Source organism: Molothrus aeneus, chromosome 6 (assembly GCF_037042795.1).
Source record: "Molothrus aeneus isolate 106 chromosome 6, BPBGC_Maene_1.0, whole genome shotgun sequence".
NCBI classification, from domain to species: domain Eukaryota; kingdom Metazoa; phylum Chordata; class Aves; order Passeriformes; family Icteridae; genus Molothrus; species Molothrus aeneus.
Window position 1 is genome coordinate 30,682,071 of NC_089651.1, and position 144,179 is coordinate 30,826,249.

Genomic DNA, 144,179 nt, shown 5'->3' on the forward strand with positions numbered 1-144,179 from the left:
CATCTCTGTTTTTACAGTGCTAATGACAGACTTGTGAAGGGGGGGAGGCTGTTACTGGGCTCTTGCTCTAACACTGACTCTTTTTCCTGTACATAGCTATACTTTGACATGGTATTCTTGAACTTACAGATCAAAGAGAATTACCAGAATGATCCACTTGTGAATTGTGGGCCATTATCTGTTATTAACTCATCTTGAGCACTGTGGTGAGCAAACTGTAATTTACAGTATGTTATTACATTTCTGCTCACTGTGGTGTGCAGCAGCTGAATATGTGTGTGTGCTAGTCCATAACAATGGCTAATTCAAACAGATCTTTGCCAACCTCTACTAAGGTTGATCAAGAATTTAATTTACTTCTAATAGTTTTGTTTTTCTGCTTCCTGCCCCTCCCACCACATTTAGGAGAGATTTCACCTTCTCCTTTTCTCTTCAGTACATGCTTGCTTCCAGGAAAACTTGGAAGTGCAGCAACAACCTCCTCCAGTTCTCTGCCAGATTTCCTTCAGGATTTAATGATTCAGGTGGCTTCATTTGCTAAATTTTTGCCAAAAAAAAAAAAAAGTAAAAAAAAAAAAAGTAGTTCTCCACTGACACCATATAATAAAGTTGAGCAAACAGGAGGGCTGGTAGGAGACTTATTTTTATTGCCTGGCCCTGGTCACATGACAGATCAGGTTACAAAATACTAATACCCCTGCCAACTCTCAGGATCCACCAATTCCTCTTGCTACTGTTTTAATCCAACCTGCCTTTTCTTATTTTTTCTTTCCTTTTTTTTTTTTATGGTTTTTTTTTCTATTTTTCCTTTTTTTTTTTTTTTTTTTTTGTGAGGGCATGGGGTGAGGGGAAAGACATCAGACTGGGGCAGGAGATAGAGTGAAAAGCGAGTATATCATGATTGGGAGTATCCCTTTAGCTCCTTCAGTGTTTGTTCAGCACTTTTTCGCCAGCTGAATAGCTTATTCCCTCAGAGTGTTGGCAGCCTTTGGCAAAAGTAAAGCAATGTCAGCATTCCCCTGTTCCATCTATTTTTTGGAAAGCAATCGTTAAAAATGTTCCATTTTCACCTTGTTTGCAAGTTGTGATTAAGGCTTCTCCCCCAATTAAATTGTGACATTCTGGCATGAAAAACAGCTTCAAGATCGGGAAGATAAGCTAGCACACATGCACACATGCAAAAAAAAAAAAAAAAGTCCTCCTTCTTTCTTGTGGAAAGAAATTCAGCAGTTCAGTGGAGCCACTTCTTTTATTAGCAGTGAGACAAATATATTTTCCAAAAAATTGCTGATAAAACAACAGATTTGGAAAACATAAACTTCATGCAACTCTCCGGAGGTCTTCACAGCAGTTTCCTCTTTGTCCCTTCTTCCAGCACACAGCAGAACCAGAGCTTTAGTGTCGGACTCCTGCAAGGAATCTGCCTGGAGAGGTGGATGCCCTGTACCTCTGCACAGTCTCTGATGGGGCAGCTTCACCGCTGCTGACACCTCAGCTACACCAAGATGGGCACCACTATGGCCGCAATGTCCCGAGGGTGGAGGTACACCTCAGCAACAGAGGCAGTGCCTCACAGAGTGGGGGGATTCAGGGAAAAAAACCTCTGTGCTGTCCTTCCCACAGACACTGATGGTTTTGGTTGTGTCAAAGGTTTAAGACAATAACTACACATAATGTTTCTCCACCTTTATAATGAAGAGCTGTGGCACAGAGCAGTTAGGAGAGCAGTTCATGGCAACACAAGACTTCTCTAGTGAAGTCAACAGTCAGAATTCAGGTGACAGTGGTAGTCCCTGTGTTTCAGCTACGAGACCACCCATCTTCTCTTCTGGCAAGCATTAGTGGAAATGTACTTCTGCCTTCCAGTGCCTGTGACCATGGTAGTTTCCAAGGGGGAGTGTGTTGCAATTGTTCTAGTTTTTCCATTTCTGCTCTTCTTTCACAAGTTGCCTATAAAAACCTGCAACACTTTTACATTGACCATGTTCTGGACTCTCTTGAAAACACAACCCTGCTCTGATTTCTGACAAAACAACCTCTCGTAGTCAGGAGTGTGTTATGACTTCTCCAGTGAGCAGGCAGGGTTGGGGGAAGTACGTGTCAGCAGTGACTCCATGCATCCACCCATCTTCGCTTGGTGCGCCCACTGATCGCAAGCTGGTAGGGGCGGGGATCATCACTTATTACACTTCTACAGGGCTTTGGCCTTCAGTACTTCCAACCACAGCACTGATGGGGTCCCCTTAGAATGCTTGTTTTCAGGAGGCTTCAATAACACATATTCCTCCTTTTTCATGTGATTTTTTAATGCCATGAGAAACAATGGAATTTATTTTACTGAAGTCTTTCCTCCTTAACTGCAAATAATACAAATGCAAAAGCATCAGGAGGATGATACCATCCACGATGTGGGGAAAGTAGTGCTGGATCTCTACACTTCCCTTGACTCTGACATAGTGGAGTTACCCTAATAACCTGGTAGATTTTCAGAAACCATGGCCATGTTGCAATTACCTGCTTGTTGGGCATTTGTTTCCTTGTTCTTTAGGCAGCTCCATTTCTGTGTGTGCAATCACAGCACCCTCTACTGCCTCCCGCTGAACCTGCAAAGGACCGCGAGTAGTGGACTCTAAAAAGGACTTTTGGAGTGACTAGGCTTTCTCATTATCACGTGTGGTTCAAATTACGAAACAACACCCCCAGCATGAGAATAATAATCCAACTAGGTTCTGTCTAGAACGCAGACCAGAGCCCATATATGAACAGTATGAATTCCCCCAGGGATTCAAGCACCTATCAGCCTGAAAGCAGTTTTTTCTTTTAATCTGTAAGGCATTATCTTCCACTTTTGTTAGGTCCATGAAGGAAAAATAGATCTATTTTCCTAGTGATAAACACGAAAAGACGCTAGATCACGTGCTACTCCTGTGTGCTCCTGCACCGACTGCCACGGGCCTGACAGAAAACTCCCATTACAGAATCCAGCCCTCAGGAGCCTCAGGTGTCAGGGGTGTGAAGTGCTCTCTCGGCCCTGCTAGCCGCAGGTTTCCCCTCTGCTGTTTTAGCACAAACCCAGGGGTCTGGTTCGTTTAGTCTCAAATCCCGCCCTTCACCGCCAGCCGCGCTCAGCGGGGCCCTTTGCACCAGTCTCGCCTCACGGGGGGCGACGGGCCAGTCCCAGGTGAAGCGTGCGAGCGCCTCGCGGGACCCGGGCACGGACACCGTGGCACGTCGGCTCCGCAACGCGGTCTCCGGGCCCCGGCAGCGGGCGGAGGAACCGCGCCGGACCCAGCAGTGCAAGGGGCGGGGCCGCAGGAATAGCAATGGGCCCGGCCGGGACGTGCAGGGGGCGGGGCCGTCCCGGTCCCGCCCATCCCGCGCCGCTGACGTGGCGCTGCCCCGCGGCGCGCGTGCGCAGGCGGCCCTTCCGGAGCGGAGCAGGATGGTGCTGCTGGAGAGCGAGCAGGTGCGGGGCCGCGGCCCGCCGGCAGTGGGGGCGAGCCCGTGTGCCGCCGCGGAGCGAGCGAGGGAGGGAGGGAGAGAGGGAGAGAGGGGGGCCCGCGAAGCCGCGCGGAGATGCCGGGCCCGCACCGGTCCCGGCGGCGTGGGAGCCGCTGCGGGGGAGGGGAGCGGAGAGGAGCAGAGCGGAGCGGGCGTCACGGTTCCCGGGGACTGTCTCCCGGGGCAGAAGCGCCGGGGCCGCGGGAGGTCCGAGGGCTCAGAGCTCGTGTTCGGAGTCAGAACCGCGGGCCTGGCCGTCCCCGGCTGGGACTTCGTGTCCTGCAGCTTCAGCGCGGGGAAAGCCGGGAGTTCGCCTTGGTGCTGCCTCCCGCGGGTGGGAGAGAGCCCGGGCCCGGCCGTGGACAAGAGCTCGGAGCTCGTGTGGGGGCTCCCAGCCACGGGCACGTCTCTTTCTCTTGCAGTTCCTGACGGAGCTTACCAGGCTCTTCCAAAAGTGCAGGACTTCCGGGAGCGTTTTCATAACGCTGAAGAAATGTAAGTGTTGAGTCTGTTACTGGGTTAAAGAGGTGTTAATATGAATCTGACTGTTGTCACCAGGTATTTTAAGCGATAGGAGCTGTAATCCAGGGTATCTGAAGACAAGAGCAGTCATGGGAACAAACCCGTCAGCAGGAGCACTGATTAGTGCTATTACTATTAGTCCTACAATTGTTAGCTGTAGGACTAATAGTACTAGTAGCATCAGTACTAATAACCTTTGAGTGAGACTGTATTTCAAACTGCAGGACATTCAAACTAGGATTTTCTGATTGTTAAGCAGTAAGTTAAAATCGTTTGTTTTCTGTAGAAGGAGAATTCTGATGTGGTTTTTGTGTGTTCGTGTTCCGCTGGTTCCTGTTAGCTGGCACTACTGGAGAGGCTGAGGCAGGAGGCAGCAGGGTGACACGCGTTTAAAGCATGCTGCTGCTCGAGCAGACAGGGCATATAGCACGTTGAGGGGAGGATTTACTTCATTTTTTCTGGTAGATGTAATTTACAGAACAGATCTTTCTGGGGTTCTAGAGTAAGAGCAATTTGGCAACAGTATTAGTTCAGTTGGCCTGAAATTCCAAGGTGTTTTACAGATCTGCTCATGAGCAGTTTTTAACACCTCATATCAGAAGGCATCTGTTGATTTTAATGAAATAAGAATAAAAATTCTTTTTCAATGCAGATGATGGTCGAACAAAACCAGTTCCACGCAAAGGCCATGTAGAAAGTTTTGAACCAGCAGACAATAAATGTCTCCTGAGAGCAACTGATGGAAAGAAGAAAATCAGCACAGTGGTAAGTGATAACTTTTAAGTTAGAAAAACTAGTGGCTCTGTGTGTTTTTGATTTAATGCTCCATATTTTAAGTGAAACTTGAGAAAATGTTAACTGATAGTTGAAAACCTGATGTGTGTTTACTTTGAATGGGGGATTGGGAAAGGCTTTAGCTGACTTTAGGTCTGTTCTGTGATATGACACAAAGAAAAACGTTACTTAAGAGAAATAGCTGAGAACGTGAGCTGCAGCATTTTATGGTCCCACAAGTGAATCAAACCTTTCTTTGAATGCTTTCACATTTTTCCCATGTGAAAACATGTGACTTAGGGATGAATGGCGTATAGAGGGTTTTATTAATCAAGGAGTGTTTTCAGTTTTCTAAATCAGTGGAGTCCTATGACATACCAGTACAGCACATTGACCACTGAATGTTGATCCAACTGCTGCTAAAAAGACCAGATGGTAACTGGTGGGTAAACATGTACTGATACTTGGCCTGTAATAGCAGACAGAGTTTTCATGGTTAACCTCCAGTATTACTTTTGTAGGTGAGCTCAAAGGAAGTAAATAAATTCCAGATGGTAAGTTTTTTATGCCTTCATCTTCCTTTTCTGTAGGTAGTAAAGTGGTCTGTTGGAAGCAGTGGGCAGCTGTGAACAGGTTGATTTCTTGCTGAACTGCCACAAAAACTAACTGAGACTACCCATTTATCTTAATCTGTTTTTAAAATATCCTGTTTTATTTTATCTAACATTGTATATTGGTTTAAACAACAGTATTTTCCTAGTGCAGGGTGTTAAGAGCATGATTCTCTGGGAAAAGACAGATAATTGGCCATTTGTAATACATAAAATGTTATCTTGCATATTGTCATTCAAGTATTTGGGGTTCTTTTAAATGGTTCTCATTGTTTTTTCAGGCATATTCAAATTTGCTAAGAGCTAACATGGATGGCTTGAAGAAGAAAGACAAGAAAAGCAAGGCCAAGAAGAGCAAAGCAACACAGTGATGGGACAGTGTGCTACCATCGCTGTTATAGACTTGACCCTTGCTCAAAGCAAAGTCCATTTCTTTTTGAGTTACCACTTGTCTTTGGCTTTCCTTCCAGCAGGAAACTGGGATATGATCAGTACTTTTGTTTAACCTGAGAGCAGAGGTGCTTTTTTTTGGTTGTTGTATGGCAGGAGGATGTACAGCATTCTACTGGAATAACTTTACACTCAGCTGGTTTGTACTTACACTGCTGCTGTGTTCTCTGCAGTGTAAAACCTGTCTGGGGGGGGTAGCACAGGGTGAAGAGAAATGCACCCTTTCAGAAGCAAAACAAGACTGCTGGAGCAGGAGCCTCAGTGACAGATGCCCGGTTTTATAGATGAGCCTCAGTAATTCTAGGGAAAGCAGGTGCCAACATATTATCAGAACAGCTGCTTTCCTGTTTCTGTCTTAATCTGAGGGCCGTGTCTACATGATGCAGTGCAGATATCCCCAAGGCAGCCAGCACAGTGCTCGAGTTCTTGCAGAGCTTTCACTCCATGGTGATGCAGCTGTTCTGACCTGGGCTCGGGGTGGCGGGAGGGTAGGACTCTGCATCATGCTCCCTTCAGACATAGCTTAAAAATGGTCCTCACCTAAACTTTTTTTTTAAAAACATCGTCCTTCAGTATATTCAGGGATCTGAATTTTCCTTCCTTCATATGAACAGATGTAAAAAGTAAAGATGTAATTGCTCCTATTAAAGATAATGAGAAATGGACTGTGTGTAATGGCTGATGTGACTTGTCATGGTGAATTGCTAGGAATGGCACAGTTATCTGTGTCTTTAGGATTGTATGCTGCTTTGGACATTGCTGTTAGAACCTTCACAGTTCCCAGTTTTGTGGTTTGTCTTGCAAGTTGCCCCAATGCATTTTAACTTCGTCACCTTTGCTACAAGAAAGGGTAGAAAAAGTAGGTAGGTATTTATTAATGTAATGAGTCTGCAAATGGCAATCATTTGTTTTAGAGAAAGAGGTGTAAGTTTAAACAAAAGGTACCAAGTGGGGAGGGAAGGAAAACATCAGTGTACTTCCAGAACTCCTTAATATTTCTGTACTTTCCTCCAGTGTTTGGTGTGAAATACAGTACATCGTTAACTATGACTCCTGTAAATCATAGTTTCTCAGCTTCATTCTTCCTGATGGCTTGTGCTACAGTTTAGCTTCAAGAAGATAATTATAATACTTCCATCATTACTATAACTTCAAACTTAATCTGACAACTCAGGTAAAGAAAGTTAGTTCAAAACTGGTTGTGCCTCAAGCACATGCAGGTTACTTTTTATCTTTAAAGTCTTTGGTTTAGGTTCTGCAGGTCTAGAACAAGTGTTCTGTTTTAATCAGGTCTTCATATTGCAGAAGCTGCTTCTTGATTTAGATGCAGAAGTACAGACAGGACAAGCAAAGACAGCCAGGCTTGTAACAACTCAGTCTGAAATTTACCATATTTTATACATAAATTGAAATAGTAGGTTAAAAAATACAACTAAAATCAACACACAAAAGGCTTGTAATGAGTATTTCAATACGGCTCAGCAGTTTTTATTACATAAAAATTCCTCAAAAGTGTTTAAAACAATTTTAATTTATAATTCTAGAACTGATGTTTCTTGTTGCAGTACTATTGTTGCATAAAAGGCATTCTGAAACAATTTTTTACAAAAAGTAGTTTTACATCTGTACAGCTGCTTTGTGTAGCATAAGAGGCGAGAACTACATGGCAATACCTGTCTGTGGCTCTAGTCAAGACTTGCTCCTTAATTGCCTATAAAACAACTAATTCCACATTTTGAAAGCATTTAGTTTTGTATTTGTTGTGGTTTAGGAATGTCATTCTCTAGTTTGGTGCTCCAGTTGAATGAATGCATGTGCCACCCACTAGCTCCTCCCCCTGCTGGTGGCCGGAGAGGAGAATTGGGAAGCACAGAAGGTAAAGAGCACAGGCTGAGGTAAGAATATACTGGAAACAGCAATGAGATAAGAAAACAGTAACAGCAACAATACCAGTGGCACAGAGTACAGGAAGGGTGAGCGAGTCCATAGAAACAACTGGACCCAAGTGCTCCCTCTGCCACGCTGTGCCCACCTGGAATGGTGTGAGGTGGTACAGATCAACCTCTGGGTTCTGGCCATGCCTCCTAGCTACAGCAAATATTAACCTTGTCCTGGCTAGACCCAGGCCAATATTGTACATGAAATGCAATCTGGACACAGAAAAAGGCCCTAGTTGCCTGTCTTGCATTATTGCAGCTTTTTGAAATTCCTTTGACAAAACGCTGTTGTCCATTTGTAGGAGCATCCCATAAATGATGCTTTAAGTACTAAAACAAAACCTTGTATTCATCTCGATAACTGTACAGGATAAGTGCAGAAATCCTGCAGGGGGAAGGAAAAAAGAATTTTAGTATTTTGAAACTGCAGATTTGAATGCTGCAATTCCTATGACAAATCCTCAGAATAAGACAGCAGCAAAGATTTAGCAGAAAATCAGTAAGTTTTAGTTTGTTTGGCTGTGACTGCAATTTTCCCCTCATCTTCTTTCCACTGATCTTGCCTGTTCAGTTTTCACTCCAGTGATCTGAAGGCTTAGGGCTAAGTAGTGCTCAGGCCCCAGATGGGATAGGAAGATAGTGAGGGTCTGTATTACATTCATACCCAGCATTGCATGGAGTATTATTTGGGAGTAGTATTCTGTTGCTCACAGCCTTGGAAGTCCCATGAAGAAAAATGCTTCACTTGATAATGTAGCTTAGTAAACAGCAAACCTGGAGCAATTTTGGTGCATTTGAGAAAAGGGAACCAGCTTTAGTCTTATTGAAAGGTTAAATAGTACTTTCAAGTGGAACAAAGGCGTAAGTACCGAGGTCTCAAGTAGACCAGTACATGCAGCATTTAACAATTTGAGATTTAAAACTGGACATGGTGGATGTGTCCAGACTATCTGTATCAGCCTTGCCAGAATCCAACAGGCAGACTATGAGGTGAACATAAACGTTTTTATGCTTACAAAACAGAAATGGGCTTTACTGGACATGTTGGGAGAGCATACTTTATGTTTGCATGAAACTGGGCACTCTCCCACCTGTACCTGACTGCCATGGTATTATTTCAAAGCAGGAGGAGTTAAATGTATTCATGAGTTTTAGAGGACAAGCTGAGTCTCTCTCATCAGAAAAGAGTGCTTTTATGTAGCAGTATAGATGTATATATTATACATAATGCATCTATATTTACATATATAGAAGTATATGTACTATATATAGCAGGATACCTGACTGTGCATAATTGTCTGCTATTCATTTCTATTAACAAAGCAAGTGAGATAAAAGTGGCAATATATCCTAGAGCTTATTGAAAAGACTTAGAAAAATGAAGAATTTATATTTTATCTGTAACTGAGGGTTAGTGACCAGTCCTATACTTTTGAAGGAACTATACACATTTCCTGAGTATTTCTTTTTGCCTCAGAGAGAGGGGAAAGTGAAAGACAAGTTAGGAGCAGCTTATCTTCTAGTTTGAATATAAAAAAAAAAAATGGAAAAAATCTAGTTTATGTACCCATAAGAGTTTTAACAAATTTACCTCTTTTCCATTTTGAGACTGTAAATTTCATCACAAATTGCTTGTAAATATGAAGATCTCTGCTTGGGCCATCGTGACATCAGTTGTCTCACAGTAGCATCAAAGGCTTGTCTATCTCCATCAAGCTAAGGAAAAAAATTGACAGGGAACTATGCTACTCTCCTACTTTTGTGAAGGAAATACTTCTCCCAGTAGGATGCAGCCTTCTGAATACTGTGTAATGTCAATGCTCTAATTAAACAGCTTTCAAACATGATAAATGTCAACAACATGTGCAACTTAATTCCTAAAAAAATTAATTTAGTGATCAGTTTCTTAACACATTTCAGCACAAGCAATGAAAAGGGCTGTGTCAGCTTGGCAGTGCTGGAGAGAATACAGTAACTGTGATGTAATGGTGATTGAAAGGGAATGATGTAAGCTGATCATGTGCATATGTATTTAACATTTTTTTATGTAAAAGGTGATAAACTACCTCCATGATTCATACAGACTGAATGAACAAAGTATTTTGAAAATGTTTTGAAATGTTTCACTGGGTTTTGGTTACCAGACCAGCACTGCTTCAGAGAAGCAGATAAAAGGTATGAAAGTAATAAATGCACTTCCAGTAGGATGCCATTCTTGAGTTTGGGTTTTTAGAGGGTGGAGAGGCATCCATCTCTCTCAAGCTAGTGTTGTCATTGGAGAAAAGAAGAAAGCTTTGTCTTTGGTGTTGTCATCTTTCATGCACCAATGACCAGCTCCTGAGTTGCTAAAGGTGTCAATATAATAAACAACCCTTTTATATCTTGGCTTCACTAAGGGATGTTTCAGCTACTGTACATGAAACAATTGCCTCTGTATTTTGGGTTCTCCTTCTTTCAGGGCTTCAAGGAACACCTTTGTTGAAACTGCTATTAATGCTTATTGGTTTCTGAAAAAGAGCAGTTAAGATTTAATTTTAGATAACTATTCTTGGGGGAAAAAACCTCAGAGCTTTGGATTAGGACTTTCTAATGTTGTCTTGTGTAACTTGGACATTTCACAAAAAGTTTTTCTTAGTCAAGCTTCCTGGGTAAAAAAAATCTTTTTTAAACCTAATTCAAACTTGAAAGAAAAATCTAGAATGGGTGAATTTTACAATTCACTTCACTGGGAACAGAATTTATCATCTATTGTGTTCAGTTAGAGTTCTAACAACATTACTTAATTGCTTACCTCTAATGATAAGAAGTGTATCACAGTTGCTTTTGGAAGATCAACCTGTAAAAATATCAAGAAATCAATACTTAACCATTCTCTCTTATCAGTTTGCCAACTAGAGATGAGCTATACTGAAGGGAGCCAGATCTTTTGATTTCCAGAGAAGCATTCATGCTGCTAAAATGGGAAACTTAGTTTAAAATGATTAAAACATTTTTAACCATTCTTGACAGATTCCATTATGGAAAGTTGCACATAGGTGCAGGCCAACAGGCAGTTATGTTTCCTGAAAAGCATACACCATTTCAAAGTCCTTTGTGACATGGTCAGTGAAGTCTAAAAGCCATATACAAACAAGAGCTATGTTTGCTTAAATGGAAGTGCAAATCTAGCAGGAACAAGTTATTACATCTACCACAATAGTTGGTGTATTACAGCTTAAGAGCTTACATGCTTAAATGCTTGTTATATTTTATTCCATGCAGCTGTCCCATACACACAATTTGAGACACTTTTCAAGTATCAGAGAAACAGACCAGGGGTCTTACTTAACCTGAAGTTTGACTCATTTGGTTATCACTAAAGTGAGGCAATTAGCAGTGGTTTGTTCCAGATAGGAACGGCACCATCCACTGCAATTAAGGATTCAGAATTAGTTCAGGCTTCTGCCAAATACTTACTGCTAAAATCTCAATCTCACTTGTTTTTTGTTGCAGGCTAGAAATGAATGTCTGAAGTCTTGTTTGTACCTGGGAACAAAAGATGGGCAAAAGTAAAATATACAGCTTGTGAGACACAGGTTGGGAACACTGATTTCATACTGCATAGGTGAGAACAAAATAGGCTGCTTCTAACAAGATGTAGAACTACATCATATTGAAACAAATATTTAATATGATTTTCAGTAAAAATTTCACAATAATCCTTGATGAGCAGAGAGGAAGGAGACTGGAGCTGAGACACTCTTGACTCAGTGGTACACACTTGAAAATACTGGTTCTAAAGCAGACAGAACAACATGGATGCTTGCATAACTAGTGAAAACTGCCCTCTGTTTCTGGGTGTTAGATAACTTTCAAAGGAACGTGAGAACCTGTGACTGGATGCAGTGAATCACCTCCATTAAAGAAGGAGGATGGCTTTTGAAAGCCAAACCAAAATAAGGGTCATGCCTTGTAACACCTTTTATCAGAGCAAGCTAGGGGTCCTGCAAAGGTAGCACTTTAAAAACGTAGTTGCAGGCTTGCATTATGTTGTCTTTTCTACCTTGGAAAAGTTGCTTTTACATATTCAAAACCTGAAAACAATAAGTCTGTTTAGCTCAGAGAGTAACATCCATTTCTTTATTTGGGTTCTGAGAACTATTAACTGGGGAGATTTTTTTTGTTGCACATCCAAGTTTGGACTGAAAAGGGGATAAAATGACAGTTCTGCTTTACCATGTACTCTAAATATCTTGAGGGTAATAATGTTAAACAAGAAAATTCTGACATTTGTTTCTAGCATCACTGAATGTTTTCTACACTACTATAGTATCAAGTTTTAGGCAGGTTGTAGGGTTTTTTGTTATTGTTTTGGTTTGGTTTTTTTTTGTGTTTTTTTTTAAATCCACAATTTTCTTAGGCCTTTAGTTTGAGACAACTTAATGAAATAAAATGCATGAAGTACCTTTTACAAACATACTACAAATTAAAAGTATGATGACCTTGCACCTTTGTGCTGGTTTTGTCTGGGGCAGAGTTAGCTTTTTTCACAGTGGCAGTTATGGGGCTATCTTTTGGATTTTTGCTGAACACGGGATTGATAACAGATGGTTTTGTTATAGCTGAGCAGTTAATCACTGATAAAGATAAGTAAGGAAGCAATAGATGGCAAGACTATCAGCCACAGATGTAGGGATCAAACACTATTGTACTAAAGTTACAGGAATTTTCCAACATCTTCCCCCACAGCTGCACAGACTACTTCTTTTAAAACAATATGACTTGTTTGATAACAGAGCCAAGGCCTCTTTCTCCTTTTCGTACAGCCATGCTGGTGGGGAAGCTGGGGGTGCATGGGAGGCTTGGAGGTGACACAGCCAGGGGAGGTGACCCCAGCTGACCAAAGGGACACTCCAAACCATGTCACATCATGCTCAGTGTATAAAGTTGGGGAAAGAAGAAAGAAGGGGGGACATTTGGAGCGATGGTGTTTGTCTTCCCATTCACCATTCCAGGTGATGGGACCCTGCTCTTCTGGGGATGGCTGAACACCTGCTGGCCCGTGGGAAGCACTGAATTCATTCCTTGTTTTGCTTTGCTGGTGTGCACAGCTTTTGCTTTCCCTTATTAAACTCTCTTTGTCTCAACCCAGGAGTTTTCTGGCTTTTATCCTTCTGATTCTCTCCCTGATCCCACTGGTGTGGGAGTGAGCCAAGGCTGCTTGGGCCTTGGCTGCTGGCTGGGGTTAAACCATGACAACCTTTAACACACTTCAGCATTTAGGGAGGAAGAAAAACAAAAGGGAAGTTCCAGAACCAACAGCTCCTAGAAAAGTATTTTAGTATGCACGCACAATGATAGCTGATGTCACAGATAATCCCTAAAATCCAAATTGTTAGAAAGAGTGGTATTTGCCTTCAACCACCTGTGTTGTTCCTAGTCTAATTTATGAATAAAGAACAAACAGGATGAATTTGTTTAAGTTAGGTGATAATGAAGTATGAATTCTACCATTCCTTAACTTCTAAGGATCACTTCTGAATACTTATTTGATGTGTGTGTACCTGAATTTCTTGACGCCGCCTGGCACTGGCAGACAATTTTTCAGGGGCTATAACACTAACGTTAGGCACTGTTCCGTGTGATTCAAACACACCTGAAATGCAAACACATCATTTTAGTTCATAGTATTTCTTTATACAACAAGTATCAAGAAACAGAAAATACACAAATACTACAAATACTATGCTAAAATCATTGTAGTACAGGGATTAAAAAACTGCTGAAAACCTCCAAAATCTGACAGGATAATGAGATGTGCACATAAATTCTCAAACACTCACAACTTTGATGGACTGGTTGTTAAGACTAAGAAATTTGGTATTTTACGTCACTGTTCCCTGAAACTAAGAAAAGGTTCCAAATGACTTTCGTAATTTCACAAAGGAATGCAGAGCACCTAATATCAAAAAAAGCCATTACAAGAATGAGGTGACTGCTTAATGCTCAGTCCTGTAACAGAATCACTGACAAAATGAACAATAAACACCAGCTTCTCCAAATAACAAAAATTACCATTTGAAATGGCTTATTTTGAAATCCAAATTTCCACTTCTGGTAGTCACACGCACACACAACCAACCTTCTTTCCCTCCCTATTATGCCAAAGTGTGTCTGTGTGAAGTGTTTCTTGAAGAATCACCACCTTCACACACTGTATCAGTGCTCAATAAAACAAGATGCAAAAATGCCAAACTTTAGCCACAAAGTAAGCACTTTAATATTATTCTTTAGGTACAAACTTATCAGAATAAGGAATGCATATCCACAGCTAGAAAGGGAAAAGCATTTTCATTTGGTCTCAATATTTTAACAATCACAGATCAAGTTATTTTTCATCAAGATGACACTCAAATTTCTCCTCAGCTAGGAAATTTGGCGAATTTTGGCTTTCCCAGCTTCTTCGATTACTGTATCAATGAATGCTTGTATGGAGAATATTCTGCCCATTGGTCTGAGCACTTAGTTTGGAGAAAAAGTCTGTTTAAAATCAGTTGGAACAATATCTGAGATTAGGAGGCAGTGCCTCTAATCAGAGCTCTGCTATAAAACATTTTCTTATTTTGCCTTTGGTACTATTCTCCTAAAAACCAGTTTTTGAGCAGAAAGAGGAACAATTAGTTTGTATGTTCTGTAACTAGATATTAAATACCTGAAATATTAGTAAATGATCCTTTTTGATTTGGTATTGAAAGATTATCTGCGGTTTCTCTAAAAATAAACAAAGACAGTTAAGGAAGATACAATTATAAAGAAATACTGTAATAAGACAGTAGTTTCAGATTATCATAGATAGTTAAACTTAATTCCAACAGATAAAGAAGTCTGCAGATAGTCCCCAGCACACATTTATTATTCATGAATCAATTTATTCAGGAACTGTCAAGAAACCATACAAAATTACATTTAAAATCAGGTCTAGAAGCAATGCTCCCTATGGATACAAAAAACATCCTCCCTATCATACAAGAGTGATTTATAGCCTAACACAAAACATATTCTTAGAGTATTCTCTCTGAGTTATTAATTTAATCTGCTTCTCACAGGTTTCTGTGACATAATACTAAAGTATAAAAGTCGCATTTATACTTAAGAGCACACATATTCAAAGGAGTCTTCAATAGTTAGTTTGGATACCTTTACTTTCCACATTCAGAAATTCATTAAAAGAGAAATTTCCTAGGGCTATTACAATCAGCTATTGCATTTCTCTGTTTAGTGATACCATGCAAGGGTTTTTCTATTCTGCTTTCAAGATTAGAAATAAGGTAACTTTTTGAAAGAATGATTTTCTTTTACAGCTTCTAGTAGATCTGTCACAAAGCACCTGAGGATCAGGTTAGTTGCAAAATAAAATACTAAGAATGGCTGAGGCCAGAAAAAGGAGAATGAGAGGTGAATAGCAGGAAACAACAACTGCTTGTATAAACTATGCTTGATTTCAGTATTTCCAAGCTTAATGATTTCCTTTATTGTTAAGCCTAGTCAGAAAAACTGGATGGCAAATCTGTTAAGATTCTGAATTCTACTTTGTGTGACTAATGCATGTCTATTCCTGCTGTCAGTGCATACATACAAATATATCTGGATGCATGTATAATTACAGACTTACAGGGGGCTATGTGTAAGTGACAGCTGCGCTGCTTGAGCAGTACATTTCTCTACTAACTAGTCCTGTCATTTCTGTACTAACTTCCACTGGTGACTGTAAATAGTAATTTCAATGAAGCCAGGATGAAGGGGTTTTCCTGTGTACCTCAAGTCTTTGTCAGGTGTTACTTTCACTTGTGCCATCAGAGCATACAGAAGTGCAAGAGTTACACCTTCATTTCATCATACCAATACTGTTTCAGAATGAAAGGGATTTGCTGCTTTAATTCTTTGATTACACAGTACACAAAAGCAATGGACTTCTGCTCAGTAACAGGAACTTGCAGACAGCCAGACAAAAAGTACTGCTGTTCTAGCAGCTTTGGGGTAACTGTGTGACCTTTTAATTTATGAAGCACTATGGATGTGTGAATGTAGCAGCAGCTAGGGAAATCAGTTTCTTTCTTAATCTCAATACAATTCTGTAACAAAACCTTTTGCTTTCTTTTCCCCTCAAAAGAAATTCAGCAATTTCTTTACCAAGTAAAATTAAAGTTTAACTCAGCATATACAAACATATATTCACTTCTGATTTAGACTATCCACATTATTGACACATTATACTGCTTACCTACTGCATCTTTCGTCACCGATTTTCAATTTCAGTTTCTGGATCAGGTGATCTACTAAGTCAGACTCCAAAATCCTTTTCTCTGTCTGCCTGTCTTTCTCAAAGGATTTCACCTATGATGTAGTTCAATGGGTCTTAAGATTGTTGATTCTTAAAATGGCATACAAATAAACTTATCCAACTTAATCAAAACCAAACTATTTCACCCATTAAAGGTGAAAGAGTCAGGTAGGAAGCTATTATCATTACCAGTCAATCACTGCCAATTAAATCTTTGATCAGATTTTTTTCTGCCAACTACTGATTTATTCTGCATTCCCAAAGCAAGGTTGGCTCCCTGCATCTAATGTGATAATTAAGTTCTAAACAATGGTTTATAATTAAGTATCATATTATTAATATTTTTATTCAAATAATTGTATTAGAATAAAGCTTGCCTTTCAATTTGCAAGAGTTAACTCAAACATTCAAAACTTAGGAATCTGCACCTTCTTTATTGGCAAGAGGTTAATCAGCAACAACACCATTCACCTCATTAACATCTCCTTTATTGGTTTTGCTTCAATAAAGCCATATTTAAAAGAACACTCTACAATAGGCTTGTAGAGGACTTTGAAATATCACTGTGTCATCACCAAGGTTTACTTATTCTTGCAATTATTGCTGTTACAGTAACAGAGTGAATAAGAAAAATGTTTTAGAAAGGCACATTGGCTGTTTGTGCCATATGCTGTCAAATGATTAGTATTTTTTTCAGTCAAAAAATGAATCTTTGTTCAAAAAATAATGATCTTTTCTCTAATGATCCAGAACATTTTAAAACTTTCAACTTCAAAAAACCAAAGATACCAAAACCACAGGGTGCAAGAATACAGAAGAAGAACAGAGTACATTCATATTGTGATGAAGTCCAGTCTTTGCATCCTAATCTGAGTTTATAGAGGTGAAGAGTGTGGTTCTGACTGACTGTTGGAACTACACTGATTTTTATAGATTTACATTTGAGTTGTATTTATTTTGTAACATGAAAAGAAACCAACTGCAAAGATTGTTAAGTCAACAAATTCATTTTGTAGATTTAAGGAAGTCAGAGACAAGAGAAACCTTTTTCCATGCTAAACCATCGATGGCACTGTCAAGCAATGTTTGCAATAGTTTTTGGACTTTCCTAGAGGGAAGGAGGTCTGTGAATAACAGTGTTATACAGGGATAAAAAACGTTTAAAATGTTGAAATTGTTCAGATGTTCTATGACTTAACAACCAAAACTGTATTTACCTCAACTCCACTTATTTAAGTATAATTTACATTGTATTAATAATGACCTCAAAAAAAAAGTAGGACAGAGTATAAATCTGAAACACTATAAAGCATCCCCTGGTCCCATGCTTACCTTCACATGACTTCCTTCTTTCTCTGACACCAGAGCCACATATGTAATCCCAGAGCACCTGCAGTATTCCTGCAGTTCTTCCTGGGACTAAAGTGAGAACAAAAGAAGGGGAATGGGACATTATTTGACATCTTATAAAATGACCAATTAAGTAATCAATCAGTCTCCTGTCTTTAATAAAGTAACTTGATATACAACAGTCACACAACTTCAGAGAGAGAAAAGCTTTATTAACAACTTGAGCAGATGAAACTTCATTATGCATGTATTTATCCACCCAAGGCTTGCTAAAATTGAAATCAAAGTCTATGCTTGGATAGAGAGAATGCCTAGGTCCTGCAGCCCAGGTTCCCACACAGAAGGGCTACCTAGACGTAGAAGTGCAGAGTTCAAGTAACTGTAAAAATGTGCAGTGTAGCATCAGGCAGACAGACACCACCCTGCTGCCTGCAGCTTTCAGTCCTGCATGGCTGGAGGTCTGCCACTAAAGCTGACTCCAGCTGGCTTCCTGTAAAACCAAGGCTATGCTGACTCAGCACTGCTTGCAGGACAGCATTAGACAGAGGCAAGAACCGATCAAGCAGTCATTCCTTATGGATCAAACAAACAAACAAAACAAACAACCCCAAACCAAGAAACTCCAGCCTACGTGATCACAGGAAAAGTATATAATCTAGAATTTTTAGTCCCAAGGGACTGAAATGATTGGAAATTTTATGGCAAAATAATTACAAAAAAGTCAGGCAAACTGAATGAGCTCAAAGCTTCCTGCCCTGCAGCACATGATGTGCAATGGGCAACTGCAGTCTCTCTCTTGTTAGTCACAAACTGGGACACTTGAAGGTGAAGCAGACTCATAATCCTTAAGTAAGTGCCACCACCTCTAAAAGGGACTTCAGTGTTTCCATGTAGCTCACTACATTCCAGTGAAGCAGTGCTGGCTACAGCTCTGTTTGCTTTCAGCTGGACATAAATGGGCCCAGTTCAGCTTGCCACTCTCTCTTCCCCTCCTACTACACATCTCTTCAAGGACTACATGGGGACCCATCTAGTAGCTCAGTTTGCTAAACTGTATTTCTAACAGTAAAATAATGTCAATATTCCCTCTGTACCTGAGTGTCTTTGGCCATCTGGCTATTTAAAAGTTGATGCTACTGTTCTGTTCTTGATGTACCCCCTATTAAGTATTAAATTTATTAATAGGAGGGATCCTTCTTCACACTTTTAAATACTCTGGAGGAATGCTGCAAAGCATTGAGACTTTCTTGACATTACTGTATCTGAATAGCACCCTACATGCTCAGTATTATGAGCCTCCACCTCAATAAAAACAGAAAAATACCCCAAAATGTATGGTTTCAGTCTGCACTAAATTGGAGAACAATAATACAGTTAACACATGGAGATAAAAAATTCTACCTGGGACCAGTCATACATTATTTCAGCTGGAATTCCTGCAGTCCAGAATTTCTGAACAATGTTGATAGCTCTACCCATTGACATCTGACCAACACTTACAACCAGCAGGTCACACGAGCTGACAGAAACCTGAAGGGAAAGTAAAATCAAGGAGACAATATTAGTCACAAGACCACCTTCCACCTAAGGTTACAAAGATGGACAAATATTCCAACATTTGCCAAAATGCATCACCCTAAAAAGCAAAAAAGGGATTAGATCCACCTGTTTTGAGAGCTACAAGCCACCTAAGTCTGTCTGAAAGTCCCTGAAGCTCAATCTTCGATGCAAAGCACCTCCACAGACTAACCTGCCAAGTATCCCTGCCTACTCTGTTCCTTCCTTCCCACTATCCTTGCCAAGGTTAATTTATTCTTATAGAGAAAAGAGAATAATACACATTTCACAACCAAGTGATGATATGTGACACTGTACAAAGTAGTCAATATTCTTAAAGTTTCTTTCCATCTCTAACTTCTATACTTCGATAAAGGGAGAAGTAGTAGGGGAAAAATAACACTAAATATCTACAGTTGTAGTCTTCCATCTGAAAGAATACACAGTCTGAGAAAAACATCCCATTAAATTAAAAATAAAATGGTGTAAGCCTGAAGATCCTGTCTTCCCTTAATTCTCATTTAATAAATAGTTCTATGTAGAGAAACACAAAAGAACACAGGTCATCTTGGTGTCTGCCTTCTATTTCAGTACAGTATTATTTTGGAACATATCTGAACATCTTATTTTTTGTCCATCTCTAGCTACAATTAGGTTATTGAACTGTCGGAAGTAAACAAATTCCCCACTTCCCAAAAAAGACTTACAGAATCCTCCACACTGGAAACAGCAGCAGTTATTTTATCTATAGCTATGCTGACTCCAACAGCTGAAGGAACTGGTCCTACTGTCTGTGGCCCTCTAAACTGTGGAATCTCAAGACAAGAAAAAAACAGAATGGAAGACCAGTTAGTTATCTTGGCAAAATGGGTTAAAAAAAATCAAAATATACTAGAAGAGATAAGCACATACCAGATGATCATATCTGCCTCCTGCAGCAAGAATTTCAGGCACAGTTCTTTGTCTTCTTTTGATGTATGCTATAAACTGAAAGATAATACCATTGTGCTGCTGTATTTTGTAAACTAGTCCCAGATTTATAGAGATCTGTAAAATAAAAACAAATATGTGCACATATATATTTAATTTCCTGTTAGCAGCATGGATTTAAAACATTGCTTTCACATAAGGAAGATCTATGGAAACATTCCTTATCTCCAAAAATTTAAAATACAGTGAAAAATAAGGAAATTAAAGGTGCTTTATTCTTACAGCATCTCAAGAAACCTGTAGCACAAAACCCAAACAGCAAGCTTCAAGGAAGGTGGAGGTCTTTAGTAGTCATTAGATTTCTGTCTTTTTAAAATATTTACAGTTTGTTTCAAAATTTATTAAATCCCCTCTTTTATGCTCTAAGTAATGCCTTCAGTCTTGGGTGGAGAAAGGAAAAAAGTTTGAGTGTCATTAGATAAGTTAAGCCAGAGCCTTCTGACTAGAAGAGGTCTTATTTTTAAAATGCATCTTTAATAAAGAAAAAAAAAAGGGGGAAAAAAAAGGAAGAAGTATCAATTCAGTATTATTTGCCATCAAGACACTTGCACGTGCTTTTTCTGTTCTAAAATATCTTTATTTCTTGGCATATTACAATGCACAGCAGCCCTGTAAATCCATTAATTTATTAGCAGAGCATTTTACAAACCTGAAGTTTTATTCCCAGTTGCTTTAACAGACCAATGATTTCCTCTAAATCCTTCATGCCATGCTTCAACAGCTGAGTGACACTTGGCTTTTGTTTTATCATTGTGTTTAGAAAGGGAAATACATTACTTGCTTCTCCCTTCTGCTCAATGAACTTATAGAGTCGAGAAAGCTAAAAACAAAAAAATAAAATTATAAGCATACATAGCAACACATACAACATTCATAATAGGTCCCATCTGAAAACAAGAAAAATATCTGACTTTCTAATTGTGGGAGTAAGACATGTGCCTTTTTTGTTTGTTTTGGCTAGCAGGCTGTTTTTACATAGTGGAGTTGAGGAAAGCAATAGGAAGACACAAGTCTCCGACTACCCAGAAGTTACCTTCAACTCTACGCACATTCAATGTTTGCAGAGAAGTTTTTTTAAAAGTTCCTCTCAGTTTTCTTTATTAAATACTTCTCTGTAGTATTCCATTTACCCTTTACTAGTTTCCACATGTTTAGAGAACAAGCTGCAATACTGACTTTCAGAGAGAACAGAGAACAAAGTCAGACCACTTGCAAAGGGATTGACCTGAACAGCACATGTAACAGGTTATTTTTCTTCCTCTGGTTGATTAAATTACAAAGAAAATAAAATATTACTGACTTATGGCAAATTACAGGGAAATTAGCACTGAATTAAGATCACTTACACTAGATGATGTGAGAGAAAGATTACAGAACTTGGCTTCTACTTCTCTTTTAGTCAGCTTTTCAGTCTACAAGAAAAACAGATTAAATCAACATTTGATTGTGTTTAATGCATTATTGTAATTATTCAAATTAATTTCACTTATATTCTGTGCTTATAAAAGACCTATTAAAATACATTTTAAATTTAATTTTTAAATGTTTTTATTGACTAGCCTGTCAGTTCTTGATTAGACAGGTGAATAATTCTCTCATTAATACACAGTCAAGAATCATCTTAAACCATCCCAATCCAGAAGTAACAAGAAAGTAATTAATCAACATTTACAGCCCAAAGCCAACCTTTTTATGTATCTAGAGTATACTCCTGGTTAGGCTGGCAATGGGCTGTTATTCATTTTTAGTGATAGCCCCACAAAACAGAATATTCTACAGAGATGATTACAGAGGATAGGTTAATAACTAATGCCTTACCACAGCATCATAGAGAATGATGTAGACTTGATTGAGTTTGTCCTCTGGTATCCCACAGTGCAAAAGTATAGCTTTCAGTAAGGCAGTGTGGTTCAGATAAATACTGTAATTTCTTTCCTAGCAAAGCATAAATAAAGAAAAGGAGAAAGAATGAAAAAGCCAAGTTTTACCTGCATTCTGTTTTCTTAAAAAAAACCCAACCCCCACAAAACAAAGAGGCTTTCCTATACATTTAATAATAATAATTAACTTCAAACCATTTCTTTCACTACCTTACCTTTCATCTTTAACTAAAGAATGGCAAGTCTTGTCCCATTCTACAGTAATCACTTGTCTGACAGAAGAAAGACATTATTTCAATGGTACCATAAATGATTCAGTTCTTTCCTTTGCACATAAACCTATGCTTCATTTTAAGTTTACCTAGGAAACACATCTTTTATGACAGTGTTCTATAAGTGACTATAGATTAAATGTGAAAATAGTTCTGTACAGCTTAAGGGAAGTATCCTTTTACAACACATCAAACTTATTATTGAGTTAAATTAAAATTTTGGGTGGAAAAGAGAGGAAAGGGGCTGATTATAGAGAATCTACCTGTAGCACTGAAAATTCTTGAATGATTTCTGAAATTGCATAAATTGTTTCTGCTATAGGCAAAAAGCTATTTCCAGTAGATGTAATGATGTCAAATGCACATTCTAGGAGTTCTTTGGGATGACAGCGGTCTAACTTCCGAGGTCTGAAAACTCGCTCTATACAGTATCTAAAGGAAACATTGAACAATGAATCAGCCTCTTCAGAAGTCACTGTCAAAGTCAGTGCAAAGTGTCACCCCTACATCTCTTACCTTTTCAAGTTTGATATGTTATTTCTAGCTACAAATCTTGCAAAAGGAATCTGAAAAACAAAATACACGAAAACTGTTGAAACCAAACAGTTGGTTTGACTGAGCTCTGCAACTAGAGATGAATTATACTGTGTAGTTAGTTACACTTGTACTCTCCCAAGTGTAATATAATGCCTAAAACACCTGACATAGCCAAGTAGTATTAATCTAACCATTCTGCTGCAAGTTTTAAATGAAAACATTATTTTCACCTATGTTAAAAAAACAAACAAACACTATTTCTTCAAAATGTGGTCAGGGCTCCAGCTGTCAAGAGGAGGAGTACAGAACCCAGGAGAACAAGAACAGACATTGAAAGATACACTACTTCAGCAGCCAAAAGAAATGTAAGCTTAAACCAAATTCTACCACAGCACCCTCCAAACCCTCTGAAGCTTTGCCTGCAGAGATGATGCTACTTACTCTGAGGTCATAAGGAAGCATTACCAGCATCCCACTGTGATCCATGAAATATGAAGCTTCATTATGTTCATATAGTTTCTTATTCCTGGGCATCAGCAGTGGAGTATGCAGCTTGATGGCTCCTGCACAAAACCAGAAAACACTATTATCTCTCATTTCAGAAGAACACCTGCTTTTTACAAGTTCATGAACACCCTTGCAGGGCATAATTATGTCAATCCATAAGTGAAAAAATTACATTAAATGTCCTTAATGGACTTTCCTCTTCCATATTTAAAGAAAGAATGTAAAATTTTGTTTCATGCCTATGCTGCATGCTTCTTGGGCTCAGCAGAGAGGCCACAGAAGAGAGAACTGCCAATTCCACAGCCCAGCAGAATCTTTACCTTGCCCTCCCTCTTTAAACACCACCTTTCACAAAAGCAGGCAAATGAAACAGATGAGAAACTCTGCAGTTACCAGTAACAAGTACTGCTTTGGTCTAGAGACATTTCCATATAGAACAAATTTTGTTCAGACATGTTGCATCCTCTGTCTCAAAAACATACTAGAAGTGTTTGTGTTTCATTTTTAAAACTTCATGAATACCTTTCTTTTCCTGGCTACATTTTGCAACCATCTATCTGCATGAATCCAATCTTCACTGAAACCTAAATATTAATAATACCACTTATTACTGAAAAATTGTTTTCTGTTTTAATATTTGATTGAGAATCACTAGAAAATTTATTTAAGATTAACTCAATTAGATTTTAACTCAACATTAACTTTTAAACGAAAAAAGAAGTGCCCCAGATAGAAAGAATTTCTTCTAGCCATTACAGATGTCAGACACAATCTAATGGAAAGAAATAAATATCCAATCCCCATTTTTTTCCAAAAGCATGAAAACATTTCAGTCCTTAAAATTTCCCAAATCTGTCAAGCTTTAAGGAGCAATGGGAGAGGTAAACCCATCCTTGACTTTGTATTTCGCAGCTTCTCACTCTTTTGTATTGCCAAATTTTGATCATGCTTAATCAGATTATGATTTACTTGGAAAATGCAAAGTTTCCATTTCAAAATTCAGTATTTTTATATAAAATAGTATCATGAACACCTGTAAGACAACACAATTTATAACATTCCAAGTGAGACAGTGGCTGTATAAATTTCCTTCTCAAAAAATAATTTTAAGCGAATGCTATTATTAATGACTGGATAGATTCCTGGAAAGGAAAATGAGAGACTATTAAATATCATGGCATCAGCTTCGGCTCAGGAAGTTCCTGAACAGCAAAGCATTTCCAAGAATACATCACTGGAAGTACCCCTACATGCTTGCTTTGTTTCCATACTCTCCCTTATGCTCTTCCCATTCTGGCTGCTCAAAAGAGGTTACTGTGCTCCATGGATGCCTGATCTCCCACTACAGAGCTAGCCTTTGCATTCAGATCCAAATTTTGTGTAACAGGCTGTGCCTCTAAAACTTCATACAGATTTATCAGAACAACCATGTACATTCAAAAATATAATTAAGACTTTCACTCTTCTTTCTGTAGGAAATGTAAATAATTCAGATTTTATATTAGTAGCTATTACTGGAATGACAAAATAACAGAAGAAAACATAGAAACGTCAAATGATCAACTACTGAACATGTTTTCTGATTTCTCTTACAGAAGTAAATCCATTCCATTCTTTTAAATCCATTCCATTCTTTTAAATCCATTCAATCACAAGAAAGGAAATGAATGACTTTTGTAAACACACCCACCGTGTCTTTTAAATATCCGGCTGACAATGTCACATACATGCTGCTGTATCTTGGCTGCCCAAATAGAAAAACTACCCTGAAACCATCACAAATAAAAAGTACATATATAATTCACACGTGATGAACATTCCATGTAGGCAATCATTCCATGTAATACAGGCAATAAACATTCTGCTATCTCATCCCACTACAAAAAACTGCAATGCTTACAGAATAAAAAATAACTAAAGCTATATGTAGCATAATTGTACTGTGTTACCTTTAATTTCTTTAGATTTAGAAAGATTCAAGAGCTGATAAACTAAGAAAAATCAAATCAATTAGAAAGCATCCAGGGTCAACACTTTCTGCTGACAACCAGTCAACCATTAATTTGACAGGAATTCAGAGTAAAGAAAGTAATCATCTGGACATAAGCTTAAAGCTCTAGCTGCTACAAACAAACACTGCTGGTTTCTTCACTGAAGAATGAATGTAAGGCTCAAATGGGAAGCAGCTATTGTAACCCACACAGCAAAGACTGTAGTTTTAAGAGGGAACCAAAGTAAAGGTGAATCTTGAGATAATGCAATTCACTCAGAAATGCACAGTGAATTGCATTGAGATAATGCAATGCACTCAGAAATGCTACAGAAATGCTTATCCATATAAGCATATTTTAAAAAAATTCAACACAGGGAAAAGCCAAACCCACACCTCCCCTGAACACCTACAAACCTTCAGCATATCACTGTCATAAGTATAGTCTATTGCTGGAGATATTCTCTGTGCAAATATCTGACTCATCATGGTCCGGTAGGCCTTGCCATCCACGTTTGCTAAGGTGTGGTGGAGGACTTCATGGAGTTCAGACTCTTCCATTTGGGGTGGTGGAAGATGTTCACTTTTTAACAGCTCCACAGCAGTTGGTCGTGCTGCAGGATCATGGTTCAGGAGCCACGTAATAACCAATCTCTACAAATTAAATCAAAATTTTACAGATTAGAAACATTTTGCAAGGTAACAGTATTTGCAACAAACTTGGTAGTTATATCAATTTGGTAACAAACTGTAGGACTCTACAGGGGAAAAGCCAGCAGAATCTGAATCTTTGGCATGGACATTATTTGCTTACTAAATTATTAATATCTTTTATTATCATCTGAAAAAATTTACTAAACCACAGAACATATTAGAAATGTGTCTCCTGGGATGACAAAATATGCAGTATCCTTTTCCTTTGATGTTCCATGGTATGCTAACTCTCATCTCTTTATCAACAAAATTAAGAGAAAGTTAAGAGGAAAAGCAGAATTGCATGCATGAAATCAAAGATTTGAAAGGCACAAGTGTCAGAGTAGGAGGAATCTCCCTGGCATATTCCAGCAAAATGTACAAAATGGATATGTTTTATGGTACTAGTAACATGCAGATTGTGTTTTAAAAGCATAACACACTAAGTTAATACTAATGGTCAACAAAAGAGTTGATTAGCACAAGGATAAAGCCACCTAGATGGTCCAGAAAAGATTACACTGCTCCTTATCACTTCATTACTCTGCCATGGAGGCCTCCAGAACAGCTCTTGGCAGCTCTGTCAAGCTTGGAGCAGCCAATTGAGCTTTTGCACATCTCCTTCTGTTGTGTGACACATTTCTTTCAAAAAGTTTAAATAAAAAGTTAAACAATTGAGCTGCCATTTCTCTGAGCATAAAAAGTTAAAATTGTCTCCCAGAGCTTTAAGATGTGCCAGTGAACTCTAAATTTGTTCATGACTGTGCTCAGAGAATTCTGTAGGTAAATATATTTCTATGTCAACAATTCTTTTGAGGTTTAATTTCCTTACTTTGTTCTAATATCATGTAATAAGAACTTGGCAGAGAATACTAGGTGGGGAATTAAGCGGGAAATTAAGGGGCAAAAATTATAACCAATGTTTTCTGAGAAGGAATACCTAATAGTTAAAATATATTCAAAATTACCTGCTTTGCATGCTTGACTTCATCAAAGTCCTTAGGAAATACAATCGCAGGCTAACAAAACAGAAACCAAAATCCACATTTGAATTTTAACAAGCAGTCCAGATTGCTCAGATTAGTCTTACTTTTAAGTTCTACATATTAAACAGATAAATAAAGCATTTCCATTGCCCGTGAAAAAAAAAAAAACCCAATCAAACAAACAAACCAATCCCCACATGGCAAATTAAATTTATTTGAGGAGCTAAAAGGAGGATGAAAGCTCTGATGTTTTGTACAATGAAAGTACAACCCATAACCACAAGCATTTACCAACTACAAATAGCAACTTATTCCTGAGAAAGGCTCACCAGGCCTAAACCTAAGTATACTGAAGAGATGATTCCTTTATCTGACAAGTAATAATTAATTTCACAGACAGAACACAGACTGATGGCATTACCATTAGAATCCACAGTGCATTATAGGAATGTCAGTGCACCAGCTCCAATTGTATTCTTCACTTTTCATTATATGTTTTACAAACCTTGTTTTTGAGCACTCCCTGTGGCAACATTTTTTTGCTATATTTTGCATCTTTTTGCTTCTCTTAACAAATTATTTGATGCATAGAATTAACGTATTTCATAGCTGTGTACTTACCAGCCTTAGCTGACTAAGAACAAAGATCCTTTCTGATGCAGTATTCATAGGATGATAACACATTTCAAAGAAAATTATACCTAGGCTGAACAAGTCCACTTTCTAAAGAAGAAAAAAATGAAAACTTGTATGTAGTACCTATCAATTCTCTGAAGACAAAAATAGCAGAGCAAAAAAATCCCAACAAACGTTTAGGTTAAATTGAAAGCTGGAGAGAAGGCTGGGGTTTTTCTGTGTTTTTGTGTGTTTTTATTATTATCCATTTTTAAAGCTTTTTTGTTAGAAGACACAATCCATTAAGATTTGGTAGACTTTAAAGCCTTCTATCATCACAGCACTGCTATGAATAAATGATGGTTGCACTCGAGTTGTGGTCAGCAGCTTAACAGCAAAGTGAGGAGCAGATGTTCCTCAGGGTTAGGCAGTGGGACTGGCATTGTTTAGCATCTTTGTTGGTGACATGGACAGTGGGACTGAGAGCAGCCTCAGCAAGTTTGCTGGTGACACTGAGCTGTGTGGTGCAGGTGACACGCTGGAGGGAAGGGATGCCATCAAAAGGGATCTTGACAGGCTGGAGAGGTGGGTCTGGGTGAACCTCATGAAGATCAACAAGGCCAACTGCAAGGTCCTGCACATGGGTTGGGGTAATCCCAAGCACAAATACAGGCTGGGCAGAGAATGGATTGAGAGGAGGAGCCATGAGAAGAACATGAGGATGTTGGCTGACAGGACTCTCAACATGATCTGTCAGTACACTCACAGCCCAAAAAGCAAAAACATCCTGTGCTGCATCAAAAGCAGTGTGATCAACAAGCTTAAGGAGGTGATTCTCTCAATCTACTCCACTCTCATGCTATCCCACCTGGAGTGCTGCATCCAGCTCTGGGCCCCCAACATAAGGAGAACATAGATCTGGTAGAGCAAGTACATGGAACAAGTCCAGAGAGGGCCACAAAGATGATTAAAGGAACAGAGCACCACTCTCATGAGGAAAGGCTGAGAGAATTGGAATTGCTTAGCCTGGAGAGAAGGCTCCATGGACACCTTAGATCAGCCTTTCAGTACCTCAAGGGAACTACAAGAATGCCAGAGAGGGACTTTTTACAAGTCCCTCTCACTGAGTGACAGGCCAAGGGATAATGGCTTTAAAATGAAAGAGGATAGGTTTAGACTGAATATTAGGAAAAAAATCTTTACTGTGAGGGTGGAACAGGTTGCTCAGAGAAGTTGTGGATGCCCCATTTCTGGAAGTGGTCAAGGCCAGGTTGGATGGGGCTTGAAGCAACCTGGTCTAGAGGAAGGTGTCCCTGCCCATGGCAGGGTGTTGGAACTGGATAAGCTTTGGGGTCCCTTTCAACCTAAACCATTCTATAATTCTATGACTCCCACTTTGAAAACATTTCCTTGCTTTGTCTCTGCATATAAACAGGATTCTCTTTGATGGAAAAAATACACCCTCACCTCCCACAATCACAGTCTAGAAATCCAGAACAGCAGTTTACACTATATTACCTTAACTAAAAGTAATATAATGTATACTATATAAAAGGTAAGATTTCTATCCTATTCAGTTACAGAGGTCCTCTATCATTACATGCTTTCAACTTGAAGTTGCTTGCATCTTGTCATAATCAAGCACAGGCAGAACAATTGACTTGCCCACATCGTTCTATCCTTGATTTCCTCTTGAAGGAATGTTTAATTCCCCTGATTAGCACAGGAGTCAATGACATGCTGTTCCACACTGAATTCATCTTGTCAAGGAGGAATGACCCAAATCATACCTGCTACATCTTAGATTCCTTGCTACCTTTTCATTAAGTCTACTCCAATCATACCTGATTGTATGTAGATTTAGTGCTTCCTTGGACCTCTGGGCTGACATACAGCGCGGTGCCAACCATCCCTGTCAAGTTACCTAGGTGGCAAAAGATGAGAGCACCAGTTTCAAGAAAGTCAGAAAGAAATGCAGCATCCATATCAAGAAAAAGCTCGTTCATGTTCTCTAGGTGGGAGTGCAGTCCTTACTGAGAGAGACCAAGCTGAGAATACCTTGACAAACAGACAGTTCTTACCCTCACAGGTCAAGTACCCGTGTCTATCTGTAGTAACTAAACCTATCTATTGCTTTACAGACTTGTAGTAGGTCAGTACACAAATGTTACAACTAAATTTCACCGCCATTACATTTGTCTTTAAACATACCATGTACTAAAGTTCCCTCAAAATACCATATTCAGACTCTAGCTAAAATCAAACCAATCAACCAAGGACACTGAAGTCTTGAAATTTTCCTATACAGGCAAGAGAACACAAGTGCAGATGGAACAGATATACAGGCTCTCTCTATAGCTCACCATGAGGAAAGCAATGATCTAAGGCAGAAGGCTAGCAGAGGAAGCTAATTGATTCTTAGATAAGAGGCAAAACTGCCAGATTACAATATAGCTACCCAACTTGGGTTATATCTCTTAATAAAGAGAAATTCTATTTTCAAAGAACAAATGGAAATTTTAACAGCCTATACAAGACCACAGAATATAAATGCTTGCTTAAAATAATTTATAACAAGTTGCAGTGTAAACTAACCTGATGGGTCAGACACAGCAGAACCATCCGAGAGATTTTCCTCTTGTTTAGAGACCACCTGAAACCAGCAAAACAGTCATATTGTAAATGACACGTGAAATACTTCTGTTGGCTGCTCCTGTCATTTGGGTTGGCAGTGCATGGTTTAATTCTAGAACCGTAGAAATTTAAAAGAAATTTATAGCATTCTCAATATATAAACATTGTGGTCATTTAACTTATGTTTTTTTGTTTTTTTTTTTCAAATTCAAAAACCAAATTCAAGAGTTTTTTCATTCACTTTAAGCTATACTTACTGCATTTGCTGGATAATCTGTAGCTAAACCAAAATCACCAATTTTCACATGATCATCTGAATCTAAAAAAATGTTCACAGGTTTCAAGTCTCTGTGGATCATTCCCTGTTACAGGAAGAGAATAAAAAAAGACCCACAGAATGTTAAAGAATAAACATTATTCAAAATAGAAGTCCTTATAATGGACTAGAAAACCATATTACATACTTTTAATACAGTGGTAGACCTACTGCATGAAGTCACTAAAGATCAGTCTTGAAGACAGACTATCATTTGTAGCCCAGAAGCCAGAAACAATTTTAAGTGCTACCAGCTATCTAACAGAATGTTTTTAAATGATGGTCAGATTTTTATGACTAATGGGTAAAATCTGAAGTGGTTTATTATAAAATTCATGTTCATTATAAAATATAATAAAACCCAAGAACCAACTAATAGTGGAAAGGGCAAAGAGAGGAAACTTGCTAATGCATGCCCCAAGATGAAGAACCCAGAGAGAAAGAGGCATAACACAGATATCATGTACAGGCCATGACTATCCTGTTTACAGACCTTCTCATGGATATAAGCTAACCCATCCAAAATTTCTCGGAAAAGCCTCCAAAGCCGACTGGTGTCTTCATATAACCCTTGGTCAATAGTGTCCCTCAATGTGCTCTTTTCACAATATTCCATCTTCAGTTGTGCATTCACAGGGGACAAAGGGAAGAAAGAACAGTTTTGTTAAGACAAGACACTATCAGAAACTTGTACCTGTACACATATTACTGCCTGGGCTCAGGAGCAAATAGTATCACCAAAAAAATCAGCTATTTGGAATTCTCCTGAGAGCTGTCTTTTAGCTACAAACATGCATTCACTTCTGGGTCCTACCTCATTTTCTGGGACAATGGTATGAGCCTGCAGAGTAGCATATTCTCTAACATAAACATTAACAACAAAGTGAAACCAGCCAAGCCATAGTATGTGATAAAGCCAAACCACAAAGAATGTCTGGCTTTATTGCACTTGGTGTCTTAACTGCTTTTATTATGAATATACACAACGCATACAAACAAGCTTATTAAAAACTAATTCCATCTACTTGTAACTTCCTTCCAGACAAGTTCTAGCATTAAGTGCATTATAAAAAATTGCACATCACCACAGAATAGTTAGCTATGATATATAGCTATAAATAGTTTCTGGGAGAAGTTGACTAACTCCTAACACAAAGGAGGTGTCAGTAGAATAGCCTGAAGCTGCAACTCTGCAGGAGTTTAATTGTGTGCCTACTGTTAGAGCCATACAACGGGCTTTACAGATTACTGATTTCTATTAAAATAAAGTGCATACACAATACTGTGCTTTTGAAGAGAATGAGGAAGTTTTCACATCTGTGAAAGACAACTTTCCCTCAGGAATTTAGCATGGTAGACTTCAACTCCACATTGGGAATTAACACCAATTAACAACCAAACCGAGGAACAGCTAGAGTGTTGGGTATTGAGATGGATATTCTCAACAAATAAGCACAAGGCAAAAGAATGCTTTGAAAGCCACAGACTCAAAGGTTGGCTGCTTGGGTTGTTCTATGGTTAGATCAGGAATTGCCAACTTTTAGTTGTACATGAGCAACACCAGTTATCCCATTACACACTATGGCACTCCCAAACTTTGTTCTCTCCAGGCACAAATATAGAGCCTTGGAAATCACAACAAACCACGTGCATTGCACAGTGCCTTCCACCAGCTAAGCCTTCAGAAAACCAGTCTAATGCAAAAACAGCACTGAAATTACTTGTTTGCATTTTTTAAGGTCATTACTTCTCATGAAAATCAGCAACTAGTATCTGCAGGTTGAAATAAACTGTATCCTTTCATGTGAACACATTTGTACCTGAATGTACAGATAATGCACTGTCTGAATGACTGGTGTCCTGTCCTCTCCTCCATGGCTGTTCTTTTCATTGCCCTCTTCATTCTTTATCACAACGAAAATAACGGAACAATTAGCTACAGGAAGATGTGCAGACTTTTTTATTACATACTACTGTTTTTTAATGGCTGGAATACATTGATGAGAACTCAGCTTCTATAGATAGTTTGAAAAAGAGCAAAATAATAGAGTGAAATTTTGTAATACCATTGCATCTAAATAAACTAGAAAAACAGGTGTGGCCAATTCTCAAAGTGAAAATTAATAGCATTTTGCCATTATTAGATACTGAAGGAAAAGAATTCTGGAATAACTAGATGAATCCTAAATCTCAAGCTGTATCATATTAAAAAAAAGAGAAAGATAAGATTTGAAACTAGTAGATAGAAAGCTTGCTTGACAAACAATGCAACCCCCACCTTCAACCAACAATTTTGGTATGGTGTGTATACATATACATATATATTGAAAAAAGAATGCACTGCCATATTATTAAATGATATACTGAAAACCTTTTCTTGCCAATGTACATTATAACAGAAAGAGGAAGGAGATGCAGCTTTAAATAAAAGCATGTTACAGATCACCAGGGTTGGCAGTGACATACTGTAAATGCTGTAGAAGAGTGTGAATTAGCTTTCTAGTGATACAGTGCACTGACTGTCCACAGCAAGTGCTGTGACACCATCTTAAAATCAACTAAAACCTTAGTCATTATACTGACTTCCCCTCTCTTTCAGACTGTTAGCAGTATGCATTTTGTCTGCTCTAAAAAGTTGCATATGAACACATATATTGGTTAAAATCATAAAGGCAGAACAGAATTTCAACTTTGAGAGGTGTAAGACCATGTAATCCATAACTGTTAAATCATAAACACACTGAAGTGTTAAATTTGCAATAACCTGGGTCATGACTAAAAAAAACCCCATATTTAGTTCAATAAACACTTCAGGAAACAGAATCCAGATTAGCTGCATCAGACTGATTTCTATGGGATGCAGCTCACAATGGCACATCACTTACTCTAACAGACAGGTAAGGTTATGTTTCTGTAATTACAGCAGAAGTGAAATAACTGACCTATTTACTTGTCAAGGACTATTTTATTATATTTTAATTTTCACTAATTTTATCTTTACACTTACTGGAGAATGACCTTTACTATTTTCATCTTCATTTTCAAAAATTATTTCGCTTTCAGAATCTGTGGTTGGCCTGTTTAAAAACACAGAAAGAAAAAAAATCTCAAAAGTCCTGCATACCAAGTAATATTTACTAAAGAATTTGGAAATAATTTTGGGGGGGGAAAAAAAATCTAAGCTTCTGCTGAAGACTTTCTATAGACTTTGAAAAAAAAGCAAAACAAAACAATACCCAGAAAACCATCCTGCTTGCAAAGAAACGCTTCCTTTGACAGTCCAGTTCTAAAATGGAAGGTATATATTTGCCATCAATAAAATTTAATTGCTATTTCCAGTAAGCAGAACTGAGATAAATTTATTTAATTGCTTATACAAAAAAATCACTGAGTGAGACAACTGAGCCATACACAGAAGAAGGTATGGAATACACTAATAAAAACCAAAACAAAAAAGGTCAAATTTGATATTTTTCAAGATTTGTAATATTTTTCTGTTATTCTTTATTAAAAAATTTTATTCTCAAGGCTGGAAAGGACAGTCAAACATAAGGTAAGCAGTCATGCATTCTGGCACAAATATGCAGCTTCAAGAAGCATACATCAAATAAATTTCCACATTGATTGACAATCCTTAGCTAGAAAATTTCCTCTTCCTGGCTATGTGACTGCTGGCACATACACTGGTTTTGAACAAGGGGACAGAATAAAAATGCAGTGAACTACTTCTGACAAAAGAAACGAGAATGGTAAGACACAAACTTGGAAAAACTAACTCTGCTCACGCTCCCTACAGCGCCAGTACTGAAGCCTACTTACAAAATTGAATGGGAGAACACGCCATCACCATCATCGTCGTCATCGCTGGACTCCTGATCAGCTCCACTGAATTTGTTGCTGGAGGATCTTTCACATGAAGTGCTCCACTCAACTGAACTTGTCAAACACGGAGGGGGAGCATTAGTTTCCACATCATTTGTCTCCTCAGTGGAAAGGATGAAGAGACCAGCTTTGGGGGGCACTCTCCTTTCGTCAGTCGTTCCAGATGTTGACACAGTGGGAACAGGACTTTCATGTTTTTCTATCCAAGCATTGTAATACCTCACAATATTCTCATGGTTCAAGCGGGAAAGCAACGTCACTTCCCCCTTAATCCTCCTGAACTGCTTGCTGGTGGGGTTTATGCGAATACGTTTCACAGCATAATAGCAACCATCAAGCTTATTTCTCACCTGAAAAATTCAAATTTATCTAAAGTCAAATGCTTACAAATGCCTTACCAAGCAGAGCCAGAAGGATATTTTTTTTCACAAAACAGGAAGTCTTCCTTTCACCTGGAAAATGACTACAATTCAAATGCAAGGTTCCTGATACTGACAGGCTTCTCCCCAATCTCCCAGCAACCTCTCACAACTTTTCATACTATTCAATTCCAGATAAAAACCTCAACACAGGCACAGCACCAGCAGACAGTAAATAAAACCATGCAAACATTGAATATATTTTTCTGCTTCAGAGAAAACAAACATATCCTTAAAAAGGTTTCCACAGAGGAAACCATTTTTATACCATACCTTGATGACTGCTCCAAAAGCCCCTTTACCAAGTAATTTTAGCTCTTCAAACTCATTGTAGTATCGTGAAAATTGTCTCTGTGTTTCTGTGGAGAATGAAGCACTGGATATCTGACTGCTGGGTACAACTGTCTCCATGCAATCTATCCCTGCTGAATCTGCAATGAAGACAAAGTTACCATCACTGGCAATATGGGGGTGAGGCACGAGGGACTGTCAAATAAGGAGCAAGGAGGAGGCTAAACGTAAATAATTTCAAGTGTAACTAAACCCTAAAATACAGAAGTGCTCTGCTGTGTAAAGCTCTAGTGCAAGTGTTAGTCTTAATACTGTTTTTAAGTACTAACATGAATTATGCTGCACAAAGGAATGATTTTAACAAGAACTTAAGAAGGAAAAGTCTCATAGGAACACCACCTTACAAGGACAAAATTAAATCTGTATTTACACCATGCAGGAGGTGGATGACTTTACAGGTTTCTTTAAAGCATAAGCTGCTTCTACAGAAGAAAAAACAGTAGTCAGTCCACCCCAGCCAGTCTTGCACAGAGAAGTTGAAGATCACACTACCTTTTAAGTTAGTTCACGTAACACACTTGCACAGTCTTGTGAAGCTGTAGCACAGGTCAATTTTTCTTACTGCAGGCATGCAGTTCACTTACTTAGCAGAACACAGGAAGTACCAAGTTCCTTACCATCTAGATTTTCTTCAGCTACAGGTATTTTTGTTCGTGGAATGTTTATAAAACTATGTTGTAGCAGCTGCTGAGGAGTCCATCTTTCTTTATCTTCCAAGCAAACACACCTGTTAGCAAACCACAGAGAGAACTATTTCATGTCTGACATAAATGTTAGAAGAGTTCTTATTATATCTAAGAAATTATTACCTCCATCATTTAGGTGAGAATCAGAAGCAAGTAGACAGACTAACTGGCTTATCACAGTGATATACAGTTGGTGGCAGAGCAGAGAAAAAGAGGACCAAACCTGCTCTCCCAAATCCCAGATTAGCAGCCTGAGCCATGAGATCAACCTCTTCTATAAAAACTACAACTAGAAACACAGGAAGACATATCTATTCTTTAAAAAAAACTGTTAAAATCTTAAAAAAAAAAAAAAACTAAACAAAAACCAAAAACAAACAAACAAACAAAAAAAAAAAAACAAACCCAAAAACCAAAGACAAAAAGATACAGGAATGTGACAAACATACTTTTCTAGAAAGTCTTGAAAGTCAGCAGGTAAATTGGTAGGCACAGCAACTGGGAATTCCTTGGTTGCTTGGCCCTGGCTGAGCGAGAGCAGAAGCAAGCCCAGACGCCACACATCTCCTTTTTTTCCAGGTTTGTAGGGAAGACCATCCTCACTAAATCGAACCTTGGTTTGCTCAAAAACATCAGCTTTGCAGATGTCAGCTAAGCGCTTGGAAATGCTGTAGTCTGTGACCTTGATGTTTCCTTCAGCATCTACCAGGACACTGGAAGCACAAAGGACCTTGTGCACTACTGAATTATTGTGCAAGTAGTCGAGAGCTGACAAGATCTGGATCACATAATGGCGCAACTGCTCAACTGGAACTGGAGTCTCTTTGTCCAAGTACGTAGAAAGGCTACAACCACTTATGTGCTCCACTAAAATATCCACCACAATTGAGTTGTCCCGTTCTTGGAGGTTCATACATTTGTAATGTACTATGTTTGGGTGACTTAGCTTTGCCAGTGAGTTGAACTCTGTTTCTGCTCCCTGAAGCTGGTAGAGAAACACAACATAACATGGATTTTATCATATCTTGGGACACATTACTAATAAAATATGGAACACAAACAAAATACTTATTAAAATATATGACATCCTCATACTTCTCTGAGAAGGAAGTATTGTGCACTGGAGAAAGTACAGCTTTGATTTTAACAGGTAAGCTTGATTTGTTATTTCTTCAGAATTTCAGTATTTTGTTTATGCATACTTGCAAACATGCTTTTTATTGTAAAGGAACTCCTGAATACCTCAACACATTAATTTTCTTTCATGCTTAGATACTAGCATTTTCAAGTTCATTACTCCCCTCTTAAGCTTAATATAAACTAGCAGCCTAAAGAAAAGCACTGAACCTCACCTAATCTTTATTAAGCCAAATGCAAAATATAGGTATTACCTGTTTCTTAGACTTCTCAATCTTTTCTATTTCATGAGTTGTAAGAAACTTTCCCATCTTTTTTTGCCAGTGCAGAACCCACTCATATATTAGAACAAAGTCTCCACTGTGAATTTCCAAGGCATTGTAGACAGATTTACCAAGCTGTTCATCTCTGCCTATACACAAAGGGAGAGAAGAGGAACATGGCTTCTTTTGTTTCTAAGGATTTGACAAAAGCTCCTGCAAATGCTAAATAAATACCAGTAAGTCTGTTTTCTAAAGTCAGAAACATAAACCTACTTACAACTAGACAAGACATGTATCTATCTAGTAAGTATGGAATATATCAAGCTTGATGAGACTGAATGCTAGGTAACAGCACTCAAATGAAAGCAATCACATGACAAAAAACTGCTGCACATTTTCAAGAATTTCAAGTTTTAATAAATTAACAACTTTCCTGCTTAGCAAATGCCAAGTTCTACACATAGTAACGCAATTGTTCATCCTCAAACTGCAAAATAATAAAATTTTCCATTCTCAAGAGACTTTCAGGCTGTTCATCCATTCACCGAGGAAGTGCTAAGTTGAAAACAAACAATGAAAACATCTGATGGTCTGTCCGTGTGGGCACTCCATGGAGGTCTTTCTTCCAACTCAGTCTTCTGTCATGTCCTGTATTAATGTTTTTGCTAAACCTGCTGGTTTTATGCCATTGCTATCAGCAGCAATGGAAGGAAAGTATCCATTTCCAGGCCTGTGCTTATCAGTGGTTTCACGTGTTACTGAAAGCATACCAAATCCCAGCATTTCAAGTTGCAATTGTAATTTGCTTACCCAGACATTTTCCTTTATGGACAGTAAGCTGTCCAGCACCACTTGTGCTGAAGTTCAGAACTTCATGATTTCCAGGGGACTCTTCATTATTACTAAAAGAAAGCTGGCGTTCTCGTCTGCAATGTGAAGAGAACATTTTTCTCCAACTCAGAAAGATAGTATATTTAAAGTCAGGAGTTGAATAAAAACATTAAAACTTGGAAATGTACCAAGTTATCCACAGCACATAGCTTACTTAAACTATGACAAATGAAGGTGGGGGGGGAAGGTGGCAGGGAAGAGACCAAAATTAACAGGTCAACATCATGGCACATTATTGCCTTCAAATTTCACTTTGTAATCTAATCTTTGCAACAAAAAAATCAAACCCAAAAACCAACAAATAAGTAAATAAATCTAAAAAATCCACATGCAAACTGACATACTTGGAACGTCCAGCTGAATTTGGTCGGTGTTTATTATTCACCCCATGTTCCAAACAGCTCCCATTTAAACGTGAAGCAGCTCTAGGTCCTGCAGTATCTCTCCTGTGAGAATCTTCTTGATTTGTCAGAGCAGCTATTTCCAAACGTTCCTATAAATCAGGAAAAAGACCAAATAAGTGCAGGAGCCACTCCTATCATCAAAATATACAAGTACTTAGTTATTACTCTATAAAGTCATGCAGATCACAGAAGAAATATGTTTTCATAATAAATGTACAAATGAAGCCAAAGAAAAAGTGCTGAGATTTCAGAAAGGACATTTCAGCACTGTCCATGGCAAAAATGCAAAGAAACTGGAAACATTAAATACCAGCTTTTTTCTGTCTGTTTGAAAACACCCACCCTTGGTACACTCAAGATGCTAGTATATTCCAGAAATAAAACCCAGAAATAATCAAGAACCTATTTTAATTTAGATCTACTAGAAGCCCTGAATAAGCAAAGATGTCCAAGTACTTTTTATAAGTACTGTTACAGTACTGGGAAGAACTTACTGCAATGTTTGTTTGCACATCTGCTTACAAAGAATACCTGTTTGGCAATCTCTTTCTTTTTTCTTTCTTCCCTTTTCTCTTCCTCCCTTCTCTGAATCTCATTAAGGATTTCACGTTGCTGAAATAAAATTTCAGTTGTTAGAAATGCAACAGTACATGCAATGCAACTGCTAAAATCTTACCCTGATTTAAAAGTAAAAAAGTTACAAATGCTGATTTTTTGGAAGTGTTGAAAGACGACTTAGAAGATGTCACAAGAATAAAAAAATAGAAGTCAAATTAGCTCTCTTGAGAAAGTTAATAGTATCAATTGTATGATACAGGAGAATGGAACTGTAAATTACTTCTACTGCCAGACCCAACAATAAAGTTTCACGCACACAAAAAAAAGACAGGGAGATAAATCCAAGTGATCTTTTAAAATCTGGAGCTATTCTATCCATATTTCCCACAGAGTGGAGACTTCACACTACTAGCCCCTGTGAGACTTGGATGAATCCCCTCATTTCTACTGAAAGATATTGGTGGTCTGACATCTCTTTAGGGTGAATTTGTTGCTCTCTAGAGATGCCTGTCACAGTGAATGTTCCAGTCACCCTAGGAGTGAAAGAAGGTATGAATACCTGTCTGCCTGGCTAACACTTCCTAGTTTACAATGGAATGCACTTAATATGTACCTTTGCTTAAGCTTTTGTATAAGGTCCTCTTGATAAGGGATTTTTATCAACATTTACAATCAACATTTAGGTTTGTTTCAGGCACAAATATTTCCCTGGGTTAAAACCACATCATTAAAATATTACAATTACAGCAGCAGATAGTTCATATAATACACATTGATCAACTCATACTAGCAGGTCTGACAAGTTAATAATTCACTAAAACTCACCATTGTGCAGAGTGATTTTAAAATCACGATTATGTTATTTTAAGAATATATGGTTATTCATACATTGATTTCTCTTACCTCCTGCTCCTCTCTTCTCTTAACTTCTTGTGCCTTACGCAATTCCTCCTGAGCCAATCTTTCCTGTTCTTTCTGATGATTTTTTAGCATTTCTTCATGAAAAGACTTGGAAGGTGGTTTATTATACTCACTGAGAAATGACTGTACATGGTCAGCAAGTTCAAATATCATCACCTGAAAGAAAAAAGGTACAAATGAAATGCAGAGTCAAATGATAGCCAAATGCTACCCACCCAGCAACACAGCAGAAGCATGACTGTCAATTTTGTTATTTATCAGGGAGAATTTATCATACTTAAGTATTTTTTTGTCAGAACTATTTATTAATAAATTGTAACAGGAAAAATCCCTGACCACAGTAGCAAAGATGGCAAAAAATACTGAAAAACAGACAACCTAAGCCATCTTATTTTTCTAACAGAAAAGTGAAATTTAAAAATAATTTTCTCATCTTCTTCTAGGCATAATCTTTCTACTCCCACAGATATGGGTTTATGACACATGAGCTACAACAGAACAAATCCTTTGCACTTATCTGTTACTGTACCTACTGCTATGAAATAGTTATTATTTCACTGCTAACCACAAATCCAGCCCTTCCTCTGCAAAGCAGTCTCCCCTTTAGAACTGTAAAATCACATAAAGTGCTCCATATTCATGTAGCTACAACCACTAAAATAAGAACTGCACTGAAAACTCTGCTACATGGCTTGCCAGGTTGGAATCAATTTTCAGTCACTGTTTACTTGAACTACTGATGATCTGTTGACCTGTCAGGGCTTAAGCTTTCAGCAGTCTAGTAGCATCCCCTTATTAGTTCAAGCACTCCACAGTGCTAAGAGACCACTTTAGCTCTAAAATTAAAAAACAGTACAGGACAAAGGTGCAGTCAGCAGCACCACGGAGCAGGATTTACATGTACAGGTGGGAGATAAGCCAAATTAAATTGTACTATCCGCCCATAACAGGGTGACATTTAGAAGATTCTCAAACACTGAATCCCCTGCTTGAAAGGAAGAATGAAGCCAGGAGGCAATTCAAAATAGAAAGAACAGCACAATATGCATAAATCTGACACGTGCAACTAGATTATCTTTCCCAAGTTACTATTCAGAAGGGAAGGCAATCATTGCATGCACATATGTATTAAAAAACCCATCAAAAACAAGAGAAAATTCAATAATTAAAAAAAAAAACCACTGACAGTTTGCTCTTCAGTTTCAATAGGAGGTTGAAGTATTGTCAAACTTTCTGTATCAGAATACAATTTAATGAGGAGTACCTGTCAAGGTATAGAGAAAAGTTATCTTCCTTTTTTCTGCAGATAAAGTAATTCAGGATAGCACTGCATATGCCATTCATACAAAATATGTACCATACATGTAATTCACAACCACATCTACACTTTGCTGGAGCAAGCATGACTCTTTTTTGGAAAATCAACATTAGGAAAATGTATGACATATTTAGATCCTTTCAATAAGATCAGAAATCAAACTGGGACTTGGAAGCCCTACAGGCTAATAATTCTTGTGGTCACTTGTGAGCAGACCCAGTATATATTGATTGGTTTTGTGGTTACTTAGAGATTTAACCCTTGTACCTTCTATGAATTGTCCATAGACTGTCATTAGGAAAAAACAAACAGCAAATAACAAACCCCAACTCTAAATTCCAGAATACTTTATTAAACTGCTAATTTCCAAAGATACTGAAAAATCTGAGGAAATTCTTGGTTACTGAACAGAAGGTATCTAGCTAAAACAGTTATTGTGACAGTATCTGCAGAAACATTGGCAATCAAAATACAAGTATGGTATTCAAATGGAAAAAAAGGCTTGATATGGCAGGAGTGAATGACAGATAGCTCCTGCTAAACCTGTAAAGTTGACAGGCTTGGGAAACTGAAAGCAAAATATTACCCCACTTCAGCCTATTATAATGTCCACAGCTGTGTAATACTCACTTTTAAAAAGACAAACGGAGCTATTGAAATGTGTTCACCTGCAACATTTCCAAATAGCGATAAGAAACATACCCAACCCCCTGCTTTTACCAAGAATTCTTTGTTTGCTTGTAATTCTTTGAATCATTTCAGCCCTCAACAACAGAAAGGTATTGCTAATACTAAACATACCCAAGAATGTATAACATCACTTAAAACAGATAAAAGGTCTAAGCTTCCCATGTTTCTCCATCTTTCTTTTTTTACTTTTTTACCCAGTTCCAGGGAAACTCAAGTATCAATACTCCTAAACACAGAAAAAAAAGGGACAGTGGCATGAAGTGACTGTACTAAAAACTGTTGAGCTGGTATTGGAACGAAGGCCTCTTGCCCTCCAGTTCAGCATTAGGTGAACAAGATCAGATGGAAAAACTCCCCAGGTAACCACTGTTTGCTTAAACAGATAGGGCCTCTTATGATATTCAAATCAATCTGAAAAGTGCAGAAAGCTCTTTTCAGTCAATATTGCTCTTCATATTGCCAAATAACTCAGAACCTTTAAACCTAGTAACATGAACCTTTAAACCAGGATTAAAGCTTGCAGTATTTATACATGGATTTTGAGAGCATCCATAGTCTGAACTTTCATTAATTAGGAACATTCCTAAGAAAGACGGTCCCTCCTTCCTTAAAAGCAATGCAACTTACACTTCCAATGTGGATGTATTCCACAATATTATACCATACCATTTAGAACTATTTAGGTTCAGAGTATATTTCTCAAGGAAGTGAAAAGCTCTTACCTCTCCACAGCGCTGTTTTGCTAATTCAGCTAGTCTGGATTTTAGTTCATTTATTTTCTCATTTGACAAGCCTTTTGAATTTTTTAGCTGTATTTCAGGAACTCTGTGGGACAGCAACAAAACATAAAAAAGTCCTCATTAGAAAAATTGAGTGTAAAAAGCAACAGATTGTTGATAAAAACTGTGTGAGGGAAAAGGAATGGAGTCCATAGTCACTTGGCAATTATAGTCAATGCTCAAATAAGTGGAATATAAATATTACATATACAAGATAAAGTCAGAAATACTGTATTATATTCCCTATCATCAAATTTTCCGGTTGCAGATTACCTCTTGGTAACACTTAACAGCAGAACTACCAAAGAAACCCTGCACATGCTAGTAATTCAGTTCTTAACCACTAACTTTCTGAACAAGCCATTTAAAACATTACTAACATAACGTTTAGATGTTTAAAATTTATTTATCACCACTATACAGGTAACACAAACCCTAAGAAACAAATGCAATAGATAAATATCAGCTATATTTAAAAGATATTTTAAATAAAGTAAACAAGCAAAATGTCTGTAGATGTGTTATTTCAAACTAAAACAAAATAATGAGAGCAGCTGTTAGATCCTTGTTACAGGGTATAACTGAGCTATCACTTAGTAAGGAAGAGCATTTCCCTTCTACAGCACTCATGCCACAGCACAAAGGGATGGACTGAAGGGAGTTATGTTTTGGACTATCAGTGGTATAAGCACTGAACAAAATAGGGCACAGAGCAACACTTAGCCCAGGAATCACTTGCCTACACAAAATGGTAGGGCAGGCTCGTCACCTGCAACTCCTTCTACACTTTCTCTAGAGAATTCTTCCAAAAGCTAATCCAACAGAAAACAGAAGGCTTTAAATAGAAAGGAAATTCAGTCTGTCTCAGATGAAAGAGTCAGGAGTTCAAGAAGTTTAACAAGGGCACTAAGACAGTGGCAGGTACTCCTGTGGTTATGTATCTCCAGTGCAGTTCTGCACTGACAAACTCATCCCTATTATTCTCCATTGCACAAAATACTAAGTCCAATTCAGGTGCCAAAGTTCAGAGTTGCATATTATAAAATACTCCAGGCTTAATAAATACTGACATGTAGAAAGCATGACTAAGTTTTATTCCCATAAAACTACACGTCTTTTCAACTTACACTTTACTACAGAAAGCAGAGACAAAAGGTTATAATTTAATGTTCACTTACGTATCAGGGTAAGTATGTGGACACTTGACCCACAGGTCAACTTTGGCATACACTTCATTAGCACCAGTCAATCCCTGAGGACGCAGAACTAAATTAATTTCAGGAGGTTGTCTTACCTAAAACACAAACCAAAACTTCTGATTGAAAAGGTTTACTTGGTTTTGCTTTAATGAAAACACTCAACTCTCAACCTATATTACAGTAGAACACAGCTTAAACCATCCAAACCATGAAAAAAATACATTAATGTGTTGACATTGCTCAGTAGGAGTGAACGGGTCCACTGACTATCATGGTTTACCCAGTATATTTTTACAATTTCTTCAGAGATTCAGACTGAGCAAAAATGAGGTTCTATAATAAAACTTTCATTCTGCTTACTGTAATACAGCAGTAGAAAAAAAAATAAACTTAACACAGGTTATTTATATCACAAATTAAAGCATTCATTGTAAGGACAGCATTTTTCTTTAGTGTTTAGATTACTAACCCAGGCATTATTTTCTTTTCCAACATGGCAACAGACCATAATGTCACACTGATATACACCTTACATGGCCAAACCAATGGACAGTATTTTTTTTCCTGTAGTTGTTTTTAGTGTTTTGCCATAAATAAGAATTTTAACAAGCATTGCCTTCCCCATCCCTACCCTGTTCAAATCACCTACTCAAAATCAGAATAAAGTAAAATATGCCTATATAAGTATTCCCAACTTTTTCTTTTCTTTTCAATTAGGTTTAAAAACAAACAACAACAACAAAAAAACCCAACAAAACAACCTAGCCTTTAGTAACATGAAAAAGAGGGAGGGAAGTAAGACCATATGGAATAACAAATACAGAAATAGATGGTAACTATCCCCTTTGCTTTTCTAGCAAGGAGAAGAACATCTCACAGGAAGAGGATATCAGGTATGACCTTCAATACAGAGTGAACAGATCTGGAAACCCAACAAATTACTGAGAGTGTTTTCATCAAACTTCATAAGAAGAAAAGTCACAAGTTGCTGCAAAAAATTTAAGTTCAAGTCTCCGGCACAAAAGAAAGCAGAGGATATACAGTAGACATTCAAGACAAAAGAATGCAAAAAGAAACAACAGTAAAAGTGAACCTGTGGAACACAACAGTGACCATTAGCTCCAGATACAGGAAAAGAGTATAACGGACACAGCTGGAAAGGAAATATCAATTTGATGGGGACACGAAAGATAAATGGAACAGAGTCGTGAGTACCAGGCCTGAACATTATCTAGCTGTTAATTAAAAAAACCCCACACCTATAAAAATGAAAGCAAAACTATTATCATGGAAATAGGTGCACTGTGACAAAACCACAGCATATAATAACTATGTAAATATTGTCAGGTATACCAACGAGATGAATTAGTTGAGCAAGTATGTAATTAGTAGGTTGAGGAATGAATTAAGAGGCATTTTTTAAAAAGCCTTTAGACAATTATTTAGAAAGCAATTTATGGGTACAGCACTGATTACAGAGCGAGCGCTTTTATCTCGAGAATCAATCGCAAAGGTGGCCGGTTGCAAGACTGAAGGAAGGACCACGGACGGGCAGGACCACGGACGGGCAGCGAGAGCCGGGACACGTCAGGCAAGGAAGACGCGGAGCGGCCCCAGCGAGGCAGCGCCGGCCGCGCCCCCGCAGCCGTCCGGCCCCGCTCCGCACCGAACCCGCACCGGCCCAGCCCGGCCCGGCCCGCTGCGCCTCCGCCCCGCGCCCGGCGCGCTGTGCGCGGACCCCGCTCGCTACCTTCCAGGCCTGGCTCTGCCGCAGGTCCTGGAAGTCCTGCCCGTAAATGGACTCCAGCACCTGGAGCTCGTTCTCCTGCCGCAGCTGGTAACTCTCCGGCGGCTCCGCAGCGAGCTCCGCCGGCAGCTGCCGCCCGCCGCTGGCCCGGGCCATGTCAGCGCTGCCGGCGGGGGCGCGCAGCGGCCATGGCGGGCCCCGCGCTGCCGCCCTGGGACCGGAGCCGGAGCGCGGCCCGGCACCGCCTCCGCCGCGGCGGCAGGAGGAGGAGGAGCCGGGGACAGGGGCCCGGTGCTTCGTCTGCAGGAACGTGTCGAGGTGGAACGGAACCCTAAGGATCGCCGAGTGAAACGCCCTGCTCCTCACGGGACTCCCTAAACGAAACAGTGTGACTAAGAGCACTGTCCAAACTCTGGGAGACTCGGTGCCACTGCCACTTCCCTGGGAACCTGTTCCGCTGACCAACCACCCTCTGGGTGAAGAACCTCTTCTAATGTCCGGTCTGAGCTCCCACAGGATATGCCTCCAGATATATCTGCATTACAGAGATACACAGCTAAGACAGTTGGATACTCTGTAGATTTTTTTGAACTGACCTTGAGAAAGAGTCACAAAAGGGAAAAAATAACCACGAATTTCGGTATAGATTTCATGTAGAGCAGGGGCAGGATACAAGTTCCCGTGAAAACTGTAGAAAGGCTTCCAATGACAGCTGCAGTAGGGAGTAATAGCAGGTGGAGGGCGAATGGTTGAACTGCGAACAAAACAGGGAGGCGGGTGTCCTTGGTGGGACCTGCTAGAGAGAGGCAGCTGGGGGCTGTCAGGGGAGCAGTGACAACCAGAGAAGAAAATGTGCTTTCCTTCGGTCACTTCACACAGTAACTACTGAAAAGGCCTGCCAAGAGAGGGAGCCTTTAAAGTTTTGGGATCTTCATAAAGAAACCCCAAGTAAATTCATACAAGCTTATCTATTAGTGAGTAATCCCCAGCCAAAAAAAAAAAAAAAAAAAAAAAGTTACAGTAGTCTGCAGGTTGCTACCACGCACCCAGATATAGGAATGTAGTTTTGGTGACTTTGACTTTACTCCCTGACCTTTGGGTACAGACTTTCTGTTATAAAGAAACCACTCATTTACACTAATGATTGGTTTCTATAGCCCTCAATTTGTACTTCTGAAATTGAAAGCTTGTTCCACGCAAACTTTATCTTTCAGTTGCACTTAAAGAGTGTCGTTAGTATCAAATGAAAACCAAGTGTTAAATTGTATCACTGTTGTGATGCTGGTCTTTGTTCCTCACCATTCCTGGAATGTGTCTTTAGTGGCAGGGTCCTTCTATCTCGTCTGCTTTTTGGTGGGAAGTGGTCTGGAAACAGACCAAAGCTCTTTAGTGTTTATCTAGCAACAACAGAGACATCCCTTTGCTCAGTCATGTGTGACCTGGGGCACTGTAACTGATCACTGGAGTTTCCTCTGGTACAATTGGGTATGCTCATTATCAATTTGTATATAATAAATAAAAAGTTTCCCTGCGTTAAAGACTGGAAATAAAAAAGTCCAGGCCAGAGATTCATCTTCTCTCCCACACAAATACACAGCAAGAATGCCTCGGTGATGCAGTAAGTAATTAAGAAATGTCAGCAAAATTTCCTTTAACAGCAATTATGGGTTTATACTTCCCAAGCATGTGGTGTGGGGCACACAGCTCACCACATGGGAAAATCTCCCCTGTTACACTGCATAGCAGTGGGTGGGCCAGATAACAGTATGCCTTTTAAAGCTGCCTGACTTTCCCCTACTTTGTGACTTGGCAAAATTTTAACCAGTTAAGATGAAGTGCTCCAGACCAGATGTCTACCTCAAACTATTTTTTCCCCTTAATTACTTCTATAATGATTCATTGTTTCTAAGAAGAAAGCCAGAGTAAAATAACATAATTTTAAAAACATTTTAAGAATTTGTTTTTAAAAGTCTTGTACTCCAGCAGGAGTGTGAAAATTTGATGAGGAAGAGACAACCTTTTTTCAGTGCTGTGGCTTTGCTAGCTAACCTTCTGGAAACCTGCATGAACTGAACCAAATTACATTACTGCAGGGAGTCTTCACATGCTCAGCACAGATTTACTGGAATACGATGAACATCCACCGGCCTCAAACATGTGCCAGACTGCATCTGGATAGAAGCTTCCCTTCCAAGATTTAAGGCAAAATTTAAAACTCTCTCCCACAACATTAAAATTTAATTCTAGGAAATAAAATTTAAATGGTTTGTGAGAATGTGCTTTCACTTCCCCATGTGCATGGTGAGGGGAAGTCAGTCTTCCTATGAAGTGCAGGAGGAAGGAAAAAGGTTCTGAGTGTTAAGAGTAAGAAATTTGGCAGAAAATAAAACCTCTTGCATTCCAGCCAGTCTTCAGAGATCAGAGGGGCTGCATGCAGCTGGGCTTATTCCGATTATAACCAAATTAGCATGACATGGTCATGTTCAATGGGAACTTCCATGAGCAGATTCACAAATAATGTGATTTATTGAAGCAACAGAAATAGTCTGAATAAATGCACAAACTATGATAGAGCTCTAATGATAACATTGTGTCAACTTGGGTAATAATAATAATAATAATAGCAGGTACATGCTTACCAAGACAGCATCTCCACTTGGATGGAGGGAGAGGAGAGTGGCCTGAGAACTGTCTCTGAGGTCTTTAAGGGTGTTTCTCCTAACAGATCTGCCCTCCTTACATACAGTGCAATCTGATCCCCCTATTTCTGAGTTACCTATAGCATGGTCTAAGCAGAGCGTTGAATAATGCAGTCATTTATGTGGTAGCATGTACTTCATTAAGCTTATTAGCATATGCAGACATGAGCATTTTAATATTTAAATGACTTTTAATCAGACAAAGATTTCTTTTTTGGCCATGGTGTCCTTCAAAGTTCCAGCTGTGCAATTTACTTCTGTTCTGTTCCTTTCCTAATTCAAACCCAAACCATCCTATGCCCACAGGACCTCTTCCTTTTGCCAGCTCAATCTTTCTTGGCTATGTAGATCTGTGCAAAGACAATGCAGAGGGTACACAGTGTAGGCTGTAGATAGTAAACATCAACTCTTGCCTGGCTCCTTGGTCATCATTCCATACCAATGGAGGAACTGAAGAAAGGGACAGCTGTGTGAGGAAAAGCACCTTGCAGGTGACTGGGAGGTGAAGGGACTGAGGTCAGACTCTGGTTACAGACACTGGCCACAAGAATGCTGGAGGCCAAAAGGAGGAAAAAACCTGTTTGGGAAAGGAAAGATGAGGGGAAAGCATGGTGAAAGCTGCTGATTATTGCCTAGAAAGTGGGGGGAAATGGGATCGGGTGGACAAAGTGAATGAGTTATGTGTGAGAGGAAAAGGTAGGAGGGTGAGTGAGTCTGAGGCCACAATCAGAGTGAGTCAGAGATGTGAATTACGAGACAAGTGGCTGGAGCAATGAACTCCTAGAGGAATGAGAGGAGGCTGCAAATGGCTGGGCCCAAACACATGGAGGTACAAGCAGAGGCTTGGCCAACAGCCTCCAGGATCTGTGGTGGGATGGGGTAATGGCAGTCCCCTATCCCTGTGGTCAGCAAGTGTCTTCGAACCCATGGCACAGCACCTAGCTCTGTCCTGGATCACTGAAGTTCACATCACAGGAGACCGGGCGAATGTTACTGGAACACGTCTCATGGGCCTGGGGTGCCTGAGGAAGCCTTGCTCTGCCGAGGCTGAGCACATGGATAGCTCCTCTTCCCGGGGCACTTCCAGGCTGGCAGCTAGTGGCTGAAAAAACCTTTTTGGCTTAATTTTTAACTAGCACTAGTCTCCAAATTAAAGGCAAACGTGAATCCACTATATGGAGGCACATCATCTGTAGAATCAATGCCCTTATTACGACCACTTAAGAGCTTTTCTGGAAAATTATACATTTAGAAAAAAAATCTATTTTAACAAGTAACATGCGTATCTAGAACGCAGCATCGTCTTTTGACAGTCTGTCATCAGCATTAGGGACCTGTTTCAAAACACCGGTTTAAAAGGCGCCCGCCCGCTCCCAGAGCCCCCGAGCGAAATGGCGGCCGCGTTACGTGATGGCGGCGCGCCCGCCCTGAGGAGCGCGGCGCGCCGGCGGCTCCCGCTTCCCCCGGCTCGGGATGGCCGCAGGGTTTGGCTGTGCGGGGCCGCAGGGGCTCGGCGCCCGCGCCGGGATGTGGGAGCACGACGGAGCAGGGCTGCCGCTGCCAGCCGCGCTCAGCGCGGGGCGCGCCAGGATCGTGCGGATCGCTCGAGCGCCCCCCGCCTTCCGATCCAAACCCCAACTCATTTTCCCCGAGGAACAGCGGGAGCGCAGGGGCAGCCCCTGAGCAGTCACTGGCCTCTCTGGACGCTGTGCGAGGGTCTCCGCGGCGTCCGGCGCCGCGCAGAGCAAGCAGAGAGACGGGAGGGAGCCGTGTCTCGCCACGGGCGGAGCGGGCAGGAGCAGAGGAGAGAGCGGGAGCAGGTGTGCCACGGGGAAAGCCGTGCTCTTCCTCTCTCAGGGCTGTGAGCAAAGCCAGAGCCAACGCTGAGAGTGCAGTGGGGGGACAGAGTTGGTGTCTCCCCAGTTTTGCAGGCCGGTTTTGCTGTGCAGTGAGCCCGTGGCCGTGCGAGCGTGTGCGCGGCGGCCGCGCCGCGACCCTCGGCAGCGGAGGGAGGATGAGCCGCGGTGCGGAGTGTGATTCTGGGGACCACGATTCCTTCTCTCTCGCATATTGCGGTAAAACATGCTGAGGAGACCTGTGGCGGGGTGAAGCAAAAACTATGGCACATCTGATCGGAAGGAGAAGCCTGGTTTGTTTTCTGTTTTTGTTTACTGGCTGTCATGACTTACTAGGTGACAACGCGAACAGCCAGCCCTGCTTCTCGGGACACAGGAATGTGGTGAAGATGCCTCCGAGAGGCAGAGACCGGGCTTTATCCTCAGAAGCGTCTGATTGCCTGTGGGCTCCATTCATTCACTAAAGACAAGGGCTGGACAACCGGTGTTATTAGGGGGCAGCAAGGAAGGCGGAACCTCGCCATGGGGTACGACAGAAGCTGGGTGCTGGTGAATGAAAGCGACCATGCCCCGTCCCAGGCTGTCACCGGAGCTCTGGAGACGGGCAACGCCTCGGCCGGGCAGATGGTGTGGCAGGGCGGGAATGTCAGCGAGGCGGGCGCCGTGAAGAGCGAGGAGCACGGCGAGGAGCAGAGCTACCGGCACTTCACCACCACCGTGCAGGTTGTCATCTTTGTGGGCTCTTTGCTGGGTGAGTGAGAGTTGCTGGAGTTCCTGGTTGATTTTATTTAATTTTTGGTTTCAATCCTTGCGGTCAGGGACTGCAGACCAAAAGGTACCTGGCATCACTGGTTGCCTTCGTGACTCTTCTTGCTGCATTTCTGGTCCTCAGGTGTATGATTTAAAGTTCCTTGTAGGTTTTGATGTGTAAAAGCTGTTGCCGTAAAATGTATTCGTCATGGATACATTACATTGTACATTAGACGTATGTATTACTTAGTAACCTTCTCTACTAGAATTTAAACGGGCAAAATTTAGATGGGTTCATGACATGTTTATTTTCAGCTGCAATGGGATCTGTTCTCTTTAACATAAACAAGGGTGTGGAGTGTTTTAAAACAAGTTTTGCTGAATTTCTGTTTCACTCTGCAGTAATTTGGCATTTGTGTCCCCCAGATTTTAAATAAATCCTTTAGAAGTACTTTATACTGTAAATATGTATAACCACGTGCAATCTTGCTTTACAGTAGGAATCATGTGTTGTCATATGAATCATATGTGGTTGTAAGGTATTGCTATATAATTTTACAAATGTGTGTACATTTGCTTTCTTGATGCTTACACCAAATTTTGTTAGGAATATGTGCGCATTTCTTAGCAAAAAAAAAAAAAAAGAAAAAAAATTCCAAAACAAAACTCTAAGGCAAAATAAGCCTTATAGTGAGTCAAGTTAGCACTGTTTGGGAGATAAGTAAGCTGGATTTCAGTAAAATGTTACTACTACCTCAATCATTCAAGGCTTTACACACAGGGCTTGAGTGAGAAAGCACCCAGCTTTTCTTAAGGGAGTTAATCAGGAATTTGCTGATGGTCATTGGCTCATTTTATCAAGGATTTGTTTTGGATTTTTTGGATTTTCCTGATCCTGAGTAATGCTAAAGTCCATTTTTGTGGTCATGGTAATAAATTCTAATATCTATATCCTTTTGGTAACATTCCTTAATAAGTAATATTCCTTAAATAAGTTTTAAGAAGTTGATAAGCATAGCCATGTCCCAGTCAACAATGCACTTACTGGCTCTTACTGTAAATCACTGAGTTTTTTGGCATCAACTATTCCTCTGTGCAGTGGAGATAATCCTCACGGTTCTTGCTTTTGTTTCTTCTTAGCATATAGTGTGGGGAAAGGATACTTTTAATATCATAGGTACTCTGTGGCTTTTCCTATGTTGGGTAGTACCTGGCATAAAACAATAGCCAGCAAACAGTGTCCTAAAATAACAAGACTAGATGAGGAAAACTAGAATTTTAATTCTTTCTTTTTTTGGGTTTTGAACCTTACAGAGAATAAATTTGAGTCATATGTCCAGATCCTGTTTCATGAGCATGGATCCTCCAAAATTATTTGAAGAAGAAAACAGACATTATCATGTAGTCATTCCTTCAGCAGCTAGGAGTTCTAAAAAACCAACCAACCAACCAAAAAATACCATTGGTACAAATTTTGCAAGATTAATGTAAGTTATGGTTTGGCCTCCTGTAATTTGTTTTCAAGACATGGAGGAAACATTTCAAAATGTCACAAGGGGTTTATTTGCTGATTGGACGGCTGGGAGGCTGATGAAATTTCCAGATCAATAACTTTTCCAGGCCTGTCAAAGAGCTAAACAGGGAAGGAAATAATATACTTTTTTAATTATGAAAGTGCACTAGTCCAATGACAAATGTTAGCAGTGGGCCTCATGCATTTACAGTGATGGAAACCAATCTAAACTATTTTTTTGAAACTAGTAGCCTTTGCTACTAGTCTCCCTGTGTCCCTGAAGTGCTAATTTAAAACATTGATGATACACAGTATCATAACAGCTGAGAACTTTGGAGTCTTTAAAAATGTCTTCCCATATCAACCCAATGAATGTACTACTATTTCTTTTTTACTGAATGGAAAGAAAGCCACATCTCTCATATGTTGCCAAGAGTTTTGGATGTACAGTATCTCTGCGTCAGCAAAGGATAACAAGTGGTTATTTGCCTCACACTTAATGCTTCCAGAAACGCTGTTAATTGTCATTTATCCTCTGCCATGGTCCTTGGAGCGCGAGTGGCGTCCAGCTCTTTTCTCCATCATGTGAGCCCCCCTACTAAGCTGCAGAACAGCAGTTCTTTGCCCTAGTGAGTCCCAGGTTCCTCTTTGCAGAGGGGCAGCCCTTCAGTAGGTGGATGAGACAGACCTTCTCCCTAAAGCCTGAGATAGGGTCACACCCCTCAGGGGTAGGATGGGCGGGTTTGAATCCTTTCTGGTTTGGGTGGATGTGCAGCTTGTGCATTTCACATCATCAGTGCTTGCCCAAGCACTTTGCTATTGATAAAATAGCATTAATTACCCTTTTAAAGGAAAAAAAAAATTCAGCTTGAAATGGAAGAAACCTGTATGACTCACCCAGTCTTGATAATGATTGCAGGGGTCTGACATTAGCAGGAGTGTGCAGCATGGAGAGGTCCAGGTCCTGCAAGAGGGAAGAATCGCAGTTGGTGTTGTGAATTTAATTTAGGTCCCTGCTGCGCACAAGAATGTTTTCAGCTGTGAGAGAGATGCCTGTTATGGTTTTCTTTTCTCCCATTTAAGACCTCTATTTGAGTCCTGTGGAAAGACTTGGGACACTAGGATAAATTCTTGTGTTAGTTCTCACTGTGATATGACAGAACAGTGCTGTTTTGAGTGTTTCATTATATCTGCTGAAGGCAAGGAAGAGTCAAATTTTTTTTTCTTTTTCTTTATTTTAAGCTTGGAATGACATAGGGCTCCCTTTCCAAGTGACTAAAGTTTTAATAGCTTTCTTTTTATCAAAGAAGATTCCTGAGATCAGTTTTGCGGTGAATATAGGAGTACAGCAATACTGATCTGCGAGGTGTATTTTTCTCTTGCTGTTAGAAGGAATCAGTATGCATAGACTAATTATTACTTCAGCTTTGAAAGAAGAAGGAGAGTGTATCACTTCTGAGTTTTGGTGGGGAGAGGTCACTAGAGGTGGCTGCAGCCTCTTTCAGTTGAGTGCGAGCAGTAGGGTGAGATCTTGGAAATGAAGAGGGTCTCCAGAGAGCTCTTGGAACCAGTGTGCACAGTGACCTTAGTTGGAAAGGGAGATAAAAATGATGGGTGAAATGCAGTGGACAATAGCACCTTCTCAGGAAAAGGGAAAGGAAGACCAGAAATAAGAGTTTTGAGGCAGATGAGGATGTGGGCTCTCTCTCTGAACATGGACTTCCCACGGTTTACTCACTTGCATATAAAGTTGCAGCAGATAAGTAGAGGAGCTTATGAGTTGTGTTTTTACTGACAGGTGTAACTGAATGCTCATGTCATGTCAGGTTTAGGTGAGATTATATCCCATTGTAGAATTATAATGCAAAAGTGTTTGGGTTGGAAAAGACCTTAAAGGTCATCTCATTCTAGCACCCCTGCCATGGGCAGGGACACCCTTAGTTAGAGCAGGCTGCTTAATGCTCCATCCAACCTAGCCCTGAACACTTCCAGGAGCAGGGCATCCACAACTTCCCTGGACAATCTATTCCAGTGTCTGACCACCCTCACAGTTTATTCTTCCATATATCTAACTGAAATTTCCCCTTTACTGGGTTGGAGTTTCTGTTCTTTTCATATTTCCAAGGTATGAGAATCAACATTTGTTCCCGAGGCTGAGTATGTTCACAATTTTCATATTATATAAAACTGAATTTCTTCTTTAAAAAATAATTATTGTCAGTTGTTTAGGAAAAAAATCCACACGCACAAAATTGATGCAATTTACAACGAGAAAGGAAATGTCTTTAGTGCTGATGTCTACTCCCCAGAATGAATATGCATCTTACTTTCTATGCATTTTTTACTAGCTGTATCCCACATAATCCCAAATCCAGGAAGCTTTCCCAGACATTTTAGATCAATCAGTGCCTTATTTGAGGTTTGGGGAATTAGGCTCTATGTTACTTACTCTGTCAGCTTCCTAAATCTGTCCTGTACAGAAGGAAATTTAACTGGAAAGGCTGAGGATGCTCTGCTAAAGTTCCAACTCTATTTCAGTGGTTATAGTGCATTTTGGAAAGCCATGGGTTAGATTGGTTACCTCCTGGTTTCCAGCCATGTTTTGAAGGAAAATTATGTGCTTTGAAAGAGGTGTGCAGAGTGAACCTCTGCTGCCTTCCCATTGTCCTGTAGGACAGGCTTGCTCCTTTTCATGAGGATTTCCCAGTCTCCCTCTGCCCCTGAAACTGATCTTCTCCTTGTCTTGGTATCTGTGCAGAGAGATGTAAAACAGTATTGCAGCAACTAATTTTTAAAGGGATAGGTCCCTTATGGGGTACAAACCTGAAGTAAGACAGCCTAGGTAACAAACATTTACCTAATGTTTACAAACATTTGCCTAATGTTCGTAAAGGCAAATGTATGTTAGCACAAGGAATAGAATATCTATTTTTTAATAGCTACCAGTAAAGCTTGCCATAGGCATCTTCTGTAAAGAATGGAGCAGGGAATCTTGAAGTAAAAAATACTGCAGATATATGACTCAAGGCTAGACTGAGAGAATTTTTAAAGAATGAGGATCATGTCTGCAAGAGCTCCAGCCAAAATTTATAGCTATGCCCACAAAAAAGGGTAGAGTTACCTGATGGTAAGAAACAAAAAGGTTTGGGGATGGGAATTACGATGTTTTGTTTCACTGGTATCACACTTATAAGAAGTGCCCTAGACGAAATCTTCTAAAACATCGAGTTTGCATAGATTAATTTAGTTGCTGATTAGCTGAAATAGAGTTTGGCAAAGCAAAAAGTGACTGAAAATCAAGTCTAAAAGGAAGCATCAGGCAAATGATGCTATGAGCGGTGGTTGCATGTACTACTAACTGCATAGTATTACCATCTTGCAGTACCATAACATTGTAGTAATAATTTTCCCCTGCAGTTTTGTATGGGTGGTTCTGAGCCTCAGGAGTCATGGACTGTGCAGCAGTTAAGTCCAGTCCAGGATGCACCTTGGTAAAGTCAACCTGGAAGAGATGTTATGCTTTTGTTTTTTATGTGTGTTCAGTTGAACTGCTAAGCAATTCTCTTTGGAAGAAAAATTGAGTTTGAGGAAAGGATGAAGAAGAGGGGCTGTGAGAGTGCTGAGGCTCCTGTTGCCATGGAGACCTCTCTTCTCCCCGAGCTTCTGCAGAGGCGCCTTGTCTGGCTTTGGCTGAGGGGCCCTTCAGGTAGCACTGCTGCTGCCTTTTAAAAGAGAGGCTTTGGGAGAACAGCCCTTTACCTAGCCTGGAAGTATGAGATGCAATGATTTATACCTGAAATGCATATTCCTGATACTGTGGGGATACTGTGTGATGAAGAGTTCCTCAGACATGTATTGGGGGGGTTAACCAATGTCTCTAAAGATCATGTGTGTCAAGGATGTTAAACTGGTGCCTTGTAGACAGCCATTGATCCCATTTATCCTAGAATCACAGAATATCCTGAGTTGGAAGGGACCCACAAGGATCATCGAGTCTGACTCCTGGTCCTACACATGACAGCCCCAAGAATTACACCATGTGCCTGAGAGTATTTTCCAAATGCTTCTTGAGCTCTGCTGCTGTGTCCACTTCCCTGGGGAGTCTGTTCCAGTATCCAACCACCCACTGGATGAAGAACCTTTTCCTGATATCCAACCTGCACCTTCTCTGACAGCTTCAGGCCATTCTCTCAGATCCTGTCACTGGTGGTCACAGAGAAGAGATCAGTGCCTGCCCCTCTGCCTCCCCTCATGAGGAAGTTGCAGACTGCTGCTGTTTAGGGAGAAACTGATTCATACCAGTCATTTTACTGTCTGTACTCCCCTGTGAACACTTTAATGAGAGCTATGAACCACAGCTCTTTAACTAAGTGACTGGATGTCATGATTTGCTTTTTATTGTGAGTTACAGTTGCTGAAACACCTGCTGGTGTGTATCACTCGATTGTTTTGAACTTCAGTGAAAATCTACATCTGAGATTTTGTATTGATATCATGGGCAGTAAGTTAGTGTTTCAGGCATGAATGAACCCATGCACTTAGCAAGAATTTTAAATAGTGTTAGTTCTGTTACAGATTTCATTTAGTGGCTTGCTATTAGGAAGGTGTCATGAGCTCTTAAATGAGGGGTTTTTCTCTATTCTGTTCATCTTTAATTTCTTTTTTCTGTGATGTTGGAAAAAGTACGTTTGCCACTGAGGAACATTTTTCAAGATCTAGGAAATTGTATACATCTCCACAAAAGGTGCTGGCTGTGCTGCAGAATCCTGTAGGCCAGTAGAGGTGTTCCTGCTGCAGCTCCATGTCCTCAGAATGAGCAATAGCAAGGCTGAGCACACATTCCTAAGAGGCTCACATGCAAACAGTACATCTATACCTATTACCCATAAGCAGCCACACAGACTGACACAGCAAGAAAATGCAGCATTCAGGCAGACACAAGGTGTATCAATGGCCTCATCCTCTTCCCCTCTCTGGGGAAGGATGAAAGCCCATTAGTATAAAATATATAAGTATATGGATATATAAGCCAATATGGATCACTCTGTAGCAGCTGGTCCTAGACTCCCAGTCTGCCCAGTAGCTGGCCTGGGATCCTCTTGTCTCCCGGTTGCCTCACACACAGATTAGATGGCTTTTTCCAGGAGCTGGTTTGGAGCTCCTGGTCCTCTCAGAGCCCTTTTGTGCCCCCTGGTTACCTGGATCACACCTATGGCCACACCAGCATTGGCTTCCTAAGCATCTCCTTCTTGCTGGCTGGTCTGGCTTGGTGTTCAGTCATGATCACACACTGAACACGCTCACACAAATGCTCACTCTCTGTCTCTCCAGGCACTGCCATCTTGATGCATCAGCCCTGATGTCCCATGGTCTTTCCCCAGTTACTGCACTTGGATTTCTGTTTGCTCACAGCTCCATGGAGGAGAGAGCTCCTCACCCATGAGAAGAGTTGGCAATGGAGTTTAATGACAAGGTGGGACAGACTGTGCTGATCAGGTGCAGGGTGTGGCCAGACCAGTGTATGAACTAAATGCCAATTTATAGATGCCTTTTATCTCATTTTCCCTCTGATCTCATGCACTTTTTCCTATCCAAACCACCATGGCTGGATACCTGGAGCTTGGACTGTAAGATGAGTCACCACAGTGGGAACTTGAGATAAGATAAAGGGGATACTATTGTCCAGGTGTTATCTCAGACCTAGGGACATGATAGAAAAGCTTGGGGAGAAGAATCTATCACTGGTAATGGGCACAAATAATGCTGGATTTAGAAGCCTCAAGGACAGCCAACTCAGCAACTGTGCTGAAATCAGCTCAGATTCCCTAAAAGGTAATTCTGGCAGGGGCAGATTGCAACCACCAACTCACAGCCCACCAGCTCAAAAGAAGAGAAAGAATAAGCACGTGCACTTATTAGCCTTAGAGGTGAGAAAATAATATAGCCAACAGAATAAGAGAACTGTGTAGTCAATGAGCATTAATTCCTTTGTTTGCTAGGATGTATAAATAGCAAAATGTTTTGAATGACCTTGAGACCCCCACCACTGAGAAGCCCAGGGTGAAGAAGGACCAACAGAATATCACTGGATCCACAGGTGGTGACTATTTTCTACTTGATTTCTCCACTGCTCCCTCTCTCTGTTCTATTTCTTTCTACCTCACCTACATTGTTAAATAAAATCCGTGTTACTGGCTTTGGCATGTAGTCTGGTTTTATGGGGAGTGTTTGGGACGGGAGCTCCTTTCTCTGAGTAGGATTTTGAGGTTCCCACACTTGCTGTCTCCCTGCTCCTTCATGGAGGTGAATATTTCCTAATATAGGCTACAAGACACTTTGATATTTGGTTAAGATGAGACTCTGAGATCATATAGGAGATGCACACTAGTGGGAATATCAATGTGAAGTGCTTTGCAGAAAAAAAAAAAGGATTTTATATACATCCTGTATATATTTAAGGAAAATTTTCCATATTACCAAAGTAATGTTTTGTTTTTCTGTTGTACTTGTTTTTGATCCCATCACAGAATTTGTAAATGACTCTAAATAGTCTTGGGTGTCCAGTATGGGAGGTCACTGGGGCAATAGCTAAATTGGATGCCCAAAGACTTGGGATTTCTCCATGTTATGTTTCCTATACTTGCTGTCTCAATATCCAACGAGGAACAAGTTCTCAAAATGTTTTGATAGTGGGGTAGGTACTGCTAGAAAGTTTGCAAATGGCAGAAATACTAGTGAAACAATTATTGTATTGTACCTTTGTTCATCTCACTGCTGATTAAATGCTCTCCCTGCAGGAAATACAGCTTCTTGTTTTCTGAACAGTACTCTTACATGTAAGCCTTTTTTATTTTTAGCATCTTTAAATTAGATTTAGCTGCTGGAAGCAGGGAGAAGAACTGGTGCCTTGTAGTCAGCCAGCTTCCACAGAAACATTGCAATAAGGAAAATATCCTGGACTGAAAGTCTGGCTGAATAAGAAATTGTGTAACCTCTCATGGTAAGGCATGAGTTTAGCCAGACAATGCAAATGGCATTATGGTGGTAACAAAAGCAGCAGTGAAGCTGGAATGGTGATGGCAGGGAGAGCTCTGATTGTCTTATTCTCAGCTCATGGTCTTGCTGTCATTGGCAATTGCTGGGAAATCGCTGTGGACTGCTGCCTTTTAAAATGGCTTATTAGTTATGATATTCTATGCTGTAATTGACATTCCTTTCCATTACAAATAATCTGGATCCTAGGAAATACAGTCCTTCCTTCTGTTCTGCCAGTTCTCTTGGGATGGGGGAAAAAAGCCTCTAGTTGTTTGGGAAACAGAGACTATTTTTATCTGCTTTTTTCTACCACCTTTGACTTATTTTCTTGTCTGTCAAAGCAATTCCATACAAAGACTCATGAATTTCTTCCAGAAGACTGATAAAATACAAAGTAATCTTGCTTCTTGTGTAACCTCTTCTATCTTTGTCCACAAACCTTGTGTCACTTGGCATGTTTCCAGATCCCACCACACCTTACTTTTGTTGTACCTATATTTTGTGTGGCACAACTAGATAATTTCTTTGATACCATAGAACAAACAAAAAAGTCAGTCATAAAAGGGGCTAAAATACATTTTCTTCTGCTATTGCCTGAATTAATTGGAACAAGTAGAAACCACTGAGATAAGGTGGGGTTTTTTCACTTTAATAGCTGTAATGTTTTAGGAGTATCTAGAAGAAAAAGAGTTGTCTGATTTGCCTTTTCCATTTGTGGTATTAGGCTGTTTATTTCCCATTTCTTTTTCAGAGGAGCATTAGCTACAACCCCTTTGGATTGTATCAGTCTGAATTAGGGACTTCTCTGCCCCTGAGCAGGTAATCACATATATTGTGCTCTGGCCAATAACATTGTTTCTTTTTGGAATTTGGCTGGCACATTGAGCTTAACATGTTAGTTTTTAAAGGTTTTATTAATTTAGCTTGTCTTTTTGCTTCAGTGACTAAGATTGCTGTCCCCCTGTTGTACTGTAGGGTGGTGGCTGTGTATGGTGCTTAGCAGTAAATTAAGATGTAGTTGCTTGGCAAATGCTCGGAGTAGCCTCACCAAACTCCCACTTACCCAGAGCACATAGCTACCAAAGGAAGCAGGCTAGGGCTGAACTCACCTGTCTTGCTTGGCCTTCCCCCTGTTCCTCTCTTTCCTGGGCAAATCAGCTGTGCCACCTGCCCTGTGTGATTGCCCTTTGTTTGTTACATGTTCTCCCAGCACAGAGAGATAAGCATTCATCCTATTTTGTTTGGCATGCACAGATAGCCTGTGATGCCTGGACACAGTATCCATCCTTTTTTTTTATTGACATGTTGTGTCTCCATCTTGCCTAAGTTAGTCTGGGAGAGGACCTGTATGTGTACAGTAACACTGTGTATATGACAGCTAGTCATCAGGGAATTACAGGGGGATGTTGCCACATACAACATACTGTTCTCTGACATGTCCGTGGCTTTTTTTGAGCCCATATTTTAAAAGATAGAGGCTTATTTTGCCCAGTCCACACAAACATTGATGCATTAATAGAAAATGAGGACATTGAAAGGAACATCATGTACAGGTCAGCAGAATTATTATTATACTTACAGAAAAAGCTGCAGAACTCAATAGTCTATTACAGAATGTTCTTTTACTCCACTTATAAAAATTGTTATCTGTTATCCTTATTTTCATCCACTGCAGTTCTCTAGTGTTCATGTAAGATTTGGTTAAGTATTCTATTAAGTATTCAGTATTCTATGTCTGCACTTTAATTTGAAAAAAAGAATAAATTGCCACCACACTAGAATTTCTCTGACTGTAACAAGCCTTTGTAATAGGACAGCAAAGACATCCTTTTTTTTTAAATTTGTTTTTTAAAACACAGTCAGTAGAAGAAAAGAGATAGTAAAGTCCAGAGAGCAAATGAAAGAGTAAAAGAAGCCAGAGTATGTGAAGATAGCAGAAGGAGCAATGGTTGTGATGTGCATAGAGATTCATACAGCTGAAATTGTTCAAAATGATGAGTGGGTTTTGGCTGTCTGTCCTGAGAAGCCATACAGATGGATGGTCACCATCTGCTGAGTATCGGGCTTGGGATACCCACCCAAAGAATCCTCCTCTGCTTTTGCAAAATTGGGCCATAAGTGACTTCCAAAGGTAACATGGCTTCTTAGGGAATACTGTGATCTTATCTCAATACTCCTCCTATTTGTGGTCTCTCATTGTAGACAATAGCCAGGTTCTACCTTTGGAAGCTCTAGAAAGAAAATATTCATATACTTCTGATTTTAGAAACCCCGCCCTCCCCACACCCACATCCCCCCTCTCCCTCCTACACACTTCTATCGTGTTTCAGTCAACTTATTTTATAATAAATTTTTATTTGAAAAATGATTCACTACACTGGAAGAGTCTTAATTAGAAAATCCCTGCTGGTTGTTGAGTGCTTTTAGTTATTCTGATTAATGAGACACTGCCACTATGTGGAATAATTCTGCCATGATATGGAAAGTCTTTTAAACAATTTGCTGCTGCTTAGGGGTTCCCTAAGATTGATTATAAACTGAGATCATCACAGGAGCATGCAATAAAAAAAAATTCTGTGCTTTTTTAAACTCTGTTGCAAAGCCTGTAAAGAACTGGAATAAAGACTGAAATCTGACTGTAGATATGAAGTTGAGTTGCACAAATTTACCTTGGTCTATGGAAAAGAAGCAGACAAACCAAAGAGTTTTTTTACATCTCCTTTTTCCTGTAGCCTTTTTACTGTTTTGGTGCTAAACCGACTGAGTGCAGTCCGAGATTTTTTTTTTTTTAGATTTGTTGTTTTTGGCATGGTAACTGCTGTGACAGCAGCATGAAATAGGAGTCTCAGACTAGTAGTATGTTAGCTAGTTCTTAGGGAGTATGCTTTGGTTTTCCTTGCACAAAGGAAAGTAGGTGCCAGGAAGCTCAGTGCCATGTCTGGAGCAGTGACTGCTCCAGAACTGCTCTGTCCCATCTGTGTAGACTAGAGGTAGAGTGGAAATATGCTCAAGTGCTTTAAAGCATTTAAAAGAAAGTGGATTTAGAGAAAAAAAATTACCCACTTATATCTTTGGTAGCCAACAAATACAGCATGAAAATAGTCTTTGAGAATCTTCATGGTTTTAAATGTCATAAAGAATGCTTAGAAATAAAAAAATATTACCCTAAAATTACCCTAAATGTGTGGACAAAGAGGCAGAGCTGCACATTTCTTTTTCAACAATTGTCCTGTTTCTCAGTAATGTAGAATTGGTAAAAAAATCCGTTAACATAAGTTAGAATAGAGGAGGGAAATAATTTCAGTGCCAGTTGCATTGGATGACAGTTTTTATATTTTTTCAGAGCAGTGGAAATTTGGTAATTGTACTATCAATGTACATCATTCATCTAAATGTGATATTTGAAAGAAATGTAATTTAACCAGACAACGCCTTCTGATTCCTCTGGTAGGCTGTGGAGAGGAACACTGGGGTCTGCCAGTGCTGATCACACTGGGGGCGCGACAGGTGATGTAAGGAGTGAGTTGGTGACACAAGAAGCATCTGCTGGCAGCTTGGCTTAGGTCCTTTGTTGCAGAGAGAATTAAAAATGGTGATCAGAATAATACAGAGCAGTTTCTGACTTTGTGTCTCTGGGAGGCTGACACTCTCTTAATATTCCCAGCAGAGCTTGGACTTGCCATGTGTGAGATGCATACAGGAGGGAAGTCTCTTCCTCTCTCCCTTTCCCCCCACTTTTGTATTCCAAAGAAAAACACCTGCCTCCTTCTTTTATGGGTTGCATTACTTTGATTTATTAACCTGATGGAAGAGTAGAGGAAAACTGCCCGTCTTCTCTTCATTCTGTTGTCCATAGCAGGGAGAGTCAGAGATGACCTGCAAGTCCTGCTTTCCTCTCAGGACTTGTCACAGACTTAGCATGTTTGAGGGGGCAGTAAGGTGTAGCTTTATGATCATGTTCCTCTAAATAAGTATTGGGACAGCCAAATTCATTGGCAGTGCTTGCTTCAAGGATCAAAAGTGGCTTCAGGTCTCAGTTTTGCATTTTGTTATGGTTTTATCTTTTCTAAGATAAACATAAATTTATAATGTAAATCTTCTGGTATTTCCTACAGATAAACTATCATCTCAGCAAAGGGAAGCTAGTTATGAAATATTTCACTACTACTTCATAAATCAGGCAGCCTGGGATCAGTGGGATGGCAAAAACGGAATGTATAAAAATGCTTCCCAATTAAATCTCCTCATTTCCAATAAATGAAAATAGTCCATTGGTTCATTCCCCAATTCTCTTCGTGTGCGGCAATATAAAATTTACTTTTAATTTCCATTTTCTTTTCAGAATATCATTTTCAAGTCACATTAGCCTTGAGAGAGTAATGGCTTGTACTGATGCCTATAAGGGAGCTTTCTGTACCCAGGCAGGTACATCTATGGTCTGTGTGTTTCAAAACATTGCAAAAAATAAAGCTAAATGACTGCCATCATATTGTAATGCCCCCTGTAGTAGAAATCACTAGCCATGTGTTTCATCTGGAAGAGCTACTTTTCTTAAAACAAACCAAAACAAACAAAAAACCAAACCAAACCCACAAAAAAAATATCTAAGCCCTCAGACATGTTGTGAATTAAATGTGAAATAATGGATGCATTGTTTAGTCTAACCACTCTGTACTGTCAGATTAAGACTATTATAAATAGGCTATGAATCAGGAATTTAAAGCCAGTAATGTATATACAACTCAAACATTAATAGTTCAATACTTTTTTTTGATTGATGCATACAATAGATGCTTTCTGAAAAATTTATATAGCCATTGTAGTTGTCAGTTCCATCCCTATTAGCATATTTTTCCAATAAAGCTTGAAGCAGTAAATTAACTTTTCTGTCCTTAAAATACCAGTAGTTTTTGATTGATTGCTGTTGGAACAGTGAGGCGTGAACAAAGAAATTAATAATCTCCACTAGAAACAATTTTGCAGGCATCAGGGAAGTCATGTAAATCCTGCTGGGGATGCAGGCTGGGATGCCTTGCTCTCCTCAGGGTGCAGGTTCCACTGTGCTCTCTCGAGCAGCTCAGAGGAGCCATGGTTGAACGAGTCAGGGTTTAACAATGCCTTTGAGTTCTGATGCAGTGATTTTTTTGACAGCATTACAGTGCTAATTTCTGCAGTTAATTTTTAATTGAGTAGGCTCCAGAGGCAACTGTAGCCTCTCACTAGAACGCCATGGGCCCTTTGTTTTTTCTTTCTCTGCTTTCAGTCTAGATCACATACTGTTTAAATTTCAAGTTTGTTACTTGACTGCTGAAGGCTTTCTTTACTGTGCTCTTAGAAAAGAGGTTGCTTCTGAATGCACTTCTCATAAATTAAAGCTTTTAAAGCAGCATTACAGTTTGTGTTACTCTTACAGTATTAGCACAGAGATCCAAGTGGATCATGGATATGGAGCATTCACAGGTTTCTGTGTACAGACGAGTGGGTTGTCAGGGCAGGGCAAAGGGTTGTCACATGGTTTCCTGTGCAGAATATTTTTCTAGGAAAGCACTGGAGTGTTTCAATCTGATGGTAATAAATACCTTAAAAAAAAAAAAGGGGATAATTTCAACAGAATCTGAAAGAAATCCATATGCTAGTTTGCTAAAATGAAAGCATCTTATAAGATATTATTATTATCTTATTATATAGAAGCAGCTATTTTTCCTCCTGTATTTATATAATTTTCAAAATATGAGAGATTATTACAATTATGCAATCTTGAATTATTATTACTACAGTGTAGCCTTCTGTTTGCTTGTATTAAACTTACCCTTGAAGTTTACACAGTGATTCTCATGTGGTGTTCCCCAGTACACATCTAGAAGCAAATTGTTTTGAACAGTTACTGACAATGGGTTGTCTCCCACTGGAAAATCAGAAAAAGTCGAGGTAACCTCTGACAGTGGATTGTGCTGCTGTTTGAGTGTCTCCTCATTAAGCATTACTGATGCTTGTATTGGCACTTCAATAACTGAATGGTTTCTTACAATGTCTCTTAGGTAAAGAGAATTTCTGGAATGCCTTTTTCTTGATAAGTTTTTTGAATAAAATGTCCTAGATTGAATTAACATGAGAAAAACAAGTCATATTCATTTTGTTGTATTTAAGATTGATTTATAGTATTTTCTTAGTGTAAGCATGATGATGGTTTGATTTTGGAACTTCAGTGATAACAAGCCTGAGAGTTTTTAGTTATATAAAAAACCTGAGAGTAATTTAGTTATATGACATTGTTCACCAAATGCACTACTGTTAGTTGGGTTTTTTTAAACTATTCCATTTTTTATATTTCAATCCATTTATCATATGTTTTTGATGTGATTTGCATATTTCCAGTGCTAGTTTTATGCCTAATAACTTATTCTAATAAAACAACCCAAACACATTCCAAATCCAAATACTACAACTGTGCTGTTTTATTATGAAGTGATTTTACATTTGTATTTGTGAATGTATTATTAAGTTGTTTTTGTGGGCATTGTTGATACAAATGAGTATAATGGTGAAATAAAAGTGATCTAAAGATTCAAGTAACCTTCATCACAAATGAATCAAGAGGGTATGTTTTGAAAATATGTTTTATCAATGCATATAAATATCTTAAGGGCAAATGTCAAGAGGATGGGGCCAGACGCTTTTTAGTGGTGCCCAGTGACAGGAGAAGGGGCACAACTTGAAACACAGGAAATTCCATCTGAATATGTGGCAAAACTCCTTTACTTCGAGGATGACAGAACACTGGACCAATCTGCCATGAGAGAGTGTGGAGTCTCCTTCCCTGGAGATGTTCAAAACCTGTCTGGATGTGATCCTCTGCAACCTGCTCTGGGTGAACCTGCCTTACCAGGGGGTTGGACTGGATGATCTCCAGAGGTCTCTTCCAACTCCAACCATTCTGTGAAACAACTGAAATGTTGTCCATATCAAAAATAATGTGTGGTTAAGAAAAACTAAATCTTTGATCGCTTCTGAAAGGCTTCATCTGAAAATTATCAAAACCACTTTGATAAGGAAGAATTTAGTCTTTCATGCGCAACAGCTTAAATTGACCAAGACCAAGAAAAAATGCAGAACTGGTTTGTACTGCCTCTATCAGACGTAATATTGTTACTGTGGTCTAAGAGTTGCTGTCAGAGGTGTCTTTGTTTTATCCATACATGACATTCTTTTAACATTCTTTTAATAAAGCATTCTGGCTTTGCTGCTTCTGCTGATGCTTTCACACTTATTTGTTCTGTTTGCATTTCATTCAGACTGATCTTGGTATTTCTGTTGCAGGTCTCCACAGACAAATCCCTAAATGGCTCAGGAAAGGATCCACTACTCTTTCTTGTATTAAGGTCACAAGTTGAAGTATGCCAAAACCCCTGTAGTTAAATAAACAAGAGCTTTTTCTTTGTCTCTGCTATCTTGGAAGATCTTTTGGATTTGTCATAGTGATTTTTGAGGGACTATTGAAATATGGGATCCTTATCTTGCTCTTCATATTCCATACCCTGAAGGTACAAAGTATGTCCATGTTTGCTTTTAAGGTAACAAGACTAATTATATAGTTATTACTGAAATATTGCATCCAGGCAATGGCAGTACAACTTGAAGGCTTTTTGTGTGTTAAGGACATATTTTAGTCCCTTAATGGAAAAGCTGAAATTACTATAGATATTTGGAATATGGTTTTGTTGCTACTTTGTCAACTGAAGTCAAGAAAAATTGCTGAATTGTTTTTACTTTTGCTTGTTTCCATGTGGCATAGAGAGATACTAAACATTTTCACCTGCTGACAGTGGGTGACTCAGTACAAGAGAGGAGCAATTACATAAATATGTCATCCAAACATTCCCAACCAGTGTGACATGGTGGTTTTTGTAGGAAAGCAAAAGGGAAAAAGTATGTGAGAAGTGTAAAAATACAAAATATGAAATATAAGTAATACATGCCTTGATTTGTAGCAGTAAATGGGTTGAATGTTTAATGAGCAGAGGTCAATCATACAGCAACTAATATCTTGGTTATTTGTGGATTTACTGCCTGTGTCACAACAAGAAATGTTGTTTTTGAGATGGCTGTTGTTTTTGAGAGAACAGATGCAAGAACCATGGAAAGCTTTGCTAATGAGCATGTATTTGTATGTGTGTGTTGGAAAACACAGCAAGCTGTAAGTGGTTTGATGCACCCACTTGCTGATTTGCCCCATTCAAGTCACTGCCTGTGTGCTGTGTATCCTCTTTGGTGAAGAGGTAGGACAAGCACATATGGAGCCTCCTTCTCGTTTCTGCTGTAGACTGCTGTCCTTTACAGGGTTAGCTGTATGCTGCATGTGTCTTAGGTTCATTTAATTTTTACATGCATATGGCTAATTAATACATGATTCACCTTATCAGGTTATACCTGCATACATATACATATATATATATATACATATATATATATATACATATATATATATATATATATGAAGACAATGAAATATTTTTTTAGTTTCAGAAAATAAAGCTAGAAACTAAATTTATGTTATATTGTTCCAGCTTTTTATAATTTTTTCATATTGAAATCAGTTTGATTTTAATATGCTAAGAGGCCCAAAAATTCCATTTGCCAGCAAAGAGATTCTGTTCAGCTGCATCTATCAGCAAAACACAAGTTTAAAATTATATTCTGCATGCAGATGATTGGTGAGGGAGTTTGTGTTATCAGTACATGATAAGTCATGCACTGCTGCACTAGTGCAATGTAATATACAGCAAAGTACTGGCAATGTTCTGGTAGGTTTCAGGGTACATTATCTTCTGCTGTGTCCAGCAATTTATGAAGTTCAAATATGGATGTCTACTTGTATTTCTAACACTAGGGAAGAAAAGCAGATTTAAAACATAAAATGACCATGTTCTCTTCCTTTGCCAGTATTGCAGTCATCTGGATTATTGGAAGGTTAAAGAAAAGTTAAAAACTCTTTCATCATCAAATACATCAGGGGTGTATTTGGGGTGACTGTTAGGCAGTTTTACAGCTTATCTTACTATCAGAACTATTTCGCTGCTACACAGTGTCCAGACCTAGAATTTGAAAAAAAATCATAGTCTTAAGGTAAAGAAAAATTTCAATGTTTCTCCAGTTTTTGTATCTTAATCTGGCTCCATTTACTACAGTCAATCCTGGGCACTTGCATGTTGGTCTGGATTCTAAGTCATCAGTCCTAAGGAGCTGTATTCCTGTCTTTTTTTAATTGAATGGAAGTGTTAAGTACTAATACTATTTTTTTCAGTGTTTCCTGTGAAGACATTTGAAGATTGAAAAGTTGAGGTCCATTTCACTAAGCCCAGTGTTATTCTGGGTTTAGCAGTGCTGTCTTACACAGAATGGACCTGTGAACTGTCTCTTGCTGGGAGGATTTTGAGCTAAGAAAAGGGAACTCAGTTATAAAAAGTAAAAGAAAGCAGATTAGGAGGGGACAATACAGAAGTCCAATAGTTGAGTTCTGTGGGAGACTGTAAAAAAGTAAGGGAGAAGAAATCTGGGGAGAGTGTCAACAACTGATTCTGTAAGTGAAATGCTTGATCAAAAACATATAAAATTATACTTCAGGCCTCTATATATTTTAAGAAAACACCAAACCAAATCAAACCAAACCCCACTTGCATTCTGTCAGGCCAGAAATGCCACCATCATCTTAGCAGTGAAGCACCTTGCCTGCCCAGAGTTATTCCATGGGAGCACTTCTCTTTGATAGATGGGATAAATCTGATTTGGTTCCATAAATTCATATTTCTTCAGAGAAATGCCACACTTTGATAACTAAACAGAATATTTTTCCATGTGATTTTTAATAATATATTGATATAGGATCATAGTGATTTTTTTAAGAACTCCTGGTTTCTCAGATGTGTGTCAGAGTCCCCAGATCTACTTTCTTATTCTGAGTATTACTTCAGTACATTTACAGGGCTGGGAGGAGTGGAGAGAACCATTCATTACAGTCAGCTGGCAGGGAGGGAAAAAAGCTTGTTTCTAAATATAATGTAAATTAATCCCACTGCACAGGATGTATTAGGCATATGTAATTCCTGTCTGAAGACATCTGTGTTTGAAAAATGAAGAGCAAATATGCCCAGCTGGTGACCTGGTGAATGGTTGCATGGCAAAACTATATAAAAAATAAAATTTTGTTTCTATTAAACTGGCACTTGGAGAAAGGGAAGCACTAGCAATCTAATGCAGGAATGATGTCAGCTCTTTCTTGGTTGTATAGAGCAAAAAAAGTCACAGGACTGTGGGGTGGGTCCAGAAATAATTTCTGCTCTATAAAATAGCTGTTGGTGTGATATCATTCAGCTACAAACTCCTTAATTTCAGCTGTAATGGGGGATGAAAATTGGTGCTAATGTAACACTCTTTTAATCAAGAGTGCAAGATAGCCTCAATTTTCTAAAAAAAAAAAGGATAAAGTCTGTCTTCCAGCTACTAGTAATTACTACAGGCTTTTAAAATTTTGCTCTCTGTTAAGTGGCATTCATTTAAAAATTCATATATATCTCATTTTTTCCTCAATAAGCAAGCCAGAGAAAAACAGCTACCCAGTAATTTAGTAAAATTAAAATTGTCCAGTTGGTTGTATAGGCTGCATAGATCTCACATATCCACTATACTGCAATATAGCACAGCTACTAATTTCTTTCATAAGTTTTGTCTGGAAATCTTAAGTGAACAAATAGAAAAGGACTGGATGCAGAAGAAATAATTTTGCATAAGCATGATACCGTTGGACTGTATTGGCATTGCATTCTGGTCTGGCAGCATTTTGTGTAAGGGTGGATATGAGGGTGAAGGCAGGAGAGAATAAGGTTCTGAACAGCACAGGAGGTCATCAGGTTGAGTGTGGAAGGTGGGAAGTTGCTCCTGTCAGCTGTTGATGGTGGAGCAGCTTACAGCCCAGGCCAAATGCTGGAGTTGCTCTAAACCACAATTTTATTCCCAGCCTCCCAAGTGCAAAGCTGTCAGGCTCCTCCTGGACCTGCCCTTGGCATGTCACACAGAAATGCCAGGGGTCCCGCAGGTTCTTCCTAAAAGAACCTTGTTAGGGACTAGGGCTGGCTTTCTAATGAAGCATCTGTGATGTGAGAAGTCACAGCTTTGTGACTTTACATCCTTAATGGCACCAACATACCTGCCTGTGAATTGCAGGTGCTTGTGGGAAGCCAGACAAAAAGGTGCATTTGAAGAGCCATGTCTGCACTTACATAAGGGGGTAACCAACAAAAGTGACCGCAGGCTCTCTGCAAACAAAGGTACAAAGAAGCAGTTAAGAGTTATTCAAAAACAAATCCTAAAACTTGCTTGTTTCCTGTGTTAAGGCTGCTATTTCCAGGTAGATTCAGTGGTCAGGGTTGCTCAAGTAAATCACTCTGCTGCTTGACACAGTCCTCTCATGACTATACAGGTTCAAACCAGCCCTTTTTTGATTGCTTTATAGAACAAAGGGACAATGGCTATTCCTCTTGTGCCAAGGATGCTGAAGAACAGACAGCTTGTCCATTCAGGAAGATTACTGGCTTCACCTGCATTCCAAGCCTTGTGGTGTTTCACTGGCAATATCAGATTGGCTCTCGGAGGCATGAAGCCTTGTGTAAACTGGCCAGGGGTTTCACTAGATATGATCTTTTGTTGGCAAAGGAGATTCAGGATCCCAGACTTCTGCTAATGATTTCACATATGATTGATGATGTGGGCATCCAATATTTTTATCTCTTCTATATCTGTTCCTTGTACTTCCTTTCTCTGTACAATTGGTCAAAAAATTGCTCCCTACGTCATGGGGAAATCTTGTGGAGATCATGTAAAATCCTTGGTTTAAAAAATTTGGTTACATTTTTGTACTAAGGCTGGTCCCTTAGGCACTGTAAGTTAAAAAGTTGCTAACTTTGAAAAGACTTTATATTCCTGTTATTGTTAGGACAGTACATCTTGACACTCTTTTTCAGTTTTTCAATTTCCTCGTTTAGGTTTGCAAGCTACACTTTGTTGCCATATTTTCCTGACATGGGAACAATCCATGGTTCTGAAGTTGCAGATGCAATATTCTCTAATTTTTTTTTTCCAAGGTCTTGAAGAGTTTCAGATTATTTGAGGAGATTGGTTTTAAAATAGAGGCCAGGAATTCAGGCAAGTCAAATGTACTTAAGCAAAATAAGTAGTTTTGGAGGTTTGGTTGTTTTCTTGATGGGCTGAAATGGTCTTGACGGCTGTTGAAGGACCATAGTTTATCAAAAGGGAGAAAATGATTGTTCCTGTCTAGAAATTCTTTCCATTTAGTGGGATAGCAAATACAAAAGGTGAGGTAGGAAAAAGTGGCAGGGGCTATGAAGAACTGGAAGATTACCAGTGCAATGCTTTTTTACCTTCTTTCAAATAAGCATATCTGAAAGAAATACAAGTGGGAATACAAGACCATTAGCAGGATGCAGTTACTTTAGAATCTCCCTACAGACAATAAACATATCAAATACTAAGGACAACAGTAAGAAAAAAGTCACAATGGAAATACATTAGTGGTAAATTTACAAGTTATTTGACATTAAAAACCATATCATATAAGTTATGTTTGCTGTAAGTATAATTTAAAATTTCCTCATATATGTTTTCTACTTTTGCTCTACCTTCAGAGAAAGTCAGAATAGCAGCTGCCCATGGATTATGTAGGCAGGTTGTGGCCCTGGAGAATTCTAAGTGGTGCTGCAACAAAAACCAGTAACATACCTGTTCCTGCAAGGAAATCTTTGTTCACTTTCTGAGACTAAGCTGCTATGAACTAGCTCCTTCCATAAAACCTGGTAACTATACATTGCTGGGAACAGAAACCACATGGACAAGTATCAGACTTTAAATGAAAGGGCTTTCAATATATATTAAATCAATGCTGAAACACTCTGCAGGGAACTACCCCATGCTGGGCAAATTCCTGCTTTGTGTAGTTCATTGGACTTGATAAGTCTCTTACATAATTATACTTCTGAATCAATAGTTAGGATGAAAGTAGGTATGTGTGAATGAGAATTCTAAGAATAGGAGTGAGAAACATCTTAAAATTAGGGAGTTCATCTGTTTTATGAAGAGAAAAGAAGGTTTGGCATCCAGCAAACCTTGTTCCAAGGTAGTTCATTTGCAGCAGACACTTCATTTTGGATATAAAACATTTGGTTGCACATATGCACAAACTGAAATTGAAAGAAATATACTAAAATGACAAACTAAATACTTTCCCACTATTTTCAACTGGACTGCAATTGTTATTTTAACACCAAATTTTGAAGTTTGTAGCAAAAATGTTAGAAAAGCTTGGATTTGGTTTCAGAAGGTTTACTTTTTGTTTTAGTTTTATGGTCTTCTTTAATCTATAAAAGTTATTCCATCAGTCTCATGGCTACACTTCTTCAAACTAATATAAAAAGACTTATAAAGACTTATAAAGAATTGCAAGAATTTATCCATGCTTGAGCAGGGTTTGGCCAACATGATCTTCAGAGGTCCCTTCCAGCCTCAACCATTCTGTAATTCTGTGATAAATTTACACATTTCTTCAAGCTGTGTAAGCCAAAATGTATCCTGATAGACCCATATACTTTCTGGAAATGAATAGGTAAGTATACATATTAATAAGAAGAGTGTTTGATAGCTACCTATCACGAATGCCAAAAATGTTTCCAATTAACCACTTTTTTGGAGTGTGGTTTGTCAGAGAAAGGTCTGTGAAAAACAAAATACTCAAAATACTTTGAAAAACTCAAAATACTCAAAATACTTCCTCAAAATACTTTGAAAAACAATAATAAATAGTATTGGAGAGTTGGGAATTTAGTCACTCTGGTGTTTCAACACCAGAATTTTTCCCATTCATCATGTTCACAGAAACTGTGACTTTTTCAGTTAGTTTTTAATGAATGATTTTAATGGCTAAAGCCTTGTTGCTAACCTTTTTTGTGGCTTCCTGATTTGTTTTTCATAAAGAAGGCTGCCAGCTCCTTCCCTGTGACAATGCAGGGAGCGTGGGTGGGGTACACAGAGGCTCTCTTCTAGGAAGGATGGCTGGATTCCTGGAACCCTGCTCTGGAGGGAAGTGAGCAAGCAGAGGATGTCAGGTTGTGAGGAGGAGGTTTATGCTGGAGAGTGGACTATGTTTTGATTCAGTTGTGTGCTGATTAAAGTTAACAAAAATGTAAGATGGATGTCATACCCAGCTAATGGATTGAGTTCCATGAATTAGTCGACAAAGAGTAGTATTCATTTATTTATTTTTTTAGACTGTATGGCAAATGCATTTCTTCAAATAACTGCCTCTGGTTTCTATGGTGATCTTACTTCTGCTTGTTAAAGGTATTTTTATGACTCTTTCACATTATTTGAAGTAATGCTAAAAGCTAGTACTTCAGGACTATCTCAGCTGTTGATGCCTGCATCTGGCAGTGAAATTCAAGGAGTACAAATTGGAAGAGGAGCAAAAGTAATTTTTGCTGCTCTGAATCAGACTAATGTACTCTGATAAAATTTCATGGTCAGAAAATGTTACTGTTTGTAGATTCAGTGAACTTGAACCACAATAAAGGCTAGAAGGACTTTGGGGCGGCATGCTGTGGTGAACCACCCTATTTACTTTCTCAGTGTACTTCTGTGCAATTTAATGTACAATGTAGGTGCTTATCTGTGATGTTTCTCAATTAAAAAAAGAAGTAGGGAATGACTGGAAACCATCATCTTTTCAATCTCATACAGTAGAGTTAGTATGTAGTACATGGAGATTTATTGAATGTTGATAGTTGTCATAACTAATAACAGGATAAAATTAACTCTGACTTGGAAGGCTTTAAACATGTTTCTAATGTGAAAAGAGCTGCTTCTCATGCAGTGATTACCTTTAATATTTCACATTTCTTTTTTACTTGGACAATTGGTCAAAGGCACAGATGAGCTACTTACAGGGAGCAGCTGAGGACACTTGGTGAGCTTGGAGGAGAGAAGGCAGAGGGGTGACCCCATTTCAGCCTGCACCTTCCTCAAGGGGGGCAGCAGAATGGGAGGTGGTGATATCCTTTCTCTGGTGACCAGAAATGGGACGTGAGGAAATGGAATCAAGCTGGAATCAATCAGGGGAAGCTCAGATGAGGCATTAGGAAGAGGTTCTTCACTGAGAGAGGGTGATTGGTCACTGGAACAGGCTCCCCAGAGAAGTGGTCACAGCACCAACCCTGTTCAGCGAGTCTCTGCGTGATGCTCTTAGTCAGAGGGTTTAGTTGTAGGTAGTCTTGAGGCAGTCAGTGAACCTCACTGGGCCCCTCCCAGCTATTCTATTCTAAGCTTGATTCTTCTGTCCTGCTCAGTCAGTCTGTGTACTGAGGAGGTTGTCAAATAATGTCAGGTGTCATAAGGGTTTTTTGTAGACATGGCTCTCTCTCTGAGAAGACCAAATATATGCTTTTCCTTTTTAAACTAAAACCACTTCATCTTTCTGCATTAGTGGTGGAACCTGGCAATATGGGATATGCTTTGTGACATGTGATTGTTTATCTCATGTTCCTGACAATATTGACTTATAGAAAATTGCAAGATGCTGCATTTTCCAGCTGTTTGTTCACTCCCATTTTTCTTGGATGCTTCTCAGCTAACCAGTGAAAACCCCATGGGAAGTTTGGATCCAAGATTATGTTGCTCTAGATCAGTTATCCAGCAGAAACCCTTCAAAAACTAACCTGTGGTAGAAAATGACAGCTTTGCCCACTCTGAGGATGTGCAATACTCCAGTACACTCGTAACTTAAAGAGAATAAATTTTTCCCAGGTCCATCAGTGAATGACTAATACATGGAAAGTGGAAAAGAGCCTCTAGACATTGTGGAGAGATTCAGAGCACAATTGGTATTCAGAGCACAATTGTTTATTGAATTGCCTTGTTGCCTGGAGCAATGTTATCCTCTTCCATGGAAAGAAGTTGCTGGGGAAAACTGAGGAACAATGAAATGGGAAATGTTTGTAGTTTTGTTCCAAACTTCTTATATTTCATGCCACGCAAAGTTTCTGGTGTAATTCTTCCTCTGCTTTGGGATGTATGAAGGGAAATACTTGATTTGAGGGCATCAGCACAAAGATCTACCAGTCTACACTAAGGCTGATCTGTTCATTGCAGCAGGTTATTAATAGATAAATCATAGTTGCAAATGAAAAAATGTTTCCCTGAGGGATATTCCCTGACTAATTTTCCAGTGTCCCAAGTGGACACTTCTGTCTGCTTATCCTTTTTTGCCTTTCAGGCTCTGATTTTATTTTATCTGCTTAAAGAGTTCCTCCTCGTCTTTGAACCAATACATTTTTACACTTCATTTTCCCCATTTAGGATCAGTCAGAACAGAGCTAATTTCATTTCCTTGTGACTCTCTGATGTATAAATGACAATTTGGCATAATTTGCAGAAGTAATTCAACAGCTCATAATACGGAGTCTTACATGAAGCTCCTCTGCAGGACCCTGAAGAGAAGCTTAGTAGTTCTCTTGAGGCTTCTGAAGTATTAATGAAAACATTTCTGAATTCTTTTAGTTTTCCATTCTTCATTTATATTAATTCCAACGAAGGTGAAACTTGCTTGGGAATTAATGTTATAAAATCTATGCAATTGAAACTAGATGAAAGATCTAAATTCATTTTAAACAAACAAGCAAAAACACACAAAAAGCCTGTTTTCTCCCCTCTCCAGGGCATTGTAAAAATATATTATTACTGTTAGAAGTACTTTCTAATAGCTGGAGAGTTGGAGATATTTTTGAAAGCAAGTGGTTTGATTGACTGAGTATCTCCTAGCAACTTAGATACCTTTAAATACAACTGATTGAATACTGTCTGAGGAATACATTGTTGAGCCCAAAGCACCTGCCAAAACCAGGTGATGATTTCTTTCTTCAAAATACATCAGGTAGTAGAGATGTAACTCAATATTTTGTCAGTATCAAAAGGAATTTGGATAAGACACATGACACAATATATAGAAAATTGAATCCCAAATGATATTCAGGTACTGCAGACTGAAATAGGAGGTGTGTGAGGTAGATTTTAAAGTTCATATTGCATGCTTCAGTTGAAACAGTGCTATTTTATCAAGAAGCAGAAGTAGACTTTTTGCTAGTTCTTGGAACTTGCCACTTGGTGTACACGTTGGCCATGTGAACAAGAATATGGTCTTGCTGGTATTTTACATGGACAGCCATTGGAATACTCTACTTGCCACATAAAAGCTTGGGGGTTTTTATTGATTGGAGGAGAAATCAAGACAAAGAATGGTAAGGTCAACAGAGAGAAGTTTTGGGGGACTGCAGCTGCTTTTTCATATCTCAATCAGCAGCTTAAGATGCTGTTTTCTCTCATTATGTCTATTTGTAGGTAACCTACAAAAACGCTAACAAATCTGCCACATAAATCAATTACACTTCAACTCAAAAGAACTGGTAAGTGTCAACAATACAGAGTATCCACAATGTGGCTGTTGATATGGTCTGCAGTAAGAACAGTTTAACTTGGAGGTGGGAAGCTAAACTCTGCACGCTGTCCAGCTGCAGAGAATAAATGGAGTTGTCTTGTCGAGCAGTATTTGTATGCTGGTAGCTATGCTTTGATCTAGTGGTACTGCACAGTACAGCTTTGGGAGAAACAAAATAAAGGAGAAAGAGAATGTCTGTGAAGTCAGGGCTGGAAAGCTGGGACCAGGTTACATGATGATGTTACATGAGTGTGCCCCACTCACTCAGCTGTGCTAGCAGAGATCCTTGCCTCCATAGAGCAGAGGGCTGAAGCACTTGATCTAGGCAGGCTGAAGTAGTTGGGTTGTTAAGCCTGGAGAAGAAAAGGCTCCAGGGAGACCTCACTGCAGCCTTCCAGTACTTCAAGGGGGCTACAAGAGAGCTGTCTGGAAAGGGATTTTTTACAAGGGCACGTAGTGATAGGACATGGGGAAATGACTTTAAGCTGAAAGAGGGCAGGTTTAGATTAGATATTAGCAAGAAATTCTTTACTGTGAGGGTGGTAAGGTACTGGAACAGGTTCCCCACAGACATTGTGGAGGTCCCATCCCTGGACAAGGCCAGGTTAAATAGGACTTTGAGCAACCTGGTCTAGTGGAAGTTGTCCCTGCCCATGGCAGGGGGATTGGAAAAAGACGAACTTTCAGGTCCCTTCCAACCCAAACTATTCTATGATCTTTCTAAAGACAGATTTTTAAAGGAGAGAGAAAATCCTTTGAGTTTTATGGTATCTGATATGCATTAGAAGGGGCCCATGCTGTAAGAACAGATCACTTAATTTACTTTTGTGCTGTTGCTGTGTAAGATAGAATCAGGGAAATTTGTGGAGAACCTCTGATATTTCTTTCTGAGATTTGGATGGAAGGCATTGATAAGGGAAAAATACTGTCATGGCTAATCCTGCTTTTTTTTCCCTGAACTTCTGCTTCACTGCTGTCCACCCACCCTATTTGAAACAAATGTGTAGAGCTTGAATATCTGAATCAGCAGGTTGTATTCTGTCTGTACTTCTGTGAAGTTATGTGCAGCAAGTCGTTTTTTTTTTCTGTTCTGCTTGTCCTATTTGTTTTGTTGTTATGTACATAGAGAATGTCTTGGGGGAGTGGGGGGAAGGTAGATTTCTTCTGGATGTGGCTTTACACAGGCCTGTCTGTGCCATTGAAGTGGTCAATGAAAAGAAAAGCAAGCTGTTGTAATCTACTTACAAACAGATTAAAGATACATACTTATATTTATATTTTAATTGTATCTGTATTTACTTAGTGTAAATTTGTAATATGTAAATTTTTAATAGTGTAAATTTTTATATTTAAAAAAGAATTCTGTACTATTTATTAAAATATGAACACTTTAGCCAGTTTCTGTATTTGAATACTCAGGAATATAGGAATCAACCTAAGTATCTAAAAATATGGTTTAGATAGTTTTCTTAGGCATTTGCCTCTGAAATGCCCTAATCCATTCATTACCAGAAGCTGGGAGGGGATAGCTGGGGTGTAATATGTTTTCAGCCTTCTGATTCATGAAGCCACTAGCCCTTACAGACTTTCTAATTTGAGCAGCATCATGATCCAAATCAGTGATACCTGCAAACTCCAAACAATGATTTCCATTTGAAGTACTAGGTGAAATTCAAAACTGTTGAGATTATTATTACTGGGGCCTGGAGTTGGTTGTTTGTTTGTCTGTTTTCCTTTTTTTATGCCTCCTGTCTCTACTCACAGGTAACATCATGGTGCTGTGGTCCACGTGCAGAACATCGCTGCTGAAATCGGTAACAAACCGCTTCATTAAGAATTTGGCCTGCTCGGGGATCTGTGCCAGCCTAGTCTGTGTGCCTTTTGACATTGCCCTTAGTGCCAGTCCACACTGCTGCTGGTGGATCTATACGATGCTCTTCTGCAGGATTGCCAAGTTTCTGCACAAAGTCTTCTGCTCGGTGACCATCCTTAGTTTTCCAGCCATTGCTCTTGACAGGTAATGGGGAAAATTTGCCATGATCCTGGATTTTTCTTTCTTCTTTCTCCCTTTGTCTTGGTAAATGTAATTTACTGTATGTAATGCACACCAATGTTGCAACTGCAACAGCATATCAGTTGAAAACTTGTGAGCTGCCTCACAAAAAGCACAAACTCCTACTGCTTATATTGATAAGTGTGAAAAGTTAGGTCTGTCATGAAAACTCTGTGAGCTTAAAAGTCCACAGCAGTACTCCAGTAGTAAGCAAACAATCAATGTCTGAAATTTGAAGTGCATGTCAGAGATGCACTTTTTTTTTTAAAATGCACACAGAATGTTCAGTGTTCAGCAATGCTTTTGCTCAGGGCTTGCCAACCACAGCTTGTGCAAATGAAAACGTCATTGTACTTCCAATAGATGTAATGTAATTGCATGTAATTTGATAACATGTACACAAATTACATGTTAATACATGTAATGTAATAACACATAATTTGTGACCAACAGCTTTTTCCAAATATTCAGAAAAAATATGTTATAAAGCAACTTCTAAAACTATGAGTCTGGCCTTTGAATGTGACACATGCCTCCATAATGTCTTTTGAAATTTTGAGGGTGTGCAACGTACTGTCTAGTTTATAAGTGAGTTAATGCTGAAATTTTCAAAATAATATTCATATGCATTAGCCAAAGTGATGTATTGAAAGAAATTTTCACCACCAAAAATGTGATCTTGACATTTAAACAGTCATAGTCAGTTTTTTTTTCTACAGACAGACCTGTAAAGGCAGACCTTTGGGGGTTTTTCTTGGTGGGTGGTTTTGTTGTTTTTTTTTTTTTTTCCTTTTCCCTTTCATAAACAGGTAGTCAGTTGGCAACCCAGTTAGGAATTTGGACCACCATTATGCTCAGGTGGCAGAGAGGTTTCTCATAAGCAGTATGGCCATGAAAATAATTATGATTTTTTTTTGTTTGTTTGACAGATACTACTCTGTTTTATATCCTCTGGAAAGAAAAATATCTGATGCAAAATCCCGAGACCTGGTTATCTATATCTGGGCCCATGCAATAGTGGCCAGCATTCCAGTATTTGCTGTGACCAATGTGTCTGATATTTATGCCATGTCCACTTGCTCTGAATCTTGGAACTACTCCCTTGGCCACCTGATATATGTCATCATCTATAATATCACCACTGTGATTGTGCCAGTGGCTGTGGTATTTCTCTTTATGATTCTCATTCGCAGAGCGTTGAGTGCCAGCCAGAAGAAAAAAGTCATCATAGCTGCATTAAGGACCCCTCAGAATACAGTTTCTATCCCATATGCCTCCCAGCGAGAAGCTGAGCTCCACCTCATGCTGCTTTCTATGGTTATGATATTTATCCTCTGCAGTGTCCCCTACGTGACTCTGGTGATTTACCGCACCATACTCAATATTTCAGATATTTCAGTCTTCTTGCTCCTCACTGCTATTTGGTTGCCCAAGGTCTCTTTGCTGGCCAACCCTTTGTTATTTTTAACTGTTAACAGATCGGTACGGAAGTGCTTAGTGGGGACAATAGTGCAGCTGCACCGAAGGTTCAGCAGGAGAAACATTGTCAGCTCGGGTGGTATTGCAGATGATAATCTGGAGCCCAGTGTCCATTCAGGAAGCCAGCTTCTGGAGATGTTTCATATTGGGCAACAACAAATCTTCAAGCCAATGGAAGATGAGGAGAATGAGACCAAATCCATTGGCTCTGGTGACTTTCAAAGGAAAGAAATTCCTAGCACCAGTTTGGAGCTCAGACAGACTTTGGTTCACAGGTTTGTACCACAGATGATTTCAGACTCTGAAGCTCAGGTGGCCCCAGCTGTGCCCACAGAAGCTGATGCAGTAAATGACAAGTATTCCATGCAGTTTGGTTTTGGACCCTTTGAGCTGCCTCCACAGTGGCTCTCAGAAAACCGGAACAATAAGAAGCGACTCCTGCCTCCTTTGGGGAATACCCCTGAAGAGCTAATCCAGACAAAACAGCCTAAGTGTAAAGCAGAAAGAAAAGTCAGCAGAAACAATAAAGTCAGTATTTTTCCCAAAGTGGATTCTTAGTAAGAGCAGGAGCTTTAAGTGACAGAGGAATGTCAATTTCTATTACATTTTGATCCCATGGATCTTTATTATGTTGAAATTTATTACAGCCTGATTTTTTTTTGCCAAATATAAGTTAAATGAACAAACAAAAGAAAAACATATATATACAAGTGTTCCTTATTAATATGAAATACTTAATGAAAATAATATATCAAATATATATGGAAATTTGTAGTTTGATCTCTGAAATCCCTACAATGATACCTTGTTATTAACTTTCAAAAGTACATATGAATTTGGGAACTATTTTAATGGCTGAATTATGGAAATGCAGCAGTTGGTTTTCTGGGAAATGTTATGTTGTATTAAAATGGACTGGGCATCAAAGTAACTTTACAGAAAATGCTGTAGAGAGTAGAAGACATGCAGCATGGTAAGTCCTACTCTTCCACAAATAGACACAGCAAGATTCTGCACATTTCATGAATGAAGTAGGATGGACTATTAAGGGCATTTGTTTTCTGTTACGCACATTTATTTGATCAGTGTTAAAACTTGATGGATTTTTTTGCACAAATTAGTTACCAAGCATCTGCTGTACATCTAAAATATTTTAAAACCTAACCACTGGTTTTTGGCTTAAAACATCCACAAAGCCAAGAATACCCAAATCATCATGCATGTTAAACCTGAGAAAGACCTCTTTATAAAAAAGATCCCACATATATTCTTGTAGATTTAAGTAAAAACTGGATTGGAGACCATGCAGGACAAATTCTGACTCCAGTAAACAAATATGTATGTGCTAAGAATCCTGTGATAAAGGGCATATACAAATGTCCTGAAAGTGTAATGTGTGTATCAAGTAACTAAGGGATAAGCCTTGAAATAAACTTAGCTGATGGTGCACTCTGCTGTTTTCTTATGGGAAAGCAAGCAAATGAAAGAAATGGGTGTGAAATACTAGTGGCCTTTCTCTGAGTGTGACATCTCAGTTTCTGAATCTGTCTCACTGTCACACAGAGAGAGAGACTCACCGAGAGGGATTCTGAGTGTTTCAGTGACAGTGGAACTGTTGGGTGAAGAAGCTGGCGACAGACCTAAAAAGGCAAAGGTTTATTAATGCTGTTGCTCAATATTGCCAGAAGTAGAGAAGTTTTCCTTCTATCTGCACAGATTCAGATACCAACCCTCCTGCTCCACTCATCTTGCAGAGCAGACCATACAGTGTATGAACACAAGACTTTCAAATCTGGTGCCCAGTTCCTGAGTGAGTGAGTCATGCCAGTCCTGGGATCAGCTCGGCAGCCTTTCTGTGAGAGTTCAGGCATTGTGCTGCAGCTTGCCTGTCTGCATATTGTCTCATTTATACTAAACGTGAACTTTAAACTCTATCTGTCTGTTAGGTGACCTAAAACTATTGCAACCCTGACATTTTAGTTCTTGTTTCAAGCAGTCTTTCATTTGCACTCACTGTTGTCTCTGTGGGTAGTTTCTGAAAAGCACAATCTCGTAACACCTGTTTGCTCCTTGTGGTTTTCCTGTACTTCAGCCCTTTGCTGCATGCTGAACCTTTATCTGTGATTACTGTCTGTTTGTGAAAGTAGTTTTCTTTAAAGCATACTTTAAAAGGACAAGGTGAAGATTCTTGACAAGTTCAAAGAAACTTACTAAATCCAACCAGTTAATCTTAAAAGTAAGAAGAAATTCTGCTAAAGCAGAATGTACCTTTTCTTCCTTCAACGTGATTGAAGGAAGTCACCAGCTTCTGATGGCTCCAAGGTTGTGGATTTCTACAAGTCATTAAAAGCAAATGTTTTAATAAAAATGTATTTAAAGTGTATAAATTGCTGTGTAAAATATGTTTTTCTCCATTTCCTCTTTGGTTTCAGTGCATTTCATTTCTTGCTAATTCAAGAGCTTATCAGTTTGGGAGAGAGGAACAGTCTTCAGGGGGTCCAAATGGGTGCCTTTCTTAAATACAGAGATGAAAAGACAGACATAGCTTGCCTGAAATCAGACAGATGAAAGATTCCAGAAAAAAACTGGTCCTTTTGTGGCAGAGGTGGAGAATTACTACAGCATGCATTTTTTAAAGTGCCAATAAAAAGTAATTTGATGGAGTGTGTTTTTCTAAAATTAGTGAAAGAACAGATGCCATAGAGAAAATCTTGAAAACCTAAACGTCAAAGTAGGAGTTGTAGTTTCCTTGCGAATTTTGGCTAAGTTTAACATTCATGTCTCGCTTACATATAGGTACTGCTCAAAATCTCTGTGATTTCTGAATGTGGATAAATGTTTACTCAGATCTGAACTCCTTTGAAGAAAGCAAACTTATTTTTGTCCTTTTCAACTCTCCTGTTGAATGAAGCACCAATGATAAAATTAAAGAGTTAAATTGTATATAATTTCATTTTATATCTGGAAAGGAAAGGGTTTATGATGGGTTTTTACTGTTGAGACAAAAATATTTCTTTCTTTCAAAAAGAATACCTGTAAAAACTTGATTGTACTTTTTTTAGCAGATTATATCCAAAGACACTGAAATCCTTCCCCAATAAATTATCTACAGTGGTTTTTCATACCTCAAGAATTACCTGAGAATGTTCTTAGTTCATCTTTTAGCAATTCATCCATGTGGAAAATATCCACAAAAGCACATATTTCTATAGAAAAAACCCCAACCTGTGTAAAAACCAACCTGTTTAATCTCTGTAAAATTCACAGACCAGCCTCTATGTAGAATTGCCATCAGAAAATTCAGAAAATTCTTTATGCACGATGGAATATTTGACTTGTTTCATTTTAAACTCCTTTTAAGACAGTAGTAGCTTTGAGTCATTACTGCTTGGATTGTTGTTTAAATTATTCACCTGGTCAAAATATTTTCCACTGTCCAATTTGAAAAAAAAATCAAGTCTTGTTATAACATCACATTAAAGTTACACAGAAGTGAGTTAAGGGGATTTTTTGGGTCTTTTTTACATAATCACTTTTTCCTTTGCAAGACTGGAGTCTGATTATTGCCCTAACCTTTAGAGGAATTAACACAGTGAATATTAGCTGTGGTTGTCCTAACCTGAGTACTGGAACTGTTACAGTCTGCCTTAGAAATATTGCTTATGGTAAATAAAAGATACTTCAGGTGAGTACAGAGAAAGATATAAAAAATAATCAAATGTAAATAACTAATGACTATTAAAAAATCTTGATTTTTTTTTCTCCAACATCTTTGAGACAATGAAATTAAAGTGTTTTGGCTACCTATTTGTTTATTAAAAGGTCTTTCAGAATAGGAGTATGAAGGTAAGCAATAGTAATTGGGAACAAGTTCCCTGTATGTCCTCTGTTGTTTGTATCTCTTTTTGATTGGATCAGGAAGAAAAGGATAAATAAATTCTGTTACTATGACAACTGTGTTCTGAGTATCAAGACAGCTTGTCTAAGTGTGATTTCATCATGTTATAACCTATTTTTTAGGATGAAAAGCACATCTTGGAGTGTTTTTCCTCCTGTCCACTTTCTAGACAAAAAGAGTATTTTCCATTCCAACTTAAAAAAAAAAATAAAATTGTTGTACTTCAAGGAACTATGTAGTTTATCTTGGAACAAAATTGACCTGTTCCTGGAAAAGCGAAAAAAGAAAGTTGATCCTTGATTCTGCTTTTCTAGTTCAAGCTTCAGCACATCTGACACCTATAAGAATATTTGAGATGATGTAATATTTAATGTTATTAATAAAGTTCAGTCCATATTGGAGAGGAAGACTCTTATGACCTGATTTACAGGATTTGAGATGAGCTCTATGAACATCTTCATCTCTGGGTCTCCCAGGATACATAGCAGATGATAAGATCAACTGTGGTTTGAGATATCCCTCCTCAGCCATTATTACCCAGTCTCAGGTATGACAGCCTCATTGGAAACCTTCCCTGGTTCTACAAACAGCAGCAAGAAGCCCATTCCTGCACCAATTTCAAAGGAGTTTTATGTCCATTTGTAAGCAGATCCAGAGCCAGATGGTCTCCTCTCAAAGGCTCTTGTGAGGTTGTAGTCAGTCTGTAATAGGAAAGTTGATAACAAGACAAACTCTGCCAGCTGTTCAGCACATGCATTATACTGTAGGAAAACAATAAATATTGGGGCAGTTACCCTAGCTGCTAGCCATACCTCATTATGCATAGTGAATGTAATTCCTAATACCCCCATATTTTAATTTAGCCAGTTTGGAACAATACTGTCCATTCTACTGTTTTCTCATTGTCATTACTGGCCCATGTAAACTTGCACATGTAAACATGCATTCTTCTATTTTTTAAATTTTTTTTGCTTCAGATCATGATCTGCACCATCTGGAAAGCACAGGTTCCAAACACCACTATGGTATTGCTTTAGCAATCAGAAGATGTTAAAATTTTAATGTACCAGAGCTCAGCATGCTTAGGGAGGAGGCAAAACCACACAGAGTGCCCTAGTGCATTTTCTGTTTGTCTTCAGTTCTTAACTGGGAACCACATGGCATTGTGACTACCCTAAATACCAGGAAAAATGGTTCTCTTAGTGGCACATGTGACAGTAAAATGCAATATACTGTAAGCATCAACCAAAGCTCTACTGCAGACCTCAATAAATAACACCACTAGCTAAGTAAGATTTATTTCAGCACAAAAATTTGTCAATCAAAACCTTCATTTAAACGAGATGCACTTTGTTTCTTCAGAGGAAACTGTTTCTTGTGAATTTTGACTGCCAATGAAAACCTGACTTTAACACACATGGGTGTCAAAGGAAGCAGTAGGAGCCTGGAGTTGTCTCTGCCGCTTTTTAAGTTAATCGGACCATGGGAATTAATCCTCACATTTTGTTTAAATGCAGGAAAGATAAAAAGGGATGGGATTAGGAAAGCAATCGCGCTCCCCTTATTAATAATGAATTCCTTTTTAACAGCGAGTGTTCACGTAAAAACAGTGACAACAGTAACAATTTGAAGTTTTACCGGGTTTATTGAAAAGCGATTCAACTATCCTTGTGTGCGAGCATCACACAATGAGTGCAGAAGCCCAGCCTTGGCAGAGAGAGAGCACCAATAATTCCCAGCACGGGCACTGCTCGGACCAGGACGGGGAGGGCAGAGCTGCAGCAGGGCACAGGGGGAGCTCGGTCACGTCCGGATCCCCGCGAACGGAGCGGGAGCGGAGCGGGAACAGAGGGGAACCGGAGCGGAACCGGAGCGGGACCAGCCGCGCCACCCACGGGCCCGCTGCAGGACAGCCGCAGCTATCGCGGGACTTCGCGGCCTGGGCGTCACGGCAACGGCGGCGGTGCCCGCGCTGCTGCCCTCCCGCGGTGAGGACGGGGCTCCTGCCTCGCTGCCTTCCTCCTTGCCTGCCTCCCTGCCTTCCTCTCTGCCTCCCTGCTTGCCTGCCTCCCTGCCTTCCTCTCTGCCTCGCTGCCTTCCTCTCTGCCTCGCTGCCTTCCTGCTTGCCTGCCTCGCTGCCTTCCTCTCTGCCTCCCTGCCTTCCTCTCTGCCTCCCTGCCTCCCTGCTTGCCTGCCTCCCTCCCTTCCGCTCTGCCTCCCTCCCTTCCTCTCTGCCTCGCTGCCTTCCTGCTTGCCTGCCTCCCTGCCTGCCTCCCTGCCTGCCTCCCTGCCTGCCTCCCTGCCTGCCTCTCTGCTTTCTTTCCTTCCTCCCTCCCGTCAGCCTCGCTGCCTTCCTCTCTGCTTTCCTGCCTCCCTGCCTCTCTCCCTCCCTCCCTGCCTCCCTACCTTCCCCTCTCCTTTCTTTCTTTCCTCCCTCCCTGCCTGCCTGCTTTCCTCCCTCCCTCCCTGCCTCCTTGCCTCCCTGCTTCCTTGCCTCCCTGCCTGCCTCCTTCTCTCCCTGCCTGCCTCCTTCTCTCCCTTCCTCCCTCCTTCTCTCCCTGCCTCCCTTATACTGAAATAAAGACTTGTATTCATTTGAGCCCTCTGAGAATTTCCAGCACGTGTCATGATGCGCTGAGATGTCGAATTCCTGTGAATTCACACAGTTTTGTTGTTTCAGAGAAACGTGTCTGTAGTTTAAACTACAGCCATGATAATTCCTCTGTTGTGAGATTATTTGTAAGATGTATGCTATTCAAAGGATAATAAGTACGTTTGAATACTTCTATTGGCTTGATATAAATATATATTTGTATGTATATTAATAAGAAAAACACATACTTGAGTGGCAAGCCAGTCTGAACTGGAAAAACCTTGCAATATGGAGTTGCTAGAAAACATTTGAAACTTACATGTATATCTGAAATATTGCAGGGCTTCTAGTGCTTTATTATGAAACTGTTCATTTGAAAGGTTGTTTTTGCTGGATTTTCCCCCAATTTTAGGTAACAGTGGATATTACAAGTAGGAGCTTGGATGAAATTTCAAGGCCTACATCTAGCTCGACCTAATTGTAGATCTTTAAATACATCTATGGAGTTAACAACGCCAGAACCATGTTTGCAAGAGGTAATTTTTCTCTCCTTCAGCAGGTTAAAACCTCCATGCCTAATTCTTTGTAGTAGAATGCTAAAGAAGTAGTATTCTGCTTTTTTAGTACCCTAGCCTGACAACCCCAAATCTGACAGTCTGTGGAATGATGAGCTGGAGAATCAATGTGAAATCTAAGTAAAAGAGCTCTTTCCTAGCATCAATATCAGACCTGAAAATGGTTCTGTTATTTAAGAAGTACTCTGCAGTGTTGTACAGAATTGTTGTTGTTCTTTGTGATAGCACGTGAGTATTGTGCTTATCTTCTTCACCCAAAACATCCCTGTTTTCATGGTGGCTATAATTTGCATTTCATAGGTAGATTCACCCATCAGTTTGGCTGATGGTTACCAGAGTGGCAGTCTAGAAGATGGCTGTCCAGCAGAAAACAAAGGTGATGACAGAGATAAATCTGATGTCCAGGAAGTAAGAACTGATCAGCCAACAGGGGAGAGCATGACCATCTCTCTTCACAAGTGTCTATGGAATCCCATCGAGTTGTCAGGTGGGAATGACTAAAACTTTCTTGTATTGTGTCTAGACCACGTTTGGGTAAAATTCTGCTGATTGAAGGAATAGAGGTTGCAAATAGGCAAAATTCTGGAAAAGAAGATGTCAAAATCCATACCTTCATTTTTCTTCACTATTTGAAATCCACCTTTGAAAGAAATGTGTTATTACTGTCGTAAAGTACAATAAATGTCTTGTGGCACCATAAACTGTGATCTGGCTGAAAAGATAATTAAAACTCACGTGTGTGTGTTCCATGGAATCATGTTAGAAAGTGTTTTCATTAAGATGTTTTTATCAAACTTTTCAGAGTAATCATGATCATTTATTAGAAACATTGTATCCTAATAATGGTCCACCTGTCCTAAAACCTGGAATTTGTGGTTATAAATTACAGTATTTAACAAATGAACAATGTTAATACTAATAAAGTACTTTCAATGTAAGTATGCAGTGTATAACTTTAATTGAAGCACTTGCAGAAGGGTTTCATGGCATTCTTCTGTCATTCTGTAAATGGTAATGGATTAATGTTCTGGGGTGTCCAACTGTTTACAAATAGAGATGCAAAGGCCAATGAGTGAAACAGGTGTTTGGATACCATCTTGAAATTTAGTTAAGGTTTCATGACAGAACTGGGGTCAAAAGAAATCCTTTGATTCCTGCTCCTGTTTTTAACATGAGTTCTGGCGTACTACTATATGCTATTTTTAAAATTAATTCATTGCAAGGGCTCTGTGGTGATCCCTAATTGACAAAAATGTATCTGGTTTATTGTGAAAGGCTTTTCCCTGTGTTTTTCAGGATGTACCTCTACTTCAGATTCTCGAGATGAAAGCACTGAAGCACATACGTTGAAATTCTGTGAACCTTCCCCGGGACAACCAAGTAATGCAAAGTCAGATACTACTTCACAAACTTTTAAATCCTGTGAAACTTCCCCAGAAAAACCAGGTAATGCAAAATCAGATAGTACTTTTCAAGTGTATAAAATGAGCAGTGCAATAAAACCTTTTCCTTTTCTTATTAATGCTTCTGAGTTTGTAATGGTCATGTATTTGTGTGTATATTCTCTAGTTATAAAAGAATACTGCAAATTGAACGTGTATATGAATTGTGCTTTTCAAGAGGTATTGGATGAATTCTTTATTTAGAGATTGCTTTATTAATGGATATTAATTTTCTTTAATGCTATAATAGAATTTGACTTTTCTGTAGATTCAATCAGTTTAATAAGGCAGAATTCAGTGGTTATCATATCCAGTGCAGCAATGTTGGTCACCAAACATGACATTAATATCTACAGAACAGAAATTCAATAGAACTCAGCCTAAAGCTTCACTCAGTAGTTTAAGGTTTATATCAATCTGTTGAGTTCAGGCCAGTTGAAATAAGTGCTCTTTTTTTTACCATCTATCCTTTGGTCCATCTGTCCTCTGTAGCTCACTTAGATTTTTATAGCTCTCCCCTTGTTGTATCTCTGATCTTTTTATGGCATAAAGTAGACCAATGCATCACAGTAAATGGTTGGATCAATGGCTATGAAAAGCATTTGACCTCAAAAGATTAGAAAATGAAACAGAGTGTTGCAGGGTTCCAAAATTTGTAAATCTGTGGGATTAGGGGCAGTGCTACAAGTGTTTCCTCTACTCTTAATGTGGAAGCCATGGAAGAGGACAGAGCATGAGGATGCTATAGGAAGGGGAAAAGGTAAAAGTTATAATTATAATCTGTATATTTAGGAAAAAAAAGGAGACAATGTAGAAATCTACTTTATTAAGTAATGGTAGTTTCCATCATGTTTCACAGTTTTCCATTTTTTATAGCAATATTTTTCTAGAACCAGTATCGGAATCTGGTTTTGCTAAGACATAAGACTGAAACTTGTCTAATATTTAAAGGCAGGGATATTACAGAGTCTCTCTTAACCCCCCCTCAAAAGTCTCTCTTTTGAATTATTAATTTCAAAATGCAAAATGTATTCTACAAGTCAGGCTGAAAAAATTATTTTATATTTTTGAAGTCAGTGATTTTTTTGCTGATACTGTGGAGATGTTGTCACTCTGCCATTATAAATATGAATCAAATCACTTGCCCAAAATAGGTGACTTTTCTTCTCTCACACCTCTATATCCAACTGATACAGCTCAGAGTTTGATTCAGCACTCTGTTGCAAAGACTTCTCTATTTTTCCCTGCTACAAACAGGTTTAGAAATTAACATGTGTTTGAGAATGTTGTACTCTTGTCTATGGGTGTTGCCAAATTACTTGACTGCTTTTTAGTGTTTGTTTGTTTTTTTGACATGCTTCAAGCCAACATTATTTTTAAATGTATTCTCCAGCAGACTCTTCTGACTTGGAATGTTCTGAAGACATGGGCATAAATGCTCAGATTCAAGCAGCTATAAAGAAAATGAATAAACTTGACACCATACTCGAAAAACAGTGTTTTAAAGAAAAAGCAGTTAAAAAGAAAGGCAGAGAAATGAGGGCAATGCTCTGGGAAGAACTTCAGGTTAGAAGTGTTCTGCTTATTTTGTGACTGATATATCTTAGAGTACTGTCTTACAGAATTATCATATTTCAGAGAAGCCTTATTATCAAATAACTCACAGTTGGCTAACTAAAATTAAGAAATGGATCTTAAAAAGTAAGATTGGGTAGTTTTTAATACGTATTGGCTAGGCAGGCTTTGAAAGAAGGAGATGTTCCTTAAAAATTGATAAGACAAATTGCCAAATACACAGCTGTCTGGGTGTGGTTTATCAGCATAGTATTTTGCTTGAGTTCTCTGCTTGCAGGGAGAGTAAGGTGTGTCAGGAGGTAACATCAGTGAACCCAGGCTGAAAAGCATTTATTCTGCTCAAGAGGGATCCTTCTTAGGCCCAACTGTTTCAGTACTGTCTGTTGTTGAAGAAATTAAAGGTGCTGCCTGAAGAAGACATAAGAATGCTACAACACAAATTCCTTTACCCTATCCCTGTCCTGGCCTCTAGCAGTTAAATGCCTTGAAACAAGTTCGTATTTCCTCTGCTTTACATGAATAGAATCGTGAGTTGCTAAAAAATATGATTGGTTTGACTGCATTTCATAATTTCACTGGATTTGGATTTGGAGCCACACAGACATTACAGAACTTCTTTGTCTGCTGAAGTGGGTCTCCACATAAGACAGTGTGTAACAGAGGCTTTAAAGTTTCACCATACTTTTTTCATAACTTCAGGAGATATTCAGATAGCCTCAAGAAGAATATAAATTGAGAAGAGTAATTTTTAATAGGGTCTGAAGTTTATTAGATCTGATAAGCAGACAATGTATTTCCCTTTAAAGAATTTACTTTAAATACATGAATGTATCTCTGCATACACAGTCTATTTCTTTTGAATAGTGTATCAGAACCACAGGAAGCAATGAGGAGGTGGAAAACACAAACCAGTTTTTGGCTGTGTTCTCACCATGGCATAATACCACTGGTAAGTAAAGAGAAACAGAATTGTGATACATCCTATCTTTTTTCTTTTTGGGGAGATAATAGGGATTTGAGATCTGAATGGTTATTGCTGAGCAAAAATCTCAGCTTGAATATTGGAAGTACATGCATAATAATGGTAGCAGTATGTGGTTAAAATATTTAAACAAAAATTACTATTTACAATGTAACCTGCTTTTATTTCTATGCTAAAGTTTGGGTTACTAAGGGAAGGAAACAATGTGATAGGGATGATATTTAGGCAGCCTCCAGTAGATGTCAGGATATATTAAAATAACAGTAGACAAACAAGACTATATAACTGCTAACTCCTTTATCTCAAAAGTAACTCCTGTAGAGACCATCTGCATCATGTGGTTTCTGGTGTACTGCACTGACAAAACTGCATAGTTTAGATTTATTGCTTTCTTCCAGCTTGATCTTTATATTTTCTGTATCATGGTAGAGCTTGACTTTTCAGGTCTTATTTATTTTGGTATTTATTTAATTAAACAAATGTCTTGATGGCTGCCCTGGTTGATACTGAAATGGAATACATTTAATATATTTTGCTTTTCAGAACTTGAATTTGATAGAGCTTTATTAAGTAAATTATATATAAGAGCTATTAGAGTTTTTAATGTAGCTATGAAATCAAGCACAAGTTTGGGTACAAAATCATTAATAACTTAAGTGTTCCAAGCCTTTCAGGCACAACAAAACCTTCTGACACACTCTCAGCAGAAATGTAAATCAGGGGTTAATTAAACAGCCCTAAATTCCTTACCATGTGCTCTGTTTAACAAAATCATTTGTTCACTTGAGTCCATTACACTGCATTATTAGTGGTTATTGTATGTTTTTTTCATTGTGAAAATCATATGTAATTAGTTTGGTTCTTTGCAATATGAGTCCTTTTCTGTAAGTGCTAAGTGTATAGACTGTGACTTACTGCTCTAACTGGTATTTCCAGTTGGCTCGTATGAATACTTCAATTAATTAGGTTTTTTTGAGTAACTGAAACAACTAGGATGCTTGAACACTGTTTTTCTAGACTATGCCCTTGACCTAAGCTGCTTGGAAGTCTAATAATTCATGCACAGGCAGACACCAGCTGTGAAAACCTGGATGCCTTACTCTCATTCAAAGTTTTAGATGACTTATCACATGGTGTCTGCAGAGGCATTTGAACTTTAGGGCCTTGGGCTATGTCTTTGAGAATGTGATGAATTGTCTTCCATGTGCAGTAGTTGTTAAGAGCATGAACACAGCCATAAGAAACTGCATAAATATGACTCACACTTTACACTTTCCCCCTTTATTTCTTGAGAAATACAGTGCTTATGTCATTTATCCAAGTGAATTTCTTTACTTTCCAATTGTATGATACACATGACGCTAGATCTTGTATAAATAAATTTCAATTAAATTTTACTGGAAAAATTCCTTACAGATCTCTCCCATGCTAAAGAGGATGAAATATGCAGTACAGTATTTCACACACACATGAATCCTGAAGATTATAATTGCCATAAAGCCCAAGAAAACCAGGGTAAGCTTTATTAATGGTAGAGTTTGTATTTTTAGCAATGGCAAAATGACATATGCAATGGGTGGGTAATGAAGACTCAGCCTTTTTGGCAAGGCCAGTGAAATGGGAAAAAGCAAGGTTACTTATTGGAAGAGTAACAGGTCTTACTTTTTTGCAAATGAAGGAAGAGAACAGCTATATGATTAAGATGTTTAACTCAACATGCTAAGAAAATTTTTTAGTATTGGGTTTATAAAGCCATTTTTCTTTCATTTCAAAAGGAAGAGGTGTGTAACTGATATATTGTAAAATGTATCATTGATTCTTCATGGCAATTCTTTAAAAACTTATCTTTGCTGTTACTCTAAGGTATTTTAGCTTTTATTAATAGGCTTATATTCAAGAAACTAGAAATGGCAAGTGGTGCTGAATCTGACTGCAACTGTTCTGTATTCTTTTGGTTTTCAGCAGAAATTTTTTGGATTTGTGTCAAACATAAATCTTCAGACAACTTATTTTATATTTTGCTCTCCTGATTATTGTAAAGTCTGCATTGCTTTTATGAAATAAGTACTTTCTGGGAAAACTCAAACACCTGCTGATTCTTTTAGGGACCATGTGTTATCATGCATTGTACAGACATTTCAAATGCTGTTAGTGGTGTAGTGTGTCCTATCATGTCAAAATAAATGGAATTGTGCTTGTATGCCTCTATTATTTTCCTATTTGAAATCCAAGTTTGTGTGGTTAGTAACTTTTCACAAGTGTTGTGATATAAGAATAATAGCTTCAACTGCCATTGCTATCAGCTGCAACTGTTTATTCCTTTGTCAACTACAATTCTATGTAAACAGAAGGAATCTATCTTCCTGGTGACTGGCTAAGATGACAAAGATGTAATATGAGTGTATTCCTTAAGGCTGAAGCCTCGATGGCAGCAATATCTCTGAAGTTTGTAGAATGTGACTGCATATTTTAATTTTTGAACATGGAACTCAGCTTCTTTGTCATTTTAGCACTTGTCTTAATTACCCAGTATGTGACCTCATCTTTGTGGGCTGGAGCTTTTAATTTCTCTGTCCTTCTACCATGTATTTTCATTCCTTCCTTAAAATAATGCTTGACCCTCAGCTTCTTTCTCCAAAATTCCTGAGCTGTGCTGGAGTGCCCTTGGCATAACAATGGCAGGTTTCACTAGCACTATTCAATACAGCACTGACTTCTGGAGCTTCCAGTATAGGCATGGTTGGGAGTTGCTATCACTTGCACTGTTTTGAGATGTTCTGCACATTCCTGCTTTGGGAATGCATGAAGTAGAGATCAGTTACAGCTTGTGAGCAGTATATATTGCTTTAAATGACTTCTACTATTTCTGCTGGAGGCTTTTCATGTGGTGTCTGAATAGCTAAGAATTACTGGTTTAGTTGCTTTTGAATTTCTGTGTCACAGCTGTCATAAAGGCAGACCAAGAGCAAGAGGAGCTTGTGAAGAAGAATGTATGCACTAGTTTTATGCTGTTACTTCATCAGTCTCATCAAGATTTTTACCAAATCTTTGTAATATGTGCCAAATCTACCAAAATGCATATGGAAAATTTGTTTAGTTGCAATCTCTCTTTTAATTACCCTTGGCAGTCTTCAGTGTATTCTCTGTCTCAGTGATCCATGTCTGTCCCTTCTTTCTTCAATGTTCTGAGATGTTCTGTATGATGGCTCCCTCTCAAAAATGCTATTCTACAGTCAAGTGGAAGATACAGTTTAAAAGTAAGGTATATCTTGCATGTTATGTTGGTGTTTGATGTGTTCTGCTCATTTCAGGATGCAACTTGTCATCTTTATATCGATGCTTACATTTCTATATGATCCATTTCCTTGACACACGATGTTGTGTGGTAATGGTAAAGAAAGCTTAGGATGCTTTCAGAAAGCTGTTGTGCATTTGAACTGTGAGGGGGTTTCTTAGTCATATCCAACACATCAGTCCTTTAAGGTTTGTGTATTGTGTAATTCCATGTAAAGGATGCATGGAATTTATTTCATATCTTTGGGAGCTTGCTTTCATTCTATTCACTCTGAAAAAGAGTTATTTCCATAGCCTGTCTTCTATTATCTAACATGTCAAATTAATTTTTTTGTAGGGAAATAACCCACCCATTTTTCAAATTTCTGCTTTCCATAAAAGCAAAAAGTACCATGCCTGCTTTTGAAACAGTTCTTGAGATTTAGAAGTTGATTATGTTTGCTTAGACTTGTTATTTAATGTGACAAATATTTGCTGTTTGTAAAGGAATTGTTATTTTAAGCATGGTGAAAGTCTCTGAAAAACAGAATCATGCCTTTTTTTTTGGTCATGGATAGAAACCTATTGTTATTTGAAAATCATGTGTGTGTTTAATAGATTTACAGCTCTATGATGAGTTTTAGTTTTTAACAATATTTGTTTTATAAGCTGTGTTATAATAATATCAACTATATAATCTGTTTTTCAGCTGTTTTATTTAGAAAAATGTACTTGATATGTCTCCAGATAGTTCTGTGGTTTTCAAAAAAATTATTGTCTGGTTTTGTAATGATGAGAAAACTGCAATGATGAGAGGGTTTAAAGGAATGTTGTGGCTTTTAAGGCCACCATGTTTAACATTTTTGAGGTCAGAAATTCAAAACTATTTTAGCCTTTGTAACATTGAGTGATTTCATATAATAAAAAGTTGAAAATTAAATTAGATTTTGGCAATAGTATGTTTTCAATACAATAATACATGATACTATTTACACAAATAATGAAAACATCATACAAAAAGTTTGTCTATTGACTCTATATATTTGCTAAGGGTTTAAATGGGATTGATGTTATTACAGTTCTTGTAGAATCAAAATAGGAATGATTTTAATGTAGCAACTTTTCTTCCTCTAACATCAGATTATCCAAGTGAATTAGAAACAGAAAAACCAGCAGAAAAAACTCATAGCAAAAATAAAACCAGCCAGCATTTCATTAAAAAGAACATTGAGGTAAGCATTGAAGCATAAAACCAATAACATTTTTTAAATGTTACCTAGAAATTAGTCAATAAGTACTTTTGGAGACAGTTTTCTCTTAAAATCAGGAACTTTAGAAGCTAATTAGGCACAAATGAAGAAATTACCTGTCTATTAAACCTGCTATTTATGGCAGAGTACTGTGTTAGGTAGTTCTCAACTTGGATGCTTATATTGGTTAGGATAACACTGCTTCTATGCATTTGATAAATAATACTGGAAACTGAATTGTTGTGTTTGTGCCTGGACATAGTTTTTTTTAAGGGCAATATCCTAAGACTTTTGAAAAAATTTATTTACTGTTAAATAAACTTAACTTTATTTAGTGTTAACCTGATGCATAAATAAGGGATAGATATACAGGTTGCTCATGTGTAGCCTGGATGGGACCATGTTTTGTCAGAAAATGCATCCCTTGATTTTCTGCCTCTTTTTTTCCAGTGAGGACCTAGTAGGTATCATGATTTTTCATCCAATGAAAAATATTTGCCTCCCCACTATGTCAAAGACTAAGATAAGATTATAAATTTATTATATGTAGGCTATATTTTTCTGCCAGAGTGATAATTTGTATTATTGAAATAAACAAGATTTAGCTGTTAATTTCATAGAGTTTAAAAGCTCTGTTTTGGAGGTGTTTGAGTTAGTGGAGTTCTTAAGCATGGGTTTTTTTCTTGTTGTAAATATTTCAGCTAGCAAGGGATTCAGGAAACCAATTTGTTATGCTTGAGGGAGAAAGGAAAAGGCTAACTGAACTCCTGAAAGATACAGAAGATGGAACTGAATTGCAAGATCTTGAGGTATGACAAATTTAGTGTGTACTGTTCTGTTGTACTTAGCTTATTTTTACAGTAAATCTAAATTTGATCTTAGTTCTACCATTAAATACCCTACTGAGATATGAGAGAAAATATGATACATCCTGTTGAATTTGTCTCCAAAAATGAATTCTCATTGTTTTTTTTGTTAATTTTACTAACATCAGAACCTAAAAGAAAAGTTAGGCACAGGAGGAGGGAACCTTAGAACAACACTTGGAGAAAATTACCTTTTTTTTTTTTCCCCATAAAATGTGAAGTTGTAGAGTATCAGTCTGAGTGGTTAGTGCTGTATGCGGTAGTCTCAGGGAGAAAGGCCAGCAACTACTTGCAAAAACTTCTCAACAACAATTATTTGACAACTGATAAGTGGACTTCAAAATGCAATAATTGGGGAAATACACATTTATGAAGCTTCTGTGTCCATTTAGAAAGATAATGTGACATCTTTTTGTGGCTTCCAATTCAGTCTGTCTTAAAAGTACATAAAGTCTGCTTAAACATTAGATATCTATGCTTTAACATAATATTGTTAAACAGTGCACAGTCTGCATATTTCAGTGAATAGCAGGAGCTGAAGTGAATAAAAATCATCCTCATGGAGAGTAACAAAGAGTATTTGATTGTCCCATCAATCATTGTTTCTAGGAGATGGTCTTCAGTTTGATAAATGTCATCATTTAAAGATCTGAAGATGTTTTAAACAACCTTCTGTTAGTAAACATAGCTTTCTGGCCTAGGAAATAGTGGCTTTTAAAAATAATTTATTTTACTGATTGCAAAAGTGTTCTCTCAAAACGTGTAGTTACCAGGTTTTCTTTCTCTTTAAGCTAGTGTCTGTCATAGAATTTAGAGGCATTTTTACAGAGTAGCTAATGCAAATTCCAACTAACAGTATGTACTTTTTTTTGCTTCAATTCTCAAGGCATCAAGGCAATGGAAAAGTGTAACATTTGTCCCCATTTTGTATTTGGCATGTGTCACTATCACGTTGTCATGTATCTACAGGGATTTCACTGTTAATATTAGATATGAAGTAGATCATCTTACAGGACACGTGTGTTGCTGTATGTTCTTGATACCACGGACAGGAATGGCAATTTGTGGTTACTCTAGTCTGTACTAGATAATTTCTTTAGAGAAAAAAGCTCTTAACTCTCCTGTCAAAGTAGAGTGAAAGAAAGGATAATAGTTACTTAGACCTGTCTAGTCTAGTGATGGATTCTTCCTCTCCCACATTTGAATTTTTTTATGGATGAGGCATTTCTGTGGCTACTTCATAACAAAAATCATGAGGAAATTATCAGCTAATGAGTAATCTAGACAACTTCAAGCTGGCCCAGATAACTATCCAGCTAGTGGCTACTTTCATCTTATTTTATTCTGACTTTTAAAAAGCTGCAAAAAGCTGTGCAATCACATTGGCTGGAGTAATGTTTTGGAGGCTGTCAATCAAGGCAGATCTGGTTATTTTGTATGAATTCCTCTGTATGGTGAAATGTGAATTAGATAACCTCATTTGACTTGTACTTCTATATATGCCAAATATCCAAACATCACTTCTCACTTTTTGAAAGAATGTTTTATGAGTGTTTAAAATATTTTAGAAGTACACATATTCATGCTAATTTAATTGTCAAAGCTGAAGCTGCAGGGTTATAATTGTTTCAGATGTTCCACAGAAAGCACTGACCGTGCTGTTATAAAAGTATTGTTCTGAGTTAACACACAGGAAACATTGACAGGACAGAAGCTTATTTTCCAAGCAAAGCTATCATGAAAATACAGAAGAGAATGTGTGAGTCCATTTCATCCTAGAGTAAAATGAATGTTGGAGTAATTTGGGTATTTGGAGTATGGGATACAGACACTGAGCTGTAGCTAACAAGCTCAGTTACATCTTACTGGACTCCTGTAGAGTAATTTCTGTTTTTGCTCTGTGATTTTAATTCTCTGATTAGGAGGAGGTTAACATGGCACAAATGTAGTACCATGCTGGATATTTATGTTTTTGTGGTCACTGTCTCACCTGAACAGATGTTTCCAAAAAGGTGGCAAGCATCTGAGACATTTGTGAGTGGCTGTTTTGGAGTCAGATCAGGTCTGGTCAGGCTCATTAGTTGTCTCTCATCATACTTGTATGAGAAAGCATTAGAACTGATTTTGTTTAACAAAAAGGATGACTCTTTCTCTTTCTCTCTTTTTTTTTCCCTTTATTATGAAGATAATTTAGGACAGGTGTTTGGGGTATGCTTCTTATTTCTTTTTGCAACTAACATGCTTTAGGGTAATGGGGATGAACCACAAATGACCTCATAGCAGTGGTATTGTAATTGGAAGCTGATATTTCCTCCTCTTGTATGGATGCAACTGCTTGAATAGCCAGAGGACTAATTTGGAAGCTGGAAACAAATGGTGGACATCAATTTCTTGCAAGGTAGATGTTAGAGTCTTAGGGCAAGGTACTTGTCCTATTCTGGTAGGAAAAAGAAAGGAAACCAGCAATACACTCATGTCTTTCCACACATCCTTCCTCTTCTAAGGTCCTATCTACTGCTTCATTCTACCACATTCTAGCAGTCTGTGGTCAGGACACAGAGATGCAATCTGCTGCTCTGATACCCAGTGGGTGGGAGTTGTGCAGACTTGCTTGCCTGAGTGAGAGGCAGGGAGTGCCAAGCTGCTGTGGAGACTCGCATCTGTCTGTGGGTATGAGCTCATTGGCTTGGCTTAAGTGACCTAGCTCACTCACAATATGCAGCTGTATGTAGTAGGAGTATATATTCATATGTGTTATTCAGGTGTTAACTGCTATCAAGAGGAAAAAGTCATGTAAATCATGATCAGGAAAAGAACTCTCTCCTTTGTGTCTCTAACAGGGTTTCTGTGATAACACATAGGGGCTCTAGAAGGATGTCAGCTACTGACCTCAGAGCAGTTCCTTTGATTTCCTATGAATGCCTTGTTTTCTTCTTTGGTGGTACCTTGCAAGCATCACATTACATCTCAAACCCTCCATTTGAGATTTGGCTCCAGGTGGTTTCTGCTGTAGTGTCAACCTCTGCAGCTTCATTCCAAACAAAGTTTTAGTTAGGCTTTCTTGCTTTTTGGCTCCTTTCTCATATGGAAAGTGGTTGTCCATTTAAGTTGCTCCTTGGTTGTATTTAAAAGTGATGAATGTATGAATGTCTCTACTTGTTCTGTCCATAGCTGCTCTCGAGTGTGCTAGGGACATGAATATTTGGGAGATTTTAGCTGTATACTGAGATGGATGAAAATGTACATTTTATTATTAAGTATGGTTTATCTGAATAATAAATACACTTGGTATGCAACTGCCCTTAAAGTCTGTTTCCTTTGCAAATGAAGCTTAAGTATTTTCTGTACTTCCAACAGGAGAATGTACCTGTCTGGCAGGCACCAGGAGAAGGGTACACACCTGAACTGATGGAATTTCATCTCCTGAATGAGATAGACAATATGCTTCACCTGCTACTCTCTGATGGGGAGTTTCCTGCTCTTTCCAGCTCTAGCTCAAAATGTCCAAGCCGGATATATCAGGTAGGTTACAGATCTGTTTTATTTTATTTGATATTTTATTTGACATGTGTGTTGAGATCAATACTGCATATGGCTGTATTTGTATCTTTTGCATTTTTCATTAAGATCCTCTATTTTATCATAAAGTCTATGTGTTAGGGAGTGAAGTGAGAAATTTTAGCTGTAGAAACAATGGAAAAACAATTTGTTGCTATTTTGAGTCATAGGTAATTTGAGAACTGACTTGTTTTTAAGAGTTTTTGATTCCACACTTCCAAGATACAGAAATTGGTAACTCATACATTTTTATCTGCATGAGGGTGCTTTTTTCAGCATAGAAACAAATTATCCATGATAGTTTATCTTTGGGAATTAGAATTAGGTTTCTTCTTATCTCAGGATACCAAAAGTGCCTGTTCACTTATGATCTGAAGGATAAGGCAATAACTGATAAGCAATGTTAAAGACTGTAGGAGATGGATTGAAATTGTATGTCCCTTGTTTTTAATGGCCTTTGTCTTTTTGCCTTGCCAGTAATATTGAGATTTGAAGATTAAGAATCAAGGTCTCAGCCTTGAGAAATGATTGTTTGACTTTTGTACTTGGAAGACTACAATTTATCCCATGCCCTGGTACTGTTGCCTCTACTATAATGGGGTTTAAAATCAAAAACCCAGATTCTTATTTTTCATTTATTTGTGTAAAGCTTATATACTTCTGTAATATTTTCTTCTTATGTCCAGAACTGATGTACCAGAGAATATGTGTAAAAATGTTCATTCACAAAACTGTTTTCAGTTACCAGTGTATGAGAAACATCTCTTTAAGAGGCTAAAATACCTGTGGGTTTGGTTTTTTTCTCCTTTTGTAAGGGCACTTTAATGTCATTTTTATTGGCTTCTTTCTGAACACGAGGTTTTGTTTTACCTCTATCAGTATTTTCTGTAACTCAATTCCAGAGGAGTCACATTTTCATGTTGATCATTTACCAGCTGGGATCTAATGTGTGAAAAAGCACCTCCCTCTTGTTGGTAATCACATAACAAATGCAGTTGTTACCCTGAGCTTCCCAGTGGTTGCCTGATCTTGTGTTCAGTGTTGTAAGACATCAGCTTGAAGTTAATGTGACTTGCCTGTGATAATGAATGCTCTGTCTGGAAATGTTTGTCCAAGTTATTGTTGTTGCTTCCTTTCAGGTAATAGCCCAGAAGTATTTGAACAGAAATCTGCATTTAAGTGTATGCTAATTAAAGAGTAACATATTATCTTTTTTGAGTAATATTAAACCTAACAACCAAAACCAGGTAGCTAATTCCTTGTTACCTTTCATTAGTGAAAAGCAGTTCCCTTCAATTTTGTTTTGCAGCATGTAAAAAGCTTTCAGACATTGTAGTTCTATGATTTTAATTTAGAATTAGCTTAGAGTTGGATATGATGAAGCTGCACATTCTTTTCTTCCAATAATTGTGTTAGATGTAGCTTCCAAAATGCAGACACTTAATCACTGTTGCCTCAGTGGGAGATGTCCTTTTTGCCTCTGATGGATACTTTGCCAGGATACAGGAACTATTCTCTCACTCTGAAATCTTTAATAATGGGCTTCAATTATCCTGCAATACCATAGCTTAGCTGTAACAGAGGAGTAGACATGTTCATCTTTTTGTGCAAGGGGTCCAGCGGGATTAAGAATGCTTTTCCATGACTAATGTTCTCTTTTACATGGAAATGTTTCTCATCAGAACTGTATTTCTCTCAGAAATGTTTCTTTGCTCTGGTGCCAAATCAACTAAATATTTAAAAATGTTTCTGTCTTACTTAATATTTTTGGGGAAGAATAAATTAAGTTGAATTTAATCCTGAAAGAAACAGGAAAATGATAGGCTGAAGAATATGGAGTGTAAGACTGTGTGTGATGAGTACAGTTACCAGCTTGAAAAACTGAAAAACCACCTGAAAACTAAAGCAAATGAACATGGTATTTAAAGAAACAATAATATCTGTAGGCTGGATTGTCTTAAAAGATAATTGATCTGTATCACCTTGAGGAGTTCTTTCATAACTGATTGGGTTTTTTTAGTCAGGAAAATATTCCCTTTTTCTATTATAGAAGTGGTCTACAGTTAGCAGTTTAAGATTAGATAAATACTCAAAATTCAGAAGATACACTAATTTTTCAATTAATGAAGTCCTTGATAGCCTATGCTCTATGCCTGTGCTTTGCCAAAACAGATGAATGTCACAGATGATATCTGTTTCAGAGCATGGTTAGAAGCAGGTTAATAAACTGATCAGCCAGTTTTATGCCTCAGATGATTGTATGACCCTAATATGCTTCATTAGGTGGGATTTTGTTATTATTTATTTATAAAATGTGGAGGAGAGGGAGCGCAACAAATAATTATAGATATTTCAAATACTGCAAATTTCTCTTTGGCATTGTGTTTGTTACATCTTTGGCTCTTGCTTAGTATTTGAATTTTCCCTTGTGTAAAATGTTTAACAGTTTTATTTTCTACGGATCTAAAGATATGAAAGACAAAATAATCTTAAATGGACTTCTCTACTATGTACATGTGCTATACAATTGAAACAGAACATATTCTGAATTGTGCGAAACATTGGCAATAAAATGTTTTCCTTGATATAATACTTTATACATTTATTTCATGATACCTTGAGAAGAATGTTAATTATTAAGTGGGGAAAGGCCTTGACTTTACTCATATTGTGTGAGTTTCTATCAGTTACTATTCAGGGATGAGAGAAGTGAGGCTGTAAGAACTACTTATGAGAAAGCAGCCGCTTAATGCTCCAGAGTGCTCAAATTTCAAATACATTATTATGAATAATTTTGAAAGCAATACAGAATGAAGCAGAAAATAATGATTGTTACAGGAAAGTTTGCTGTCATTGTGGTACTGCCAACTGTTACTGATTGTAAATATAATTAAAAATTTTACTGTATTAAAATAAGTTTATTTTCAAGCAACTAATATTTTGATTTAAATGTCAGAACTCATAGATTTGCTTGATGTTTAGAAAAAGTTGTTTACAGATACAGTTTTTTGTATATTGTTGCTGAGGAATTTGCTGTTGAATGTTGAATTGTGAAGGTTGTTTTCTTTACAATTAGTCATGCTACTTGGAATTATTTTCCTTGTGTGTCTATTAAAATTTCTCCAGCTGCTTCTAAAAGTAAGAATTAATAGAGTACTTTTTTATTCTATGGCTGCTCGTGTCCCTTTGGGTTGAATTGATTATCAAGATAGGGGAAGGTTTTTTTGCTTAGGCTTTTTACCTTTGCCACTATTGGATTTTTCTATAGAAACTATGATTTGCAAGAGAAAGCTCTGGGGTTTTTTCTGATTACAACATAACTTTGCACTTTTGCCAATACTTGTCATTCTCAATGAACTGAATTGTGTGTAGTACTGAAACTGACTGTATTTGGGACTGATAGAAACTTCAGAATCTAGTCCAAACCTATTGAAGGATGTGAGAATGTGTAACCCAAATCTTTAATAAAGGTTGGGCAATTAACTCCAACTTACAGAGAGAGGGTTTTTCCTCGTTTACCTTGATACCTAGTAAACAAAAGATGTTGTCATTTTTGGCTCAGTTTTTTCCTTTTCCTTCTGGCTTAATTCTGATCCCAGTATGGTTAAGAGGATCAAACTTTGAACCAGTCATTCAGTCACCCCTATTCTCAGAGTGCTTTTATTGTTGTAGTAGAAATTAAGTATCCAGGTGTTAGATCTGGAGACTAAGAAATTCCTCTTAAAATGCAAAGGGTAAGAATTCTTCTGTTGAAATATGTTTTGCCTGATATTTAGCTATTGTATTTGAAAATACACATAATGAAAACTATTCATTTGCAGAATTTGACATTGATGTGTTGTTCTAAGCATTTCACTATTTTCTTAGTAGAAATCAGAAGAACCCTCATCTGTCTATGAAGCAATATAAAGTTACATGGTTAACTTCTATCAATTATTTTCTTAGGAGCCTCTGGTTTATGCAAGCAGAAGCCTAGAAACAGTTCCAGGTGAGAAGGTTCTGCGGGACAATAAGGAAAAACGTGATCAACAGAATCGTCTGAAAGAAATAGATTATCAGCTGGAATCCCTAGAGAGAAGTCTTGTAAGTTTCATATTTTTTCATATTTTTCTTCCCTTATTCTGAGAACTTTGGAGTTTATCATTCCTTGTGTCTTTAAATAAAATCAAGTTTTTTAACCTTGTGCAAATTTCTGAAGGAATCCCCAAAGAAATATGCAGGCAAAAGCCCCAAATAATTATTGTTAGTCTGAGAAATCTTTTTTTTTCAGTTGTAATGCATACTTACCTTTATTATAGGATACTTCAAAGTCAAAGACATTATCCTCCTCTCTTCTTCCTCAGAGGTGCATAGCATAAACAATAATATATAAATGCATCCTTAAAGGATTTTTTAATGGCTCATGTACTTCAGTGTTCTTTGAAGGACCAAGTCTGATGAGAATATTGTATACACTAAGTTATTGTGGTAATCTTTCTTTATTATCAATAAATTGAAAGAAAAATAGCATTTTTATGTCTGTGCATTGTAGAAATTTGTTTCCTGTGTGAAGCTGGTTTTACAGTTTTTCACTTAGTAAGAAGAACATAAATATCTAAGTTTGTGACTGACCAAAGATCCATGTAGCCTACCTTTTTCTCTTGGAGGTCGTTATTCAGCAGTAGGCTTACTCTCCACAACAATTAAAGTTAGGAAGAGTATTGTTCCTGTTATCTTTTATTACCCTCAAAAAGGGATCTCCAGTGCAGATCAAAATCTTTGTGATTCAGGTGGCAGCATAACCACAGTGGTATAATCTCAATTACTTACAGTACCTTTGCTGTAGTTGCAAAAGCTCCAGCCACTCAACATAAGCGAGCTTTATTCTGGCAGTGCTGGAGTATACCTGAATATGGGAACAAAGACTTTGGACAAGGAAACACTTGGGTGTGTGTGAGTACAGTAAAGAAGCATATTTAATTCTTATTTATTCACAGTTCCAAAACAATACTAGAACTTCTTTTTTAGTGCACTATTATGTTGTATTAAACAGTTAAAAAAGAGAGACAAATAAATAGGGGAAATCTGGGAGCTTTAGTATATTGAGTAGGTTAATGGGTAATCAGATAAAGTAAGTCTGCATATTGTAATATTTTCTGCTCATTGACCTTTATATCACATTTTGTCACTACTGACCTTACTCATGAGGCAAGCACAATCTGAGGAAGTGTGTCTGGGGATTGAATGATAGTCTACAGCAGGCCTGGGAAATGCAGTGGGCTGCTGACTCATTCAAATATTTTGTTTATAAATGGGTCAGTTCCAAAACTTGTTTGGGTTATAGCAGTTTTGTTTGGTATCAGATTACATACAGACTCTTGCAATGTACCACCCATTTTTCCTTTACTGGATTGTGTGTACTTAAAACTCTAAATTGATAGACTGTAATGCCAGTTTACACTGTTTAAAAATACAGAATGTCACCTGCACCAATGTGTAGCATTGCTGCCTGCATTGCAGCACCTGGCAGGGCTTCTTTAGGGGACACACTATCCTTCTGATCATTGCTGCTCTGTAGCATGACTGAGATCATGGCATGTGGATGTCAAATATTTGAGTACTAGGTCCTCTGTGAGATACTTCAATTGTCAGTGAAGGTAAAGAAGTGTTCAGGTCTGAATGCAAGTAGTTTTTTCCTTCTAACAGTAAAGTTAAATATATAGAAAGGATGCACTTTCTTGAGTGAAAAAACAGCAAGTGAAAAAAGCACTTTAAAAAAGAGTGCTTTTTTTTCCTTTTTAACGAAACACGCATAATTGATTTTTTTTTTCCCCTTAGATCAGATAACTTATGTGCAGTTTTGTTTGGACCTTGTTTCTATACCAAAGTAATACTTTGGCAAATCTGGTCTCTGCCAAGACACTGCATGATGAAAAACTAAGCTGAAAGCTTGGGTTGAGGAAGGGAGTCCATAGACTGCATGTTTCCAGAATAATTTAATGATTTCTGGAAATACTGGTTTTTATTCAATAGGTGGCACTCTTCACTATATGTCAGAAGAGGAATGCCTAGGCATGGTTCTAAGGGATATTTTGACTGGTAATAAAGTTGTCATTTCTGCTTTATAAAGTGCAGGTTGTGAGAGATTTACCTCTCACTTGTGGCAAGCGTCCACATGTGCAGCTTTTAGCATTGTTTTTTTTCTTTTTTTAAATTGTGCATTTAAAATCCATTTTTTTAAAATTCGCATTGCATTTCAATTTCTCCTTTACTCTTTCCTAAACCCCTGTAATTTGCTATGTAAAATTATAAACAAATTCTCTGCTCTGAGTAGAGGAGGTGATTTGTCACCAGTTAGGAGTGTTGTTTCTGAATGCATGGTTATACTTGATAGTTGTAAAATACAGTATTTTACAAACATAGTATCTGAGAGAACTTACATTAAAATGTATTTTGAAAAGTCCCTTGGACAAAATATTTTTAGTTTTCCCTTCCTAGGTGGAAATTATGAATAGTTTGTCTAAACAGAATTTACCTCTGTGTGTTAGGACTTTGCTTGCAGTAGGTATAAAGGTAAATCTATTAGCTTTTTTTGAAGTGTGGTAGAATGCTGTATTTTTTCACTACTGTAAAATGGATTATTTAAATTTAAATGGATTATTTAAATTTATTTGTATAATGGTAATGACCTTCTCTTCAAGGGCAATTAATCATATTTCTGGAGGAGGCTGTTTTGTAGGTGCTGGCTTCTGAAATGATAACATTTATGGATTCCTCCACTACAGTTAACCTCATATATGCTGTAAGACTTCATGGTCTCAGCTAAGTCTGGGAATAAACTCACAAAACAAAGCCAGAAGATAAAACTTTAATCTAATTTACATTTGATATAGACACAAAGAATCTACTAAATATTACACTTGAATTAGTGAAACTAAGGGCTTTGGAATCTGAGTTCCTCCTTTACTTTTAAAAAAATTGTCCCTAGTGAATTAATATACCAAAGAACGCATTGTTGAAATGCATTGTGAAATCTCAATCCAACTGAAATGTATCTGTACCTTGGTATCTGGGCCCTTGCTGAATTTCTTTTAGGTTTCAGTTTGACCTTAGTTCACTTGTTCTTCATTCGAAACCATGTCTGACTCTCTCTGCATTCTTTCATCTTTCAGTTTCCTGGAAACCACTGAGCTTATCTTTGTTTTGTGGATTGCATTGTTAACTGCTGCTTCAAAAAATACCCAGTTCAGCTGCCAAATGCGTGTTGCTGAGCATTAATGAAAAGAATTTTATATAGAAAGAATAATAAATGTAGTTATTTTTCAATTGTGGCTTTGTCTGCTTGGCCATTTGTGATAATCCCATAGCATGTTTGATGATGTGTTGAATTTCTTCATGGCAGACAGTAGATTTAAATGCACATCAAAGCAAGCCAGTATGTAAGATAGCTTCACCTTTGCTGCCTATAATTGTGTGGATTTCTAATATATTACACTGGAAGCTGATTAATTCCTGCCATTAGTCTGCCTACACATTTCTTTTTGGATTTTTGGTTAAATATATGAAATCAGAAATACTTTGAATGCATATTGAATATATATTCATGTAATAATGTGTATGCACACATACAAGTATAGATGCTAATTATGTACTGGGCACTGATACTGATACCTAGTTGAAAAAAAGGTGTCCTTACTTCTAGTAGGTGCTTTTAAAGCAGAAGCTAGGTATAGTTACCGGAGTCTTAAGTTTAAATTTAACAGATGTCTGTACACCTCTAGGAATCATTTTTTTCCAAGTACATGCAATCTCATGGCCAAATGCATTGTGTGATTGCTAATAATTAAGGGATTTTTTTAATGCAAAGTAGTATTAGGAAAATATACGTTTGGTTATTGGAATAGCTAAAATTTGCAGAAAGGTTTGCAACTGGGGAAGATGATGAAGAACAAAAATAATAAATGTGATGATGCTTTCAGGAGCTTTGATTACCTGTAGGAGCTTACTCCAAAAAGCATGATTCTTATCACTTTGATGCAAAATAAAGTATATCTGTGGGAAAATCTCAGGATAAAATTAATTATTGCTTGGTCCTGGAGAAGGTCTTACATCACTTACATCATTTACTGTTCATCAGGGTGATGATGGGGTTTGTTACACATAGTCTTATTCTAGTTTTAGCCCTGGTACTGAATGAATTCAGTGTACCTGATCCTGAGTCTGTATTAGGCAGCTTCCAGAAAAGAAGAATAGTTTCTTCCTGACCATGGTCATAGTTCCTTTCTTTTCTTCTAAAGGGAAGAAGAGAGCAACATAAAGACCTACCACATATCTGGAAAGTAATTTGTCAACCAGACAATACTGTAATATGTTGTATCACAGTCTCTCCAGAAATTAACAACTATCACTTTTGATCACAGAAACACTTCCATATTTTAACTATTCTGTGCATAGTCATTGTAGACTATAGCAGATAAATAGCAAAGGTCTTTATATTAATTCATATGGTATCATGTGGTGTCTGGTTTCTAAATAAGCATGTTTTTGTCCATAAAAGTAGAAATTGCTTAATAGAACATTTTCATAAGACATTGCACCAAATAAAAGGAAAAAGGACACCCTATCTAAATAAAGTTGAGATATACCACTCTCTATATTATTTCTTCAAAAAGTGTCAACCAGGTACTAAAGTTGCTTGTCAAGCTGTTGTCGGGCTTCAAGCAAATCTTGTTTTACAAGACTTCATTCTAATTATGTGATTGTACAGAGTTGTTTCAGAGTGAAATGTGGTAGCATTTCCACCTGGGAAAATATCAGTGCGAAAATCTTAGTTGCTTCATTTAACAGCTACTACACACTAGAAGAGAGCAATAAAATTAAAATTAATAGTAGATTGAAAAAATGTAAACATTTCACTCATGATTTAAATAAATTTACTGTGTATTGATTGTTTTCCACTGTACTGTGGATAAGAATGAAGTGGATAAATGAAGCTGCTTAAAGGATTTGTAAAACATATTTTAAAACTACATATTGCATTAAGATTCAATAAAACTAAATAATTTTTGTACACATGTTGAATTTTTAAAACTAAATTGTATTAAAATATTGATCAGTTAAATCCTTAAAAATGCTTCTAGTTTATATAGAAAATAAAGATAATATTTATGTAAATGACTATTAAGTTGAACTGCATCCATGAGATGGTGATAAGTAATACTGCCAGTTGCATCATAAGTATTAGTTATAGTTGATTCTGGATATGAGAAATAATTGCTGGAATTTGATACCTGTAATGGGACCTGTTTTAAATATAATGGATTTCTAGGTAAGAATGATCAAATTTTCTGTCAATTCAATGTACTGATCCTTCCATTCCCAAAATGTAACTTACAGTTAAGACAGCAACTCTGCTGGTTTACAACTCTGCTATATTGTAGTGTTTGCAATCATAAAATAACAAAGTATCTTTGATGACTCACCCATCTCTAAATTCATGTAGTGGTACTTATTGTTTGATCTCCTCCCATTTTGTGTTTCTAACATGGCTTAAATGTAACTACACAGCTTTCTTAATTTTGTTTATTTAACACCATCAAACAGATTAGTATTGGAAATATGCTTTTTCTTAGACAGTGAAAGACTCCATGAAAATTGACTTGCTTCTGTGCTCTTGTGTTACTTATTCAGTATATCTTTGTCACACTGCTGTCCTCTCTGATTTCAACAGTGTTGTTGTATTTGTCTATTACTTTTTTTACTGTGTCATAAATTTTTCTGCCTCCTGACTTCACTCATAATCTCCAACGTGGGTTCCATATATCTACTTGTAATGCTCTTTTTCATTCCTTCTAAACTCCCCTTTCAACCTGTTATGCTTCGTTCATGGTTGAGATAAATACATGCCTTCAAAGCAGGATGGTGCCCTTCATCCATATTTGTAAAAAATTGCTCATTGCTGTGCTCATGACTGAAGCCTTCTGGTTAAAGACAGTCAAGCATATTAAGCACTGGAGTTTTGGTGTTTTCCAGGTACTTGACTGTGTACATGTACCTTTTGTATGGATGTACTTAACAAGTTGATTTGGGCTTTTCATTTCTCCTATCTCTTCCCTGTTTGTACATCACATTTCAATACAATAACTGTGGTTTCTAGCTGTGGTAATGTGGAAGTAATGCTTAAAAATTCTCTGGTTAGTAGGTGTCAACACCATAAAATTTTCATGATTGAAGTGTGCATGTCCCTCTGAGGCAAGGAGAAGGTATTTACCTGTTGTCACACATCTCCACTTGCAATTGCAGGACTTCCTCATTCCTTGCTGAAAGTTAGCACTGTTCTTTAATCTCTGTAGGAAAGAGGAATTATTTTTGTTGGCCTGCTTGCGCTCTGTACTCTAAGTGAAATAGTCAGGAAAAAGCCCCTGTTTCTTTGCAAATTTTGTTGGGGAAGGCTGTTTCTACTTTTCCCCAGGATGTCCCATTCAAATGAGAAACTAAAAACAGCAGGGCTCCTGTGGGTGAGACTTTCTGCAATGTGTACTTAGGTGTAATTTATCCTTTGTGGGTGAGCATCTTAATCTTTTGAAAAGTAGCATATAAATGCGTCTCTCCATCTTATAGTTGGTGGCTGTGTGATTTTGAGTCTGTGATAAATGTCAACATAGAAAATTTTGGCTGTATATTTATCTTATACCTGTGTGTGCCTGTATGTCTCCATGTACAAACTCTGTAGCAGAGCTTTGGTTTTATTCTTGAGACACTTTAGCTTACTAGGCCAGGATGGAAGTGTAATCATACAGCATCCCTAAGAGTGAAAGCACATAGCAGATGCAGAAGTTGGAGATACTCCTGTAAACTGCATCAAACTATTTGACAGGCACGTGGGGTTCCTAGGCCAAAACCTTCTTAAATGTCCTACTGATATGTGACTTCTAGAAATATTTTTAATATTGCTGTTGGCATGTTGTTTATTTCAGTTTAAGTTATATAATATTTTATGTATTTTCATCTATGAAAGGCAGTAGTAGTAAACAAAATGTTATTCTCAGTATGATTCCCAAGAATATAAAAATCCCATTGAATTTATAGATAAGAGGGATACTGCAATGAATGTTTTAAAACAAACTGATAGCATACTGTGATAAATCTGATAATCACAGTTTTATGACAAAGCTTAGTTGAAAGCTTGAAGTATTTCCAACAGAATTTTGGCTTCTAGAAGGAGTTTCCTGTGATGAAAACAGCAGTATTCCTAGCATGAATGTAGTAATTTTATTTTCAGAAACAGGGTAATCTTGTTTACAGAGTCAAACAAAGTTGGTTGGAGAAAAGCTTTGGAAGTTTTTTCTCATCTATCTAAATAGTCTAATTATACAAATATTTTTTAGTTGTGCTGCACAGCACAGGTCAGTATCAAAAAATACTTAGGAGGCTGGGATGTCCTCTTTCCAGAAAATCTGCACTTAAAATATTCCCTCTCATTAGAGCTAAGGGCATTTAAACTTTTGATGGAAAAAATAGGCAAATGCCCGACATTCTGCTACTGAGTGTTTGTACTGGTTGCCAGTTTGGCAGAGTTGGGCACCTCGTGGCTTGTCTCATGCTTCAGTCTGTTTTTTGATGCTGGACTGAGCATTCCTTTGTCTATGGCCTGTGTTTGGTACACATGCTCAGAGCATGCCAATACACCCAAGCAGCCATAGGTACAAAATGTGTTACCAGGCATGATCAAAATTCTGCCTCTTTTCTTTCAGAGACATAACCTGGCTTAGAGAACACCCCCACTTATTCAACCTAAACAATTTCATCTCAGTAGCTTTATCTCCATTTTGCTTCAGGCAAGAGTACCTAACCCTACATAGAAATCTTTTTCTAAGATTTAGAAGAGGAAGGACATCATCTGTCCCATGGTGCTATTACGTTAATCATCAAGGAGCAAAGTATTCAGGGGCAAACCAGCATCAATTAGAAGGACCGTATTTCTCTGGCCTGGTGATGGGTGGAATATTGAGCACTGGTTGTATCTCTCATGCAAAATTCATGAACAGATTGTTGGACTAGGAACTTTTTTTGATGACAGTCTCATCATTGATCTAGATCAATGGTTTCTAACACCATGATTTTTTTTTTCAGGGCTGTGATGAAAATTTTTCAGACTTGCTTATGTCCTAGCCATTGAAGTCTCTCCTCATAAAAAGGGAAATTAGGCTGAGACTTAGAAATGGCTTTCTGGGCATGTACATTTGTAACTATGCAGGGCAAGTGTAGTTGTCATCACACAAATTGATGGTGTCCCTGTAAGAAGCATGGCCACATACTTTGTGAAAAATCCTAACCCTTAACACAGTCCTGCAGTTCTTAAAGAAGCAGGGTTGTAGGATCATCTCCTTGGCTCATTTTTATGCTGTCTGTTTTGGTTTGGGTTTTGATTTCCCCTCAGAGCAGGGTGCTAATAACACCAAGGGTGCAGGTTTGATCCCTGTACAAGCCATTCACTTGGTCATCCTTCCAACTCAGAATATTCTGTGTGATTCGCCTCCTTATTTCTTCATTTTGGCACTGTTCTGCTTAGAGATTCTGAGAAGTGTACATTGGTACATAATACTGCATGGTAATGACCACTTTTTATATGTTCTGTACAACTTATTTATGGAGAAATGCTTTCTATATAGGGTTTTACCTTTACTTTCAACTATTCAGGTAGTACCAAAAAAAGAAGTGCATTGTAATAAGTTGACATTGGAAGACAGAAGATAGTGACTGGACTTTGTAAGAAATGCTTCTTAATAAGACCCATTTTTATTTTTGTATTCTGTCAGTTATGTTTAGGTTTATTTGAATTCCTTCTGTAGAAGAGGTTTCACATTTCTAAACGATTCCTTCAAGAGTATTTGCGCTATATCTTCATAGGTTCTTTTTCCCTGCCTCTTCATTGTAATTTAAAGAGTAAATCAATTGTGTAGTTAGTTACATTTCCCAAATGCAAAACCCAGTCAAAATTAAACACACTTCCATACTCATAATCATCTCCCATGGTATGTCCTCTATCACTGCTCTTTTTTTTAAGAACACTTCCCTATTCCTTATGTGGTTGTCTTAATTTTCTGACATGCAGAGACCTCCCCATTCCATTCTGGTGGGATCCAGTCATTATTCATATCATATAGTCTTTTCTGCCCTGACTATTGATGTTTGTTTTAAACAATGTATTTTTCTTTTGATTGCATTAATCTTCCCTAGTGCCTCAATGCAAAATGTAATTATACTGTGGTATGTATATATGTTGAACACTAAACAATATTTGTTGCTAAGAAGAGTATTTAAATGTTCTGAATGCTTTCACTTTTTGAGATGTTAGTGGAAAAGAAGATTAAAACTGAATAACTGCTTCTACAAACATGGGCATGTGGTTGTAGCAGTTCTTTTTTTCTTCCTAGCTGCTTTTCTTTCTGTAAATCAAAGCCTTCCTTCAAAGAAATATCAATGAAGAGTGGTGTCTCTCAGCAGGGAGTCTTCATTCTGCAGGAAACAAACATTTGTGCCTGTCCTCTGCTATTGGCTTAAATGTAATAGAAGCCTATTAAGAGTGTGCTGGAAGCTTCTGGTTTGTGAGGAGCAGTCTACAGAGCCTTTTTTTTGTTGAAGCCATGTATATTACTTTCTCAGTGTAATTGCATATAAATATAACACAATGCTACAGTTTTTTGATTTGTTATATATTTAACAGGTGTATGTATGTAATTGGGGAAGTAATTAGAGTTGTTTATGGTTAGAATTTCACTCATATACAATATCTTGTACTTATTTTTTGTTTAGGATTATTGATTGAGGAAATAAATTGTAGGTACCAACAAGTGTTTTTATTGCTAGTATTTTTAGAGACAAAGCTAGAAAGCAGTAGTGAGGTAAGTGACTTCAAAGTGATAGCAATAACCAGCTAAGAATTTTTTAATTTAGTAAAGGAATAAAAGAATGGTGAACTTTTTGGTATTGTATGCAAAGGAAGGCTTTGTATTTGTGAGAGAAATTTTAAGTATAGTGTGATGGTGGTCCTTCTCAGAAAGGCATGTCTGTGAACTTATATAAAACTAATAATAAACTTGAGTTATGTTAATTCAAGAAATGACAGAATTAGTAACTATATAGGACTTAAAGAGTATGCACTTATTTGTGGAGAAAGATTAGAAATAGTAACCATGAATACATTATTCAGACTCTACGAGTGAAACATTTAGACTGTAACCTGTAAATATTATAGGTATGAAATATGGAGATAAACTAGGGGTGTCTGGTGAATTCATGCCAACAGTCATTATGCAAACAATACATTATTGTTTGCATAATGGTACAAAAACGGAATTTTCAGTGTTTGAAATTACTGTATGAGTAACTTTGATTGGTTTTTCAATCCCTGTCTCATTACCTAGTGACTTCCAGTTACTTTATAAGTGTAACAGTGTATCTCCCTTTTTAATCAATCCACCTGTCAAGCACTCTTTGATTGGAGAAGTGTGAACACCATCCTGTAGTACAAGTTCCAGTACAGAAATGGCCTTTTAACTTGTCTTTGTATTCTTTATTTTCAATTATCTGTACTTCCTTATCTGACAGTTTGCTTTTTAAATGTTTATAGTACAATAGTTTTAGTTATTTTTTGAAATTTTTGTACTGTCACTAGGAGTTTCAGGTACAATATATGTAAGCTAAAAGCTAAAGCATAGTGTTGGAAACAGAATTGGTAATGTAAGCAGCAAAATCAGCTGAAAATTTAGATTCCTTATGTTAATGACATGTTTTTATTTTCATAAAAATGAATAAAGACAAATTAGATTATATCTGTTTTATTGTTGCATGCTAAAGAAATGTCCTTTTTTTTCCCTAAATGCAAGTGTTGCTCAATAAGAGGATGATCATAGTAGGAAAAGTAATATCTGTATCTTGCTTGTTTTTATACCAGGGGTTCATAACAGCATTTAGCTACAGAGTAAAGTGAGTGGACAAATCTTTTAATTAATCTCCATCATGATGCATCATGCCCTCTTCATTAAATAGATGTAACAGGGAGAAAAGCCAGTTGTTTCTAATAATTTTCGAGTGCTTTTGTGGTTTGTATACTTCAGTGTTCTGAAGGTCGGATAGAACTACCAGACCATAAAATCCAGCCAGCGAGAGATCTGGAGCTAAGAGAGCTCAAGGATTTATTAAGTGATGTGAAACTCTATTGTTTTGTGCATGTGTTACATAATTGCTGTCAGTGCAGGGCTGTTAAAATTCCCTGCTAGTAATAACACGAATACCATTTTATAGCTTCAAGAGGAGATAAAAGAAGTTTCTTAGTCAGCACTTCAACAATATCACAGCACATGTCAGTTTTATTATTCTGGGGCCTTCAGTTTTGGCAGATGCTCTCCATTCTGGCCATGGTGTGGTAATTACCATATAAATTAAGCAGTGAAATAAGCTGAGTGCAGCCTTATCCCTGCTGCCTGTAACCAGGTTGCAAGTATCACAGTGTGAAACAGGCATAATTCAAGGCTGATTAAATTTAGAAGGCCACATTTTGAAATCCTGAACCTTTATCCCAATTCGAGTCAATTTTAAAAGTAAATTGAAGCCATTTAGTTGCTGTGCAAACAGAGGGATCATTCTTTCTCCACAAGGTACTCTCCATAATAGCATTCCAGGAATTAGTTCAATCCATCCTGGTTTGATTCATAGCCACTAATTATTTTTCAGCATGCATTCTAATTCTTCATATTATATGTGTCCCTACTTTAATGAGTTGTAACTAGTCCTTAAATGGGGAGCTTTGCACTTTTCTTTTATATCTAACAGGCTTTACTTTGGATTTTATGGGATTAAGCTACTATGGAAAATCTAGGAAAGTAAGCTGAAATTAAAGGTTTTGTTTTATTTTGTTTTGGCCTTTCCCCCCCCCCCAATACAATTAATTCTGCTCATTTGGGAAGCTTTGGAAATTGTTAAATCAAGAGTCCAAATGCAAATTTTTCAGATTATAGTGATAAACCAGATATTTTTATCCATGTGATAAGTAACCTCATGTGTCAAGATTGGGCAAAAAAAATAAAGATGACGTGGGCGACTGATGCTTTTTAAAATCAGAAAAATTGTGTTGGGAAAAAAAGCCTCAAAAGAAAAATAGTCTATTACGTAATTTTTTTTTTTCTGGTGGTGCATTACAGAAGTCAAAGCATTTTAGAGAACTGGATATATTATGAATGGTGTAGTGGACACAAGAAAACATGGCCAGGGTTTCAGTGGGCAAGTGACAAAGCTGATGATGTAACTGTAATCTTTTGATTTAGATTTTTCTTTTAAATTCAGTGTCATAGAAAGAACAAGAGCAGAAACTTATGCCATCAGAGTTAGGCTACAGTTAATTGTCTTTTGCTTTACTGGACTGGTTTTTTTCTACATTAAAATGTGATTCCACAAAATTGCTGCATTAGAGATAACCTCTGATCTTTTAATAGGATGGAAAGTAAAATTTGCTTACTTTCCACCTCCGAGGGATAATGTGCAAGATATTTAAGTTATTAAATTTATATGAAGTATCTTTGCATTCAAAAGTTACTGAAATTCTTATCTTCTCAATTTACAAGTACTTTTGGAATAAAAACTGTTTTCCCTGTTTTGTTGATTTTCTTCAAGTAGAGCGGATGGATTTCCTTTTACATTCTTGACATGAAACTGGCAGTGTAAACAGTGAGACAAAACTGAAATAATAGGAATTTTAATCTTTAAATATCAGAATTGTATTTAACCATTGTAGAAATAAACACTAGTGTCAGAACCAATTCCAGTTCAGCTAATTTTATTATTCCTACTTCAAGTCCTGTTTGGTGTAAGGTAATTCTTTTTTCTGCTCTGGTATGTTGTTTGGTTGGGATCCTTTTCCTCTTTTCTCTTGTCCTTCAGCAAGCTTTTTTCAGTAGCTGATTGACTTATTTTTCTAACTGACAATTTAGATAGTTTCATGCAGCACTTCAGTGGCCTTTAGAAACAAAGGTGGTACATAAAAATAAGCTCTTATTTGAATAGCTTGATTCTGAATTACTAAGGACTCATACTGTTAAATACTGGGGTAATCTTTATATGACCATATTGAATACATTTTGATAGAGTTAAAGAAGAGGCACCTCCAACCTACCAGATGGATGACACATGACATTTAATGACTTTTTCTCTTTTGAAGAATCCTATTTCTTTCTTTCTCATTTTTGTAAACCTTTTCTGAAGATAGTATTAGGTAGACTATTTAAATAAAACCTACATTTTCTGTATGTGTACCTACTCTATGCATTGTTATTAATTCTTGCTATATAATTACCTTCATTAGGGCTCTTCTGTGTGCATTTTCTTAAAAGATTACATCAATTAAAACCTGCCATAATCCCACAACTTTTGAGAAGTCACAGAGTAGTATGACTGGCTGTAGAGATCTGTTTGGGCAGAATAATTTTAATGTTGAATGCTGAAGTTACTACTTGGTTTTCATACTCAGACCTTTCAGTAAATGCTTGGTTTGGTAAGACCTTCATGGGAGTATTTTCTGTGCTTGACAGATATCATCTGAGAACACAGGTAAAAGTGGATAAAAACAGTAATTGGTGCTGAGAATGTGGGAAGGAAAGAGCTTGGTTAATCAGTAGAGGTGTGTTACAGTTAAAGTTTGATAAACTGTTGAGCTTGCTTCATAAGCAAATACATACAACAAAACAACTCCAAGCTACTAATTATATTATACTAAATGACTTATTATCTGGATTTTTGCCAGGTAGAAGATGATTAGGCCAAGTCTTACTTGTACTTTCACAGTTGACCTCCCAGTAATCCCACAGAGGAGGAAAAAACCCCAAAAAAACAAACCCAAAACTCAACCAAAACCCATGGGAAGTACTATTTTGTAGGGAAAAATGTGCTTAAGTTTGTCAAACGTCATATTGCTTCTTGAAAAATTTAATTCCACTTCCATCCTTTGCTCTTATTCATTCACAACTTTACCAATTCCATTACAAAAAAAAATTAGTTTTAAATAAAAGTAAAATGCTTCTTTTATGTAGGTATCTAAGACATTGGTAGAACCTGTTACAGTAACTCCACATACTGGATTATGTATTTGGACGGAGCTCTTGACCCTTCAGCTTTTCCTTCTCTACTGTCTCTCAGGCTTCCTGTTTGTATTCTGTTTGCAATTATTTGTAGTGGGTTTTTTAGGGTTTCAGAGTCTATCAGTGGACTAACCATGTTAAGCAGGGCAATGTAGATCACAGCTGTTCCTCTTATGTTTAGCTAGTTTTGAATGTGGAGTTTACTTTTATAAATTCCATTCAGCAGGCAGATAACAGAAAACAAAATGCACTGTGAGAACAACATAATTTAATGTACAGTTTTAATTCTGATTAATAATTTTCACTCATTTTGTTTTTGGAACACAGCATGCAGCAAACACTTTCTAATTCAATTTGTTCCTAATCTTCTCAATTTAAAACCATTTCTGTGGTTTACCTCACAATTATGTATTTGAAACTATAAACTGCCAGGTCATGTGCAGATTTGCTAACTGCAAATAAATATAAAGTTTAAGTACAGTTAAATTAAGTAGTGTTGTGTAGTTTTGGTACAGGATACCAGAATCTCATGCAGAAATGTTATTTATGTTCTGGTGAAAGCTAGAGAGAACGGTCAAGTTGTCTTAATTAATCTCCATGTATCATTAAGCCTTACTAGGTTGGTTTTTTTCACTAAAGGGAAAAATTGTTTCCTGAAAAAAGCCTACACTCTTCTTCTAAATTTGTCCAAATGTGATGTAGACAAAAGAAAACAAACTAAACAAGGTAAAGATGGGAATGACTTTCAGCTTTTTGATACAACAGAACTGCTGATGTCCTTAACAGAAGTTTTAGAAGCGTGTAAAAGCTAATAAAGTAACATAGTATAGGAACAATATAATATGCAAGACTGAAAATCCTGTTTTTGAGGTATTTATGGTATAGCAAGTTAAATTTTGAATTTAGTGATTTTAACAATCTGTCTGGCTTGAACTAGCTAAACATTCTCTGTAGGAGAACATTTAAAGTAGTCTAATTAATCATTAATACAGTTTAGTGAAATGAATGCCCCCTGCAATGAGTTTGCTCTGTCTGCATAGCAGCCAGTGGTCAGCCACAGCTGAAAAGTACAAATGCTTTCTGCTCTGAAGAAAAGCATTCAGTTTTTGGATATTTGTAATTGCAAGAAAATACAAAGAAAAAACATGAAGGTACACAAGATTTGAAGTGAAATTGTATGGATGTACTCTGAATCATTCTTGCATAGCTGTCTAGCTCAAAATGCCTGAAGACAATTAACATGTATTTCAGCTTCATGGACTATTAAGTATTACTTTGGCCTCCAAAAATGCAGTCTTCAAATAATTCAACAATAATTTAAGAAATGCTCTATTTTTGTTAGTTATAACATCATAATTTTGGAAGCTGGTGGAAGCTTTCAGACTTTTGAATTTCTTTTTGTTAAGAAAGGGGAACTCTGCCCAAAATTCTGAGTGCTGCCAGACGCTTCACAGATTGCCTGTGTACAAGGTTTTAACTGTAGATGCAGTTAGGCAGGTGTCAGGTAAATTCAGAGAGGGAGATTACTTGTATAAGTTAAATTTTAAGTCCAATATTAATTTTTATTTTTAGGTAACTAAGATTTTTTCCCCCAGAATAATCTGATAATTCATATTCTTTTCGATCACTGCATCTCTGTCAGATAAAATACATATAAGAACTTAAATCATTGCAAGACCAGTCACTTTAGAAACTCTTGATATTATATAAACATGTGTACACTGCAAGAAAGGCTACATCCAACTAAATGAAATCCACTTATTCCTGCATGTGCATTCAAGTGCTCTCTGTGAATGCTGTTTGTACTTGGGTGTCAGCTTACCTCAAACATATTTAAAAAAGCCCCTCATTCAGTTTCTTAGATTGTACTTGAAATGTTTAAGGAGTCTGCTGAAGTCTCAAGTCAGTTTAAGGTTCTCAGCTAAAGCTAGTCATAATCTGTGCTCATGATTGCCATTAGTAAAATTGAAAAGTATGTTATACTGGTTTTTACTAGTTTACCTTCTGAAAAAGTAGACAGATGTCTTTTCATTTTGAGCAGAATACTGTTATTCTATATTTTGAGTACAGGATGAGTATTATAGCTTGGATAAAATAAGAAGTCTTTCATTCTCAGGCCCATCTAGTTTCAAGGAATGTCATTTATGTGGTAATTTCTTTCAGCATTTATTTCCTGTCCTAAATCTTGAATGAATCAAATGGAATATATTACCTGTGGCATAGATTTTAAAATAGTATCATCTTGACTATCTCTTTGCATGGAGGGAGAATATCCTGATACTGTGCTGCTTCTTAGGCTTTCCTACAACTCTCTAAGTTAGTTATTCAGAATTATTGCTTCTTTTGAACATATTCTTTAGATATGAATATACATGCATGGTAGTCTTTTCAGGTAAACTAGGCAGTTGTTTAATGAGCCATAACATTTATGGCTTTTGGAACAGTTTATCATAAATGTTCAAGAGCCACATTCTTTGTTATGTTTTTGTAAGGTGATAGAGAAAAAGCAGAATACATATTTAAAGAAGAATATTTGAAATTGAATTAATTTTCTTTAACACACTACTCTTCTTCCTCTTTGTAGATACTTTGTGTTTTAGCACAGTAGCCTTAACAAAGAATTCTGGAATAGGAAACTGGTGATAATAGAAACTGTGGTCTTGTATCTCAGACTTCTCTAGTGAACTGATAGTGTACAAGTTGTTCAAAACAATTATCTAAACATCACAAATATTTTCACTTAACCTAGTGACATAGTTCTGAGCATAGTTCTGAAATAAATGGAAATAAATTTTAAAAAATTGTTTTTCTGCCACACATAGTACGGTTTTGACTAAGAAAGTTTACATAGAATCATTTAGTCTAGAAAAGATCTTTAATGTCATTGAGTCCAACCCAGCACTGCCAAGTCCACCTCTAAGCTGTGTCCCTGAAGTGCCACACCTACACATCATTTAAATACCACCAGGGGTGATGACTCAGCCACTTCCCTGGGCAGCCTGCTCCAGTGCCTGACCACCCTTTCAGTGAAGAAATATCCAATCTAATCCTCCTGTGGTGCAACTTGAGGCCATTTCCTCTGTCCTGTCACTCATCACATGGCAGAATGCCCATCTGCCTGCAATCTTCTTTCGGGCAGTTGTAGGGAGCAATGAAGTCCCCCTGAGCCTCCTCTCCTCCAAGCTAAACGAGCCCAGCTCCCTCAGCAGCTCTAGCAGGACTTGTGCTCCAGATCCTTCTCCTTCTTCATTGTTCTTCTTTGATGCTGAATTACTTTTATTAACTAGTAAAGTTATCAATAAAGTAAAATGCTGTGGAAAGTCAGAAGGTGTGTTTAGTGTTTGAACATTAGTAACACGTAAGTTGTGTAAAGCAGTAAGAAAAAGGAACTAGCTATTCAAAATAGAATACTTAGCCTGAGAGACAGAACACAGAGAATGATATCATTAGCTCAGTACAGTATCTGTTTTGTGTATTTTCATTTTTTCAGAATTAAAACTTAGATTACTGGGTTTGTGGGGAAAAGGGAATATTGGTCAAAGAACTGTGAAAACTATTGCTATATAGACAATGCTAGAAATAGTTTTCATCTTGAGTTACATATTTATTTTTCCATTCTGACAGATTTATCAGGAGTGTTCATATAAAAAACAAAATAGTTGGAAATGTCTTAGGCTTATTTTCTGTGAAAGCAGAATATATACACATAACAAATGTGTTACACTTACATTATAGTTTATAACAGCAGAGTGAAGTTTGGCTTAGGGTGTCCAAAATGTCAGTAGCTTATCTCTAACTTTTGGCATCCTTTAATAATGATTATGCTTTATTGGCATATACCTGCACAACCATCTTTAATAAAATGGGAAACCTTGCTATAAGGGGGGGTTTTGTTAGTGTGACAAGTAGACTAAACAGTAAAGGTGATTAAGTGTCAGAATTCATATTGGATTTCAAAGTCTCTTACTTCAGACATGCTATTGAGTTCTCTTTCATATCATACATGAAAGACATATAATAATATTGCTAGACATAACCATCTCCTCACTTTTGGTTTCAATTGTTTTCCCTCTCCAGAACCAACATTATAGTTCTGTTTAAAATATGAGGTCAGTATTTATGTATTTAGATGCTTCTACGATGATGAAGTTTCATAGATGTTTTAATTATATACTTGCATTTACTGTCATGGGGTAAATTGAGTGGCTTTGTCATAATTAGATGCATATGCTTAAGGCTGTTGAAGTATGAAGAGTCTACTTATTTAATATTTTATGATCTTTTCAGTTTGTCTTCACTACTTAAACTCATATTATAAATGTCTGATCCTGCACACTAACAATATTCACCTTGTAATGTGAATTTAAAAAAACTATCTATGATTTTTTTTTTCTTTTTTTAGGTTTTTAGGAGGGAGAGGTTGTGTTTATTTAGGATGAGGCCTGTAATTTCCATTACTGGAAATTATGCAAGTGGCAGAAAAGTAACATAACTCATTGTTCTGGCCTATGCCTATGAGATGGTTTTAAAAAATAATTCAACAAAATGTCCAGGCCATTTCAGAGGTTTCATAACATAGCAAAAATGCATGTTTTTAGGATAAGAGTGGAATTTTCTGCTAAGTGGAATGCTTTTTTGCATTTTCTTTATGGCAATAACACCTATGAACTTCCTCCAGCTACACTAAAAGGTGGGCAGAAATATTGTGATAGTCCTATCTGTGAAGTTTGAATTCTATATGATTTTTAAATTCTTGCTAGATGAGGTTTATACATGTGTATTCAGTTGTGTATGCTTGCTTAGATGCTGCCTTGCCAAGTCAAGCCATAGAAACCAGGGCTAAATTTTCAAAACACTGTGGCATCAGTAAACTCTGCACAGTGCACATAGGCTGTGTGCAAAGTCATTTTCTCATGCAAATTATTCTTTGCATATCTAGTTGGTGCTTTTACCATAGTAACATGGAGATTTGCTTTCACAATAGGAAAGTGCCCATTGTGTGCACATAATAAATTAGATGCATAACTCTAATCATGTGAAAAGAGTTTTTTGCATGACCAGATGAGACATTGCAAGGTAGCTATTACGCATTGAGATGGCTGGCTGTGAAAAGAGCCCATAAAGGACAGATACTCCTTTTTTCCTTCTTGGTAGTTGTCTCTTATATTTAATCATTTTGTAGAATTGGTTTTAAAAACTTTGTTTTGTCTCTTTACCACTCAGGAAATATTAATCTTCTATTATGTAAATCATATCATTGTTTAAGCAATGGTTGATATGCATGAATTTTGTATAAAGGAATAAAACTTTTTTGCTATGTTATATGGTTTAGCTGGATGTGGTTTCTACCTACACTCTAAATGTATGATTACTGATCTACTTAAAGACCAACTATTTTCTACTTTTATGGGAAACAGATGGAATGTCTGGAATTCCACTTACAAAAAGGAATCTGTATCCTGCTGAGTAATAGCAAGACGGTTGTCTTTTTTTCCTAGCTGCAGATGTAAAATTCAATACCCAAAGGCATGCAAATTATTGAGGGTGATTTATGGTTAAGATTTAATATTGTTCCTTAAATTACATAGCTATAAGGAGTATATCTGGCTGCAGGATTAATTTCAAGAGATGTAGCTTAATCTTTTATTGGAGAAATATATTTCTTAAAGGAAAAATAGAAGTAATGGGTTTAAGTGTTTCAGTTGTTCATATTATTTGTATTTTTTATTTCATGTATTTGTTGCTGTTTGTAAGCATTCATTACATGCATGTGAACTTCCTATGACTTTACCAAGTTTAAATACATACAGCAACTAAAACCGCAATGCACCATTGAATGTGTTTTGCTTATGTTGATGACAGCAGAAACAGGAGATACTCAGAAACTTGAAAGATATAGCTTTATATATTATTAAGAAATTTAAATACATTATTCTTAAATATCAGCCACTTCTGACAACATCAATGAACCAAAATATTGCTACACTTCCATCAATAACTGTAATACAGATAAGCAGTGTATGTATAATCTTTTATAGGCTAGACATGCATCATTATTTTAAGAAGATGATAATTTGCATTTACCCAGAAAAATTCCTGACAGACATTTCTTTCATTGATAACATTTTGTAATTCTTTTCTAGTTATCAGCCTTTTTTCTGAGGAAAAGTATTGTAAAAAGATGAGGACATTAGAAATAATAAACCTAAAGAACCTCAAGCCATTATTCAGTTTAAAGCAGATATGTGGGGATAAAATAGCAATTACTCTTTCTTTACTTGTGTGGATTTTGAATAATATGAACTATGTGACTATATTCCTCAGATTTGAAGACTTCAGCAAATCATTGTTATTTTTATAATAAATTAATTCTTAATTTTCTTGGGTTAGCAGGTGAAGAAATGTCACCAGTTTCTATCTTAAAAATATTTAATTGAACATCATTTTTATGCTAACAGAAATCCAATTTTAAATTTGAAGTCCTACATAAAGACTTTTGAGCACTTGTTTGAGGCAAATAGAGGCAAAAAAAAAAAAGACTGGCAAGTTGTGTTGTTGACCACTCTTCAGAAGTGCACCATATAAATATACAATTCATAAAGGTATTTTTTTTTAATTTAGAATGAAACTGTCAAAAGCAAATTAGAATTTGTATAAGCACAAGAATCTTCACTCTCATTTTTTGTGCAACCCTCTGTTTGTTGAAATCACAGTGCTAATCTGTTATGGACATCTAGTAATTGGAAAAATTCCACGTCTAGGAAATAGAATTAACAGCTCCTTTTTTTTCATGTCAGGAGAGCTAATTGTTACAAACATCCAGAGTACAAGTGTGGGAGAACAATGTTTAAGTTGTGCCAGTTGTGTGTTTGAAGTCAAACACTTCATGCCTCTGAAGAAGTAGTAGTGAGATGTATGCACTGTTTCAAAGGGGGAAATATGATTTTGGGGCTTGGAGATTTTTTGATGTAATGAAAGCACAGAGCTCATGCTGAAGTAATTGGAATTCAGTCTCCTAATTAGGTTTCATAAATGTCATCTATAGGGTTAAAATACTTTGTTTCTTCACCTGTTTCTTTGTGTAATTGATTGTGATAATTCTATTGGGACTGACTACCGCCATTTATACCCCAGATCAGAATGTGGGTACCTGCCTGTTTACCAGTTTGCCTCCTTTTTCTAGTTTGATTTATCCTCTTTTGATTGCTTCCATAGATTTTGGGGTTTGGCTTTTTAGACTGTTTAAAGGAAGTAAGTTTATTTTACTATTTTATTTCTGCCTTTAAACAATGAGTATATTACCATGTCCATAAATCGTGCTTAGTAAATTAATATGCCTTAATTCCAGAAAGAGGAGTACTTTGTAGGTTCCCTTAAATAGAGGACAAGACTTTTGGAGAGAATGCTGTGATATTGGGGGGGAAAAAACTGCAAACAGTCCACCACATTTTCCTTTGACACAATCTCTGTGGCTGAGGACACACCCTTACTGAACATTTTAGAAGTCATTCCAGGTATGAAATGTCTATGAGGATGTTGTGATGGGAAGTCATCCAAGAAACAATGTGCCATAAAGGAAGAAATAACAAACATAGTTATACTACTGTCTCTACTTATAAAGTAAAGCATTATCATGTTAAAAGCATTGTAATGCTAGCTAGAGTGAAAGGAAATATGAATACATCTCCATCCACTTGTCATATTATTTCTTGTTCTGTGTAGAGCACACCAGTAACAAGAGGCTCAAAGCATTTATTTGGAGGAGATTAACTGTTAAAGGAACATTCAGCATTCGTACTGTTTTCTGAAAATTTGGGTTTTGCTGTTTGTTTTTAGCATGAGATGCCTTTTTAGTGTAGGGTGGTTTTGTGTGTGCTTTTTTCCTCTAGGTGATTTCAGGTGGTAATGTAGCAGGGCAGTTGATAAGATATTTGGAGGTGTGGCTGATTTGTTGCTCTTGATAGAATTTTGAGGCAAATCAACTGTTTTGATGAAGCAGAAAATTATCTTTTTTCCTTAGTTCTTGTTTCTCAAATTTTGATTGTGTTGTATTTCCCACATGTACTTCTGTTTGCCTTTTCTGATGTCACAGTCCTTTTCTCTTCCTTTCTTTCCCTGTTTCCCCCTTAATAGAGATGGCCCCTTTTGGGTTGTTATTATTGAACCATTATTATCACTGCAACCTGCTCATCCCTACATTTCTTACAAAATCTTTCTCTCAGTAGTGCTGTCTCATGCTTTGTGCTTTCTCCTTTCGTTTATGTAGCTTCCTTCTTTGGCCCCTGCATGTTCCTTCTGTTTTGTGTCCTGCAAGAAATTTCTGAGTTTTAGTCACTGTTGAAACTACTCATTGTCAAGAAAACAGAGAGGGGAGTATAAGAATCTCTTTTAAGATGTTTTTCCCTTTTGTTGAAGAGAAGAAGGTAGAATGGGAAATTCTTTTCCCTACTCTCAGTACCTTTTTGGAAGCACTTTTTTCCCCTACTAAGGAAAGTGTGTAAAGCTTTTAAATTCAGGAAGCTTTTAGTTGCTGTAAGTAAGACTGGATTCAAAATCAGGTAGCAGAGATGAATAAACCATGTCTGTTAACAGTGCTGTGTTGAATTCTACATCACAATACCTATCCTGTTGAGATGCTTTTCTTCATACTGAAATAAGAATTTAAATAGTGCACAGTGGATCACTGAAAAGTGCTTTAAGAAATATTAAAAAAAAATAAGTATAGCTATTGTTTTGGTATCTTTGTCTGTTTCTTTGTTGTCTAAATTCAGACTGTTTTTAATCCTTCAACCCCTGTTGTTTCTTGCATTATTGCTCTGAATGCACCATACATTGTTATTTCTGCCCAAGTTCCCTTCAATGAGACAGAGTTGATCCATTGTCCCTTCTAACCTCATACTGTGGGGAAGTGTTGAGAGTGTGAACTACAGAGATACATTTTTGTATTTGGAGTACCACTATGATTATTAATATAGCTGTATTTTTTCTTGTTCTCTTCAGTCTTTATTGCCATGAGCATGTAATTGGGTACTGAATTTGGTATTTGTCCTGAATGCTTGCCTCTCTAGAATATGTGACTCCAGGGGAGGAAAATTCTTCTACTGTGACATCAATTAATGGTATTGTGTTGTATAGTAGGCATGAATGGCAGAAATCCAGCCAGTCAGAGGAGGCATGTAACTTCAGGTTCTTTTGTTGTAATATTCAGAGTTGGTTTAAGCTGGATATAAAGCTTTGATTAGTGCATAAAATCCCATCACTTTGAAAAATTTAAACATACTTTAGCTACTGACTGACGTTGGGAGGGGTATATGGATGATTTCTTGGGATTTTACTTAGTCATGAGATTCGTAGCATGGATAATGATTTCCATTGAATGGGGTGAAAATGGGAAGCATTATTTACATGGGTGTTTATAAAGTGCAGTGTTCTTGTTCAAGTTTGAAGATGATACCAGACTGGGGAAGGGCAGAGAAGGTGATGCAGCTCTCAGCTCAATACACTTTAGAGCGGGGCTGCTGTCCAGAGAAACTTCAGCAAGCTGGGGCAATGGGCCAGCAGAAACTTTGTGAAATTCAGCAAGGGTAAAAGCAAAGCCTTCACCTGGGAAAGAGGACCTGCCAACAACAGTTCTGGGGACCTACGGGCTGGAAAGCAGTGGAACTGCCAACAGCATCTTGGACAATATTTACAGGAGCAGAGGCTCCATATGATTACTTATATTCTGTTGTTTAATATTGATCCTAATTTCCTGTAATGTTTTTGTATATGTAAACAATGAGCCCATTGTCTGCTGCCATTTATGTTACTGTCCTTTTTACAGATTTTCACTTCTTCAACTTTCACTTCTTCAACTTTTTGAGGGCAAACTTGTATATATGTGAAATGTGCTGCTTCATCTCAGCATGTTGACTGGAAGCTGAGAATTATCATGAAATTATTGCCCTTCTCACATAAATAATTCATATTATTCTAAGTGTCTGTATCTTAAATGAAGGGAAAAAGATGTGTTTACATGATGTTAGTCCATTGTGGTCATTGTGGTGGAGATTTTGTGTTTTGACAAGAAAAAGCTTCATGTTTGGATGCTTGTCCATCTCTTAATGAGTAGCTGCTGAGGAATGCTGCAAGGCTCTGCCAGTGCTTTTTATAAAATGAAGGATTGTACAGGTATTTAAAATCTGTAGTGGGAATTCTCCAATTATAATCAACTCCTACTTTATTTAATCTCAAATCAAACTTGCTAGTTGACCACCTACTGAGTATCAGCCTGGAGCATTATGAAGGTGGAAACATATTTAGCAAATGGGAGCCAAGTTATATAGGACTGGCTTTGCTCACATTACTGCATTCATATGTTTATCAACGTGTTTTAAATATAAAGATTTACCCCTCTCAATTTTTAAATCGTGATAAGCCCTACTGACCTCTGTCTTGCTTAGGCTTAATGCTTGGCACTTTTAAATCACTTTTACTGTCACCTACAATGTTTAAGAAAAATCCAAACCAACCAGTAAATGTAACCCTTCACAGATGTTAGCACGTTTATAGCACAGTTGTTTTAATAAAGCACAGTAACAGCTTTGTTGCAGGAAATGTGGGCAAATATCTCTTCCAGCAGAAAATATGGGAAGAATTTATGGACAAAGAATATTGGGGCACTTTAGGTGGTAAAAGTAAAACCTATATACTTAAATTGCTGAGGCATCTCTCTAGCACAGTTGTTTAACCCCCCAGTTTTAGATCTAATTCCTGTTGGGGCTGGTTGTGCTATAGAACCCCCATATGTCTGTAGGACAGGAAGAAAGTAGGGCTTTTTTATTCAAAAAGCCACCTAAGTTGTGAAATAGAAGTTAATCAGATCTCTCTTGTATAAATTCAGAGTGGAATCTGGTTCTGCTTTTATAGTATGCAAGATTGCTGCCCAACAAGGCTATGGAGCAGGTCATGTTGAGTGTGATCACACAGCACATATAGGACAACAAGGCATCAGACCCAGCCAGCAGGGGTTTAGGAAAGCTAGGTTCTGCCTGATCAACCCCTGCTGGCTGGGTCTGATCCCTTGTGACTGGGTGAATGAGGGAAAGGCTGTGGAGGTACCACAGCCTTTCCCTCATTCAGGTAGCCTGACTTCAGCAAGGCCTTTGACACTATCTCCCATGGCCATGGTCTCTCCTGGAAAAGCTGTCAGCCCATGGCTTGGACAGGAGCACTCTTTGCTGGGTTAAGAACTGGCTGGACAGTCAGGCCCAGAGAGAGTGGTGGTGAGCAGTGCTACATCCAGTGGGCAGCCAGGCACCAGTGGTGCACCCTCATGATGAGTGTTGGGCTGGGACCTGTTTAATATCTTTATTGATGATCTGGATGAGAGGATTGAGTCTACTATTAGCAAAAATGCAGATAACACCAAGCTGAGTTAAAGTATTGATCTATTGGAGGGTAGTAGTTTTTTGCAGAGGAACAGACGGGCTGAGACCAACAGCATAAGGTTCAACAGACCCAAGTGCCAGGTCCTGCAATGACCCATGCAGTGCTGCAGGCTGGGGGAAGAGTGGCTGGAAGGCTGCCCAGTGGAAAGGAATCTGGGGATGTTGGTCAACAGCTGGCTGAACATAATCCAGCATGTGCCCAGGTGGCCAAGAAGGCCAGCAGCATTCCAGCCTGTGTCAGGAATGGTGTGGCCAGCAGGAGCAGGGAAAGGATTCTCCCACTTTACTCAGCACTGGTGAAGGCACACCTTGAATGCTGTGTCTAGTTCTGGGCCCTTCAGTTCAGGAGGGACATTGAGGTGCTGGAGTATGTCTGAGGAAGGGCAGCAAAGAGATGGGGTACTATAAATGGGGTACAGCCTTTTCCAAGTCAGGCCAAAGAATCAGAAAAGAAAAGTAAATGCATCAAAAATTTAGAGGAATCTTGAATTATTGAATGAATTATTAAGGTCTGAAGGGAAAATTGGATTAATTCAAAATGAGCAGATCACCACAGAAGATCAATAAATGTATGCAGACTTTTGTAAGCAGTTAATAAAGCAATCTAGGATTTGGTCGTATGACAAAATGTTTAATTACCCAGATATCCTTTGAGAGAGGTATAATAGAGTAAGTTTAAGAAGCATTCACTGGTGACTTTTTTCCTTTTAGCAATGTCATAGTGTTTTGGTTTTTCTTTCTTTAGAAGGAAAATGAAAGCAACTTGCTGGAAAGTTTCTATAGATGTAGTTTTAAATAGTGAGAAAACAGCTAAAAATGGCTAAGTGAAAGGCAACTTGATTGATGTGACAGTGCAATGATGGTACTCACAATGTTTAGTAAAGAAAACAAAATAGAAAAAGTGGATGTCAAGAGGCAGACTCTGAGAACTAATAGGACTAAACTTCTCAAGGGAATAAGGATTGAAAGAAAGCTTTTTTAAAAAAAAACAAACCTCCCACCCCCCTAACTTTCGAACTCTTTTTAAAAGTGAAAGGTCAGACGTGAAGGTAATCCAGTTGCAAAAGAAGCCTTGGAACTAATTTGTTGATTTCAAACACATTAAGACAGTATATTAAAAGGGAAAATAATCTTGTATTCATAAGATAATATGGATAAACGTACCAGAAAAATATCAGGTTAGAGAGAATTTCATAAAGACAAACACTGACAGGCTCGGAAATCAAGTATGTCAAAGAAAGAAACCTTGTATGTTAGAAAATCCTAATACTAAAAGAAGGAGCAAACCTGTTTTAAGTCATGCTAGGGACAAAGTTCTTAATTTTAAATTTTTTTCTTTTACATCACGTTTTGCTAAAAAAATTGTATACAAGTGTTAACCTTACTATTTCTAATATCAGTGAACTAGCATCTCTATCCATAACAAAAAAATCCCCCCGAAAGTAAGATAGAGTCTCTGTGCAGACTGAGTATTTTCAAATATCTGGTTGATAATCAGACTTAAATTACTGCAAGAAGAAATCTCAGAATTGTTATTAGTCAAAATTAAAAATGGCCACAAGAGTGGTTACTGAGAGACTGCAAATGGAAGCACTTATTTTTTAAAAATAAGGAAAAAATAACAAGGATGAAAGCAAACAGATTTGTCAAGAAAAGGGGATCACAAAAAAGAACTTCTTCCTATGCCACTATGGCTTTAGATAGAAGCAGTAGATTGAAATTGGATTCAAATCAATTTATATGTGCAGGCTAGAAACATTAAATGTTCAAGTTTCACTGACTTTTCCTCAGTGACAGGATTTCTCTTTGGCTCAGTTTTAGTTTGAATTTTCATATGACCTGGAAATTGAAATGAACAGTATGCTTATTAATTTTTTTGGTAGCATGAAGTTGACAGATATGTCAGTATCTTAAAAAAATGTGTATTGTATAAAAATGGTCCAAAAATAGTTAGGATGCAGTTCATCAAGGTGCTGATTAGAAATGACAGCACAAATACAAATAACAATACCTGTTGAGGTGGAAGGCTTCTCAGGTTTATGGCAGAACTACCTGAGCCATGTTACACCATCAACCATCATTCTGTGGTGTATAAAAAGATATATTTCTGTTCTGTGCAGGTTTGTTAGGTTTCAGTTAGAATCCCATATTCTGTTATCCAAACCTTAGTGAAAGAGCAGTGGACTCTTTAGTGAGAGAGCAAAGGGGAGCATCAAACCATGTCTAGATGCCTAGATCACAGACCTAGAAAATAACTACACCAATATGGAAAGACCTGGGGTGAGTTGGAATGAATGAGAGAACTCTTGGGAGAATATGGTAGCAGTCTTTAAGTATGCACTTCTGCAAACTGGAATCAAGGAAATGGTTTCTGTAGTGAAAAGTCAAAATAGAAATTGTGCTTCATTTGAAGAACAACAACAACCGTTAAAAAAAAATCCAGATGAGCTATTAAGAAAACAATAAATAACTTCGTATTTTAAGTAACTTATACCCACTAGGGGTGGGGAAACAGATTAGACAAAAGCTGAATTGTAAATGGCATGAGGATAATTAAATACTTCTAGAGGGCTTGGAATAGGAGATTTTTCATAGCTTCTTCTAGGTAATTTTTCATGTTTCTTTTCAAAATGTCTAATTTTCTATATAGGCAAGAGGAGATGTCAGAGAATTTCATAGAGGAGCTAGATGCAGTGACAGACAGCAGTAACAGGGAAACTGCAGTCCTCAAAAGAATTGGTTATTGCAGGACCTAGAGTGGATATGTTGAATAATACATTATGGGGAGGGTGCAGTTTCCCTAGATTATCAATACATCTGTACCTGTGAAATGCTGAATACAATCCATGTTTCATCTGAAGGTAGTCCAGTAACAGTCATCTGTGAAATGCCTGTAAAACATCCTCAGTTAGTAAAGAAGAGAATTAAGATAAGCATTCAGTCATGAAAAGAAGATAGATCAAGAGGTACTGTGTAGTGTAATTTATTTTTCATTGTGTATTGACATTGTCAAGCAAATTTTTTCTTTGATATATTTCATCTTTTATTTCATTTTTAATTCTGTTCATTTGAAAGCATTAACTATGGATTTGATTATTTGAACAGTCATGAAGCTTCAATAAAAGCTACAAATGCTTTGCATCTCAGGTTATGCAGTATTAACTTAACCTGAGACCTGGAATTGTTTTCGTAATGTGAACACCTTGTTATAGAGTGAATCACTTAGGAAAAAATGTAACTCTGGTACAGAAGAGTATTTCTGCAAACATCAAAGCCAATGGTTGGTCTACTAAGGCACATCTAGTAAATGTCTCATTGTCAAAGAAAACTCATAGACTTAGTTATCAGTGAAAGTGTCTCATTTTTGTACTAATATTTGAAAAAGGAGATAGGAAGAAAAGCAAAAGGGACAATGAAGAAGTTGATTGAGTATTAATTTATAGTTTCATGAATAAAGTAAGAGGTTTCAGCCAAGACAGAGAGGCCTAAAATAATCTTTGATCTCTGTTATTCACTTGGATTTCATGATGGGATATAGCAAGCATCAATTTAGTTTTATTGTGCAGATGGTGTATGTCTAGACTCTCATACTAAAAAACTCTGGAATTTTTCCTGGCTTGCAATGTGGGGCTTGTTCTTTGTGGTTGAAGAAAAAACACTGTGAATTGGAGGAGGTTGTGGCTCTTAAGTGACTTGCCTGTATACTGTGGGAACAGACATGATATTTATTTAGCACAAATCCAGTAAGTGCTTGGCGAATCTGCTGCCCCTAAAACAGTATGGGAAAAAAAAGTATATTTGAGAGTAGTGATCAGCAAGACTGGCAGAGAGGACTCCTTGTCCCAAGAGGGTGGGGAAATACAGCAGAAATACGCAATTTCCATAGAGGTTAATACAGCATTAAGAATATAAGTGTTGTATCACCCTCTGTCAACATCAAGAATATGAGCACAACAGTGGTGCTAGTACTGATAATGGAGCTGTCATTAGAATGGATTCACCTTGGACTGCACATGCTCTCTGGAGATCATGAGTAGATTCCATGATAGCTGGCCTACATGGAGTTCTCTCTTGCCATGATTTTCCTTCTAACAGGTGTTTTCAAGATAGCATATGTATGGTCCCACAAACAGCCATCACATTGGATGGCAATCCATGCACAGCTTTAGACTCAGACATTTATTTTATATATTTGACAAAGAACAGTTGTATACTAAAAAGTTCTTGGTAAATGTTTGACTTGACAACAAATTCCAGTGTAAAACTCAGATGAATTTAATCCATTCTTTCACACTTGTCTGTTTTTTTTGAACCTTTGTGTTGTTAGCTGTCGTATGAAACCCAGCAATTGGCTGATGATTTTAGCTTTTTTACAACCATCAAGTAAATAGTGACTTTAGCAAGCCCAGAAGATGATGTTCATGAACAATGTGTTGTTAAACCGTTATGATGATTTACCAAGACTGTTAAAGGAAAATTAATTAATTTGGTGTTAGAAGCTGAAATGTGAGATAGAGAGTCTTCCTTGTAGTTATTGATGGTGGCACATATTGTTTGAGTTTTCTCAGAAAGAGCGTTAAAATCTTGTGCTGGTTAGGAGTATTAAATTCCTGGCATTGTGTGAATGTTTTTCAGACACTCCCTTGTAAGTATTTAGGGTTATTGAAGTTTAACTAGACTCAGAATGCAATTGGTGGAAACTAGCTCACAAATCATGCTTCATAAGCATTATTTTCATATCTTTTCCTTCAGAAAAAAACCAAGAGGGGTACAAACTGGAATAAAAGACATTCCTTTTAAACATAAGAGAGAAAAATCCCAAGCCTTTGAGGGTGATTGAACACTAGTATTGGTGACGAAGAAGTTATGGAGTCTTCTTCCCCAAAGAGAGTTGGAAACTGACTGGACACAGCCTGATCAACATACTGTAGTTGATTCTGCTTTAAGCAGAATTTTTGGACTAGACAATCTCCAGAGGTCCCTTCCAATCTCAGTTATGATATGATCCTGTGATTCTATATTTGATGAAATGAGTTTGTGTCTTTGGAGAAGTCTAAATATTTGATACCTACTCATACTAGTTTCTTTCAACCTAATGATTTTTCTTTTTTATTATTTTATTGGATATACTGTATTGGTTGACTGTCTCATTCTGAAAAAACCAGACAAAACCAGTAATTTTAATGTTTATGAAGAAAGGAGGAAATCCATTAAAAGCATAAATATGAAGTTTTTTTTTGCCATGTGTATGAACACCATGCTTCACATGTTATAACTATAAATTACATGATAGTAGCCCTTGACTTTTGGCAAGGTTGGGATAAAATGCATGTCTGAAAATTTAGAGTGGAATTTTGCTTAGATATATTTATCTTGTTTTCGGAAAATACCCTGGGTAAAGGTGCTGGAGGATATAGATGAACTCTAAAGGCCTTATGATTTACAGGAAGAAAATCCTCTGAAGCAGGGAAATGCGAACAATTATTTAATACTGCATCACAAGAATTTCAGTTATATTTAGATGCCAAGGAGAGTGATGAGTAGGAGAATTAAACTACAGTGGACCACCCTGAAGTGGTTTTGAAGCACCTTGCCCCAGAGCAACCCTTTGAACAAGCCGAAATAAAAAAGGAAAAGAATTTTTTTAATCCTTTGTCCTTTATGTTCTGTAGGCTGTGAGTTCCTTGGTACTATTAAAAGATGCATCAGATAATCTCACATCTGGATAGTGTCTGTGGCTTTACTCAAACTCCTTGTAGTTATATGACAGGAACATTGAAATATGCAGATGCAAAGAGCATATCAGTATGCCTTGGCTTTACCTTGTGATATTTTCGATTGTTTGAAATATTCATATGCTTGAAATGTAATTTTCTCATCAGGTAATGCTGTAGAATGTCCTAGGTAATCCCCTTCAGAGATTCCCCTTCAGCTAGTCCCCTTCCCACTCATCTTTAGCAATGGTCTTAGTATGTTTAGTAATGCTGTAATTTTAATTACAGTTCAGTACTTTTATAGAGGCAGACATAGTGTGCAATAGATGCTGTGCAGATAGTTGGCTGTGTAGGATATATAGCAGTCAGGATTAAATAGCGATAAAGGAGTCACTGAACTGCACTAATAAACCAGCCGTGATTACAGTCTGTGGCAATGCACAGGCAGAGATTAGAAGATGTGTGCTGATGAATAGACCATAGACTTTCTGCTTATGGTATTTTTCTTTGTGTGAGGTAAGTGAGGAGAAAATGGTAGTGTAAGAGTATGGTCCTAAATTACATGAAATATGTAATGAAGGCAGTATAATTGAGGAAGTTGAATTAAACATTCCTTCAGTTTTTTGAGGTCACCTCTTGTTTTTAGTTCTGTTCATCAATGTTTTCCTCATTTCAATATTTTATGGTAATCTTACTGTTACATGGTTGTCAATAAAAATACTTTGCTTTACTGTTCAAATAAACTAAAATTTAATCACTTGAGGTGTCATGCTGTGTCTAATTCCAGAAGAAATATGGAATGCAATTTTCTCTTCATTGTTGGACTTTTTTTGTGCTTGCCTTTCTCAAATTCAATTTTTTTTTGCTGTAATCTCAGTTTTGTGATCACTTGTATGAACAAAGACACAACATTGTTCTCAAAGATTTGTCGGTCTGATTTCTCATTTTTAGCATATACAATATTGCATAGTTTGCCCATATTAGTATTCTTTTGTGCATCATATAATATATTTTATTCAAGGAATTCAGAGTCCTCCAGTCAAGCTTTTGACCAAGCCATTTTGTCCCTTTAATAGTAATTTTTTCAAATAAATTAAAGTGAGATACAGTAAGTGGCTAAACAGAAAAAATTATATAGTAAAACCAGGAATAGAAATTGCATTGTAAGCAAAATTTATCCTTTTATGGGTACAGTATCTATGGTCTTTATTTCCTTCATGATAGTATATAGAGCTTCCAGTAGCAATTGAAGTTTATCAGGTTAAACTCCTCTGGTTTACTTTGCAGCAGCTTCAGAATAGCCACAGGTGTTTCTTAAATTTGGGATCAGGTTCAATTTGTTTTAGAATAAGATGTATCATTGGTTCCTTGACTGCATAGCTGTTCTTGTCTCAGAATCTGTTGGCCCCTTTTTTGCAGTGCTGTAACTTCAGACAGGTGTGTCTTTATGCTGTAGCTGTGACCAGATGTAAGCATGAAGAGCTTGGCAAGGCTTTCACTCCTCCTCTTTGCTACACTATTCCTCTTTTTGCAAAGGCAGTACAGTACTGGCCCCTCCCAGCTGTCCAGAAACCACAAGATTTCCTCTTGGTAAAACTCTCAACCAAGTACTGCTCATCTGTTATAAAGAGGCCTCATTTGGAGAAGGAAAGCTGTCATTTTATGTCTTATGTCATTATATTTGGTTTTTATTACCAAATATCCACCACTTCTTGTTTTCTTTTTCTTCCCAGAGTAGCCTTTTAAAGATTTTAGTGTGAACTTTTTTCCTGTGTCATGGGAAGAATAAATCTTAAGTTTCTCATTATAGAAATTGTTAGAATTCTTTGATGACTCTTGTCAAAAATATTCCTGAATATTTTTAAAAGATTGACTTTTTTCCATATGGTTTGTTTCATGAGCATATGGGTCTGGTTTGTGGTTTTGGAAGATACAGTGATCCAGATTTTTTTTTGCATGTCCTAGAGTCAAATATTGGGATTTTACAAAATTCTTTAATTATGTACTGCTGGGTAGGAATTTGCATTCCACACATTCATTTCACTTACTAATTTATTCTTAATACTTTATTATTTTGTACTGGTTTCATTTGCAGCCTTTTCCTTTGTCCACCACCATATTTCTGGTTTTGTGAATAAGTCAGTAAATGATTTATTAACTCATTAGGGTGCACAGTGGGTGTGTGCATACATACTTGCACATCCTTACCCCATTCCACATGCACAGTATGTGGAAAAAATCAAGAGAGAGAGAGAGAGAGAGTGAGAAAGACTCAAATCACTGATTCTTTTTCATTACTGAGCCTTCCTTTTTTATTTTTTCAACAAGATGTGCATTTCTATCCTAGGAACATCGTGAAAGATAGGTAGGTACCATGGCTTAGCACATTCTGCCCTCCCACCTTGGGCAAGTCAGTTAAAACTGTATTGAGTGAATGTATGTTAATTCCTGGGCTTTCTCTGCCGTTCAGGGTGAGGATTATGTGGGTTTAGAATAATATTCAGAGCAGTCAGTTTACTGAGCTGGGAACAGCCTAAGGCTAACTTATAAGAGGAAAAAAGGCCTGAATTCAGAACCCAAATGTCTGTCGACTCACCCTTTCGGGAGTCTGCTTTTTTTTATGTGGGCTCCAGTCAGGTGCCTTTGTCTTCTTAAGATCTAAAACCTAGAGGAATTTTTTAAAGCTAGGCACTTTTAAAACATTTTTGTTTCAAACAAGGAAGAGCTCTTCTAATTACTCAATTTATCTCATGGTTCAAACATTCACTTGGCAATGGGGGAACTAAATTTAGTTCTTTGTATGCCCACTGTTTCAAACTAAAAGTGTGGTCTTCTAAGAAAAACCTATCCATCCTTGGCAGAATGGTGTAGAATAGATTGGTGCATTACTGTTCATGGCTATCGATGAAACTGCTCTGTCACGTGAGAAAGACAAGCCAAAGAGGATGTGCCTGAAAAGGTGCAAGATGCTGTGACACAGTGCCTAGCACTTCCAGCTCTGAGCAGGGAGGCTGAAGTGCCTTAAACCTCTTTCCCAAGAGTGACTTGAGGATAAAATACAAAAGTACCTATGTCCTGTCCCTTGCCTTGTTTTCTCCATATTCCATTTTATGGCTTTTCACTATGGTGCCTGACAGCCTATAACTCCCAGTAGCCAATATTAAACTGGCTCACATAAAACTACAAATGACTCACCCATGTAAGGAATATTTTTCCAATAATGCATAAAATAAAACATAGACTGTGTCAAATGCATCAACTGCATTTAAATAATTCCTGTATGAGGTGGTGCTTAGTACAGTAAGGGGATACATGTGTGAATAGATTCCATAAGGCAAGAACAAGCTGTTGGTGTCTCCTGCCAGGCAGACCAGTGAGATCCACAACAATTCATTCTTAAAATTCCAGAAGGAATGAATTTCTGATGTCTCTGGAAAGGATACAATATCATTGTGTGGCTCAGATCCCTAATGTGTCTTTCTTAATTAAAACTCATTCATTTTAGGAATTAAATATAACTCTCAAATTGTACCAGCCAGGCTGGTAGACATACATGTATTCACATTGTAAAGTCTATACTAATACACAGCATCATCATTCCAGATTGTAGCTGTAGCTAGCCTTGGTATTTACGTACACTTTTATGTCTGAAACAACATGTTAGATGTTTATATATGTTTTTCTTTTTGCCATTAGCATAAAAAAAATCAGAATATATGGACCTTCCATCTCTTCTGATTTCCTTTTATTGCATCTTATGCAGCATAATCGTGCTGGAAACTGCAGCTGCTCTATGTTTTCAGAGATGTATATCTTTCTAAGGATATATATTATACTTACCTTATTTTTGATATAGAAACTATTTTTCAATCTGGTCCTTGCTACATTTCATTTGAATAATTTGAATAATCCTGGAAGTCTTTTAAAAGTTTGAAATTCTAATAAGCCTAATGGAAAATCATGTTAACCTAAGAAGTGAGTGTCCTTGGTTAAAGAAGTTAGGATTTTTAAATATTTGTCATTCACTCTAAGTTCTGATTTTGTGTTTCAAAAAATCAGTTCTTTTCTCAATGATCAGTTCTTTTCTCAATGTTTTTTTAAAAGGAACTCTCTATCTGAATTAACCTAATGAATAAGTAGCTTTCTCCTAACTGCCTGGAAGAAGCAAATAAAACCCTTGACTCTGTCACTGCCTAGTGATTCAGTAGCTGTGATTCCACATAACTGAGAGTAATATAGTGTCCTCTAAAACCAACAATGTCACCATTAATTCATCAGATACACAGCTGTGAACTTTGGTTATTCTTTTTTACCAAAGCAACTGGGCAAAAACATTCCAATGTGCAGTAAAGAAAGTTCCAAGCAACTGGGGTGCACAGTGCTTTGTGTTTAAGCCATTGACCTTGTAATGTGATCACACAGACTTTTTGTAAATTAATCTTTCAGATCTTATGAGTGACATGTGAACTTTGACTTTATGGGCAAAAGACAGACTCCAGCTTCAGCAGAGTCACCTGTATCCCAAATGCATGATAAATTTACATAACTTTCTTTTGAAAAACATGAGCCTTTTGGTGCTTTCATGTCTTTTACTAGGGGAAGTATTATACTGTTTTTTTTCCTTTTTGTGCTGTGGTGTACATCACTGAGTATAAATGGGATTGACAAAAGCTTAATTTAAAAATGTATTTTATATCCTATTGCAAGTATACATTTCAAACTGCAAAATATAAACTTTTGTCTGAGTTATATGCATCTGTATCATTTTACGTTCTTGTAATTTGTTTGTTGTTTCTAGAATTGTTTTAATTTCTCTAAAAGCAAAATTTCTTAGCATCAATATTTACTCAGCTGTTTTGAATTGCGTTTTACGTATGAGCACATTCTGCACAAAATGGTTGAAAAATTCAAACACTAAAATATTCTCCTATCATCAAGACTTTTTTTTTAAACCAAGGGTCTTTTTACTATAAAGCCTTCTACATGAGTGTAACTATTTTTTCTCCCTGGTACAGGAAAGCTGGTGTGCTTATGCTTAGAATATGCTGTTTGGGATGTCTGATTTCCTGTACCTCTATCACTTGGCTTGTGGCCTGCTCCTTGGTGATGGGGAGGAAATACAGGAACCTGCCCAATGTGATTGTGTGACCTGTTGAATGCTGTTGCTGCTTCTAGTTACAGACACACAGCCTTCTCTTATCTACCAGGCATGGATTTACCAGGAAAAGTGAGTGGAGACAAGGAGAAATGTACTGCAGTGATGTGTTGTGTACCTTCTGGTCTATGGCTCCCATTGTCAAATCAACTGACTGCCTCTCCAAACTGAGTGAAGGGTTTCTTGCTTTTTATCTGTATGCAGATACCTGCGCTTCTGATTACATGAACCAGGAAAATAAGGAGCTGCAACACTTGGAATGCATGGACTTTTTCAGTTGTCCTTGCCACAAGACATAGGGAAGAGAACAAACAAAGATGCTGAAAGTGGTTTTTATTGCTAAGGCCTAGGGAATTGAAAACTATTACAGTTAGTGGCAGAAAGTAGCTGAGGTTTTCTCTCATTGCCTCAGAAGAAAAATAGAGGGGTTTGTTCTCTTACCTGTTCTTAAAATGTTTATGCTGTTTCTAGTTTGGCAAAGACATAAAATACATGGGTTTTGGTTATAATAATATATGAAACTTATCATGCCAGCAGGCATGTAGACAGTACTTTTGCACATTTACTTTGCTAGACAAGCCTGAGAAAAAGTGTGTTTTAATAAATAATCAAAACTGAAGTTTACTTTAACAACTAGACTTTCTGTGCAGTGCCTTTTGTAGTTAGGAAAAAAAAAGTTATAATTTTGCTTTTTTATGTGTCTTCATAAAAACAGCTGCCAAACATCAAGTGGTAACAATAGATTAGCACTCATATTATCTTAGTCTCAGCTTTTTTAATGTTATTGTTATGTGGTAAATGAGAATGTTCTGGTAATATATATATGAATGTTTTGAGCTTTAACTCCTGCTGTTGTACTTACTGAAAGGTTTTGTGCCTGACCCCCTATCCAAAATCAAGAACGGGTGCAGGAAGGCTTGAAACTCCAAATAAAATGTTTTGCCTGGGGCAATATTGTTCATCACATTCTTCCTAAAGGCTTTTGGGTTTTCCTTTTGAATGGAAATACGAAAGCCAGATGCAGTTACCTCATTTCAAAATACCCTTCCATTCTTCAGTAAAGAAAAAGCTTCTTATTATTCTCTTCCTTTTTAAAAAATGTTATTTCAGCACTCCATAACATATATGCCCACATTGACAAACACAGCTACAACCTGATGTTCCCTGTAGAAACTTTGCACTTGCCTTATGGCAACAGGCCCCACCAACAGAACTGATAAAGAATTTTCTTTCTCTGGCCTCTCACAAGCAGAGACAGAGATTTGGCACAACTATCCATACCCTTAATCATTTATCTATGGTTACGTACAGGGATCTTTCCCTTAAAGACAATGACAGTTTCATAGATTTTAGATGGGATCTTCCTTTATGGGAGTAATTATCCATGCCATGAATTGAAAAGTACAGAAACATTTCAGAAGCAGTGAATGGGTACTTGATTTTTCCTTTTTTTAAAGACACTTCATAGTCCTGAGACTGTGAGGTAGGATTCCATATTTGCAATTCACACAGCTACAAAGATTGACAACTTCTCTTTTTTATTCCTCTAAGTTGTGTAATTTTTGGTACTATTAATGTTCTAGATTTTAGCAGTGTTTGAATTCTTGCGTTTTCCCATACATGGCAATAGTGTACATGCTGTTATATTAAACTTGTGGGAGCAAGACAATGAAATGCTAAACTGGTGTGATACATTATGGGTCTTGTTATTTAAAGGTAGATAATAGATTTGCAATTCTATATTTCAACATATTTCTTCACCACAAGTTTCTGAAAAGTAGTATATTTTATTGCTTTTTCTGTGACTTGCCAAATTTATTTTTTAATATTGACTTCTTCCCATTTATTCTCTTTTGGTTAAATAGCCTTTTAAATGTTTTGTCAGAAAGGCTTCAGTTTTAAAAAGTAATTAGTAAGCAAAATCTTAAATGTTCTGTCCTTAAATTTTAGCCTTAAATTACAATTCCGAGTGCTGGTGTCTCTCTGCTGCCTGTGAGGACCTTGGGGAACTACAGCTGACATTAGCACTTGGCTGGAGCTCTTGATTTAGGTGGTGTTAATGTGAAACAAAGACAGGATGTCAAAAACTCTATAAGAAAACCACATTCATAAAAGAGAATTTGATCAACCTTAAGTCAGATAACTGAGATTGTACCCTACCTATATTACTTCACTGGAGAGCCCTGTGGGTTTCTGCATCTCCTTATTCTACACATAGCAGACTTTCCTTCAAATAATTCTTCTGCTGTCAGAAGAGAATATTTACGCCTTCAAAATACGTACTGCAGGTCAGACTTACCATATACATTATCATATTACTTAGAAAAAGTCAGTATGTAGAGGTGCCTGTTGCTATTGATGCACAAAGCCAATCAGTTAAGAGTCACTTTAAAAGATATCCCTGAAGAGTATCAGAAAATTGAGTCTGAAGCTTCTGTCTGTGGTTGCTTTAGATGAGTCTTTATGGCCTGCTGCTCCTTGGGCCAGTCCTTTCCATATTTTTTAAGACTAAAGTACTCTTAATTGCATAGGTCATCTAGTTCATATGTTTGTGGCTTCTCTGTTTTCACAGAATTACAGAAGGATAGAATGGTTGGGTTGGAAGGGATTTGAACCTCATCTAGTTCCAACTGCCCTGCCATGGCTAGGGACACCTCCACTAGACCAGGCTGCTCAGAGCCACATCTAACCTGGCCTTGAACACTTCTGTTCTTAAACACTTTCTGTTCCTCCAGTAGATTATAGACCTGTAAGCATTCTTAAAATCTCTGGATAGTTCAGTGCAGTTTAAAAGATGGTATATGTGAGGGTGATCCCATTATGCTACACTATTTCTCGGAAAAAAATATTAAGCCAATATGACAGAAAAAAAGAAAAAAAAGAAATGGGGTTTTGTAACAGAAAACAGCTGCAACCACATCAAGGCATTTTTGTCTACTCTACTGGCTTTACTGAAAATTAAAGCCACAACTTAATATTCGAGGAAGAGATTTCTATGGAATGAAATCTGTTAAATGCTTAATAACAAACAGTTAAAAACACAAAATGGGATGTTTAGGAAACTGGTTTTGAATGCTAAATAGTCTAGATTGCAGAAGTTCTGCTTCTTCACGAGAGGCTAGAAAATGAGAGGCTTATT

The 144,179-nt window shown here is 37.7% G+C and overlaps 4 protein-coding genes across 9 annotated transcripts in view; 3 read left to right on the forward strand and 1 right to left on the reverse strand.

Annotated features, from left to right (window-relative positions):
* Positions 1–3,382: 3,382 nt before the first annotated feature.
* SRP14 (signal recognition particle 14) lies at positions 3,383–6,523 on the forward strand. Its single transcript, XM_066551337.1, has 5 exons — positions 3,383–3,466; positions 3,924–3,996; positions 4,676–4,788; positions 5,319–5,351; positions 5,690–6,523. The coding sequence occupies exons 1-5, from the start codon at positions 3,443–3,445 to the stop codon at positions 5,777–5,779; spliced, it is 333 nt and encodes a 110-aa protein (XP_066407434.1). The 5' UTR covers positions 3,383–3,442; the 3' UTR covers positions 5,780–6,523.
* A 795-nt stretch (positions 6,524–7,318) lies between these two features.
* Positions 7,319–45,843, reverse strand: EIF2AK4 (eukaryotic translation initiation factor 2 alpha kinase 4). Its single transcript, XM_066551335.1, has 39 exons — positions 45,691–45,843; positions 43,920–44,035; positions 42,685–42,787; positions 39,937–40,110; positions 39,007–39,087; positions 38,416–38,564; positions 37,991–38,106; positions 37,172–37,329; positions 36,230–36,765; positions 35,712–35,821; positions 35,017–35,174; positions 34,262–34,674; positions 33,450–33,519; positions 32,263–32,346; positions 30,936–31,058; positions 30,384–30,488; positions 30,088–30,145; positions 29,337–29,416; positions 27,499–27,600; positions 26,860–26,910; positions 25,616–25,852; positions 24,899–24,974; positions 23,143–23,264; positions 22,681–22,730; positions 22,428–22,596; positions 21,831–21,947; positions 21,359–21,424; positions 20,662–20,832; positions 19,935–20,069; positions 19,730–19,837; positions 18,867–18,995; positions 17,448–17,534; positions 16,056–16,168; positions 14,487–14,545; positions 13,339–13,430; positions 11,252–11,320; positions 10,587–10,631; positions 9,387–9,511; positions 7,319–8,180 (listed from the first exon to the last, which is right to left on the reverse strand). Exons 1-39 carry the CDS (start codon positions 45,841–45,843, stop codon positions 8,126–8,128), a joined length of 4,965 nt encoding a protein of 1,654 aa, XP_066407432.1. The 3' UTR covers positions 7,319–8,125.
* A 4,155-nt stretch (positions 45,844–49,998) lies between these two features.
* On the forward strand, positions 49,999–84,592 carry GPR176 (G protein-coupled receptor 176). The gene is made up of 3 exons (XM_066552043.1): positions 49,999–50,993; positions 78,853–79,105; positions 80,071–84,592. The coding sequence occupies exons 1-3, from the start codon at positions 50,765–50,767 to the stop codon at positions 81,176–81,178; spliced, it is 1,590 nt and encodes a 529-aa protein (XP_066408140.1). The 5' UTR covers positions 49,999–50,764; the 3' UTR covers positions 81,179–84,592.
* A 1,834-nt stretch (positions 84,593–86,426) lies between these two features.
* The window catches only part of FSIP1 (fibrous sheath interacting protein 1), a 69,380-nt gene continuing 11,627 nt past the window's right edge, over positions 86,427–144,179 (forward strand). The window contains exons 1-12 of one of the 6 annotated variants that reach the window (XM_066552048.1): positions 86,427–86,506; positions 87,524–87,647; positions 87,987–88,173; positions 88,983–89,132; positions 90,522–90,694; positions 91,568–91,652; positions 93,102–93,200; positions 94,814–94,942; positions 96,099–96,190; positions 96,910–97,017; positions 100,432–100,596; positions 104,578–104,715. In XM_066552048.1, coding sequence (XP_066408145.1) covers positions 87,555–87,647; positions 87,987–88,173; positions 88,983–89,132; positions 90,522–90,694; positions 91,568–91,652; positions 93,102–93,200; positions 94,814–94,942; positions 96,099–96,190; positions 96,910–97,017; positions 100,432–100,596; positions 104,578–104,715 — 1,419 coding nt within the window. In that variant the 5' untranslated portion in view covers positions 86,427–86,506; positions 87,524–87,554. Of the gene's footprint in view, positions 86,507–86,689; positions 87,288–87,523; positions 87,648–87,986; positions 88,174–88,982; positions 89,133–90,521; positions 90,695–91,567; positions 91,653–93,101; positions 93,201–94,813; positions 94,943–96,098; positions 96,191–96,909; positions 97,018–100,431; positions 100,597–104,577; positions 104,716–144,179 lie in introns of those variants that run through there. The other 5 variants (XM_066552050.1, XM_066552049.1, XM_066552051.1 and 2 more) reach the window with 5 other exon arrangements.

Excerpts from the sequence above, each read along its gene's own strand:
- SRP14 (XM_066551337.1), top strand. The coding sequence starts at position 3,443 with ATGGTGCTGCTGGAGAGCGAGCAG. Across the intron at positions 4,789-5,318 it reads AGAAGAAAATCAGCACAGTG|GTGAGCTCAAAGGAAGTAAA; the intron begins GTAAGTGATAAC and ends TTACTTTTGTAG. Across the intron at positions 5,352-5,689 it reads AAGTAAATAAATTCCAGATG|GCATATTCAAATTTGCTAAG; the intron begins GTAAGTTTTTTA and ends TTGTTTTTTCAG.
- EIF2AK4 (XM_066551335.1), bottom strand. The coding sequence starts at position 45,843 with ATGGCCCGGGCCAGCGGCGGGCGGCAGCTGCCGGCGGAGCTCGCTGCG. Across the intron at positions 34,675-35,016 it reads CTTTTGGAGCAGTCATCAAG|GTGAGAAATAAGCTTGATGG; the intron begins GTATGGTATAAA and ends TGAATTTTTCAG. Across the intron at positions 30,489-30,935 it reads TAGCTTATATCCATGAGAAG|GGAATGATCCACAGAGACTT; the intron begins GTCTGTAAACAG and ends TTCCTGTAACAG.
- GPR176 (XM_066552043.1), top strand. The coding sequence starts at position 50,765 with ATGGGGTACGACAGAAGCTGGGTGCTGGTGAATGAAAGCGACCATGCC. Across the intron at positions 50,994-78,852 it reads CTTTGTGGGCTCTTTGCTGG|GTAACATCATGGTGCTGTGG; the intron begins GTGAGTGAGAGT and ends CTCTACTCACAG. Across the intron at positions 79,106-80,070 it reads CCAGCCATTGCTCTTGACAG|ATACTACTCTGTTTTATATC; the intron begins GTAATGGGGAAA and ends TTTGTTTGACAG.